Source organism: Cherax quadricarinatus, unplaced genomic scaffold, assembly GCF_038502225.1.
Source record: "Cherax quadricarinatus isolate ZL_2023a unplaced genomic scaffold, ASM3850222v1 Contig43, whole genome shotgun sequence".
In the NCBI taxonomy this organism is placed as follows: Eukaryota; Metazoa; Arthropoda; class Malacostraca; order Decapoda; family Parastacidae; genus Cherax; species Cherax quadricarinatus.
In genome coordinates, this window is record NW_027195069.1 from 9,273 (window position 1) to 153,451 (window position 144,179).

At 44.5% G+C, this 144,179-nt stretch overlaps 2 protein-coding genes across 2 annotated transcripts; both read right to left on the bottom strand.

Annotated features, from left to right (window-relative positions):
* Positions 1-17,250: 17,250 nt before the first annotated feature.
* On the bottom strand, positions 17,251-80,515 carry LOC128705084 (uncharacterized). Its single transcript, XM_070079915.1, has 11 exons — positions 80,310-80,515; positions 79,452-79,624; positions 78,847-79,056; positions 77,982-78,164; positions 77,554-77,636; positions 68,026-68,193; positions 49,669-51,433; positions 29,358-29,506; positions 24,145-24,250; positions 21,339-21,482; positions 17,251-18,677 (listed from the first exon to the last, which is right to left on the bottom strand). The coding sequence occupies exons 1-11, from the start codon at positions 80,513-80,515 to the stop codon at positions 18,520-18,522; spliced, it is 3,345 nt and encodes a 1,114-aa protein (XP_069936016.1). The 3' UTR covers positions 17,251-18,519.
* Positions 80,516-107,211: 26,696 nt separating this feature from the next.
* Positions 107,212-134,830, bottom strand: LOC138851163 (protein eyes shut-like). The gene is made up of 6 exons (XM_070079916.1): positions 134,201-134,830; positions 128,185-128,251; positions 127,622-127,783; positions 112,042-112,193; positions 111,386-111,537; positions 107,212-107,336 (listed from the first exon to the last, which is right to left on the bottom strand). Exons 1-6 carry the CDS (start codon positions 134,317-134,319, stop codon positions 107,212-107,214), a joined length of 777 nt encoding a protein of 258 aa, XP_069936017.1. The 5' UTR covers positions 134,320-134,830.
* Positions 134,831-144,179: the final 9,349 nt, after the last annotated feature.

Genomic DNA, 144,179 nt, shown 5'->3' on the forward strand with positions numbered 1-144,179 from the left:
GGCATATTGCTCATATCAGATCCCCCATTCTGATTCATTATCGTTAACCTAAACTGTCCGTTATCTATCAACCCCTGGTGTTAGTTGCTTGCTGGAACCGTCAACCTCTGGAGTTAGATGCTTGCTGGAACCATCAACCTCTGGTGTCAGACGCTTGCTGGAACCATCAACCTTTGGTGTCAATTGTTTGCTGGAACCATCAACCACTGGTGTCAGACGCTTGATGGAACCATTAACCTCTGCTGTCAGTTGCTTGCTGGAACCATCAACCTCTGGTGTCAGGTGCTTGCTGGAACCATCAACCTCTGGTGTCAGATGCTTGTTGGAACCACCAACCCCTGGTGTTAGTTCCTTGCCGGAACCATCAACCTCTGGTGTCAGTTGCTTGCTGGAACCATCAACCTCTGGTGTCAGACGCTTGCTGGAACCATCAACCTCTGGTGTCAGTTGCTTGCTGGAACCATCAACCTCTGGTGTCAGACGCTTGCTGGAACCATCATCCTCTGGTGTCAGTTGTTTGCTGCAACCATCAACCACTGGTGTCAGACGCTTGCTGGAACTATCAACCTCTGATGTCAGATGCTTGCTGGAACTATCAACCTCTGGTGTCAGACGCTTGCTGGAACCATCAACCTTCGGTGTCAGACGCTTGCTGGAACTATCAACCTCCGGTGTCAGATGCTTGCTGCAACCATCAACCACTGGTGTCAGACGCTTGCTGGAACTATCAACCTCCAGTGTCAGACGCTTGCTGGAACTATCAACCTCCGGTGTCAGATGCTTGCTGGAACCACCAACCTCCGGTGTCAGATACTTGCTGCAACCATCAACCACTGGTGTCAGATGCTTGCTGGAACTATCAACCTCCGGTGTCAGACGCTTGCTGGAACTATCAACCACCGGTGTCAGACGCTTGCTGGAACTGTCAACCTCTGGTGTCAGACGTTTGCTGGAACTATCAACCTCCGGTGTCAGACACTTGCTGGAACTATCAACCTCTGATGTCAGACGCTTGCTGGAACTATCAACCTCCGGTGTCAGACGCTTGCTGGAACTATCAACCTCCGGTGTCAGACGCTTGCTGGAACTATCAATCTCTGATGTCAGACGCTTGCTGGAACTATCAACCTCCGGTGTCAGATGCTTGCTGGAACCATCAACCTCCGGTGTCAGACACTTGCTGGAACTATCAACCTCCAGTGTCAGACGCTTGCTGGAACTATCAACCTCTGATGTCAGACGCTTGCTGGAACTATCAACCTCCGGTGTCAGACGCTTGCTGGAACCATCAACCTCCAGTGTCAGACGCTTGCTGGAACTATCAACCTCCGGTGTCAGACGCTTGCTGGAACTCCTGGGTCCTGCCAACCAGCTGCTGCCGCCGGCCAGGACATCATTACCTACAGGTCAAAAGCTTCTACATGGAGTAAGAGATATAGGGAAGAAGGTATGAGGTATTACCTCAATCATGTCTGCCTTCTCACTGCTGTCTCCTGCACTCTCAATATATTGCGGCGATGTTTTTATTCAGTAAAGAGAAGTGTTTTTGTTTTTGCACGTCTGATTTTGCCAAATCCCTAGACTGCTTCAGAAGGCAGCGGCAAGCATGTTTCACAGTATCATATGAGTGTCTCACAACATTAGTAAGAATGTCTCACATCATAAAAATATTCCGTATTTTCCTTATTTAACTTTGGTCATTTACTAGGTGGTCAATATGTGAATCATTCACACTGCCCATTTTAGGGTAATTTTTATTATTTTCTGGGAGATGCGCTAAACCTTCGCGAGTCATAAATCCTGATCAGAGGAAGGGGAGTGTAGGTTCAGTTTCTTGGATCAAGAACACCTACGCTGCCTTGACAGGATGTCCTTTATAAAAAGGTTAACAAGAATGAAAATACAATACGACTTCTCATTTATTAAAATACAACCGAATATTTTTTGAACAAAACTAAGTCACTTTTTTAAGTTAATAAAATTTGGCACAACTGTATTGCAAACACACACATCAGTGTTTGTTGTAAAACACACACCAGAGGTTATTGTAAAACATAAATACACTCACTTGTGCTTGTAAAAAACACACCAATGTTATTGTAAAACACTCACACACCAGTGTTTACTGTAAACATACACACACATGGGGCCAGGAGCTAAGTCTCGACACCTGTAACCACTATTAGGTGAGTGCGCGCGCACACACACACCAGAGTTTATTGTAAACCACACACCAGTGTTTATTGTAAAATACTCATACTCCAGTTTTTATTGTTAATAACGTCTCTCTGACGTCGACACTATATGACGTGCCTCTGCTACCTGCTTTTGACATCAGGAGGACCATGACACCTCTCTGCAGAGTTGTATGGCCCGTAAACGTCACATAACTCTGCAGGGAGATAGGTATGTGAGAAAGTAGGAGTGTGTGTAGGTTAGGAGTGAGTGAAAGGCATTGTAGGGGTGTGTGAAGGTACTGGCTGGTGGAGGTGACAGTGGAAAAGTAAAATTGAAATCAAAGTTAGAGCAATAGGCTAGTACTAGTTTATGTTAAAAAAGTCAAATGAGAGTCTACGTGGAAGGTGGGACTTTCAGCGAGGAGGTCAGTGAGAGTGATCATGTTGGGGCAGTTTATATGTCAGAAGTGAATCCCGTACGCACTCTGATAGACAGGACAGTCTGTTATGATAATTTGGGATATACAGTGCGACTTGACAGTCCTCACAGGTGCCGGCTGTTTTTCATTGTAGTATCCATGAGTGAGTTGCATGCGTCCAAGTACTAAGTGTGAGAGTGCAGACTCCCAAACCCGACAACGGTGGGAGGAAAATAACAAGAATCCTAAACTCGATTTGATAGACAACAATTTGTTGGGGACCATTGCAAACCAACGGCATTGCCAGGGGTTGCGGAGGTGGTGAGAGAACACTGAAAAATAGTTTGAGTAAGGAATATTACTATCGGGAAGTTTTTAATAACCGACCGAGCGGATGAATCTGCAAATTCATTGCTTTAAATATCGATATGTCCAAGAACCCAACAAAATACGATTTCTTTGCATGTACTGGAAATGCAACATAACCAAAGCGGTATACGAAGAATGATATGACAAGGAACGTCGAATTTCTGGATAGCCTGTAATGCACTCTGGGAGTCCGAAACAGCTACAAATGACGAGGCGAACGTGGTCGAAATGTGATGACAGCAGTGAGAATTATATATAACTGCTGTGAAAATACCTGTGATGTGACGAATCGTTCAGAAAAATCAGTTCCATACCCAACACCATCGGGGCATTTAGGATCATCAGGATCATAAGGGTAGACTGCAATAGCACGAGTGAGACTGGAAGTGATCAAGATTGAACGCAAAGTTGTAGAAGGTGAACTTTTGTACATGAAAGTGATGAGCAAACATGAGTCGTTGGATCCTACCAAGGAAAGAGGGAGAAAAGTAGGATACTGGGTGAATGTAAAGGGGAGTTAACTAAGGGAATACAGAAAGGAAAGGAGCGTAATAAATAAGGGTGTTGATTTAACAAGCTACCGTTCTATGGGAGGAAGGGCCGTGAAGGTCATGAAAGCGGTCACATTGATGAGCATCGAGTTGATCTTATAAAGATGGGACATACGCCTTTGTATAGGGCCGCTCTCAAATGGGGAAGACCGAAAAGCCTCGAAGACATAAATGTAACTCTTGATGAATGGGATCAAGTTTAGACAGAACAACTGGGGAGACTGAGGAATGTACTAGGTCATCATGGTTTTATTTAGATAAAATCACGGATGAATGTGGGCGAAGAAGGATTTGTCTGTCAGCCCCCAAGAAAGATGGGCTATGACGACTAACTTTCAGAGAGGTTGTGCGAGGCTTTCAGGACACAACAGTCAAACAAAAATCCGAGAAATATGACCGTACTTTGTTTAAGGATACGTGAACCATACAAGAAATAAACGGTGTAAAAGACACCAGGATGCCTTACGAAAGAAATTAATGTGTTTCAGCAACAGAAAATTCAAACCCATGAAAAGTGGCCCAGTGGGAAGCACGATCAATAATCTACTGAGAGGCTGCTGCAAGCTGACAGTCGAAGCCTGCATAAGTTACAACAAAACCGTCGATATACATATAAAGATGACCAAACATTTGAAGGGAGATAAGATAAGATAAGATAAGATTTTGTTCGGATTTTTAACCCCGGAGGGTTAGCCACCCAGGATAACCCAAGAAAGTCAGTGCGTCATCGAGGACTGTCTAACTTATTTCCATTGGGGTCCTTAATCTTGTCCCCCAGGATGCGACCCACACCAGTCGACTAACACCCAGGTACCTATTTGCTGCTAGGTGAACAGGACAACAGGTGTAAGGAAACGTGTCAGAATTTCCACCCGCCGGGAATCGAACCCGGGCCCTCCGTGTGTGAAGCGGGAGCTTTAGCCACCAGACCACCGGGCCACCGGGGAGGACAGAGGTAAGGTCATTAATGATCAGTAGGAAGAGTGTGGTGCAAAAAATACAACCTTGAGGCAATCCTTCAACCTGGACAAAGTCTAGGGAAAAGCTATTATTCACTTTTACACGGATGTGTTTCTCAGATAAGAAATCATTAACGAAAAATGGTAAATTGCCTTGAAATCACTTGAATTAGGCTTGGGCTAAGATGTTGTAACGCTGAGTAGTATCATCAACAATAACTGAGTGATTAACAACAAAGACAGAGCAAACGTCCGTATCAAAGCACATTAAGTTCAGTGGCTGAATGACCACTACGACAGCCTAATTAATGACGGGGAAAGAGAAGTTCGGGTTCCAAAGTACAATACTAAAAGTTTCTCAACTCCACCCAGGTTCAGTCCCGGGTGGGGTGAGTCGTAAGGGTAAGTTTTCTCACACCTGCTACTCTGTCTTGATTCCATTTATCCGACTTGTAGATCACATTCTAGTACGTATTGACTTGATAGGCCTGGCGATAGTAAGTCTTTCTTGGGTTATTATCCCTCTGTGGTTAATTGAAAAACAAGGCTAATGTCAGTATATATTGAGCATCATATTTGCTGCAATTAAAGTACGTTACATTCAAAACAAAATCATAGAGGGAATCTTCTTTACAGCCAAGACTTCCGGTGAGGAGGTAAATTAGTGTTAGTACATCAGGGCGATGAAGATGTTGAAAGTTAATTCTGTGTGTTCTATGACAGAAGACAGTCTCACAGAAGACAGTCTCACAGAAGACAGTCTCACAGAAGACAGTCCTCACAGAACAGTTTCCAACACCCGACAGCGATGGAATTCGACCAGAAACACAGACAGTTTGGTTAAAAAAAGAGCTTGTTAGTGACCAACGTAGAGCAACGATGCTGCCAGCGATCATCGATGTACCGAGATAGGCCAGTGGCTAACGCGACGTTAGTTAGTTTAATATGTTTATTATGCACCCCATACCCATCCATCCTGTGGGCGGTAGTCAAAAGATTACAGAGTACATAATTAACGCGACGGTCTGGAGTTTTGAGACTCTGACCGCGGGTTCAAATCCCGCCCGTGGTATGGTTTGTTTGCAGTCGTGTCGTTACGATTTCGTGAGTCATGTTAGGCCGGGAAAATTGTTGGAGAAAAAGGGGCAAAATCCTACAGACCAGGAGATCATGAACCCTGGGAACGAGCTGCGGAATCTTCAAGCTCCTTAACCGGTACACCAACGTGGTCATGAACCCAACACCGTCAGCATAAATCTTCTGCAGTAACAAGACAAAGTTGACACTCTCTGCCACCCTGTTTGACCTGACCTTCACTTCTCAACTGCACACACGCGGATCTTGCTATGTAATACGTTAGTGTTAACGATATTATGGAGTAATATATTGTGCATATTCCATCCACTTCTCATGTCGAGCGTCGAGAACCATCAGTACTTAAAGGTCGTTCTAAGAAATTCAGAAAGTATGGTGTATGGTGTGCTTCAGGTGCATGGTGTGTATGGTGTGTTTCAGGTGTATGGCGTGTTTCAGGTGTATGGTGTGTTTCAGGTGTATGGTGTGTTTCAGGTGTATGGTGTGTTTAAAGTGTATGGCGTGTTTCAGGTGTATGGTGCGTTTCAGGTGTATGGTGTGTTTCAGGTGTATGGTGTGTTTCAGGTGTATGGTGTGTTTCAAGCGTATGGCGTGTTTCAGGTGTATGGTGTGTTTCAGGTGTATGGTGTGTTTGGTGTGTTTCAGGTGTATGGTGTGTTTCAGGTGTATGGTGTGTTTCAGGTGTATGGTGTGTTTCAGGTGTATGGTGTGTTTCAGGTGTATGGTGTGTTTCAGGTGTAAGGTGTGTTTCAGGTGTATGGTGTGTTTCAAGTGTATGGTGTGTTTCAGGTGTATGGTGTGTTTCAGGTGTATGGTGTGTTTGGTGTGTTTCAGGTGTATGGTGTGTATGGTATGCTTCTGAGTTTCACGTGACATCAATTACACACACACTTGCATATATATATACCGAAAAAACAATCTCAGTAATATAAAAATTCGTTGTAAACAACAAACGTAAACAGGTAGTCTGTCTAGGTTAAGATGGCAGTAATAACACATTTGAACCTCGCATACAGAAGTCAGCTGTCTCTAACTTCTGGGACATACATACACTTCCTTAGCTTCAAGGAGACACAGACGAAGCCATCCTACACTATACACCGAAGGAAGCATTGTAACAACACTATATACTCAGATAAACAGTGCAATATTACACACTGGGAGAAACACCGAAATACTGAAGTATTATACACAGGGAGAAATACTGTAACAACACTACAGACTACGAAGAAATATCATAACAACACTGCACAGTGAGGTAAGTTTTACAACACTAGATACTGACTTGTACCAGTAAATATGTACACACAATACACACGCACTTAGAGGCGTCAGTTGTTTCAATAAACACATCCATCACACTGAATTAACTTATACCTACTTTTCTAGAAAATACTACTCTAGAAAACGTTATAATATAATTCTTGGAGAAAAACTACATGTAAAAATATAGAATATTTTTATCAGAGGATTATGTGAAATGTAAAACAGCGCAAGATATGAACAGAATGAACACAGTGGGTGAACACAGGGAGTGGTCCCACAAGTGGTGGGTGAACACAGGGAGTGGGCTCACGAGGCAATGGTCCAACACAGGGAGTGGGCTCACGAGGCAGTGGACCAACACAGGGAGTGGGCTCACGAGGCAGTGGTCCAACAGAGGGAGTGGGCTCACAAGACAGTGGACCAACACAGGGAGTGGGCTCACGAGACAGTGGACCAACACAGGGAGTGGGCTCACGAGGCAGTGGACCAACACAGGGAGTGGGCTCACGAGACAGTGGACCAACACAGGGAGTGGTCCCACAACTGGTCGGTGAACACAGGGAGTGGGCTCACGAGGCACTGGACCAACACAGGGAGTGGGCTCACGAGGCACTGGACCAACACAGGAAGTGGGCTCACGAGACAGTGGACCAACACAGGGAGTGGGCTCACGAGGCAGTGGACCAACACAGGGAGTGGGCTCACGAGGCACTGGACCAACACAGGGAGTGGGCTCACGAGACAGTGGACCAACACAGGGAGTGGTCCCACAAGTGGTGGGTGAACACAGGGAGTGGGCTCACGAGGCACTGGACCAACACAGGGAGTGGGCTCACGAGACAGTGGACCAACACAGGGAGTGGGCTCACAAGACAGTGGACCAACACAGGGAGTGGGCTCACGAGGCAATGGTCCAACAGAGGGAGTGGGCTCACGAGGCAGTGTACCAACACAGGGAGTGGGCTCACAAGACAGTGGACCAACACAGGGAGTGGGCTCACGAGACAGTGGACCAACACAGGGAGTGGGCTCACGAGGCAGTGGTCCAACAGAGGGAGTGGGCACACGAGACAGTGGACCAACACAGGGAGTGGGCTCACGAGGCAGTGTACCAACACAGGGAATGGGCTCACGAGACAGTGGACCAACACAGGGAGTGGGCTCACAAGACAGTGAACCAACACAGGGAGTGGGCTCACGAGACAGTGGACCAACACAGGGAGTGGGCTCACAAGACAGTGAACCAACACAGGGAGTGGGCTCACGAGACAGTGGACCAACACAGGGAGTGGGTTCACAAGACAGTGGACCAACACAGGGAGTGGGCTCACGAGGCAATGGTCCAACAGAGGGAGTGGGCTCACGAGACAGTGGACCAACACAGGGAGTGGGCTCACAAGACAGTGGACCAACACAGGGAGTGGGCTCACGAGACAGTGGACCAATACAGGGAGTGGGCTCACGAGGCAATGGTCCAACAGAGGGAGTGGGCTCACGAGACAGTGGACCAACACAGGGAGTGGGCTCACGAGGCAGTGGTCCAACAGAGGGAGTGGGCTCACGAGACAGTGGACCAACACAGGGAGTGGGCTCACAAGACAGTGGACCAACACAGGGAGTGGGCTCACGAGACAGTGGACCAACACAGGGAGTGGTCTCACGAGGCAGTGGACCGACACAGGGAGTAGGCTCACAAGACAGTGGACCAACACAGAGAGTGGGCTCACGAGACAGTGGACCAACACAGGGAGTGGTCTCACGAGGCAGTGGACCAAGACAGAGAGTGGGCTCACGAGACAGTGGACCAACACAGAGAGTGGGCTCACGAGACAGAGGACCAACACAGGGAGTGGGCTCACGAGGCAGTGGACCAACACAGGGAGTGGGTTCATGAGGAAGTGGTCCAACACAGGGAGTGGGCTCACGAGACAGTGGACCAACACAGGGAGTGGGCTCACGAGGCAGTGGACCAACACAGGGAGTGGGTTCATGAGGAAGTGGTCCAACACAGGAAGTGGGCTCACGAGACAGTGGACCAACACAGGGAGTGGGCTCACAAGACAGTGGACCAACACAGGGAGTGGGCTCACAAGACAGTGGACCAACACAGGGAGTGGTCTCACGAGACAGTGGTCCAACACAGGGAGTGGGCTCACGAGACAGTGGACCAGCACAGGGAGTGGGCTCACGAGGCAGTGGACCAACACAAGGAGTGGGCTCACGAGACAGTGGACCAACACAGGGAGTGGACTCACGAGACAGTGGACCAACACAGGGAGTGGGCTCACAAGACAGTGGACGAACACAGGGAGTGAGCTCACAAGACAGTGGACGAACACAGGGAGTGAGCTCACGAGACAGTGGACCAACACAGGGAGTGGGCTCACGAGACAGTGGACCAGCACAGGGAGTGGGCTCACAAGACAGTGGGCCAACACAGGGAGTGGTCTCACGAGGCAGTGGACCAACACAGGGAGTGGGCTCACGAGACAGTGGACCAACATAAGGAGTGGGTTCACGAGCCAGTGGACGAACACAGGGAGTGGGCTCACGAGACAGTGGAACAACACAGGGTGTGGGCTCACGAGACAGTGAACCAACACAGGGAGTGGGCTCAAGAGGCAGTGGACCAACACAGGGAGTGGGCTCACGAGACAGCGGACCAACACAAGGAGTGGGTTCACGAGCCAGTGTACCAACACAGGGAGTGGGCTCACGAGAGAGTGAACCAACACAGGGAGTGGGCTCAAGAGGCAGTGGACCAGCACAGGGAGTGGTCTCACGAGGCACTGGACCAACACAGGGAGTGGGCTCATGAGACAGTGGAACAACACAGGGAGTGGTTTCACGAGGCAGTGGTTCAACGCAGGGAGTGATCTCACCAGGCAGTGGACCAACACTGGGAGTGGGCTCACGAGGCAGTGGTCCAATGCAGGGAGTGGTCTCACGAGACAGTGGACCAACACAGGGAGTGGTCTCACGAGGCAGTATACCAACACAGGGAGTGGTCTCACGAGGCACTGGATCAACACAGGGAGTGGGCTCACGAGGCAGTGGACCAACACAGAGAGTGGTGTCACGAGGCAGTGGACCAACACAGGGAATGGGCTTACGAGGCACTCGGCCAACACAGGGAGTGGGCTCACGAGGCAGTGGTCCAACACAGGGAGTGGGCTCACGAGGCAGTGGTCCAACACAGGGAGTGGGCTCACGAGGCAGTGGTCCAACACAGGGAGTGGGCTCACGAGGCAGTGGTCCAACACAGGGAGTGGGCTCACGAGGCAGTGGTCCAACACAGGGAGTGGGCTCACGAGGCAGTGGTCCAACACAGTGAGTGGTCTCACGAGGCAGTATACCAACACAGGGAGTGGTCTCACGAGGCAGTATACCAACACAGGGAGTGGTCTCACGAGGCAGTATACCAACACAGGGAGTGGTCTCACGAGGCACTGGATCAACACAGGGAGTGGGCTCACGAGGCAGTGGACCAACACAGGGAGTGGTGTCACGAGGCAGTGGACCAACACAGGGAATGGGCTTACGAGGCACTCGGCCAACACAGGGAGTGGGCTCACGAGGCAGTGGTCCAACACAGGGAGTGGGCTCACGAGGCAGTGGTCCAACACAGGGAGTGGGCTCACGAGGCAGTGGTCCAACACAGGGAGTGGGCTCACGAGGCAGTGGTCCAACACAGGGAGTGGGCTCACGAGGCAGTGGTCCAACACAGGGAGTGGGCTCACGAGGCAGTGGTCCAACACAGGGAGTGGGCTCACGAGGCAGTGGTCCAACACAGGGAGTGGGCTCACGAGGCAGTGGTCCAACACAGGGAGTGGGCTCACGAGGCAGTGGTCCAACACAGGGAGTGGGCTCACGAGGCAGTGGTCCAACACAGGGAGTGGGCTCACGAGGCAGTGGTCCAACACAGGGAGTTGGCTCACGAGGCAGTGGTCCAACACAGGGAGTGGGCTCACGAGGGAGTTTAATGATGGTAATGTGTTTCCCAATTCTTGTTCATTACCACAATTCTTTTAAAAGATATATTCATCATAAACACATTCGTCGTAGATTATAGCCTTTAAAATCCTGCATGTCCCGATAACCATCCTGTGTGATGGAGTGTGTCCCGATAACCATCCTGTGATAGGGTGTGTCCCGATAACCATCCTGTGTGATGGTGGCTGGCAGAAAAAAAAAAAACCCTGTCTAACAGATATGGCAGGAGTAACCAGGTTTATATATGTCAGATAAAGGCAGTTCTTAACTAACAATGTACAATATGTCAGACAGATGAACGTAGCCAGACGATGTGATGTAAACAACTGTGGTAACATTCTGAGATATGATCATTTCTCAACAGTCATTTTATTAACAAGGACAAGTCTGCTCTGCAACTCACTCTCTCTCTCTCTCTCTCTCTCTCTCTCTCTCTCTCTCTCTCTCTATGAAAGAATCTTGAGCTAGAAGAAAATTGCAGCATTATATTAGTGTCAGTTTATAGTGTCCATCTTACCCCTTCTTTCGTGACCCTGGCTGAGGGACTGAACACCGTCCCTCAGCCAGGCTGAGGGACTGAACACCGTCCCTCAGCCAGGCTGAGGGACTGAACACCGTCCCTCAGCCAGGTTGAGGGACTGAACACAGTCCCCCAGCCAGGCTGAGGGACTGAACACCGTCCCTCAGCCTGGCTGAGGGACTGAACACCTCAAATACTATTTCTTCAAGGTTGATAGACTGATCACATCATCTTCATTTCACTACAACACTGCTGCCTCGGTGTTTGACTGAAGAAGTCTACTGAATGTTTCAACAGTACAGACACCCAACTGTTGCACATGTGTCTTAATCATCATGAATAAGACGGACGTAGGAGAACCTTGTGACGACGAGGGTCAGGTGGAAACATCGTCAAGAATTTGGTCTCCTCAGTGCGAGTTACTGTTGGTGAGAAACTCTTACTCTGTTTTATACGTCTGTTCCTCCACTCATCTAGTCTCTCTTGATAACTTTCTTCCACTGTAATATATGTACCCATTATTTAATATATCAAAATGCTTCTTAATTATTTGGTCCCTGACACTAACACTATTGTTGGCAGTCTTAAGCAGAGGTATAATGAAGTTCATAGTGCAGGGAGAGTGACCCAGTAGCGGCCAGTGAAGAGGCGGGGCCAGGAGCTATGACTCGACCTCTGCAATCACAACTAGGTGAGTACACACACACATACACATACACACACACACACACACACACACACACACACAATTACGTGAGTACACACACACACACACACACACGCACACACACACACACACACACACACACACACACACACCCACACACACACATACACACACACACATACACACACACATACACACACACACACACACACACACACACACACGTGCACACACACGTAGACACACACGTACACACACACGTACACATAAACACACACACACACAGATGAGAAGGGTTCTGGTAGGAAGGAGTGGATGGAGGGGCAGTGTAAAAGGATGGAACAAGAGTGGGAGAGAAAATTAGGAGAGCTTTCTGAAAAAATGGAGACAGAGCTTTCTGTGAAATTAGAAAAGAGGTTGGAGAAGGAGAAGAATTGGGAGGCACAAGTTGAAACTGCAGTTGCCAAGATAAGGGTCCTAGAAGATGAGGTAAACAGGCTGAAGCGAGTTACAGGGGCAGTGACCAAAGAAGACAGCATATGAAGCTGAGAGGCCGAACAGAAAGGAGATATGAATTATGCTAAGGTCATATCAGCCTGCCAAGGAGGGCCAAGGAGTGAAAGGGAAGAACAGCTGGGTGTAGATGGAGAGGGTGATAGGTCAAATGCAGAGGCACAACCATGCTACCAAGAGCCACTGGAAAAAACAAGGGAGAAAATGACCACATACAGACAGGAACCAAAGTCACAGAGGAAAAGGCAATGGGAGGACGTAAGGGCAAAATCAGTATTTATCCATGGGCTTCAGGAGAGAGAGAGGAAAGGACACACACTGAAAGACGGCAGGCAGAAAGAAAGGAGATTGAGAACATCACAGAAATAGGTGAAGAAGACATGGACGAGATTGTAAATTTTCAGAGAATAGGGGGGTACTTGAAGGGAAGAAAACGACCGATCAAGCTGATTCTCAGGACAGAACAGGATACTCCAAGAGAAACCACGGTTGAAGTACTCGGAAGGGTACAAGATGGTGTTCCTAGACAGAGACAGAACACAAACAGAACGACAGCAGCTGAGGGAGAGGACAAGAAAGCGAAAGGAGCTAGGAAAGGAAACAAGGATGGAACCAGCAGAGGTCAATCAGAGCAGGAGAGAGCAGCAAGGGCAAGCACACAAAGAACCATCATCAGAACCCCACAACCTATCACACCATCCCAACATTACAATCTACAATCCATACTCACAGCTTCCACCCAACACCCAGCTATAGAATCCCACAGTATGCTACCAGGTCTCCCACCCTCACAAGCCCCCCAAACCACAGTGTTGGAGAGGAAACTGAAGGTATAGTACACAAATGCTGATGGAATAACAAATAAGTGGGAGGAGTGGCATGAAAGAATCAAAGAGGCATCACCAGACATCATAGCTCTCACAGAAACCAAGCTTACAGGTATGATAACAGATGCCATCTTTCCAACGGGATACCAGATCCTGAGGAAAGACAGAGGGAACATGGGTGACTTTAACCACAAGGAGATCGATTGAGAGAACTTGGAGCCACATGGGGGCCAAGATACATGGAGGGCTAAGATGATGGAGGTGGTACTGGAAAACTTCATGTACCAACACGTAAGGGACACTACAAGAGAGAGAGGAGAGGATGAACCAGCAAGACTGGACATAGTATTCACCTTGAGTAATGCAGATATTGAGGACATCACATATGAAAGACCCCTTGGGGCCAGCGATCATGTGGTTTAAGCTTCGAATACACAGTAGAGCTACAAGTGGAGGAGGAAGCAGGAAGGCCAGGGCGAATGAAGCCAAACTACAAGAAAGGGGACTACATGGGAATGAGGAACTTCCTGAACAGGGTTCAGTGGGACAGAGAAATGGCAGGGAAGCCAGTTAATGAGATGATGGAATATGCAACAACCATGTGCAAGGAGGCTGAGGAGAGGTTTGTACCCAAGGGTAACAGGGATAATGAAAAAGCCAGGATGAGCTCATGGTTCACCCAAAGGTGCAGGGAGGCAAAAACCAAGTGTGCTAGGGAATGGAAGAAATATAGAAGGCAAAGGACCCAGGAGAATAAGGAGAGCAGTCGTAGAGCCAGAAATGAATATGCACAGATAAGAAGGGAGGCCCAACGACAATATGAAAACGACATAGCAGTGAAAGCCAAATCTGACCCGAAGCTGTTATACAGCCACATCAGGATGAAAGCAACAGTCAAGGACCAGGTAATCAGGCTAAGGAAGGAAGGAGGAGAGACAACAAGAAATGACCATGAAGTATGTGAGGATTTCAACAAGAGATTCAAAGAAGTGTTCACAGAGGAGACAGAAGGGGCGCCAGAAAGACGGAGAGGTGGGGTACACCACCAAGTGCTGGACACAGCACACACAACCAAGGAAGAAGTGAAGAGGCTTCTGAGTGAGCTAGATACCTCAAAGGCAATGGGGCCGGATAACATCTCTCCATGGGTCCTGAGAGAGGGAGCAGAGGCGCTACGTGTACCCCTAACAACAATATTCAATACATCTATCAAAACAGGGAGATTGCCTGAGGCATGGAAGACAGCAAATGTAGTCCCAATCTTTAAAAAAGAAGACAGACATGAAGCACTAAACTACAGACCAGTGTCACTGGCATGTATAGTATGTAAAGTCATGGAGAAGATTATCAGAAGAAGAGTGGTGGAACACCTAGAAAGGAATGATCTCATCAACATCAGCCAACATGGTTTCAGGGACGGGAAATCCTGTGTCACAAACCTACTGGAGTTCTATGACATGGTGACAGCAGTAAGACAAGAGAGAGAGGGGTGGGTGGATTGCATTTTCTTGGACTGCAAGAAGGCGTTTGACACAGTTCCACACAAGAGATTAGTGCAAAAACTGGAGGACCAAGCAGAGATAACAGGGAAGGCACTACAATGGATCAGAGAATACTTGTCAGGAAGACAGCAGCGAGTCATGGTACGTGGCGAGGTGTCAGAGTGGGCACCTGTGACCAGCGGGGTCCCACAGGGGTCAGTCCTAGGACCAGTGCTGTTTCTGGTATTTGTGAACGACATGACGGAAGGAATAGACTCCGAAGTGTCCCTGTTTGCAGATGACGTGAAGTTGATGAGAAGAATTCATTCGATCGAAGACCAGGCAGAACTACAAAGGGATCTGGACAGGTTGCAGACCTGGTCCAGCAATTGGCTCCTGGAGTTCAACCCCACAAAGTGCAAAGTCATGAAGATTGGGGAAGGGCAAAGAAGACCACAGACGGAATACAGTCTAGGGGGCCAGAGACTACAAACCTCACTCAAGGAAAAAGATCTTGGGGTGAGTATAACACCAGGCACATCTCCTGAAGTGCACATCAACCAAATAACTGCTGCAGCATATGGGCACCTAGCAAACCTCAGAACAGCATTCCGACATCTTAATAAGGAATCGTTCAGGACCCTGTACACCGTGTACGTTAAGCCCATATTGGAGTATGCGGCACCAGTCTGGAACCCACACCTAGCCAAGCACGTAAAGAAACTAGAGAAAGTGCAAAGGTTTGCAACAAGACTAGTCCCAGAGCTAAGAGGTATGTCCTACGAGGAGAGGTTAAGGGAAATCAACCTGACGACACTGGAGGACAGGAGAGATAGGGGGGACATGATAACGACCTACAAAATACTGAGAGGAATTGACAAGGTGGACAAAGACAGGATGTTACAGAGATGGGACACAGTAACAAGGGGACACAGTTGGAAGTTGAAGACACAGATGAACCACAGGGATGTTAGGAAGTATTTCTTCAGCCACAGAGTAGTCAGTAAGTGGAATAGTTTGGGAAGCGATGTAGTGGAGGTAGGATCCATACATAGCTTTAAGCAGAGGTACGATAAAGCTCACGGTTCAGGGAGAGTGACCTAGTAGCGACCAGTGAAGAGGCAGGGCCAGGAGCTTGGACTCGATCCCTGCAACCTTAACTAGGTGAGTACAACTAGGTGAGTACAACTAGGTAAGTACACACACATATACACACACACACACACACATACACACACATACACACACATACACACATACACATACATACACATACACACACACACACACACACACACACACACACACACACACACACACACACACACACACACACACACACACACACACACACACACACATCTTCGTTACATATAGAAAGTAATGTTTATCTAAATATCTCTACATTTGATTATTTATGAATGGGATCAGACGAACAAGTAATAATTAGTGCGTAACGACGATAACAATATAACTAACATGGAACGAAGCAGTTATAACGAGCGAGTGAAGTAGCAACACGTCCGTCGTGAACAAGTATTGATCTCGTGTCGTCAACAAAGTTATGGAAACTACAGCATTATTTCCTGGGTAATGAGTGACAGCTTATGCATTACCGTTGTGGCAGGGGTCAGCCTGCAGTGGTCAGCCTGCAATAGTCAGCCTGCAGGGGTCAGCCTGCAGGGGTCAGCCTGCAATAGTCAGCCTGCAGTGGTCAGCCTGCAATAGTCAGCCTGCAGGGGTCAGCCTGCAATAGTCAGCCTGCAGTGGTCAGCCTGCAATAGTCAGCCTGCAGTGGTCAGCCTGCAGTGGTCAGCCTGCAATAGTCAGCCTGCAGTGGTCAGCCTGCAATAGTCAACTTGCAGTGGTCAGCCTGCAATAGTCAGCCTGCAGTAGTCAGCCTGCAATAGTCAGCCTGCAGTAGTCAGCCTGCAATAGTCAGCCTGCAGTAGTCAGCCTGCAATAGTCAGCCTGCAGTAGTCAGCCTGCAATAGTCAGCCTGCAGTGGTCAGCCTGCAATAGTCAGCCTGCAGTGGTCAACCTGCAATAGTCAACCTGCAGTGGTCAGCCTGCAATAGTCAGCCTGCAGTAGTCAGCCTGCAATAGTCAGCCTGCAGTAGTCAGCCTGCAATAGTCAGCCTGCAGTAGTCAGCCTGCAATAGTCAGCCTGCAGTAGTCAGCCTGCAATAGTCAGCCTGCAGTAGTCAGCCTGCAATAGTCAGCCTGCAGTGGTCAGCCTGCAATAGTCAGCCTGCAGTGGTCAGCTTGTAATAGTCAGCCTGCAGTGGTCAGCCTGCAGTGGTCAACCTGCAGTGGTCAGCCTGCAATAGTCAGCCTGCAGTAGTCAGCTTGTAATAGTCAGCCTGCAGTGGTCAGCCTGCAGTGGTCAACCTGCAGTGGTCAGCCTGCAATAGTCAGCCTGCAGTAGTCAGCCTGCAATAGTCAGCCTGCAGTAGTCAGCCTGCAATAGTCAGCCTGCAGTAGTCAGCCTGCAATAGTCAGCCTGCAGTGGTCAGCCTGCAATAGTCAGCCTGCAGTGGTCAGCTTGTAATAGTCAGCCTGCAGTGGTCAGCCTGCAGTGGTCAACCTGCAGTGGTCAGCCTGCAATAGTCAGCCTGCAGTGGTCAGCCTGCAATAGTCAACCTGCCGTCATTAAGAGTGTTTAATTTTCAAGTTGTTGTTAGTGTATTTATAAAGTTTGTGTTCAGTGTTACCGAGATATAATACACTTCAGACTCTTGTTATATTTACTTGACGTATTTGGTTATCTCGGTTAATTTGACATTAAAGTGTTAATTTAGTTTGCCCTCACCTAGACAGAAGATAATGATTGCTGAGCTCATGCAGAAACGTTCATGTCTTAATGGCTGGGAAAGCAAACGTTTCGATCATGTGGACAAGTTTCAACCACTTAATGATGCCTGGAACAAACACTGTGCAGCTCAGTATTGAAGATGCTGATTTGTTTATATTATTGGAGTGATAGTGTTGATATTGGTGTTTACGTTAACAGATTCGGCGTAAACACCATAAGAAAGACATATATTGAATCATTAGAGCCTGACAGACACGACGTTTCTCTCGAAATCAATCTGTAAATATGTTGTACACAGCCCATGGTAGAAATGTGTTTTCCTGCGCCACACAACACATTGCAACACTTCCTTCTTAACCGTCGTACACTCCAATATAAAATCGTCTAATACAGTTTTGTTTGTATCCTACAAACGTTGTCATTTTTCAGTGTATCACACTTCAAGATTCTTTCATCAAATTTCTAAACAACACTGTACATTATTTGTTGCTTTCGGAATATTATATACATTTGTAGAGTTTCTTCGAAACATTTACTGTCTTCTGCTATGGCAGGTAATTCTGTTGGGATCCACTAACATTCTAAATTACCTTGTCAATGTTTTACACAAAATTATAACTTAGTCGTCTTTAATCTTTATAGAATTTACGTATAAATTATATATGTAGTTTCTACATTATAAAGAATGCTGTCTATTGCTTTTTAAATCACTTCATGAATGTGCATCTCTCTTCTTGTATTACAAAGGATCTTCAGTTTCGTTTTTGAAGAACAGAAATGTTTACTGTCATTTTTTTTCCACTCATGTGGTGTCTTCAGGTCCTGGAAGAAGCTCTGATAAACGATCAAGTCCCTCATACACCCTCCTCACGTACAGGGTTGCAGGTCCTGGCCCTGGGGCAGGGAGGAGAACTTGACGCGTGAGGAGCTTTGGTGGACGATCAGGTCCCTCATGCATCCGATAAAAGATCCCTCGAAGTGACCCTCAGTGCCATATGATACAGGCACATCGCCTGGGAAACCACCTGTAACAGAGATGAGAAATAAGACGGGGTAAACACAGTTTGTTTTCAGAGTTTTCAGTTAGGTGAGTACAATTGGCGAACGAAGATTCGAGTCTAAATGGTGGTAATGATGTGGCGAGTGAGGTGAATGATGGTTATATTGTGGTGATATACTGATGATGATTATGTTGTGGTGATACAGTCGTGATTGTTGTGTTGTGGTGATACAATCATGGTTGTTGTGATCCACTCATTTAGTGTAGTGGGAAAGAGAACTGAAAGAGAAGTCAGTGGATGAGATGATAGAGTACATAGTTGGGAAGAGCCGGGAGCTAGAGGATAACGTCATACCAAGATGAAGAACGGAAAATGGAAAAGACAAAGAGAGCCCTTAGTTCAACCAAATACAGAGAGACAACAAGAGGAGCATTAGAGTATAGAAAACTATAGGGAACAAAAGACAGAAGAGAATAGAGAAGTTAACAGATTATTCAGAAATGAGAGTGTATGTGTGAGGAGAGAAACTGAGCGACAGTTTGAGAAAGACAGCAACCAAAACTAACTCTGACCCAGCACTTCTTTACTCTTCACAGTCACATCAGAAGAGAAAAAACAGTAAAAAAAAAAATAAATAAAAAAAAAAAAAACAGGTAATTCGACTGAAGAAGAAAAGAGAAGAATTCACAGAAAATGACAAGGAAGTATGTGGAGTGCTGAACGAATCATTTTAAAGGTTCGAGTCATTGGAAGCAAAAGTGCAATGCTTTCTATGGGCTTTCCCCATAGAAACGAGTATATCAGAAGGTACTTGACACCATACACACAAGGGAAGAGGTAAAAAAAAATATTTTGATGGAGCTGGATACAGCAAGGTGGTGAGATCTGACAAGGTGTCACCATGGACTCTACAGGAGGGAGCAGAAGCACTCTTTGAACCACTGCTTATGGTCTACAAGTCAGTGAACACGGGACAGTCACTAGAGATCTGGAAGACAGTGTATTCAGTACCTACATTTAAGTCAGGAGGCACTGAACTACAGGCTAGTTTTACTAACATGTACACCGCGCAAGGTAATGGAGAAGATAGTTAGCAAGGAAGTGGCAGACTACATGGAGACCTGGAGAGAGTTCCGGGGGTCAACGTCCCCGCGGCCCGGTCTGTGACCAGGCCTCCTGGTGGATCAGAGCCTGATCAACTTATCTTACCAACCTTTCACAAGTCTATGACAAAGTGACAGAAGTGAGACAGAAGAGAGAGGACTAGGTGGATTGCATTTTCGTAGACTGCAAGAAGGCATTTTATACTGTACTCCACATGAGACTGGAGCAAAACCTTGAGAAGCAGGCAGGAATAACTGGGAACGTCCTCCATCTTAGAAGAAGGAAGTGCATAGGAACTGTCGGGAAAGAAATGTGTGGAGAAGAGTAGCAAGCGAGGTACCACAAGGATCCGTATTTCGACCAGTACTATTTCTGATTTATATGAATAACATACCAGATGGAAACGAGTCAGACGTATGTCTGATGAGGACGGGGAAAGACCGCAAACAGATCTGGACAAACTGTAAGGTTGGTCAGATAAGTGGTTGCTTGAACTCAACCCCAGCCCCTGAGTATAGACTCAGGGAACAGAGGCTGCAGACCTCATTCAGAAATAAGGACCTGGGCGTAAGCATAGTGCCTAGCATATCACCAGAGGCTCATATCAACCGAATAATCTTTTCAGCCAATGCTCGCCTGGCAAACCTGAAAGTGGCCTACAGGAACCTCAACAAAGAGTCATTCCAGGCGCTGTATACAACATGTCAATGCTATCTTGGGGGACGCAGCACCAGTACAGAACCCACACCTGAAGAGGCATGTTAAGAAACTAAAGAAAGTGCAGAAGAATTGAACGAGGCTTAGTTTTAGAGTTGAAAGGCATGAGCTATGAAGAGAGACTAAATGAGATGAATTAAACAACCTTGTAGGAGAGAAGGGCAAATGGAGACATGAAAATAATATATAAAAAACTCAGAGCAATTGACAGTGAAGACAGGGACATAGTGTTTGGGAGGCGGGAAAGAGGTACTCGTAGGCCTAAAACTTAAGGAATGCTGGGATACCTTCTGGGATCATTGAGGTTAAGGAAGCTGAGTTTATTGGATGTGGGGATACATTTCTGAGGTAGCACAGTCAGTGCATCTATCATGATGAACATAGTTTAGAAGTGAGAGAGAGCTGGGAAAGCTCTTGGTCCCGTCTTTGTCCCCCTCGCTTATATACACTCGCTCCCTCACTCTTTTGTGTTACTGAGACTTTATAAATGGTCCAAGTCGGCCAGAAACGTCGTCACAAGCCCCTCCTATGTGCGGGTTATTTGTCTATTGGAACTCAGTTATAACCAATTTTTTTCTTAGTGGTAATAAGATATAAGAACATAAGAACACTACAGAAGGCCTACTGGCCCATGCTGTACTGCCTACAACAACTATATGAAGCAATTTTAAAATATAATATGACTAATATTTCTTCCTAGCGATGTAACAATGTTCAGTGAAGTCCGACAAAGACTCACTGTGGACCTCTGTAATCCCATTGTTTGCGCTGCCGTTCAGAGGATGAGCTGCGGGTGCACAGTAAACAAGTCACCCACCATGATGGATGATAAGTCAGAAAGAGGCTGGGGGGAGAACAGCGTACCCACGAAGATTGCCTGAGCGTCGTTGATCTGCGTATAGGTGCCAGGTGTGCCAGCCTTGCTAGGGCGACCGTCCAGGAAGACGGTGACTACTGTGCCACTCCTCGACACCACCAGGCTGTGCCACGCCCCGTCATTCACCGCCTCTGTTGACATAGAACAGAAGAATCGAGTCTACACACTGGTTTAGCGTTTTAAAGTATAATAATACACGCAGTAAGAAGTAAGAGTCATTAGGAGTATAGTATACACGGAAAGGTGTATATCTCTCAGTGTATATACAACCAGAGGTGATTATATGCACTTCTGAATAGTAGTGACCAGCAGTTTAGGTGACCCTCGTGTATTCAACAGGTTTTGGTGGCCCTTGTGTATTCAACAGGTTTTGGTGGCCCTCGTGTATTCAACAGGTTTTGGTGACCCTTGTGTATTCAACAGGTTTTGGTGACCCTCGTGTATTCAACAGGTTTTGGTGACCCTCGTGTATTCAACAGGTTTTGGTGACCCTCGTGTATTCAACAGGTTTTGGTGACCCTTGTGTATTCAACAGGTTTTGGTGGCCCTCGTGTATTCAACAGGTCTTGGTGACCCTCGTGTATTCAACAGGTTTTGGTGACCCTCGTGTATTCAACAGGTTTTGGTGACCCTTGTGTATTCAACAGGTTTTGATGACCCTTGTGTATTCAACAGGTTTTGGTGACCCTTGTGTATTCAACAGGTTTTGGTGACCCTCGTGTATTCAACAGGTTTTGGTGACCCTCGTGTATTCAACAGGTTTTGGTGACCCTCGTGTATTCAACAGGTTTTGGTGACCCTTGTGTATTCAACAGGTTTTGGTGGCCCTCGTGTATTCAACAGGTCTTGGTGACCCTCGTGTATTCAACAGGTTTTGGTGACCCTCGTGTATTCAACAGGTTTTGGTGACCCTTGTGTATTCAACAGGTTTTGATGACCCTTGTGTATTCAACAGGTTTTGGTGACCCTTGTGTATTCAACAGGTTTTGGTGACCCTCGTGTATTCAACAGGTTTTGGTGACCCTCGTGTATTCAACAGGTTTTGGTGACCCTCGTGTATTCAACAGGTTTTGGTGACCCTCGTGTATTCAACAGGTTTTGGTGACCCTCGTGTATTCAACAGGTTTTGGTGACCCTCGTGTATTCAACAGGTTTTTAAACCATATCAACCAGTTTAATAAATCAATAAATGATCAGTATAATTAATGAAGATAATTTCACTTATTATCCGATTATCTCTTGTTCAAAATATTAAATATAATATTCTCATTACAAAACTACGTGATAATAGAGTATTATCACGTGTAAATATTATCATAATTATTATACCAGGAAGGTTAGTATGATAGTTCGGTATAATAAGTGTAATAGGTATGATAGGTGAGTGTACAGATGAGTATGATAGGTAAGTATGATAGGTAAATATGATAGGTAAGTATGATGGGTAAGTATGATAGGTAAGTATGATAGGTAAATATGATAGGTAAGTATGATAGGTAAGTATGATAGGTAAATATGATAGGTAAGTATGATAGGTAAGTATGATAGGTAAGTATGATAGGTAAGTATGATAGGTAAGTATGATAGGTAAGTATGATAGGTAAGTATGATAGGTAAGTATGATAGGTAAGTATGATGGGTAAGTATGATAGGTAAGTATGATAGGCAAGTATGATAGGTAAGTATGATAGGTAAGTATGATAGGTAAATATGATAGGTAAGTATGATAGGTAAATATGATAGGTAAGTATGATAGGTAAGTATGATAGGTAAATATGATAGGTAAGTATGATAGGTAAATATGATAGGTAAGTATGATAGGTAAGTATGATAGGTAAGTATGATAGGCAAGTATGATAGGTAAGTATGATAGGTAAGTATGATAGGTAAGTATGATAGGTAAATATGATAGGTAAGTATGATAGGTACGATAGGTAAGTATGATAGGTAAATATGATAGGTAAGTATGATAGGTAAGTATGATAGGTAAGTATGATAGGTAAATATGATAGGTAAGTATGATAGGTAAGTATGATAGGTAAGTATGATAGGTAAGTATGATAGGTAAATATGATAGGTAAGTATGATAGGTAAGTATGATAGGTAAGTATGATAGGTAAGTATGATAGGTAAGTATGATAGGTAAGTATGATAGGTAAATATGATAGGTAAGTATGATGGGTAAGTATGATAGGTATGCATGATAGGTAAATATGATAGGTAAGTATGATAGGTAAGTATGATAGGTAAGTATGATAGGTAAATATGATAGGTAAGTATGATAGGTAAGTATGATAGGCAAGTATGATAGGTAAGTATGATAGGTAAGTATGATAGGTAAGTATGATAGGTAAGTATGATAGGCAAGTATGATAGGTAAGTATGATAGGTAAGTATGATAGGTAAGTATGATAGGTATGATAGGTAAGTATGATAGGTAAATATGATAGGTAAGTATGATAGGTAAGTATGATAGGTAAGTATGATAGGTAAATATGATAGGTAAATATGATAGGTAAGTATGATAGGTAAGTATGATAGGTAAATATGATAGGTAAGTATGATAGGTAAGTATGATAGGTAAATATGATAGGTAAATATGATAGGTAAGTATGATAGGTATGATAGGTAAATATGATAGGTAAATATGATAGGTAAGTATGATAGGTAAGTATGATAGGTAAGTATGATAGGTAAGTATGATAGGTAAATATGATAGGTAAGTATGATAGGTAAATACTATAGGTGAGTGTAACAGGTGAGCATGATAGGTGCTCACGTTAGGTGACTCACCTGAGGAAGCGAGGTGACCCAGCACACCTCCACCCAGGTGCCACACCACCTTGGCGCGCCCACCTGACACGCCCACACCTAGAAAGTCAGTTCCCGGGACTTCCACCTGAAGCCCCACCAGTCATCAGTAACACTTATCTTGAAAGACACAACCATGTTACATAAAAAACATTAACGGAACCAACGTTTCGCTCTGTGTAGAGCTTTTTCCACGTTTCACTCTGTGTAGAGTTTTATCGAGTCGTCTTTCACTCTGCGTCAGACTTTATCGAGTCTAGTTTTGCTCTGGGTAGACCTTTATGTTTTACTCTACGTAGAGCCTTATTAAATCACATGTCACTCTGCGTAGAGCTTTACCTAGTCACGTTTCACTCTGCGTAGAGCTTTACCAAGTCATGTTTCACTCTGTGTATGACTTTATCTGGTTATGTTTCATTCTACGTAGAGTTTTATCATGTGTCACTATGTAGAGCTTTAGCAGGTAATGTTTTCTGTGTAGAGCTTTATTAAGTCATGTTCTGTTCAGTGTAGAGCTCTGTCAGATCATGTCACTCTTTGTAGAGTTTTATCATAAACACACGTCACAACCCAGGTAAGACCCAGTAACACACGTCACAACCCAGGTAAGACTCAGTAACACACGTCACAACCCAGGTAAGACTCAGTAACACACGTCACAACCCAGGTAAGACTCAGTAACACACGTCACAACCCAGGTAAGACTCAGTAACACATGTCACAACCCAGGTAAGACTCAGTAACACACGTCACAACCCAGGTAAGACTCAGTAACACACGTCACAACCCAGGTAAGACTCAGTAACACACGTCACAACCCAGGTAAGACTCAGTAACACACGTCACAACCCAGGTAAGACTCAGTAACACACGTCACAACCCAGGTAAGACTCAGTAACACACGTCACAACCCAGGTAAGACTCAGTAACACACGTCACAACCCAGGTAAGACTCAGTAACACACGTCACAACCCAGGTAAGACTCAGTAACACACGTCACAACCCAGGTAAGACTCAGTAACACACGTCACAACCCAGGTAAGACTCAGTAACACACGTCACAAACCAGGTAAGACTCAGTAACACACGTCACAACCCAGGTAAAACTCAGTAACACACGTCACAACCCAGGTAAGACTCAGTAACACACGTCACAACCCAGGTAAGACTCAGTAACACACGTCACAACCAGGTAAGACTCAGTAACACACGTCACAACCCAGGTAAGACCCAGTAACACACGTCACAACCCAGGTAAGACTCAGTAACACACGTCACAACCCAGGTAAGACTCAGTAACACACGTCACAAACCAGGTAAGACTCAGTAACACACGTCACAACCAAGGTAGCACTCAGTAATACACGTCACAACACAGGTAACACTCAGTAACACACGTGACAACCCAGGTAAGACTCAGTAACACACGTCACAACCCAGGTATTGCACTCAGTAACACATGTCACAACACAAATAACACTCAGTAACACACGTGACAACCCAGGTAACACTCAGTAAGACACGTCACAACCCAAGTAACACTCAGTAACACACGTCACAACACAGGTAACACACGTCACAACCCAGGTAACACTCAGTAACACACGTCACAGCCCAGGTAACACTCAGTAACACGTCACAACCAAGGTAACACTCAGTAACACACGTCACAACCCAGGTAACACTCAGTAACACACGTCACAACCAAGGTAACACTCAGTGACACACGTCACAACCCAGGTAGCACTCAGTAACACACGTCACAACCAAGGTAACACTCAGTGACACACGTCACAACCAAGGTAGCACTCAGTAACACACGTCACAACCCAGGTAACACTCAGTAACACACGTCACAACCCAGGTTACAGTAGCACACGTTACAACCCAGGTAGCACTCAGTAACACGTCACAACCCAGGTAACACTCAGTAACACACGTCACAGCCCAGGTAACACTCAGTAACACGTCACAACCAAGGTAACACTCAGTAACACACGTCACAACCCAGGTAACACTCAGTAACACACGTCACAACCAAGGTAACACTCAGTGACACACGTCACAACCCAGGTAGCACTCAGTAACACACGTCACAACCAAGGTAACACTCAGTGACACACGTCACAACCAAGGTAGCACTCAGTAACACACGTCACAACCCAGGTAACACTCAGTAACACACGTCACAACCCAGGTTACAGTAGCACACGTTACAACCCAGGTAGCACTCAGTAACACGTCACAACCCAGGTAGCACTCAGTAACACGCGTCACAACACAGGTAACACAGTAACACACGTCACAGCCCAGGTAACACTCAGTAACAAACGTCACAACCCAGGTAACATTCAGTAACACACGTCACAACACAGGAAACACAGTAACACACGTTACAACCAAGGTAACACTCAGTAACACACGTCACAACCAAGGTAACACTCAGTAACACACGTCACAACCCAGGTAACACTCAGCAACACACGTCACAACACAGGTAACAGTAACACACGTCACAACCCAGGTAACACTCAGTAACACACGTCACAACACAGGCAACACTCAGTAACACACGTCACAACCCAGGTAACACTCAGTAACACACGTCACAACCAAGGTAACACTCAGTAACACACGTCACAACCCAGGTAACACTCAGCAACACACGTCACAACACAGGTAACAGTAACACACGTCACAACCCAGGTAACACTCAGTAACACACGTCACAACACAGGCAACACTCAGTAACACACGTCACAACCCAGGTAACACTCAGTAACACACGTCACAACCAAGGTAACACTCAGTAACACACGTCACAACCCAGGTAAAACTCAGCAACACACGTCACAACACAGGTAACAGTAACACACGTCACAACCCAGGTAACACTCAGTAACACACGTCACAACACAGGTAACACTCAGTAACACACGTCACAACCCAGATGACACTAAGTAACACACGTCACAACCCAGGTAACACTCAGTAACACAAGTCACAACTCAGGTAACACTCAGTAACACACGTCATAACACAGGTAACACTCAGTAACACACGTTACAACCCAGGTAACACTCAGTAACACACGTTACAACCCAGGTAGCACTCAGTAACACACGTCACAACCCAGGTAACACTCAGTAACACACGTCACAGCCAGGTAACACTCAGTAACACACGTCACAACACAGGTAACATTCAGTAACACACGTCACAGCCCAGGTAACACTCATTAACACACGTCACAACCCAGGTAACACTCAGTAACACACGTCACAACACAGGTAATACAGTAACACACGTCACAACACAGGTAACACTCAGTAACACACGTTACAACACAGGTAACACTAAGTACCACACGTCACAACACAGGTAACACTCAGTAACACACGTCACAACACAGGTAACACTCAGTAACACACGTCACAACACAGGTAACACATGTCACAACACAACACAAAGTTGCAGGAAGTTTCACAACGAACGGAATACAACGCTCATAGGATCATTTATTTCCGGTGTGTACATCTTAATGTTCCATACTTACACGTAATGAATGTATGTTATAAGATTTCCCATCCCTCTCATTTCTCTCATCCCTCTCGTCCCTCTCACAAACGCTCGAATATAATAAGTGTTTCAAACATGGCTAAGATATCCAACATCACTTAAAAAGTCTCCGAACTGTAATACACTTCATACGTTGCAATACACTTTATACGCTGCAATACACGTCATACGCTGCAATACACATATGTCCTTGCTATTGTATAGAATCAGCCCAGAGCCACCTGCCTGTTCAGCCCATAGCATAGTATTGCATGTCAAGACGACATATGTAACATGACCGAGGTGTCAGCATAGTTGCTGATCCCCTGTATATGTATATGTTATCTATCACAGTACCATCCATATGTTTTACATAGTTGAGCCCTTGCTAGGCTCAGTGACTAGCTTGTGTGACGTCACGTGATGCCGCATGTGAGTGCTGTGCACTCACTCCGCACTTAGGTCTACGAGCAGGCAACACAGGCAGTCTGAGCCTCTCCCTCTCACACTCAGCTAATATAAGTGTTACCATCCAACAAGTGTGTTTAACTCCAACCATCACATCTCCACGAACCCTCCCAACACATATGCTGCAATACACTTCATACGCTGCAATGCACTTCATACGCTGCAATACACTTCATACGCTGTAAGACACTTCATACGTTGCAATACACTTCATACGCTGCAGTACACTTCATACGCTGTAAGACACTTCATACGTTGCAATACACTTCATACGCTGCAATACACTTCATACGCTGTAAGACACTTCAGACGTTGCAATACACTTCATACGCTGCAATACACTTCATACGCTACAAGACACTTCATACACTGCAAGACACTTCATACGTTGCAATATATATAATACGCTGCTTACCTGTCCCCACCAAAGGAGGAGGCCGTGCGGGGCGCTGGTAGAGCTTACCTGTCCCCACCAGAGCTGGAGACCGTGCGGAGTGCTGGTATAGCTTACCTGTCCCCACCAGAGGAGACCGTGCGGGGCGCTGGTAGAGCTTACCTGTCCCCATCAGAGGAGGAGGAGGCAGTACGGGGCGCTGGTAGAGTTTACCTGTCCCCACCAGAGGAGGAGGAGGCCGTGCAGAGCGCTGGTAGAGCTTACCTGTCCCCACCACAGGAGGCCGTGCGGGGCGCTGGTAGAGCTTACCTGTCCCCACCAGAGGAGGAGGAGGCCATGTGGGGCGTTGATAGAGCTTACCTGTCCCCATCAGAGGAGGAGGAGGCCGTGCGGGGCGCTGGTAGGGCTTACCTGTCCCCACCAGAAAAGGAGGCCGTGCGTGGCGCTGGTAGAGCTTACCTGCCCCCACCAGAGGAGGAGGAGGCCGTGCGGGGCCCTGGTAGAGCTTACCTGTCCCCACCAGAGGAGGAGGCCGTGCGGGGCGCTGGTAGAGCTTATCTGTCCCCACCAGAGGAGGAGGAGGCCGTGCGGGGCGCTGGTAGATCTTACCTGTCCCCACCAGAGGAGGAGGCCGTGCAGGGCGCTTGTAGAGCTTACCTGTCCCCACCAGAGGAGGAGGAGGAGGAGGAGGCCGTGCGGGGCGCTGGTAGAGCTTACCTGTCCCCACCAGAGGAGGAGAAGGAGGAGGCCGTGCGGGGCGCTGGTGGAGCTTACCTGTCCGCGCCAGAGGAGGAGGCCGTGCGGGGCGCTGGTAGAGAAGTTGAGGGCGAGAGAGTCTGTATCAGGCGTAGGAGTACCATAGGGTCCCTCAGGTACCACGGCGAAGCTAAGCCCGGAGAACCTCGCAGAACTAACTTCCCCTCCTGTCGGTAATGTTAGCACCGTATAAATACTGCTGTTCACTTGCTCTCTCTCTTTTTATACAGGGTTTAACAATGTCAGAGTAAGGATTCCTAACTTAATTTACAAGCTAGTAGATGTTACCTACATTTCTTTCTCTCTCTCTCTCTCTCTCTCTCTCTCTCTCTCTCTCTCTCTCTCTCTCTCTCTCTCTCTCTCTCTCTCTCTCTCTCTCTCTCTCTCTCTCTTTCTCTCTCTCCATTCATTCTAGTGGGGCAGTTAAGGAAGGATTTTGAAAGAATTATGTTCTTTGGGTTGACAAAGTGAAACTTAACACATACATGAAATGGATACTACGAATCAAGTATTGTTCTGTACTTCCTTCAGTAATATAATTTTTTCCAATATAAATAATGTTTCTGGAAATAAATGGTATAAAATACCGACACAATGGAAATATAAACACATATGCAGTATAATGTGATCCTGTTGTTAGGTAAGACACATATGCAACAGTTAGACAACTTTATTCCGAAACGTTTCGCCTACACAGTAGGCTTCTTCAGTCGAATACAGAAAATAGGCAGGAACAGTAGAGATGTGAAGACGATGTAATCAGTCCATCACCCTTGTAGTCGTAGAATTTGAGGTTGTCAGTCCCTCGGCCTGGAGAAGTTCAGTTCCATAGTCAGGAACTATCTGAAGATCAAGCGACAGTGCGGAGACTTAAATACTGTCGGAAGGAGAGGTGCAGAGTAGTAGTAGTAGTAGTAGTAGTAGTAGTAGTAGTAGTAGTAGTAGTAGTAGTAGTAGTAGTAGTAGTAGTAGTAGTGAGAATGTAACCACTGAAAGGTCATGTCCCTCTCAGATCCAACACTTTTCACTTGAAAAGCTTGTCCAAGGTGTTTTCTGTACCAAAATGCCATGTGTTGCAGTGTCTGACAAGATGAACATCAAAATGGTATACAATACCGACAGGTTGTTAGGTATGACACATATGCAACAGTTAGACAACTTTATTCCGAAACGTTTCGCCTACACAGTAGGCTTCTTCAGTCGAATACAGAAAATAGGCAGGAACAGTAGAGATGTGAAGACGATGTAATCAGTCCATCACCGACAGTATTTAAGTCTCCGCACTGTCGCTTGATCTTCAGATAGTTCCTGACTATGGAACTGAACTTCTCCAGGCCGAGGGACTGACAACCTCAAATTCTACGACTACAAGGGTGATGGACTGATTACATCGTCTTCACATCTCTACTGTTCCTGCCTATTTTCTGTATTCGACTGAAGAAGCCTACTGTGTAGGCGAAACGTTTCGGAATAAAGTTGTATAACTGTTGCATATGTGTCTTACCTAACAACCTGTCGGTATTGTATACCATTTTGATGTTCATAATGTGATCCTTTATTGACAACGTTTCGACAACACAGTGGGCTTTTACAAGTCACAAACAGATCTACCTGGGGTGGAAGGTACGCGAGTATGTATAGTCAGGTTCAGAATGCTGAGGTCAGGTGGAGAATGCTGCATCTGATGATGTACCGAGTGGGGTTATAGAGTCTAAAATCTTGGGTAGCTTGGAAGGGAGATTGGATAAGTTTGTGAGCAGACCTTCTGCAGTGTTCTTCCATTCCTATGCTCTTATGTGGGATAGCGATGAAGAAGTTTCTTGGCAAGTGGTTCAGCTATGTTATAGAAGCCATTATTCTGCTTGAAGTTATCGGATATAGTGATAAGCGATGATTCCAGGATTCTTCGGTATTGAGTGCTGTCTTCTGTGGCGATAAGTCTTGAGTTTCTGTAGTTTATTAAGTGGTTGTGTGAATTACGGTGTTGTACACAGGCACTCCTTGTATCGTCAGACCTGCTTGCGTATTGGTGTTCTGAAATACATGTTTGGAGGTCCCTTGATGTTTCGCCCACGTATAATTTGCTGCAGTCATTACAAGGGATTATGTATACCCCTGCAGAGGATGGAAGCTTGTCCTGTCTGTCACTGGTAATGTCCTTGATGGTCGTGGTTGTGGAGGTAGATACTTGGAATGAGGTATTGGAAAAGATGTTGGAAACGTGTATGGCAATGGAGTTGGTGGGGAGGACTATGTATCTCTTCTCGGCAGTGTCTTCTCTGGGTGTATTGAAGATGTTTAATGCCCGTCGTCTGCAGTCTCTGATGAAGTGACGAGGATAGTGGAGTTTAGAAAATACTTGTTCAATTATAGTGCATTCTTCCTCAAGGAACTCATTGCTGCAGATTCTGAGTGCGCGCAGGAAGAAGTCTATAATTACACCACGTTTAGTTTTGGTGTCGTGGTGAGAGTAGAAGTGGAGAAGATCGTTTTGGCTGGTGGGTTTTCGATAGACTTTAAAACGAAGTTCATGGTCAGCTTTGCAGAGGAGAACATCAAGGAAAGGAAGAGTGTTGTCGACTTCTTCTTCAAGTGTGAACTGGATTGAAGGCTCGACCTGGTTGAGCTTGTCTTGGAGAGCTTGAACGGTGAAGCGTCTAGGAGTTATGAGGAGAATGTCGTCAACATAATGGAGCCAGGTGACAGACGAAGGAATAATGGAGGAGAAACGCTCGGCTTCAAGATGTTCCATGTATAGGTTCGCCAGGACCGCACTGAGTGGCGAACCCATGGGTAGTCCAAAGGTCTGCTGAAAGAGGTGATTTTCTAAAGAGAAACACGTAAAGCCAACACATAGCTCCTTCGTTTAGGTAAGACACATATGCAACAGTTAGGTATCTTTATTTCGAAACGTTTCGCCTACACAGTAGGCTTCTTCAGTCGAGTACAGCAAAGTTGATAGAAGCAGAAGAGACTTGAAGACGATGTAATCAGTCCATCACCCTTAAAGTTTTGAGGTGGTCAGTCCCTCAGTCTGGAGAAGAGTATTGTTCCATTGTCTGGACTGATTACATCGTCTTCAAGTCTCTTCTGCTTCTATCAACTTTGCTGTACTCGACTGAAGAAGCCTACTGTGTAGGCGAAACGTTTCGAAATAAAGATACCTAACTGTTGCATATGTGTCTTACCTAAACAACCTGTCGGTATTTTATAATATTTTATTGTTCACATAGTTCCTTCGTCTGTCACCTGGCTCCGTTATGTTGACGACATTCTCCTTATAACTCTTAGACGCTTCACCGTTCAAGCTCTCCAAGACAAGCTCAACCAGGTCGAGCCTTCAATCCAGTCCACACTTGAAGAAGAAGTCGACAACACTCTTCCTTTTCTTGATGTTCTCCTCTGCAAAGCTGACCATGAACTTCGTTTTAAAGTCTATCGAAAACCCACCAACCAAAACGATCTTCTCCACTTCTACTCTCACCACGACACCAAAACTAAACGTGGTGTAATTATAGGCTTCTTCCTGCGCGCACTCAGAATCTGCAGCAGTGAGTTTCTCGAGGAAGAATGCACTATAATTGAACAAGTATTTTCTAAACTCCACTATCCTCGTCACTTCATCAGAGACTGATGTGTTTATATTTCCAAATATGTTTCTCGATCCATGAGTGCCCATACCTGTTACCGGTGGTGTCCAGTGACTCTGTTGACTGAAAAAATTATATATATATATTTGAACACAAAGATCATGGCTCTGGATTGTATACTTCTGAAGATATATGTATCTGAAGAAAGTGCGGCCAGGGGGCGCTGCTGGCATGGATTCGCGTCATAAAATAATCTGTAGAGTTCATTCCACACACACACACACACACACACACACACACACACACACACACACACACACACACACACACACACACACACACACACACACACACACACGCTTATTATTACTATTATTCAGTTAAGAGCGACTAGTTCTTGTCATTGTTGTATTGAAGTTCACTGTGGTAGACACACACCTGTCACCATCACAGTGTTGTCCTCACCATGGTAGACACACACCTGTCACCATCACAGTGTTGTCCTCACCATGGTAGACACACACCTGTCACAATCACAGTGTTGTCCTCAGCATGGTAGACACACACCTGTTACCATCACAGTGTTGTCCTCACCATGGTAGACACACACCTGTCACCATCACAGTGTTGTCCTCACCATGGTAGACACACACCTGTCACCATCACAGTGTTGTCCTCACCATGGTAGACACACACCTGTCACCATCACAGTGTTGTCCTCACCATGGTAGACACACACCTGTCACCATCACAGTGTTGTCCTCACCATGGTAGACACACACCTGTCACCATCACAGTGTTGTCCTCACCATGGTAGAAAAACACCTGTCACCATCACAGTGTTGTCCTCACCATGGTAGAAAAACACCTGTCACCATCACAGTGTTGTCCTCACCATGGTAGAAAAACACCTGTCACCATCACAGTGTTGTCCTCACCATGGTAGACACACACCTGTCACAATCACAGTGTTGTCCTCAGCATGGTAGACACACACCTGTTACCATCACAGTGTTGTCCTCACCATGGTAGACACACACCTGTCACCATCACAGTGTTGTCCTCACCATGGTAGACACACACCTGTTACCATCACAGTGTTGTCCTCACCATGGTAGACACACACCTGTCACCATCACAGTGTTGTCCTCACCATGGTAGACACACACCTGTCACCATCACAGTGTTGTCACCATGGCAGACACTTATCACCATCACAGTGTTGTCACCATCACAGTGTTGTCACCATGGTAGACACTTGTCACCATCACAGTGTTGTCACCATGGTACACACTTGTCACCATCACAGTGTTGTCACCATGGTAGACACTTGTCACCATCACAGTGTTGTCACCATCACAGTGTTGTCACCATGGTAGACACTTGTCACCATCACAGTATTGTCACCATGGTAGACACTTGTCACCATCACAGTGTTGTCACCATGGTAGACACTTGTCACCATCACAGTGTTGCCACCATGGTAGACACTTGTCACCATCACAGTGTTGTCACCATGGTAGACGCTTGTCACCATCACATTGTCACCATGGTAGACACTTGTCACCATCACAGTGTTGTTGTCACCATGGTAGACGCTTGTCACCATCACATTGTCACCATGGTAGACACTTGTCACCATCACAGTGTTGTCATCATGGTAGACACTTGTCACCATCACAGTGTTGTCACCATGGTAGACACTTGTCACCATCACAGTGTTGTCACCATGGTAGACACTTGTCACCATCACAGTGTTGTCATCATGGTAGACACTTGTCACCATCACAGTGTTGTCATCATGGTAGACACTTGTCACCATCACAGTGTTGTCATCATGGTAGACACTTGTCACCATCACAGTGTTGTCACCATGGTAGACACTTGTCACCATCACAGTGTTGTCACCATGGTAGACACTTGTCACCATCACAGTGTTGTCACCTTGGTAGACACTTGTCACCATCACAGTGTGCTTTAACAAGGTTAAGTTCATATTTCCTGGAGTTGTAAGAGAACATTACTTGTCACCTTCATATTCATCACTTTCATACTACTGATGAGAACATGTCACCTTCATATTCATCACTTTCATACTACTGATGAGAACATGTCATCTTCATATTCATCACTTTCATACTACTGATGAGAACATGTCACCTTCATATTCATCACTTTCATACTACTGATGAGAACATGTCATCTTCATATTCATCACTTTCATACTACTGATGAGAACATGTCATCTTCATATTCATCACTTTCATACCACTGATGAGAACATGTCACCTTCATACTCACCACTTTCAAACCACTGATGAGAACATGTCATCTTCATATTCATCACATTCATACCACTGATGAGAACATGTCACCTTCATATTAATCACTTTCATACTACTGATGAGAACATGTCATCCTCATATTCATTACTTTCATACTACTGATGAGAACATGTCATCTTCATATTCATCACTTTCATACTACTGATGAGAACATGTCATCCTCATATTCATCACTTTCATACTACTGATGAGAACATGTCATCTTCATATTCATCACTTTCATACTACTGATGAGAACATGTCATCCTCATATTCATCACTTTCATACTGCTGAGGAGAACATGTCACCTTCATATTCATCACTTTCAAACTACTGATGAGAACATGTCATCTTCATATTCATCACTTTCATACTACTGATGAGAACATGTCATCTTCATATTCATCACTTTCATACTACTGATTAGAACATGTTACCTTCATATTCATCACTTTCATACTACTGATGAGAACGTGTCATCTTCATATTCATCACTTTCATACTACTGATGAGAACATGTCACCTTCATATTCATCACTTTCATAATACTGATGAGAACATGTCATCCTCACATTCATCACTTTCATACTACTGATGAGAACATGTCATCTTCATATTCATCACTTTCATACTACTGATGAGAACTCGTCACCTTCATATTCATCACTTTCATACTACTGATGAGAACACGTCACCTTCATATTCATCACTTTCATTCTACTGATGAGAACATGTCATCTTCATATTCATCACTTTCATACTACTGATGAGAACATGTCATCTTCATATTCACCACTTTCATACTACTGATGAGAACATGTCATCCTCATATTCATCACTTTCAAACTAATGATGAGAACATGTCATCCTCATATTAATCACTTTCATACTACTGATGAGAACATGTCACCTTCATATTCATCACTTTCATACTATTGATGAGAACATGTCACCTTCATATTCATCACTTTCATACTACTGATGAGAACATGTCATCCTCATATTCATCACTTTCATACTACTGATGAGAACATGTAATCTTCATATTCATCACTTTCATGCTACTGATGAGAACATGTCATCTACATATTCATCACTTTCATACTACTGATGAGAACATGTCATCCTCATATTCATCACTTTCATACTACTGATGAGAACATGTCATCCTCATATTCATCACTTTCATACTACTGATGAGAACATGTCACCTTCATATTCATCACTTTCATACTACTGAAGAGAACATGTCATCCTCACATTCATCACTTTCATACTACTGACGAGAACATGTCACCTTCATATTCATCACTTTCATACTACTGATGAGAACATGTCACCTTCATATTCATCACTTTCATACTACTGATGAGAACATGTCACCTTCATATTCATCACTTTCATACTACTGATGAGAACATGTCAAGTTCATATTCATCACTTTCATACTACTGATGAGAACATGTCATCCTCATATTCATCACTTTCATACTACTGATGAGAACATGCCACCTTCATATTCATCATTTTCATACTACTGATGAGAACATGTCACCTTCATATTCATCACTTTTATACCACTGAGGAGAACATGTCACCTTCATATTCATCACTTTCATACTACTGATGAGAACATGTCACCTTCATATTCATCACTTTCATACCACTGATGAGAACATGTCACCTTCATATTCATCACTTTCATACTACTGATGTGAACATGTCATCCTCATATTCATCACTTTCATACTACTGATGAGAACATGTCACCTTCATATTCATCACTTTCATACTACTGATGAGAACATGTCATCCTCATATTCATCACTTTCATACTACTGATGAGAACATGTCACCTTCATATTCATCACTTTCATACTACTGATGAGAACATGTCACCTTCATATTCATCACTTTCATACTACTGATGAGAACATGTCATCTTCATATTCATCACTTTCATACTACTGATGAGAACATGTCATCCTCATATTCATCACTTTCATACTACTGATGAGAACATGTCATCTTCATATTCATCACTTTCATACTACTGATGAGAACATGTCATCCTCATATTCATCACTTTCATACTACTGATGAGAACATGTCATCTTCATATTCATCACTTTCATACTACTGATGAGAACATGTCATCCTCATATTCATCACTTTCATACTACTGATGAGAACATGTCATCTTCAAATTCATCACTTTCATACTACTGATGAGAACATATCACCTTCATATTCATCACTTTCATACTACTGATGAGAACATGTCACCTTCATATTCATCACTTTCATACTACTGATGAGAACAATGTCACCTTCATATTCATCACTTTCATACTACTGATGAGAACATGTCATCCTCATATTCATCACTTTCATACTACTGATGAGAACATATCATCTTCATATTCATCACTTTCATACTACTGATGAGAACATGTCACCTTCATATTCATCACTTTCATACTACTGATGAGAACATGTCATCTTCATATTCATCACTTTCATACTACTGATGAGAACATGTCATCCTCATATTCATCACTTTCATACTACTGATGAGAACATGTCACCTTCATATTCATCACTTTCATACTACTGATGAGAACATGTCACCTTCATATTCATCACTTTCACACTACTGATGAGAACATGTCACCTTCATATTCACCACTTTCATACTACTGATGAGAACATGTCACCTTCATATTCATCACTTTCACACTACTGATGAGAACATGTCACCTTCATATTCATCACTTTCACACTACTGATGAGAACATGTCACCTTCATATTCATCACTTTCACACTACTGATGAGAACATGTCACCTTCATATTCATCACTTTCATACTACTGATGAACATGTCACCTTCATATTCATCACTTTCACACTACTGATGAGAACATGCCACCTTCATATTCATCACTTTCACACTACTGATGAGAACATGTCACCTTCATATTCATCACTTTCACACTACTGATGAGAACATGTCACCTTCATATTCATCACTTTCACACTACTGATGAGAACATGTCACCTTCATATTCATCACTTTCACACTACTGATGAGAACATGTCACCTTCATATTCATCAATTTCACACTACTGATGAGAACATGTCACCTTCATATTCATCACTTTCACACTACTGATGAGAACATGTCACCTTCATATTCATCACTTTCATACTACTGATGAGAACATGTCACCTTCATATTCATCACTTTCATACTACTGATGAACATGTCACCTTCATATTCATCACTTTCACACTACTGATGAGAACATGCCACCTTCATATTCATCACTTTCACACTACTGATGAGAACATGTCACCTTCATATTCATCACTTTCACACTACTGATGAGAACATGTCACCTTCATATTCATCACTTTCACACTACTGATGAGAACATGTCACCTTCATATTCATCACTTTCACACTACTGATGAGAACATGTCACCTTCATATTCATCACTTTCACACTACTGATGAGAACATGTCACCTTCATATTCATCACTTTCACACTACTGATGAGAACATGTCACCTTCATATTCATCACTTTCATACTACTGATGAGAACATGTCACCTTCATATTCATCACTTTCACACTACTGATGAGAACATGTCACCTTCATATTCATAACTTTCACACTACTGATGAGAACATGTCACCTTCATATTCATCACTTTCATACTACTCATGAGAACATGTCACCTTCATATTCATCACTTTCACACTACTGATGAGAACATGTCATCCTCATATTCATCACTTTCATACTACTGATGAGAACATGTCACCTTCATATTCATCACTTTCACACTACTGATGAGAACATGTCACCTTCATATTCATCACTTTCACACTTCTGATGAGAACATGTCACCTTCATATTCATCACTTTCACACTACTGATGAGAACATGTCACCTTCATATTCATCACTTTCACACTACTGATGAGAACATGTCATCCTCATATTCATCACTTTCATACTACTGATGAGAACATGTCACCTTCATATTCATCACTTTCACACTACTGATGAGAATATGTCACCTTCATATTCATCACTTTCACACTACTGATGAGAACATGTCACCTTCATATTCATCACTTTCACACTACTGATGAGAACATGTCACCTTCATATTCATCACTTTCACACTACTGATGAGAACATGTCATCTTCATATTCATCACTTTCATACTACTGATGAGAACATGTCACCTTCATATTGATCACTTTCACACTACTGATGAGAACATGTCATCCTCATATTCATCACATTCACACTACTGATGAGAACATGCCACTTTCATATTCATCACTTTCACACTACTGATGAGAACATGTCACCTTCATATTCATCACTTTCATACTAGTGATGAGAACACGTCACCTTCATATTCATCACTTTCACACTACTGATGAGAACATGTCACCTTCATATTCATCACTTTCATACTACTGATGAGAACATGTGACCTTCATATTCATCACTTTCACACTACTGATGAGAACATGTCACCTTCATATTCATCACTTTCACACTACTGATGAGAACATGTCACCTTCATATTCATCACTTTCATACTACTGATGAGAACATGTCACCTTCATATTCATCACTTTCACTCTACTGAAGAGAACATGTCACCTTCATATTCATCACTTTCATACTACTGATGAGAACATGTCACCTTCATATTCATCACTTTCACACTACTGGTGAGAACATGTCACCTTCATATTCATCACTTTCATACTACTGATGAGAACATGTCACCTTCATATTCATCACTTTCACACTACTGATGAGAACATGTCACCTTCATATTCATCACTTTCATACTACTGATGAGAACATGCCACCTTCATATTCATCACTTTCACACTACTGATGAGAACATGTCACCTTCATATTCATCACTTTCACACTACTGATGAGAACATGTCACCTTCATATTCATCACTTTCACACTACTGATGAGAACATGTCACCTTCATATTCATCACTTTCATACTACTGATGAGAACATGTCACCTTCATATTCATCACTTTCACACTACTGATGAGAACATGTCACCTTCATATTCATCACTTTCACACTACTGATGAGAACATGTCACCTTCATATTCATCACTTTCATACTACTGATGAGAACATGTCACCTTCATATTCATCACTTTCACACTACTGATGAGAACATGTCACCTTCATATTCATCACTTTCATACTACTGATGAGAACATGTCACCTTCATATTCATCACTTTCACACTACTGGTGAGAACATGTCACCTTCATATTCATCACTTTCATACTACTGATGAGAACATGTCACCTTCATATTCATCACTTTCACACTACTGATGAGAACATGTCACCTTCATATTCATCACTTTCACACTACTGATGAGAACATGTCACCTTCATATTCATCACTTTCATACTACTGATGAGAACATGTCACCTTCATATTCATCACTTTCACACTACTGATGAGAACATGTCATCCTCATATTCATCACTTTCATACTACTGATGAGAACATGTCACCTTCATATTCATCACTTTCACACTACTGATGAGAACATGTCACCTTCATATTCATCACTTTCACACTACTGATGAGAACATGTCACCTTCATATTCATCACTTTCACACTACTGATGAGAACATGTCACCTTCATATTCATCACTTTCACACTACTGATGAGAACATGCCATCCTCATATTCATCACTTTCACACTACTGATGAGAACATGTCACCTTCATATTCATCACTTTCACACTAATGATGAGAACATGCCATCCTCATATTCATCACTTTCACACTACTGATGAGAACATGTCACCTTCATATTCATCACTTTCATACTACTGATGAGAACATGTCACCTTCATATTCATCACTTTCACACTACTGATGAGAACATGTCACCTTCATATTCATCACTTTCACACTACTGATGAGAACATGTCACCTTCATATTCATCACTTTCACACTACTGATGAGAACATGTCACCTTCATATTCATCACTTTCACACTACTGATGAGAACATGTCACCTTCATATTCATCACTTTCACACTGCTGATGAGAACATATCACCTTCATATTCATCACTTTCACACTAGTGATGAGAACATGTCACCTTCATATTCATCACTTTCACACTACTGATGAGAAAATGTCACCTTCATATTCATCACTTTCACACTACTGATGAGAACATGTCACCTTCATATTCATGACTTTCACACTACTGATGAGAACATGTCACCTTCATATTCATCACTTTCACACTACTGATGAGAACATGTCACCTTCATATTCATCACTTTCACACTACTGATGAGAACATGTCACCTTCATATTCATCACTTTCACACTACTGATGAGAACATGTCACCTTCATATTCATCACTTTCACACTACTGATATAAAACTTTGGCTTCAGGTGCATAAAATTTTATCAAAATTTAAATTTCATATAAAATGTTCCTGTAATGAAAAGTTTATTAAATGTGAACAAAGATAATTGTTGTCAGCAAGACTGGTGAGCGCCACTGATCAACCCGTATGGAAACAAGACAGCAAATTAATGTTAGCACACTGCTGAAGAGGACCTCATTGTGAGGCCGAGACATGTGGATATTATTTGCTATTTTGTGTCCATATAGGCGAAGTTTATGTTAGAGTGCATGATGGCTAGAGTGCATGATGGTGAAGTTTATGTTAGAGTGTATGATGGTGAAGTTTATGTTAGAGTGCATGATGGCTAGAGTGCATGATGGTGAAGTTTATGTTAGAGTGCATGATGGCTAGAGTGCATGATGGTGAAGTTTATGTTAGAGTGCATGATAGTGAAGTTTATGTTAGAGTGTATGATGGTGAAGTTTATGTTAGAGTGTATGATGGTGAAGTTTATGTTAGAGTGTATGATGGTGAAGTTTATGTTAGAGTGCATGATGGTGAAGTTTATGTTAGAGTGTATGATAGTGAAGTTTATGTTAGAGTGTATGATGGTGAAGTTTATGTTAGAGTGTATGATGGTGAAGTTTATGTTAGAGTGCATGATGGCTAGAGTGCATGATGGTAAAGTTTATGTTAGAGTGCATGATGGTGAAGTTTATGTTAGAGTGTATGATGGTGAAGTTTATGTTAGAGTGTATGATGGTGAAGTTTATGTTAGAGTGTATGATGGTGAAGTTTATGTTAGAGTGTATGATGGTGAAGTTTATGTTAGAGTATATGATGGTGAAGTTTATGTTAGAGTGTATGATGGTGAAGTTTATGTTAGAGTGTATGATGGTGAAGTTTATGTTAGAGTGTATGATGGTGAAGTTTATGTTAGAGTGTATGATGGTAAAGTTTATGTTAGAGTGCATGATGGTAAAGTTTATGTTAGAGTGTATGATGGTGAAGTTTATGTTAGAGTGTATGATGGTGAAGTTTATGTTAGAGTGTATGATGGTAAAGTTTATGTTAGAGTGGATGATGGTGAAGTTTATGTTAGAGTGTATGATGGTAAAGTTTATGTTAGAGTGCATGATGGTGAAGTTTATGTTAGAGAGTATGATGGTGAAGTTTATGTTAGAGTGTATGATGGTGAAGTTTATGTTAGAGTGTATGATGGTGAAGTTTATGTTAGAGTGTATGATGGTAAAGTTTATGTTAGAGTGTATGATGGTGAAGTTTATGTTAGAGTGTATGATGGTAAAGTTTATGTTAGAGTGCATGATGGTGAAGTTTATGTTAGAGAGTATGATGGTGAAGTTTATGTTAGAGTGTATGATTGTGAAGTTTATGTTAGAGTGTATGATGGTAAAGTTTATGTTAGAGTGTATGATGGTGAAGTTTATGTTAGAGTGTATGATGGTGAAGTTTATGTTAGAGTGTATGATGGTGAAGTTTATGTTAGAGTGTATGATGGTAAAGTTTATGTTAGAGTGTATGATGGTGAAGTTTATGTTAGAGTGTATGATGGTAAAGTTTATGTTAGAGTGCATGATGGTGAAGTTTATGTTAGAGAGTATGATGGTGAAGTTTATGTTAGAGTGTATGATGGTGAAGTTTATGTTAGAGTGTATGATGGTGAAGTTTATGTTAGAGTGTATGATGGTGAAGTTTATGTTAGAGTGTATGATGGTGAAGTTTATGTTAGAGTGTATGATGGTAAAGTTTATGTTAGAGTGTATGATGGTAAAGTTTATGTTAGAGTGTATGATGGTGAAGTTTATGTTAGAGTGTATGATGGTGAAGTTTATGTTAGAGTGTATGATGGTAAAGTTTATGTTAGAGTGTATGATGGTAAAGTTTATGTTAGAGTGTATGATGGTGAAGTTTATGTTAGAGTGTATGATGGTGAAGTTTATGTTAGAGTGTATGATGGTGAAGTTTATGTTAGAGTGTATGATGGTGAAGTTTATGTTAGAGTGTATGATGGTGAAGTTTATGTTAGAGTGTATGATGGCTAGAGTGCATGATGGTAAAGTTTATGTTAGAGTGCATGATGGTGAAGTTTATGTTAGAGTGTATGATGGTGAAGTTTATGTTAGAGTGCATGATGGTGAAGTTTATGTTAGAGTGTATGATGGCTAGAGTGCATGATGGTAAAGTTTATGTTAGAGTGCATGATGGTGAAGTTTATGTTAGAGTGTATGATGGTGAAGTTTATGTTAGAGTGTATGATGGTGAAGTTTATGTTAGAGTGTATGATGGCTAGAGTGCATGATGGTAAAGTTTATGTTAGAGAGTATGATGGTGAAGTTTATGTTAGAGTGTATGATGGTGAAGTTTATGTTAGAGTGCATGATGGCTAGAGTGCATGATGGTAAAGTTTATGTTAGAGTGCATGATGGTGAAGTTTATGTTAGAGTGTATGATGGTGAAGTTTATGTTAGAGTGTATGATGGCTAGAGTGCATGATGGTGAAGTTTATGTTAGAGAGTATGATGGTGAAGTTTATGTTAGAGTGTATGATGGTGAAGTTTATGTTAGAGTGTATGATGGTGAAGTTTATGTTAGAGAGTATGATGGTGAAGTTTATGTTAGAGTGTATGATGGTAAAGTTTATGTTAGAGTGCATGATGGTGAAGTTTATGTTAGAGTGTATGATGGTGAAGTTTATGTTAGAGAGTATGATGGTGAAGTTTATGTTAGAGTGCATGATGGTGAAGTTTATGTTAGAGAGTATGATGGTAAAGTTTATGTTAGAGTGCATGATGGTGAAGTTTATGTTAGAGTGCATGATGGTGAAGTTTATGTTAGAGAGTATGATGGCTAGAGTGCATGATGGTAAAGTTTATGTTAGAGTGCATGATGGTGAAGTTTATGTTAGAGTATATGATGGTGAAGTTTATGTTAGAGTGCATGATGGTAAAGTTTATGTTAGAGTGCATGATGGTGTAGTTTATGTTAGAGAGTATGATGGCTAGAGTGCATGATGGTAAAGTTTATGTTAGAGTGCATGATGGTGAAGTTTATGTTAGTGTATAATGGTAAAGTTTATGTTAGAGTGCATGATGGTAAAGTTTATGTTAGAGTGCATGATGGTAAAGTTTATGTTAGAGTGCATGATGGTGAAGTTTATGTTAGAGTGTATGATGGTGAAGTTTATGTTAGAGTGTATGATGGTAAAGTTTATGTTAGAGTGCATGATGGCTAGAGTGCATGATGGTGAAGTTTATGTTAGAGTGTATGATGGCTAGAGTGCATGATGGTAAAGTTTATGTTAGAGTGTATGATGGTGAAGTTTATGTTAGAGTGTATGATGGCTAGAGTGCATGATGGTAAAGTTTATGTTAGAGTGTATGATGGCTAGAGTGCATGATGGTAAAGTTTATGTTAGAGTGTATGATGGTGAAGTTTATGTTAGAGTGCATGATGGTGAAGTTTATGTTAGAGTGTATGATGGTGAAGTTTATGTTAGAGTGTATGATGGCTAGAGTGCATGATGGTGAAGTTTATGTTAGAGTGTATGATGGCTAGAGTGCATGATGGTGAAGTTTATGTTAGAGTGTATGATGGCTAGAGTGCATGATGGTGAAGTTTATGTTAGAGTGTATGATGGTGAAGTTTATGTTAGAGTGTATGATGGCTAGAGTGCATGATGGTAAAGTTTATGTTAGAGCTAAAAGAATCCTTTAGGAGTCAGGAATCGCGGGAAGAACTAAAAGCCATAAATGAAATCGAAAGAAACCCAAAGTATTTCTTCTCCTATGCCAAATCAAAATCGAGAACAACGTCCAGTATTGGGCCCCTACTTAAACAAGATGGGTCCTACACAGATGACAGCAAGGAAATGAGTGAGCTACTCAAGTCCCAATATGACTCAGTTTTTAGCAAGCCGCTAACCAGACTGAGAGTCGAAGATCAAAATGAATTTTTTATGAGAGAGCCACAAAATTTGATTAACACAAGCCTATCCGATGTTATCCTGACGCCAAATGACTTCGAACAGGCGATAAATGACATGCCCATGCACTCTGCCCCAGGGCCAGACTCATGGAACTCTGTGTTCATCAAGAACTGCAAGAAGCCCCTATCACGAGCCTTTTCCATCCTATGGAGAGGGAGCATGGACACGGGGGTCGTCCCTCAGTTACTAAAAACAACAGACATAGCCCCACTCCACAAAGGGGGCAGTAAAGCAACAGCAAAGAACTACAGACCAATAGCACTAACATCCCATATCATAAAAATCTTTGAAAGGGTCCTAAGAAGCAAGATCACCACCCATCTAGAAACCCATCAGTTACACAACCCAGGGCAACATGGGTTTAGAACAGGTCGCTCCTGTCTGTCTCAACTATTGGATCACTACGACAAGGTCCTAAATGCACTAGAAGACAAAAAGAATGCAGATGTAATATATACAGACTTTGCAAAAGCCTTCGACAAGCGTGACCATGGCGTAATAGCGCACAAAATGCGCGCTAAAGGAATAACAGGAAAAGTCGGTCGATGGATCTATAATTTCCTCACTAACAGAACACAGAGAGTAGTCGTCAACAGAGTAAAGTCCGAGGCAGCTACGGTGAAAAGCTCTGTTCCACAAGGCACAGTACTAGCTCCCATCCTGTTCCTCATCCTCATATCCGACATAGACAAGGATGTCAGCCACAGCACCGTGTCTTCCTTTGCAGATGACACCCGAATCTGCATGACAGTGTCTTCCATTGCAGACACTGCAAGGCTCCAGGCGGACATCAACCAAATCTTTCAGTGGGCTGCAGAAAACAATATGAAGTTCAACGATGAGAAATTTCAATTACTCAGATATGGTAAACATGAGGAAATTAAATCTTCATCAGAGTACAAAACAAATTCTGGCCACAAAATAGAGCGAAACACCAACGTCAAAGATCTGGGAGTGATTATGTCGGAGGATCTCACCTTCAAGGACCATAACATTGTATCAATCGCATCTGCTAGAAAAATGACAGGATGGATAATGAGAACCTTCAAAACTAGGGAGGCCAAGCCCATGATGACACTCTTCAGGTCACTTGTTCTATCTAGGTTGGAATATTGCTGCACTCTAACAGCACCTTTCAAGGCAGGTGAAATTGCCGACCTAGAAAATGTACAGAGAACTTTCACGGCGCGCATAACGGAGATAAAACACCTCAATTACTGGGAGCGCTTGAGGTTTCTAAACCTGTATTCCCTGGAACGCAGGAGGGAGAGATACATGATTATATACACCTGGAAAATCCTAGAGGGACTAGTACCGAACTTGCACACGAAAATCACTCACTACGAAAGCAAAAGACTTGGCAGACGATGCACCATCCCCCCAATGAAAAGCAGGGGTGTCACTAGCACGTTAAGAGACCATACAATAAGTGTCAGGGGCCCGAGACTGTTCAACTGCCTCCCAGCACACATAAGGGGGATTACCAACAGACCCCTGGCAGTCTTCAAGCTGGCACTGGACAAGCACCTAAAGTCAGTTCCTGATCAGCCGGGCTGTGGCTCGTACGTTGGTTTGCGTGCAGCCAGCAGCAACAGCCTGGTTGATCAGGCGCTGATCCACCAGGAGGCCTGGTCACAGACCGGGCCGCGGGGGCGTTGACCCCCGAAACTCTCTCCAGGTAAACTCCAGGTGAAGTTTATGTTAGAGTGCATGATGGTGAAGTTTATGTTAGAGTGCATGATGGTAAAGTTTATGTTAGAGTGCATGATGGTAAAGTTTATGTTAGAGTGTATGATGGCTAGAGTGCATGATGGTAAAGTTTATGTTAGAGTGTATGATGGTAAAGTTTATGTTAGAGTGTATGATGGCTAGAGTGCATGATGGTAAAGTTTATGTTAGAGTGTATGATGGTAAAGTTTATGTTAGAGTGTATGATGGTGAAGTTTATGTTAGAGTGTATGATGGTAAAGTTTATGTTAGAGTGCATGATGGTAAAGTTTATGTTAGAGTGTATGATGGCTAGAGTGCATGATGGTAAAGTTTATGTTAGAGTGTATGATGGTAAAGTTTATGTTAGAGTGTATGATGGTGAAGTTTATGTTAGAGTGTATGATGGCTAGAGTGCATGATGGTAAAGTTTATGTTAGAGTGTATGATGGTGAAGTTTATGTTAGAGTGTATGATGGCTAGAGTGCATGATGGTAAAGTTTATGTTAGAGTGTATGATGGTAAAGTTTATGTTAGAGTGCATGATGGTAAAGTTTATGTTAGAGTGTATGATGGCTAGAGTGCATGATGGTAAAGTTTATGTTAGAGTGTATGATGGTAAAGTTTATGTTAGAGTGTATGATGGTAAAGTTTATGTTAGAGTGCATGATGGTAAAGTTTATGTTAGAGTGTATGATGGCTAGAGTGCATGATGGTAAAGTTTATGTTAGAGTGTATGATGGTAAAGTTTATGTTAGAGTGTATGATGGTGAAGTTCATGTTAGAGTGTATGATGGTGAAGTTTATGTTAGAGTGTATGATGGTGAAGTTTATGTTAGAGTGTATGATGGTGAAGTTTATGTTCGAGTGCATGATGGTAAAGTTTATGTTAGAGTGCATGATGGTAAAGTTTATGTTAGAGTGCATGATGGTAAAGTTTATGTTAGAGTGTATGATGGCTAGAGTGCATGATCGTAAAGTTTATGTTAGAGTGTATGATGGTAAAGTTTATGTTAGAGTGTATGATGGTAAAGTTTATGTTAGAGTGCATGATGGTAAAGTTTATGTTAGAGTGTATGATGGCTAGAGTGCATGATGGTAAAGTTTATGTTAGAGTGTATGATGGTAAAGTTTATGTTAGAGTGTATGATGGTGAAGTTTATGTTAGAGTGTATGATGGTGAAGTTTATGTTAGAGTGTATGATGGTGAAGTTTATGTTAGAGTGCATGATGGTAAAGTTTATGTTAGAGTGCATGATGGTGAAGTTTATGTTAGAGTGCATGATGGTAAAGTTTATGTTAGAGTGCATGATGGTAAAGTTTATGTTAGAGTGCATGATGGTGAAGTTTATGTTAGAGTGTATGATGGTAAAGTTTATGTTAGAGTGCATGATGGTGAAGTTTATGTTAGAGTGCATGATGGTAAAGTTTATGTTAGAGTGCATGATGGTAAAGTTTATGTTAGAGTGCATGATGGTAAAGTTTATGTTAGAGTGCATGATGGTAAAGTTTATGTTAGAGTGCATGATGGTAAAGTTTATGTTAGAGTGCATGATGGTGAAGTTTATGTTAGAGTGTATGATGGTAAAGTTTATGTTAGAGTGCATGATGGTAAAGTTTATGTTAGAGTGCATGATGGTAAAGTTTATGTTAGAGTGCATGATGGTAAAGTTTATGTTAGAGTGCATGATGGTAAAGTTTATGTTAGAGTGCATGATGGTGAAGTTTATGTTAGAGTGTATGATGGTAAAGTTTATGTTAGAGTGCATGATGGTAAAGTTTATGTTAGAGTGCATGATGGTAAAGTTTATGTTAGAGTGCATGATGGTAAAGTTTATGTTAGAGTGCATGATGGTGAAGTTTATGTTAGAGTGTATGATGGTGAAGTTTATGTTAGAGTGCATGATGGTGAAGTTTATGTTAGAGTGCATGATGGTGAAGTTTATGTTAGAGTGCATGATGGTGAAGTTTATGTTAGAGTGTATGATGGTGAAGTTTATGTTAGAGTGCATGATGGTGAAGTTTATGTTAGAGTGCATGATGGTGAAGTTTATGTTAGAGTGCATGATGGTGAAGTTTATGTTAGAGTGCATGATGGTGAAGTTTATGTTAGAGTGTATGATGGTGAAGTTTATGTTAGAGTGCATGATGGTGAAGTTTATGTTAGAGTGCATGATGGTGAAGTTTATGTTAGAGTGCATGATGGTGAAGTTTATGTTAGAGTGCATGATGGGAGGCTCACCTGTCTGACAGCGAACACCGTAGTATCCAGGTGGACACAGACAGTAGTAGTCTGCCACACCTGTGTCACCTGCGCCTCTCTTCCTCACACCTTCACTATCACTCTCCTTCCTATCTATATCCTTCTCCTTCGCGAGGATCCTCGAGACATTTCTCTTCATTCTTAGGTTCATGACGTTGCTATTCGTCTTGCTGGTGGCCAGGTGTGCATCTTGCACGGTGGGTCTTCTCTGTTTCAGTGGAGGTTGCTTGCCCTGGGCACCCTCCACCTTGGGCAACACCCTCCCATCTTCTCTTATGAGATTTTGTTGTCTTCTGGCAGCATTCTCCCTTCTTCTACCTTCTACTTTACTCACGATAGAGCTTCCATACCCAGGTGATGTGAGGGGTTGGTTGTCTGCTGGTGGTGCTGCTGACGTGGTAGTGTCTGTTGGCGGTGCTGACGTAGTAGTATCTGCTAGTGGTGCTGGCGTGGTAGTGCCTGCTAGTGGTGCCTCTGGCGTGGCAGTGTCTGCTGGTGGTGCTGGCGTGGTAGTGTCTGTTGGCGGTGCTGACGTAGTAGTATCTGCTAGTGGTGCTGCTGGCGTGGCAGTGTCTGCTAGTGATGCTGCTGGCGTGGCAGTGTCTGCTAGTGTTGCTGCTGGCGTGGCAGTGTCTACTAGTGGTACTGCTGGCGTGGCAGTGTCTGCTAGTGGTGCTGATGGCGTGGCAGTGTCTGCTAGTGTTGCTGCTGGCGTGGCAGTGTCTACTAGTGGTACTGCTGGCGTGGCAGTGTCTGCTAGTGGTGCTGATGGCGTGGCAGTGTCTGCTAGTGGTGCTGCTGGCGTGGTAGTGTCTGCTAGTGGTGCTGCTGGCGTGGCAGTGTCTGCTAGTGATGCTGTTGGCGTGGCAGTCTCTGCTAGTGTTGCTGCTGGCGTGGCAGTGTCTACTAGTGGTACTGCTGGCGTGGCAGTGTCTGCTATTGGTGCTGATGGCGTGGCAGTGTCTGATAGTGGTGCTGCTGGCGTGGTAGTGTCTGCTAGTGGTGCTGCTGGCGTGGCAGTGTCTGCTAGTGTTGCTGCTGGCGTGGCAGTGTCTGCTAATGTTGCTGCTGGCGTGGCAGTGTCTACTAGTGGTACTGCTGGCGTGGCAGTGTCTGCTAGTGGTGCTAATGGCGTGGGAGTGTCTGCTAGAGGTGCTGCTAGCGTGGCAGTGTCTGCTGGTGGTGCTGCTGGCGTGGCAATGTCTGTTACTTGTGCTGCTGGCGTGGTAGTGTCTGCTGGTGGTACTGCTGTTGTGGCAGTGTCTGCTGGTAGTACTGCTGGCGTGGCAGTGTCTGCTAGTGGTGCTGCTGGCGTGGCAGTGTCTGCTGGTGGTGGTGCTGCTGGCGTGGCAGTGTCTGCTGGTGGTGCTGCTGGCGTGGCAGTGCCTGCTGGTGGTGCTGCTGGCGTGGCAGTGTCTGCTGGTGGTGCTGTTGGCATGGCAGTGTCTGCTTGTGGTGCTGCTGGCGTGGCAGTGCCTGCTGGTGGTGCTGCCGGCGTGGCAGTGCCTGCTGGTGGTGCTGTTGGCGTGGCAGTGTCTCCTGGTGGTGCTGCTGGCGTGGCAGTGTATGCTGGTGGTGCTGCTGGCGTGGCAGTGTCTGCTGGTGGTGCTGCTGGCGTGGCAGTAGCAGTGTGGCGACGTTTCTTCTCACCAGCTGAGGAATGCCGGGGCCAGCAGGTGGCACCGTTCAGACACAGGTGGTCGAGGCAGGCCCTAGCCAGCTGGCACCTGGCTCCAGTGTACTCCTGCACCAGGTGACACCTTTATTATATACCGTATCATACTTACACTGTGTCATGTATCGTTACACTGTCATGTATCGTTACTGTGTCATGTATCGTTAAACTGTGTCATGGATCGTTACAGTGTGTCATGTATCTTTAAACTGTCATGTATCGTTACAGTGTGTCATGTATCTTCAACTATGTCATGTATCGTTAAACTGTGTCATGCATCGTTAAACTGTGTCATGTATCTTTAAACTGTGTCATGTATCTTTAAACTGTGTCATGTATCTTTAAACTGTGTCATGTATCTTTAAACTGTGTCATGTATCTTTAAACTGTGTCATGTATCTTTAAACTGTGTCATGTATCTTTAAACTGTGTCATGTATCTTTAAACTGTGTCATGCATCGTTAAACTGTGTCATGTATCTTTAAACTGTGTCATGTATCTTTAAACTGTGTCATGTATCTTTAAACTGTGTCATGTATCTTTAAACTGTGTCATGTATCTTTAAACTGTGTCATGTATCTTTAAACTGTGTCATGTATCTTTAAACTGTGTCATGTATCTTTAAACTGTGTCATGCATCGTTAAACTGTGTCATGTATCTTTAAACTGTGTCATGTATCTTTAAACTGTGTCATGCATCGTTAAATCATGTTAAACTGTGTCATGTATCTTTAAACTGTGTCATGTATCTTTAAACTGTGTCATGTATCTTTAAACTGTGTCATGTATCTTTAAACTGTGTCATGTATCTTTAAACTGTGTCATGTATCTTTAAACTGTGTCATGTATCTTTAAACTGTGTCATGTATCTTTAAACTGTGTCATGCATCGTTAAACTGTGTCATGTATCTTTAAACTGTGTCATGTATCTTTAAACTGTGTCATGTATCTTTAAACTGTGTCATGCATCGTTAAACTGTGTCATGTATCTTTAAACTGTGTCATGTATCTTTAAACTGTGTCATGTATCTTTAAACTGTGTCATGTATCTTTAAACTGTGTCATGTATCTTTAAACTGTGTCATGTATCTTTAAACTGTGTCATGTATCAAAAGCCTGGAGGCAGCGATCCACTGTCTACAGCGTCTACGTACAATTAATGTAGATAAAGAAAAGTTGGATATCACATTGGAGGGAAGGAGTGTGGAAGAATGTTGTCAGATATTTGGGAGTTGACTTGTCAACGGATGGACTTATGTAGGATGAGGTTAATCACAGAACTGATGAGGGAAAAAAGGTGAGTGGTGCATTGAGGTATATGTGGAGGCAAAAAATGTTATCTATGGAGGCAAAGAAGGGAATGTATGAAAGTATAGTAGTACCAACACTCTTATATGGGTGTGAAGCTTGGGTGGTAAATGCAGCAGCGAGGAGACGGTTGGAGGCAGTGGAGATGTCCTGTCTAAGGGCAATGTGTGGTGTAAATATTATGCAGAAAATTCGGAGTGTGGAAATTAGGAGAAGGTGTGGAGTTAATAAAAGTATTAGTCAGAGGGCAGAAGAGGGGTTGTTGAGGTGGTTTGGTCATTTAGAGAGAATGGATCAAAGTAGAATGACATGGAGAGCGTATAAATCTGTAGGGGAAGGAAGGCGGGGTAGAGGTCGTCCTCGAAAAGGTTGGAGAGAGGGGGTAAAGGAGGTTTTGTGGGCGAGGGGCTTGGACTTCCAGCAAGCGTGCATGAGCGTGTTAGATAGGAGTGAATGGAGACGAATGTTATTTGGGACCTGACGATCTGTAGATGAATGGTTCAAAGAACCGACATGTTGTTAAATTAGACACATGTGCAACTCTTGGGTATCTATTGAGGAAACGTTTCGCCACACAGTGGCTTCATCAGTCCATACATAGGAGAAACTTGACGATCTGTTGGAGTGTGAGCAGGGTAATATTTAGTGAAGGGATTCAGGGAAACCGGTTATTTTATATAACCGGACTTGAGTCCTGGAAATGGGAAGTACAATGACTGCACTCTAAAGGACAGGTTTGGGATATTGGCAGTTTGGAGGGATGTGTTGTGTATCTTTATTCAAATTCAAATTCAAATTCAAAGTTTATTCTCTATAAGGATTACAATGCTGAGTTTACAGAAATTTGGTTATTGTGTGGTTTACATGTAGTAAAATTGTGATTACAGAGTGTACCACTAGAACGCTTAGCATGGCAAGGCATTTCGGGCAGACTTAATTTTATTCTTAATTGTAAAATATTACAAATTATGAGGTAAGTTGGTATTATGGCTAAGTGACTAAATACTAGTTTGTGAGTTTAGCAATGTGAATGCTTTTGTTTTGGCACAGTACATAGTATCAGTATTGGAGTATCATAGGATTCATTATTTTAGGATTGAGATTAATATTTCTGTTTATGGTCAAATGGGTGAGTGAGTGTAAGTGTGAACCACCAGGTGGTATTCGTGTAGTTAGTTGACGGGGTGTATCAGGGAGATAAGATGTTTTCTAATGGTAGTTTTGAAGGTGATGAATGTGTCTGCAGTTCTAGAGTTCTCAGGTAGGGTATTCCAGATTTTAGGGCCTTTGACATACATTGAATTTTTGTAAAGGTTTAGTCGGACACGGGGAATGTCGTAGAGATGTTTGTGTCTGGTGTTTTGCCTGTGGGTTCAGTCACAACTATCAAGAAAGCGTTTTAGGTCAAGGTTGATATTAGAGTTTAAGGCCCTGTAGATGTAGACTGCACAGTAGTAAGTGTGGATGTACTGAACTGGGAGTAAGTTTAGGTCTATGAAGAGTGGGGGGGTGTGTTGCCAGGGATGGGATTTAGTGATTATTCTTACTGCAGCTTTTTGTTGGGTTATTATTGGCTTTAGGTGTGTTGCTGCAGTTGATCCCCAAGCACAAATAGCATAGGTGAGGTATGGATAAATAAGTGAGTGGTATAGTGTGAGAAGGGCATTTTGCGGCACGTAGTATCGTATCTTGGAGAGGATCCCAATCGTTTTGGATACTTTTTTGGTTATATGCTGGATATGGGTGCTGAAATTCAGGTTGTTGTCAAGGTATAAGCCTAGGAATTTGCCCCCATTATTTCTGGTAATTAGAGTGTTGTCAATCTTAATGTTAATTTGTGCATCTACTGCTCTGCTACCAAACATAATATAGTAGGTTTTGTCAGTGTTAAGCGTAAGTTTATTGGCTGTCATCCAAGTCGATATTTTAATCAGCTCCTCGTTAACAATGGTGTTGAGGGTGGCAAGATTAGGGTGAGAGATGACATAAGTCGTATTGTCAGCAAAGAGAATGGGTTTCAGGTGTTGGGATACGTTTGGAAGGTCATTGATGTATATGAGGAAGAGCAGGGGACCAAGGACACTTCCCTGCGGAACTCCAGTATCAAGTGGCCGTGTTGCTGATGCTGTGTCTTTAATGGTGACGTACTGATACCTATTAGTAATGTAAGATTTGAAATAAGCAAGCGCATGGTCTCTTATACCGTAATGATCAAGTTTGTGGAGTAGGATGTCGTGGTCTACTGTGTCAAAAGCTTTTCTTAGGTCAATAAAAATTCCTAGTGGATATTCCTTATTTTCCAATGCTGTGTAAAGCAGATCTAGCATTTCTATGATTGCATCATTAGTGCTTTTATTTTTCCTGAATCCAAATTGGCAGGGGTTGAGTATGTTTTGAGCCGTTATAAATGAATACAGTCTCCTGTGCACGAGTTTCTCAAAGATTTTGGATAGCAATGGTAAGTTAGATATTGGCCTATAGTTGTTTAAGTCTGTAGGGTCACCACCTTTATGTAATGGTGTAACCCTTGCCATCTTGAGTAGTTTTGGTAAGGTGCTAGTTTCTAGTGACTTGTTAAAAAGTAATGAAATAGTATGTGAAAGGACATGGGCCGCTCGCTTGTACAGTAATGGTGGGACATGAGACAGATTCCCCGAGTTATTTTTAAGTGACTTTATAATCTCGGTGACTTCCGTGGGCTCAGTTGGTGCAAGATAGAAGGAATTAGGGAAATTCCCATCTAGGTAGTCCCCGGCATGGGCATTGGTATGTGGGATTTTACTGGCGAGATTAGATCCTATGGTTGAGAAGAAGTCGTTTATCTTGTTAGCTGTGTCAGGGGGATGTAGTGGTGTTTCATTAGGTTTAGTTAGGACAATATTCTTGGTTTTTCTCAGTTTGTGGGTCCCTAGAATCTGAGAGAGTGTTTTCCAGGTCTTTTTTATATCTCCTCTAGTGTCTGTGAATCTACTGGAGTAGTATAGTTGTTTGGCTTTCTTTATTACTTTGGTGAGAGCTGATGAATAGTGTTTAAGAACATCTTTGTGTATTAAGCCCTGTCTACATTGCTTTTCATATTGGTGTTTCTTGTCAATGGATTTCAGAATGGTGCTGGTTAGCCATGGGCAACCAAGCCGTTTGTTTGTGATCTGTTTTGTTTTTATAGGACAATGTTTGTTGTATAGTCTAAGTAATTTGTTAAGAAAAATGTCTGTCCAGTCATCAATACCATTGGCCTTGGAGAATTCTGTAGGCCAGTCAACAGTCTCTAGGTCAGCTGTGAACTTCCTTACTGAGGCCTCGTCATGGAGTCTAAATGAGACTTTGTTGTATTCAAGTGGTGGTTTACTAATGTTTGTCAGGAGGAAGGTAGGGTAGTGGTCTGTAGTGCTATCTGTGATTATCCCTGATTTAAGGGGGGCTAGTATATTGGTCCATATGTGGTCTATTATGGTTGCACTTGTCTCAGTGAGCCTGGTTGGTTTAGTTATTGTTGGTATGAGAAGTGTGTTGTTCATATTGTTGATGAAATCAGTTACAGGCTGATCATCTAGTAAGCCAAGATTGATGTTGAAGTCTCCAGCTAAGAGAAGGCGGTGCTTATTCATTTGTCTGTTTGTTATTAGTGACTTTAATTTCTCACTGAAATTTAGGATGTTTGTGTGAGGTATCCGGTAAATGGCACCGATTGTTATAGGCGTCTTAAGGTTTTTACAGTAAAATTAGCAAAAATGTATTCCCCATATTCATCACTAAAGCAAGTGGTGCTAAGACAAGATAATTGGTTAGAGTAATAGATTGCAATACCACCCCAACTTGGTTTGGTCTGCAGTTGTGAATTGCTGTGTATCCTGGTAGAGGGTAGATATCTATTGTGTCCTGCTTAAGCCAGGTCTCAGTAAGAATAATGCAGGAGAAGGGTGTCTTTAGTGATTCAAGGAGTGCTAGGAGGTCATCATAGTGTTTGCTTAAGGACCTGATGTTGTAGTTAAGTACTGATAGACTTTTAGCATTGTTTAGGATAGTGGTGGCTTGTGATGCTGTGTAATAAAGGCAGTTACGTTCCAATAGGTTTTGATTGGGTGTCAGATTATGGAGGTTTAGATCAGGGTCAACGTGATCAATCATCTTCTAGGTTTAAATTATGGTTATTTATATCCTGAGTTATGTGTTGAGTTCTAGTACTGATATCTGTAGTGGTAGGAAGTTTGGACAAGTATATAGCTAGAGTATTTTGGTCATATAGAGTATAGTCACTACTACACATAATGATGTTGATGTTGTCTATGTGTTGTGCTGGAATGAACTAAAGTACAACTAGGTATAAACTAGTAATATAAAAATACAAATTAAAAATAGAACAAGACTCTCACTTGTAATTGCACTAAGGTCTAATAATGACTTTTGTGGAGTCTATGTTTTGAGCTAGAATGAGCTAAAGTACAATAGGTTTAATCTAATAATATAAAAGTACAAATTAAAAATAGCACCAGTCCCTCACTAGTAATTGCACTATGGTCTAGTATAGTGAATTTGGTATTGACTATGTATTGAGCTAGAATGAGCTAGAGTAAAACTGTGATTAATCTAATAATATAATAAAGGAACAAGACTCTCAATTGTAATTGCACTAAGGTCTTATATAAGTTGTTTACAAGAATTAGAGTATAATTAGATTTAACTTGACAGGATAAAATATACAAATTAAGGTAGCAAAATAATAATAAAAAAATTATAAAAATAAAAATGGCAATGACTTGGTTATAATATGCTAGTAAGATGGTAGACAGGATAATATAAAAGTTGTAGTTGAAAATACTAGTTTAAAAAAGTATGGAATAAAATGGTCAATAAAAGAAGTTTACAATAAGTTTGATCAATATAGTTTAAAGTAAAATTGGGCAATAATAGGGATTTAGAATAAAATTGGGCAATTGAGTATTTCTTAAAGTGAGGTAGAATTATTGAGGACAAGTTATGGTTAGTTTATAAAAAAATAAGATGGAACAGTGATGTGGTAAGTTGTAAAAAAGGAGATAGATTCTGTAGATATTAAACAAATTAAGACTATGAGGTAGAATGGTCGTTGAATACAACAATGACAATCAAAAGTAGTTGGGATATTAGAATTTTAGGGGGGCACAAATTTATGACAATATAACACTAACGGTGGACTATGGGTATTATCTGCACTTTACTCTGATTCTGTTAGTCCAGCCTCACTTAGGAATGTTTTAAGGTCATGTTCTGTAGAGATGAAGTATCTCTTTCCAGTGGGCTGTTTCCTAACTGCTATTTTTCCATCCCTCACAAAGCACTGGTGGATTTTTTGGGCATAGCGCAATTTTCTTAGCCGATAAAGGATGAGGGACTGATTACCTCATTCTCCTCCTGTTTTTCAAGTTTCTCCTATATATGGACTGATGAAGCCACCCAAGAGTTGCTCTTGTGTCTAATTTATTAACGTGTCGGTTCTCTGAACCATTCATCTACAATCCTGTCAGACACTGCAACTTCTTGGGATCTTAATACTTGGGAATTCTTCGCTTGCCTAACCCTTGGGCACGACCTACTTCCACACTGAACAAATGTGACACCACCTACGACTGCTGCACCTCCCCTGCCATACGGTTTATAAGCTACTTCTCCGCTCATATGCCGTATTCTATTCAAGATTGATGGACTGACCACATCGACTCAAGGTTGAGGGACTGGTTACCTCATTCTCCTCCTGTTTTTCAAGTTTCTCGTATGTATGGACTGATGAATCCACTGTGTGGCGAAACGTTTCCTTAATAAAGATACCCAAGAGTTGCACATGTGTCTAATTTATTAATGGTGAAAGTGTTGAATGAGGATGAAGGTTATTTCTTTCTTTTTGGGTCACCTTGCCTCGGTGGGAGACGGCAGTCGTGTTGAACACACATACACTTTATATATATTATATATATATATATATATATATATATATATATATATATATATATATATATATATATATATATATATATATATATATATATATATATGGCCTCAGAGAATTTCCCCTGCTATTTGTTGCTGTCTTGCAACATTACATAGCTCCTGACGACGCACAAGAGTGCGAAAGATCTTGAGCTAAGGATATCCATCTTGTTGTGTACTCTTAAGATCGCTTATTTGCGATTTTATTTAAATGTGTCTCCAGGTTGAATACTTAAAACTTTTAATGTTTTAATTTACATTTTGTTTGTTGAAGATGGAGTGTTCCATGAAGCGCTAAACCTGTGTGGATCACAAAGCTTTAAGGGTTTAATGAACTTGTGAAATATCTAGTTACACGACACTTAGTGGTGTGGCAGCAGGGAAGGTGGTGTGGCAGCAGGGAAGGTGGTGTGGCAGCAGGGAAGGTGGTGTGGCAGCAGGGAAGGGGGTGAAGCAGCAGGGAAGGTGGTGTGGCAGCAGGGAAGGTGGTGTGGCAGCAGGGAAGGTGGTGTGGCAGCAGGGAAGGTGGTGTGGCAGCAGGGAAGGTGGTGTGGCAGCAGGGAAGGTGGTGTGGCAGCAGGGAAGGTGGTGTGGTAGCAGGGAAGGTGGTGTGGTAGCAGGGAAGGTGGTGTGGCAGCAGAGAAGGTGGTGTGGCAGCAGGGAAGGTGGCGTGGCAGCAGGGAAGGTGGTGTGGTAGCAGGGAAGGTGGTGTGGTAGCAGGGAAGGTGGTGTGGCAGCAGGGAAGGTGGTGTGGCAGCAGGGAAGGTGGTGTGGCAGCAGGGAAGGTGGTGTGGCAGCAGGGAAGGTGGTGTGGTAGCAGGGAAGGTGGTGTGGCAGCAGGGAAGGTGGTGTGGTAGCAGGGAAGGTGGTGTGGCAGCAGGGAAGGTGGTGTGGCAGCAGGGAAGGTGGTGTGGCAGCAGGGAAGGTGGTGTGGCAGCAGGGAAGGTGGTGTGGCAGCAGGGAAGGTGGTGTGGCAGCAGGGAAGGTGGTGTGGCAGCAGGGAAGGTGGTGTGGCAGCAGGGAAGGTGGTGTGGCAGCAGGGAAGGTGGCGTGGCAGCAGGGAAGGTGGTGTGGCAGCAGGGAAGGTGGTGTGGCAGCAGGGAAGGTGGTGTGGCAGCAGGGAAGGTGGTGTGGCAGCAGGGAAGGTGGTGTGGCAGCAGGGAAGGTGGCGTGGCAGCAGGGAAGGTGGTGTGGCAGCAGGGAAGGTGGTGTGGCAGCAGGGAAGGTGGTGTGGCAGCAGGGAAGGTGGTGTGGCAGCAGGGAAGGTGGTGTGGCAGCAGGGAAGGTGGTGTGGCAGCAGGGAAGGTGGTGTGGCAGCAGGGAAGGTGGTGTGGCAGCAGGGAAGGTGGTGTGGCAGCAGGGAAGGTGGTGTGGCAGCAGGGAAGGTGGTGTGGCAGCAGGGAAGGTGGTGTGGCAGCAGGGAAGGTGGTGTGGCAGCAGGGAAGGTGGTGTGGCAGCAGGGAAGGTGGTGTGGCAGCAGGGAAGGTGGTGTGGCAGCAGGGAAGGTGGCGTGGCAGAAGGGAAGGTAGTGTGGTAGCAGGGAAGGTGGCGTGGCAGCATGCCAGGTAGTGTGGCAGCAGGGAAGGTGGTGTGGCAGCAGGGAAGGTGGTGTGGCAGCAGGGAAGGGGGTGTGGCAGCAGGGAAGGTGGTGTGGCAGCAGGGAAGGTGGTGTGGCAGCAGGGAAGGTGGTGTGGCAGCAGGGAAGGTGGCGTGGCAGCATGCCAGGTAGTGTGGCAGCAGGGAAGGTGGTGTGGCAGCAGGGAAGGTGGTGTGGCAGCAGGGAAGGTGGTGTGGCAGCAGGGAAGGTGGCGTGGCAGCATGACAGGTAGTGTGGCAGCAGAGAAGGTGGTGTGGCAGCAGGGAAGGTGGTGTGGCAGCAGGGAAGGTGGCGTGGCAGCATGACAGGTAGTGTGGCAGCAGAGAAGGTGGTGTGGCAGCAGGGAAGGTGGTGTGGCAGCAGGGAAGGTGGCGTGGCAGCATGACAGGTAGCGTGGCAGCAGGAAAGGTGGCGTGGCAGCATGACAGGTAGTGTGGCAGCATGGCAGGTAGTGTGGCGGCAGGGAATGTGGTGTGGCAGCAGGGAAGGTGGTGTGGCAGCAGGGAAGGTGGTGTGGCAGCAGGGAAGGTGGTGTAGGAGCAGGGAAGGTGGTGTGGCAGCAGGGAAGGTGGTGTGGCAGCAGGGAAGGTGGTGTGGCAGCAGGGAAGATGGTGTGGCAGCAGGGAAGGTGGCGTGGTAGCAGGGAAGGTGGTGTGGCAGCAGGGAAGGTGGCGTGGTAGCAGGGAAGATGGTGTGGCAGCAGGGAAGGTAGTGTGGCAGCAGGGAAGGTGGTGTGGCAGTAGGGAAGGTGGTGTGGCAGCAGGGAAAGTGGTGTGGCAGCAGGGAAGGTGGTGTGGCAGCAGGGAAGGTGGTGTAGGAGCAGGGAAGGTGGCGTGGTAGCAGGGAAGGTGGCGTGGTAGCAGGGAAGGTGGCGTGGTAGCAGGGAAGGTGGTGTGGCAGCAGGGAAGGTGGCGTGGTAGCAGGGAAGGTGGTGTGGCAGCAGGGAAGGTGGCGTGGTAGCAGGGAAGGTGGTGTGGCAGCAGGGAAGGTAGTGTGGCAGCAGGGAAGGTGGTGTGGCAGTAGGGAAGGTGGTGTGGCAGCAGGGAAGGTGGTGTGGTAGCAGGGAAGGTGGTGTGGCAGTAGGGAAGGTGGTGTGGTAGCAGGGAAGGTGGTGTGGCAGCAGGGAAGGTGGTGTGGCAGCAGGGAAGGTGGTGTGGCAGCAGGGAAGGTGGTGTGGTAGCAGGGAAGGTGGTGTGGTAGCAGGGAAGGTGGTGTGGCAGCAGGGAAGGTGGTGTGGTAGCAGGGAAGGTGGTGTGGCAGTAGGGAAGGTGGTGTGGCAGCAGGGAAGGTGGTGTGGCAGTAGGGAAGGTGGTGTGGTAGCAGGGAAGGTGGTGTGGCAGCAGGGAAGGTGGTGTGGTAGCAGGGAAGGTGGTGTGGCAGTAGGGAAGGTGGTGTGGCAGTAGGGAAGGTGGTGTGGTAGCAGGGAAGGTGGTGTGGTAGCAGGGAAGGTGGTGTGGTAGCAGGGAAGGTGGTGTGGCAGCAGGGAAGGTGGTGTGGTAGCAGGGAAGGTGGTGTGGCAGCAGGGAAGGTGGTGTGGTAGCAGGGAAGGTGGTGTGGCAGCAGGGAAGGTGGTGTGGTAGCAGGGAAGGTGGTGTGGCAGTAGGGAAGGTGGTGTGGCAGTAGGGAAGGTGGTGTGGCAGCAGGGAAGGTGGTGTGGCAGCAGGGAAGGTGGTGTGGTAGCAGGGAAGGTGGTGTGGCAGCAGGGAAGGTGGTGTGGCAGCAGGGAAGGTGGTGTGGCAGTTGGGAAGGTGGTGTGGCAGCAGGGAAGGTGGTGTGGTAGCAGGGAAGGTGGTGTGGCAGTAGGGAAGGTGGTGTGGCAGCAGGGAAGGTGGTGTGGTAGCAGGAAAGGTGGTGTGGTAGCAGGGAAGGTGGTGTGGCAGCAGGGAAGGTGGTGTGGTAGCAGGGAAGGTGGTGTGGTAGCAGGGAAGGTGGTGTGGTAGCAGGGAAGGTGGTGTGGCAGCAGGGAAGGTGGTGTGGCAGCAGGGAAGGTGGTGTGGCAGCAGGGAAGGTGGTGTGGCAGCAGGGAAGGTGGTGTGGCAGCAGGGAAGGTGGTGTGGTAGCAGGGAAGGTGGTGTGGTAGCAGGGAAGGTGGTGTGGTAGCAGGGAAGGTGGTGTGGCAGCAGGGAAGGTGGTGTGGCAGCAGGGAAGGTGGTGTGGTAGCAGGGAAGGTGGTGTGGTAGCAGGGAAGGTGGTGTGGCAGCAGGGAAGGTGGTGTGGCAGCAGGGAAGGTGGTGTGGTAGCAGGGAAGGTGGTGTGGTAGCAGGGAAGGTGGTGTGGTAGCAGGGAAGGTGGTGTGGTAGCAGGGAAGGTGGTGTGGTAGCAGGGAAGGTGGTGTGGCAGCAGGGAAGGTGGTGTGGCAGCAGGGAAGGTGGTGTGGTAGCAGGGAAGGTGGTGTGGTAGCAGGGAAGGTGGTGTGGCAGCAGGGAAGGTGGTGTGGCAGCAGGGAAGGTGGTGTGGCAGCAGGGAAGGTGGTGTGGCAGCAGGGAAGGTGGTGTGGCAGTAGGGAAGGTGGTGTGGCAGCAGGGAAAGTGGTGTAGAAGCAGGGAAGGTGGTGTGGCAGCAGGGAAGGTGGTGTGGCAGCAGGGAAGGTGGTGTGGCAGCAGGGAAGGTGGTGTGGCAGCAGGGAAGGTGGTGTGGCAGCAGGGAAAGTGGTGTAGAAGCAGGGAAGGTGGTGTGGCAGCAGGGAAGGTGGTGTAGAAGCAGGGAAGGTGGTGTGGTAGCAGGGAAGGTGGTGTGGCAGCAGGGAAGGTGGTGTGGCAGCAGGGAAGGTGGTGTGGCAGTAGGGAAGGTGGTGTGGCAGCAGGGAAGGTGGTGTGGCAGCAGGGAAGGTGGTGTGGCAGCAGGGAAGGTGGTGTGGCAGCAGGGAAGGTGGTGTGGCAGCAGGGAAGGTGGTGTGGCAGTAGGGAAGGTGGTGTGGTAGCAGGGAAGGTGGTGTGGCAGCAGGGAAGGTGGTGTGGCAGCAGGGAAGGTGGTGTGGCAGCAGGGAAGGTGGTGTGGCAGCAGGGAAGGTGGTGTGGCAGCAGGGAAGGTGGTGTGGTAGCAGGGAAGGTGGTGTGGCAGCAGGGAAGGTGGTGTGGCAGCAGGGAAGGTGGTGTGGTAGCAGGGAAGGTGGTGTGGCAGCAGGGAAGGTGGTGTGGTAGCAGGGAAGGTGGTGTGGCAGCAGGGAAGGTGGTGTGGCAGCAGGGAAGGTGGTGTGGTAGCAGGGAAGGTGGTGTGGTAGCAGGGAAGGTGGTGTGGCAGCAGGGAAGGTGGTGTGGCAGCAGGGAAGGTGGTGTGGTAGCAGGGAAGGTGGTGTGGCAGCAGGGAAGGTGGTGTGGCAGCAGGGAAGGTGGTGTGGTAGCATGGAAGCTGGTGTGGTAGCAGGGAAGGTGGTGTGGTAGCAGGGAAGGTGGTGTGGTAGCAGGGAAGGTGGTGTGGCAGCAGGGAAGGTGGTGTGGTAGCAGGGAAGGTGGTGTGGCAGCAGGGAAGGTGGTGTGGCAGCAGGGAAGGTGGTGTGGCAGCAGGGAAGGTGGTGTGGCAGCAGGGAAGGTGGTGTGGTAGCATGGAAGCTGGTGTGGTAGCAGGGAAGGTGGTGTGGTAGCAGGGAAGGTGGTGTGGTAGCAGGGAAGGTGGTGTGGCAGCAGGGAAGGTGGTGTGGTAGCAGGGAAGGTGGTGTGGCAGCATGGAAGGTGGTGTGGCAGCAGGGAAGGTGGTGTGGCAGCATGGAAGCTGGTGTGGTAGCAGGGAAGGTGGTGTGGCAGCAGGGAAGGTGGTGTGGTAGCAGGGAAGGTGGTGTGGTAGCAGGGAAGGTGGTGTGGTAGCAGGGAAGGTGGTGTGGTAGCAGGGAAGGTGGTGTGGCAGCATGGAAGCTGGTGTGGTAGCAGGGAAGGTGGTGTGGCAGCAGGGAAGGTGGTGTGGTAGCAGGGAAGGTGGTGTGGTAGCAGGGAAGGTGGTGTGGCAGCATGGAAGCTGGTGTGGTAGCAGGGAAGGTGGTGTGGCAGCAGGGAAGGTGGTGTGGTAGCAGGGAAGGTGGTGTGGCAGCAGGGAAGGTGGTGTGGCAGCAGGGAAGGTGGTGTGGTAGCAGGGAAGGTGGTGTGGCAGCAGGGAAGGTGGTGTGGTAGCAGGGAAGGTGGTGTGGCAGCAGGGAAGGTGGTGTGGCAGCAGGGAAGGTGGTGTGGCAGCAGGGAAGGTGGTGTGGTAGCATGGAAGCTGGTGTGGCAGTAGGGAAGGTGGTGTGGCAGCAGGGAAGGTGGTGTGGCAGCAGGGAAGGTGGTGTGGTAGCAGGGAAGGTGGTGTGGCAGCAGGGAAGGTGGTGTGGTAGCAGGGAAGGTGGTGTGGTAGCAGGGAAGGTGGTGTGGCAGCAGGGAAGGTGGTGTGGTAGCAGGGAAGGTGGTGTGGCAGCATGGAAGGTGGTGTGGCAGCAGGGAAGGTGGTGTGGCAGCAGGGAAGGTGGTGTGGTAGCAGGGAAGGTGGTGTGGCAGCAGGGAAGGTGGTGTGGTAGCAGGGAAGGTGGTGTGGCAGCATGGAAGGTGGTGTGGCAGCAGGGAAGGTGGTGTGGCAGCAGGGAAGGTGGTGTGGTAGCAGGGAAGGTGGTGTGGCAGCAGGGAAGGTGGTGTGGTAGCAGGGAAGGTGGTGTGGCAGCAGGGAAGGTGGTGTGGTAGCAGGGAAGGTGGTGTGGTAGCAGGGAAGGTGGTGTGGTAGCAGGGAAGGTGGTGTGGTAGCAGGGAAGGTGGTGTGGCAGCAGGGAAGGTGGTGTGGTAGCAGGGAAGGTGGTGTGGCAGCATGGAAGCTGGTGTGGTAGCAGGGAAGGTGGTGTGGTAGCAGGGAAGGTGGTGTGGTAGCAGGGAAGGTGGTGTGGTAGCAGGGAAGGTGGTGTGGCAGCAGGGAAGGTGGTGTGGTAGCAGGGAAGGTGGTGTGGCAGCAGGGAAGGTGGTGTGGCAGCAGGGAAGGTGGTGTGGTAGCAGGGAAGCTGGTGTGGTAGCAGGGAAGGTGGTGTGGCAGCAGGGAAGGTGGTGTGGCAGCATGGAAGCTGGTGTGGTAGCAGGGAAGGTGGTGTGGTAGCAGGGAAGGTGGTGTGGCAGCAGGGAAGGTGGTGTGGCAGCATGGAAGCTGGTGTGGTAGCAGGGAAGGTGGTGTGGTAGCAGGGAAGGTGGTGTGGCAGCATGGAAGCTGGTGTGGTAGCAGGGAAGGTGGTGTGGCAGCAGGGAAGGTGGTGTGATAGCAGGGAAGGTGGTGTGGCAGCAGGGAAGGTTGTGTGATAGCAGGGAAGGTGGTGTGGTAGCAGGGAAGGTTGTGTGATAGCAGGGAAGGTGGTGTGGTAGCAGGGAAGGTTGTGTGATAGCAGGGAAGGTTGTGTGATAGCAGGGAAGGTGGTGTGGTAGCAGGGAAGGTTGTGTGATAGCAGGGAAGGTGGTGTGGTAGCAGGGAAGGTGGTGTGGTAGCAGGGAAGGTGGTGTGGCAGCAGGGAAGGTGGTGTGGTAGCAGGGAAGGTGGTGTGATAGCAGGGAAGGTGGTGTGATAGCAGGGAAGGTGGTGTGGCAGCAGGGAAGGTGGTGTGGCAGCAGGGAAGGTGGTGTGGTAGCAGGGAAGGTGGTGTGGCAGCAGGGAAGGTGGTGTGGTAGCAGGGAAGGTGGTGTGGCAGCAGGGAAGGTGGTGTGGTAGCAGGGAAGGTGGTGTGGCAGCAGGGAAGGTGGTGTGGCAGCAGGGAAGGTGGTGTGGTAGCAGGGAAGGTGGTGTGGCAGCATGGAAGCTGGTGTGGTAGCAGGGAAGGTGGTGTGGCAGCAGGGAAGGTGGTGTGGTAGCAGGGAAGGTGGTGTGGTAGCAGGGAAGGTGGTGTGGCAGCAGGGAAGGTGGTGTGGCAGCAGGGAAGGTGGTGTGGTAGCAGGGAAGGTGGTGTGGCAGCAGGGAAGGTGGTGTGGTAGCATGGAAGGTGGTGTGGTAGCAGGGAAGGTGGTGTGGTAGCAGGGAAGGTGGTGTGGCAGCAGGGAAGGTGGTGTGGTAGCAGGGAAGGTGGTGTGGGAGTAGGGAAGGTGGTGTGGCAGGGAAGCAGGGAAGGTGGTGTGGCAGCAGGGAAGGTGGTGTGGTAGCAGGGAAGGTGGTGTGGTAGCAGGGAAGGTGGTGTGGCAGCAGGGAAGGTGGTGTGGTAGCAGGGAAGGTGGTGTGGTAGCAGGGAAGGTGGTGTGGTAGCAGGGAAGGTGGTGTGGTAGCAGGGAAGGTGGTGTGGTAGCAGGGAAGGTGGTGTGGCAGCAGGGAAGGTGGTGTGGTAGCAGGGAAGGTGGTGTGGTAGCAGGGAAGGTGGTGTGGCAGCAGGGAAGGTGGTGGTAGCAGGGAAGGTGTGGTAGCAGGGAAGGTGGTGTGGTAGCAGGGAAGGTGTGTGGCAGCAGGGAAGGTGGTGTGGTAGCATGGAAGGTGGTGTGGTAGCAGGGAAGGTGGTGTGGTAGCAGGGAAGGTGGTGTGGTAGCATGGAAGGTGGTGTGGCAGCAGGGAAGGTGGTGTGGTAGCAGGGAAGGTGGTGTGGGAGTAGGGAAGGTGGTGTGGTAGCAGGGAAGGTGGTGTGGTAGCAGGGAAGGTGGTGTGGTAGCATGGAAGGTGGTGTGGTAGCAGGGAAGGTGGTGTGGCAGCAGGGAAGGTGGTGTGGCAGCATGGAAGCTGGTGTGGTAGCATGGAAGGTGGTGTGGCAGCATGGAAGCTGGTGTGGCAGCAGGGAAGGTGGTGTGGTAGCAGGGAAGGTGGTGTGGTAGCAGGGAAGGTGGTGTGGCAGCAGGGAAGGTGGTGTGGCAGCAGGGAAGGTGGTGTGGTAGCAGGGAAGGTGGTGTGGCAGCAGGGAAGGTGGTGTGGTAGCAGGGAAGGTGGTGTGGTAGCAGGGAAGGTGGTGTGGTAGCAGGGAAGGTGGTGTGGCAGCAGGGAAGGTGGAGTGGTAGCAGGGAAGGTGGTGTGGCAGCATGTGGTGTGGTAGCAGGGAAGGTGGTGTGGTAGCAGGGAAGGTGGTGTGGTAGCAGGGAAGGTGGTGTGGCAGCATGGAAGCTGGTGTGGCAGCAGGGAAGGTGGTGTGGTAGCAGGGAAGGTGGTGTGGCAGCATGGAAGGTGGTGTGGTAGCATGGAAGCTGGTGTGGTAGCATGGAAGGTGGTGTGGTAGCATGGAAGCTGGTGTGGTAGCAGGGAAGGTGGTGTGGTAGCAGGGAAGGTGGTGTGGCAGCAGGGAAGGTGGTGTGGTAGCAGGGAAGGTGGTGTGGTAGCAGGGAAGGTGGTGTGGGAGTAGGGAAGGTGGTGTGGTAGCAGGGAAGGTGGTGTGGTAGCAGGGAAGGTGGTGTGGCAGCAGGGAAGGTGGTGTGGTAGCAGGGAAGGTGGTGTGGCAGCAGGGAAGGTGGTGTGGTAGCAGGGAAGGTGGTGTGGTAGCAGGGAAGGTGGTGTGGTAGCAGGGAAGGTGGTGTGGTAGCAGGGAAGGTGGTGTGGTAGCAGGGAAGGTGGTGTGGTAGCAGGGAAGGTGGTGTGGTAGCAGGGAAGGTGGTGTGGTAGCAGGGAAGGTGGTGTGGTAGCAGGGAAGGTGGTGTGGCAGCAGGGAAGGTGGTGTGGTAGCAGGGAAGGTGGTGTGGTAGCAGGGAAGGTGGTGTGGTAGCAGGGAAGGTGGTGTGGTAGCAGGGAAGGTGGTGTGGTAGCAGGGAAGGTGGTGTGGTAGCAGGGAAGGTGGTGTGATAGCAGGGAAGGTGGTGTGGTAGCAGGGAAGGTGGTGTGGTAGCATGGAAGGTGGTGTGGCAGCAGGGAAGGTGGTGTGGCAGCAGGGAAGGTGGTGTGGTAGCATGGAAGGTTGACTCACCTGTGTACAAGTACAGACGAAGGTGGCGCCGACTGGTGTACAGGTGCCACCGTGAAGACAAACCTGGGTGCCACAAGCAGTGCCGTCACAGTCGCTGACTCCAGCACCTCGCAACACAGCATCTCCTCCAGGCACCCGCAGGTCCTGCTCCACACCGTTGATCCTCACCTGTGGAACACTACAACGGTACTCAACACTCCACACCGTTGATCCTCACCTGTGGAACACTACAACGGTACTCAACACTCCACACCGTTGATCCTCACCTGTGGAACACTACAACGGTACTCAACACTCCACACCGTTGATCCTCACCTGTGGAACACTACAACGGTACTCAACACTCCACACCGTTGATCCTCACCTGTGGAACACTACAACGGTACTCAACACTCCACACCGTTGATCCTCACCTGTGGAACACTACAACGGTACTCAACACTCCACACCGTTGATCCTCACCTGTGGAACACTACAACGGTACTCAACACTCCACACCGTTGATCCTCACCTGTGGAACACTACAACGGTACTCAACACTCCACACCGTTGATCCTCACCTGTGGAACACTACAACGGTACTCAACACTCCACATAGTGTTGATGAAGCTCTTGGTGAGTGAAACATCGTGTTGATGAACCTCCTAGTGAGTGAAACATCGTGTTGATGAAGCTCCTGGTGAGTGAAACATCGTGTTTATGAAGCTCCTGGTGAGTGAAACATCGTGTTGATGAAGCTCCTGGTTAGTGAAACATCGTGTTTATGAAGCTCCTGGTGAGTGAAACATCGTATTGATGAAGCTCCTGGTGAGTGAAACATCGTATTGATGAAGCTCCTGGTGAGTGAAACATCGTGTTGATGAACCTCCTGGTGAGTGAAACATCGTGTTGATGAACCTCCTGGTGAGTGAAACATCGTGTTGATGAACCTCCTGGTGAGTGAAACATCGTGTTGATGAAGCTCCTGGTGAGTGAAACATCGTGTTGATGAACCTCCTGGTGAGTGAAACATCGTGTTGATGAAGCTCCTGGTGAGTGAAACATCGTGTTGATGAAGCTCCTGGTGAGTGAAACATCGTGTTGATGAACCTCCTGGTGAGTGAAACATCGTGTTGATGAAGCTCCTGGTGAGTGAAACATCGTGTTGATGAACCTCCTGGTGAGTGAAACATCGTGTTGATGAAGCTCCTGGTGAGTGAAACATCGTGTTGATGAACCTCCTGGTGAGTGAAACATCGTGTTGATGAAGCTCCTGGTGAGTGAAACATCGTGTTGATGAACCTCCTGGTGAGTGAAACATCGTGTTGATGAAGCTCCTGGTGAGTGAAACATCGTGTTGATGAAGCTCCTGGTGAGTGAAACATCGTGTTGATGAACCTCCTGGTGAGTGAAACATCGTGCTGATGAAGCTCCTGGTGAGTGAAACATCGTGTTGATGAACCTCCTGGTGAGTGAAACATCGTATTTATGAAGCTCCTGGTGAGTGAAACATCGTGTTGATGAAGCTCCTGGTGAGTGAAACATCGTATTTATGAAGCTCCTGGTGAGTGAAACATCGTGTTGATGAAGCTCCTGGTGAGTGAAACATCGTATTTATGAAGCTCCTGGTGAGTGAAACATCGTGTTGATGAAGCTCCTGGTGAGTGAAACATCGTATTTATGAAGCTCCTGGTGAGTGAAACATCGTGTTGATGAAGCTCCTGGTGAGTGAAACATCGTATTTATGAAGCTCCTGGTGAGTGAAACATCGTGTTGATGAAGCTCCTGGTGAGTGAAACATCGTGCTGATGAAGCTCCTGGTGAGTGAAACATCGTGTTGATGAACCTCCTGGTGAGTGAAACATCGTGTTGATGAAGCTCCTGGTGAGTGAAACATCGTGTTGATGAACCTCCTGGTGAGTGAAACATCGTGTTGATGAAGCTCCTGGTGAGTGAAACATCGTATTGATGAAGCTCCTGGTGAGTGAAACATCGTGTTGATGAAGCTCCTGGTGAGTGAAACATCGTGTTGATGAACCTCCTGGTGAGTGAAACATCGTATTTATGAAGCTCCTGGTGAGTGAAACATCGTGTTGATGAAGCTCCAGGTGAGTGAAACATCGTGTTTATGAAGCTCCTGCTGAGTGAAACATCGTATTGATGAAGCTCCTGGTGAGTGAAACATCGTGATGATGAACCTCCTGGTGAGTGAAACATCGTGTTGATGAAGCTCCTGGTGAGTGAAACATCGTATTGATGAAGCTCCTGGTGAGTGAAACATCGTGTTGATGAACCTCCTGGTGAGTGAAACATCGTGTTGATGAAGCTCCTGGTGAGTGAAACATCGTATTGATGAAGCTCCTGGTGAGTGAAACATCGTGTTGATGAACCTCCTGGGGAGTGAAACATCGTGTTGATGAAGCTCCTGGTGAGTGAAACATCGTATTGATGAAGCTCCTGGTGAGTGAAACATCGTGTTGATGAAGCTCCTGGTGAGTGAAACATCGTATTGATGAAGCTCCTGGTGAGTGAAACATCGTGTTGATGAACCTCCTGGTGAGTGAAACATCGTGTTGATGAAGCTCCTGGTGAGTGAAACATCGTGTTGATGAACCTTCTGGTGAGTGAAACATCGTGTTGATGAAGCTCCTGGTGAGTGAAACATCGTGTTGATGAAGCTCCTGGTGAGTGAAACATCGTGTTGATGAAGCTCCTGGTGAGTGAAACATCGTGTTGATGAAGCTCCTGGTGAGTGAAACATCGTGTTGATGAAGCTCCTGGTGAGTGAAACATCGTGTTGATGAAGCTCTTCGTGAGTGAAACATTGTGTTGATGAAGCTACCGGTGAGTGAAACATCGTGTTGATGAAGCTCCTGGTGAGTGAAACATTGTGTTGATGAAGCTCCTGGTGAGTGAAACATCGTGTTGATGAAGTTCATCGTGAGTGAAACATTGTGTTGATGAAGCTTCTGGTGAGTGAAACATCGTGTTGATGAACCTCCTGGTGAGTGAAACATCGTGTTGATGAACCTCCTGGTGAGTGAAACATCATGTTGATGAACCTCCTGGTGAGTGAAACATCGTGTTGATGAACCTCCTGGTGAGTGAAACATCGTGTTGATGAAGCTCCTGGTGAGTGAAACATCGTGTTGATGAAGCTCCTGGTGAGTGAAACATCGTGTTGATGAAGCTCCTGGTGAGTGAAACATCGTGTTGATGAAGCTCCTGGTGAGTGAAACATGATGTTGATGAACCTCCTGGTGAGTGAAACATCGTGTTGATGAACCTCCTGTTGAGTGAAACCTCGTGTTGATGAAGCCTCCTGGTGAGTGAAACATCGTGTTGATGAAGCTCCTGGTGAGTGAAACATCGTGTTGATGAAGCTCCTGGTGAGTGAAACATCGTGTTGATGAAGCTCCTGGTGAGTGAAACATCGTGTTGATGAAGCTCTTCGTGAGTGAAACATTGTGTTGATGAAGCTTCTGGTGAGTGAAACATCGTGTTGACGAAGTTCCTGGTGAGTGAAACATCGTGTTGATGAAGCTCTTGGTGAGTGAAACATCGTGTTGATGAAGCTCCTGGTGAGTGAAACATTGTGTTGGTGAAGCTCTTGGTGAGTGAAACATCGTGTTGATGAAGCTCCTGGTGAGTGAAACATCGTGTTGATGAAGCTCCTGGTGAGTGAAACATCGTGCTGATGAAGCTCTTGGTGAGTGAAACGTGTTGATGAAGCTCCTGGTGAGTGAAACGTGCTGATGATGCTCCTTGTGAGTGAAACACTGTGTTGATGAAGTTCCTGTTGAGTGAAACATCGTGTTGATGAAGCTTCTGGTGAGTGAAACATCGTGTTGATGAAGCTCCTGGTGAGTGAAACATCGTGCTGATGAAGCTCTTGTTGAGTGAAACATCGTGTTGATGAAGCTTCTGGTGAGTGAAACATCGTGTTGATGAAGCTTCTGGTGAGTGAAACGTCGTGTTGATGAAGTCTTGGTGAGTGAAACATCGTGCTGATAAAGCTCTTGGTGAGTGAAACGTGTTGATGAAGCTCCTGGTGAGTGAAACGTGCTGATGATGCTCCTTGTAAGTGAAACACTGTGCTGATGAAGTTCCTGTTGAGTGAAACATCGTGTTGATGAAGCTCCTGGTGAGTGAAACATCGTGTTCATGAAGCTTTTGGTGAGTGAAACATCGTGCTGATGAAGCTCTTGTTGAGTGAAACATCGTGTTGATGAAGCTTCTGGTGAGTGAAACATCGTGTTGATGAAGCTTCTGGTGAGTGAAACATCGTGTTGATGAAGCTCCTGTTGAGTGAAACATCGTGTTGATGAAGCTCCTGTTGAGTGAAACATCGTGTTGATGAAGCTTCTGGTGAGTGAAACATCGTGTTGATGAAGCTTCTGGTGAGTGAAACATTGTGATGATGAAGTTCCTGTTGAGTGAAACATCGTGTTGATGAAGCTCCTGGTGAGTGAAACATCGTGTTGATGAAGCTCCTGGTGAGTGAAACATCGTGTTCATGAAGCTCCTGGTGAGTGAAATATCGTGTTGATGAAGTTCCTGTTGAGTGAAACATCGTGTTGATGAAGCTCCTGGTGAGTGAAACATTGTGCTGATGATGCTCCTGGTGAGTGAAACATCGTTCTGATGAAGCTCCTGTTGAGTGAAACATCGTGTTGATGAAGTTCCTGTTGAGTGAAACATCGTGTTGATTAAGCTTCTGGTGAAACATCGTGCTGATGAAGCTCCTGGTGAGTGAAACATCGTGTTGATGAAGCTCCTGGTGAGTGAAACATCGTGATGATGAAGCTCCTGGTGAGTGAAACATCGTGTTGATGAAGCTCCTGGTGAGTGAAACATCGTGTTGATGAAGCTTTTGGTGAGTGAAACATCGTGCTGATGAAGCTCTTGTTGAGTGAAACATCGTGTTGATGAAGTTTCTGGTGAGCGAAACATCGTGTTGATGAAGCTTCTGGTGAGTGAAACATTGTGTTGATGAAGTTCCTGTTGAGTGAAACATCGTGTTGATGAAGCTTCTGGTGAGTGAAACATCGTGTTGATGAAGTTCATGTTGAGTGAAACATCGTGTTGATGAAGTTCCTGTTGAGTGAAACATCGTGTTGATGAAGCTCCTGGTGAGTGAAACATCGTGTTGATGAAGCTCCTGGTGAGTGAAACATCGTGATGATGAAGCTCCTGGTGAGTGAAACATCGTGATGATGAAGCTCCTGGTGAGTGAAACATCGTGCTGATGAAGCTCCTGGTGAGTGAAACATCGTGCTGATGAAGCTCCTGGTGAGTGAAACATCGTGCTGATGAAGCTCCTAGTGAGTGAAACATCGTGCTGATGAAGCTCCTGATGAGTGAAACATCGTGCTGATGAAACTCCTGGTGAGTGAAACATCGTGCTGATGAAGCTCCTGATGAGTGAAACATCGTGCTGATGAAGCTCCTGGTGAGTGAAACATCGTGCTGATGAAGCTCCTAGTGAGTGAAACATCGTGCTGATGAAGCTCCTGGTGAGTGAAACATCGTGCTGATGAAGCTCCTGGTGAGTGAAACATCGTGCTGATGAAGCTCCTGGTGAGTGAAACATCGTGCTGATGAAGCTCCTGGTGAGTGAAACATCGTGATGATGAAGCTCCTGGTGAGTGAAACATCGTGTTGATGAAGCTCCTGGTGAGTGAAACATCGTGCTGATGAAGCTCCTGGTGAGTGAAACATCGTGTTGATGAAGCTCCTGGTGAGTGAAACATAGACTAATCACAGCATTGCTAACCACTTGTATCTATTAGACAACTGAGGTGAGGTATAGAACTGCAGAAGGCTCTCTCACTCCTGTCACCACTACTGTGACTACTGTCACCACTACTGTGACTACTGTCACCACTACTGTGACTACTGTCACCACTACTGTGACTACTGTCACCACTACTGTGACTACTGTCACCACTACTGTGACTACTGTCACCACTACTGTGACTACTGTCACCACTACTGTGACTACTGTCACCACTACTGTGACTACTGTCACCACTACTGTGACTACTGTCACCACTACTGTGATTAGTGTCAGTACTACTGTGACTACTGTCACCACTACTGTGATTACTGTCAGTACTACTGTGACTACTGTCACCACTACTGTGACTACTGTCACCACTACTGTGATTACTGTCAGTACTACTGTGACTACTGTCAGTACTACTGTGACTACTGTCACCACTACTGTGACTACTGTCACCACTACTGTGACTACTGTCACCACTACTGTGACTACTGTCACCACTACTGTGATTACTGTCAGTACTACTGTGACTACTGTCACCAATACTGTGACTACTGTCACCACTACTGTGACTACTGTCACCACTACTGTGATTACTGTCAATACTACTGTGACTACTGTCACCACTACTGTGACTACTGTCACCACTACTGTGATTACTGTCAGTACTATTGTGACTACTGTCACCACTACTGTGATTACTGTCAGTACTACTGTGACTACTGTCACCACTACTGTGATTACTGTCAGTACTACTGTGACTACTGTCACCATTACTGTGATTACTGTCAGTACTACTGTGACTACTGTCACCACTACTGTGATTACTGTCAATACTACTGTGACTACTGTCACCACTACTGTGATTACTGTCAGTACTACTGTGACTACTGTCACCACTACTGTGATTACTGTCAATACTACTGTGACTACTGTCACCACTACTGTGACTACTGTCACCACTACTGTGACTACTGTCACCACTACTGTGATTACTGTCAGTACTACTGTGACTACTGTCACCACTACTGTGGCTACTGTCACCACTACTGTGACTACTGTCACCACTACTGTGACTACTGTCACCACTACTGTGACTACTGTCACCACTACTATGACTACTGTCACCACTACTGTGACTACTGTCACCACTCTGTGACTACTGTCACCACTCTGTGACTACTGTCACCACTACTGTGACTACTGTCACCACTCTGTGACTACTGTCACCACTCTGTGACTACTGTCACCACTACTGTGACTACTGTCACCACTACTGTGACTACTGTCACCACTCTGTGACTACTGTCACCACTACTGTGACTACTGTCACCACTACTGTGACTACTGTCACCACTCTGTGACTACTGTCACCACTACTGTGACTACTGTCACCACTACTGTGACTACTGTCACCACTACTGTGACTACTGTCACCACTCTGTGACTACTGTCACCACTACTGTGACTACTGTCACCACTACTGTGACTACTGTCACCACTCTGTGACTACTGTCACCACTACTGTGACTACTGTCACCACTCTGTGACTACTGTCACCACTACTGTGACTACTGTCACCACTCTGTGACTACTGTCACCACTCTGTGACTACTGTCACCACTACTGTGACTACTGTCACCACTACTGTGACTACTGTCACCACTCTGTGACTACTGTCACCACTACTGTGACTACTGTCACCACTACTGTGACTACTGTCACCACTCTGTGACTACTGTCACCACTCTGTGACTACTGTCACCACTACTGTGACTACTGTCACCACTCTGTGACTACTGTCACCACTACTGTGACTACTGTCACCACTACTGTGACTACTGTCACCACTCTGTGACTACTGTCACCACTACTGTGACTACTGTCACCACTACTGTGACTACTGTCACCACTACTGTGACTACTGTCACCACTCTGTGACTACTGTCACCACTACTGTGACTACTGTCACCACTACTGTGACTACTGTCACCACTACTGTGACTACTGTCACCACTCTGTGACTACTGTCACCACTACTGTGACTACTGTCACCACTCTGTGACTACTGTCACCACTACTGTGACTACTGTCACCACTACTGTGACTACTGTCACCACTCTGTGACTACTGTCACCACTACTGTGACTACTGTCACCACTACTGTGACTACTGTCATCACTCTGTGACTACTGTCACCACTACTGTGACTACTGTCACCACTACTGTGACTACTGTCACCACTCTGTGACTACTGTCACCACTACTGTGACTACTGTCACCACTCTGTGACTACTGTCACCACTCTGTGACTACTGTCACCACTCTGTGACTACTGTCACCACTACTGTGACTACTGTCACCACTCTGTGACTACTGTCACCACTCTGTGACTACTGTCACCACTACTGTGACTACTGTCACCACTCTGTGACTACTGTCACCACTACTGTGACTACTGTCACCACTACTGTGACTACTGTCACCACTACTGTGACTACTGTCACCACTCTGTGACTACTGTCACCACTACTGTGACTACTGTCACCACTACTGTGACTACTGTCACCACTCTGTGACTACTGTCACCACTACTGTGACTACTGTCACCACTCTGTGACTACTGTCACCACTACTGTGACTACTGTCACCACTCTGTGACTACTGTCACCACTCTGTGACTACTGTCACCACTACTGTGACTACTGTCACCACTACTGTGACTACTGTCACCACTCTGTGACTACTGTCACCACTACTGTGACTACTGTCACCACTACTGTGACTACTGTCACCACTCTGTGACTACTGTCACCACTCTGTGACTACTGTCACCACTACTGTGACTACTGTCACCACTCTGTGACTACTGTCACCACTACTGTGACTACTGTCACCACTACTGTGACTACTGTCACCACTCTGTGACTACTGTCACCACTACTGTGACTACTGTCACCACTACTGTGACTACTGTCACCACTACTGTGACTACTGTCACCACTCTGTGACTACTGTCACCACTACTGTGACTACTGTCACCACTACTGTGACTACTGTCACCACTACTGTGACTACTGTCACCACTCTGTGACTACTGTCACCACTACTGTGACTACTGTCACCACTCTGTGACTACTGTCACCACTACTGTGACTACTGTCACCACTACTGTGACTACTGTCACCACTCTGTGACTACTGTCACCACTACTGTGACTACTGTCACCACTACTGTGACTACTGTCACCACTCTGTGACTACTGTCACCACTACTGTGACTACTGTCACCACTACTGTGACTACTGTCACCACTCTGTGACTACTGTCACCACTACTGTGACTACTGTCACCACTCTGTGACTACTGTCACCACTCTGTGACTACTGTCACCACTCTGTGACTACTGTCACCACTACTGTGACTACTGTCACCACTCTGTGACTACTGTCACCACTCTGTGACTACTGTCACCACTACTGTGACTACTGTCACCACTCTGTGACTACTGTCACCACTCTGTGACTACTGTCACCACTCTGTGACTGTGGATGGGATGGAAAGGAGAGATTATTGAGAAAGTTTAGAGGGGAAGTGTGAGAGTGAGGGGAAGTGTGAGAGTGAGGGGAAGTGTGAGAGTGAGGGGAAGTGTGAGAGTGAGGGGAAGTGTGAGAGTGAGGGGAAGAGGTAAGAATAAGTAAAGGGGTGAGACTGAGAGAGTGACAGTGGTGAGGAAAGAGTGAGGAGTGAGAGGTGAGGACTGACCTGTCTAAGACAGCCACGGTAGGGAACACGGCTGTCTGGTGGTGCCACTGCTGGTGGCACTACCTGCGAGTCTGGCACTCCTCCTGCAACACAACATAAACACAGTCATAACTATGATCATATACAACATAAGTGACTCATTGCTGACAAACACGAAGACAAAGCTACGGGGAACAAAACTTAAGAATATAGGAAAGAAGGAACACTGCAGCAGGCCTACTGGCCCATACTAGGCAAGTCTTTCTCAAACCCGAAACCACTAACAAAAATATATATGCCAGGCCCATTTTCAAAGCTGCAACATGCGTCAACGGAGACCAAGTTTCACTCAGTGTAAAGCTTTATCTAAGCATCACCTTGATAAAGCTTGACACTGAAGGACACTGTCGTGCAGACAGGTGAGTACGAGTGAGCAAAGAGCAACATACCCAGGAAGAGCTCGGTGTGGACGTCAAGGAGTGTGGTGGGTGCCAGGGAAGTGGCCCTGCTAGTGGCTCCCTTGAAGGTGAGTGCCCCGTCTCCGCCTCTCCTCCACACCTGCACCGTCTGCCACTCCTCCAGCCTGGCCACGCCCTCAGAGCGCACCACCACCAGCCCTGGTGCACGCCACCCTGTGTACACCAGCACGCTCACACACACTATGTCTCTCTCTCTTACTCAAGTGTATTATTATTAAGGGAATTTGATGTCATGTTAAGCATACAACTGAATTTTTGCCACATTACGTTGAGATTAATAATGTTTAATGGATATAAAACTGTATATACTCTTCCTTACCGTTACAAAATCAAGTTACTACTACACCACTACAAGTCACTGCTACTTTAATACAACAGACTCCTACCCCACTACAACAGACTCCTACCCCACTACAACAGACTCCTACCCCACTACAACAGACTCCTAACCCACTACAACAGACTCCTACCCCACTACAACACAGTAAGGTTTATATTAGTATTGATTGTCCTGAGTATACTGTATGCAGAGTAGTATACTGTATGCAGAGTAGTATACTGTATGCAGAGTAGTATACTGTATGCAGAGTAGTATACTGTATGCAGAGTAGTATACTGTATGCAGAGTAGTATACTGTATGCAGAGTAGTATGATTGAATGTTTTGTATGTGTAAATTTTTTAAGTGATGGAGTGTGTTGTATAGTTGTTACTTGAGTGATCATTCTTACAGCAACTTGTTGTTGGCTTGTTAGTGGCTGTAGGTGACTTGTAGGTCATAACTATGATCAAAGTAATGATTTTTGAGGCGCCTAGTAACAATAGCCAGGGCTGACCTAGATGGTAGGTAAACTGCAGGGTGCCATTGATGAGTGCCAGGGCCATGAAGTCTCCAGGGGGCCGCCTGGGAAGTGCCACCAGCAACACACCATCAAGACGTGAAGGCTTGAAAGACATGACCAACTCCGACTCTCGCCTCAGGTTGTTCACCCTGACACTCAGGTAGGAACCGTGACCCGAGAACCACGGGTCTGTGATGTTAATGGCTGTCACACAGGGAGAGGATCGTGGTTATTATAATTAAGGTGGTGGGGGAAGCAGTATAAGCGGAGAGTCATACAGCAGGCGGGGAATGGAAGTTTATATGGTTTGATCTCTGAGAAGGGAGGAGAGTTCCAGGTTTCTGGAGTAAGACCACTTAATGGCATTTCTTCAGCTTTGAAGAAATAAGTTGGGAAAAAGAGTGAAGCTGTAGTGTTCATACATTATTATTATTATTATTATTATTATTATTATTATTATTATTATTATTATTATTATTACTGAAAAAAACATCAATAACATAATAACTCTTTCTCTCTACTATTTATAATGTACTGATCAATTTCTGTGCAGTGTTCTTTATAATTCTCAGTAGTGGTTATAAAACACGAGTCACCACCTTCCTCGCAGCGGGATCCCGTCCTTCCCAGCTGGCACAGACAGATGGGTCGAGGTGTGGGCGGCTCCCCACCCACACATAGCGCCCCTGGGGCACACCATCCACTGCCCCCTGGACACAGGTGACTCGCCTCCTCACACCTGGGACCCTTCCACCCAACAGGACACTCACACCTGCATGAATAATCACATAACACTGAGGAAAAGGATAATATGGTGTGCTTGTGTTTGCGTGGGGTTGGGCTGCTGCTCCTGGGCCAGTTTCTCCATCACTAATCGTTCTCTGAGACTGGGTATGTGAGAGAGAGAGAGAGAGAGAGAGAGAGAGAGAAAGCTCTATTAACCAAGACAAACAGTATTGTAGTTGTTGGTGTAAATCATTTAAGAAAATCAGAAAGTAGAAGAATGAGACACCTCAGCAATATTTGCTGATGTTTACTGAGGAAACGTGTCGCCAGCCAGCGGTTTCTTCACTCCAGGTGTTCATCTATTGGCCGGTTTCCTAAAACATTTATAATTAAAAAAAAAGTGCTGAAAATATCAAACGAAAAGAGAGAACTCGTAACAGAGGCCACAATGTGGAGTTCAGCATCAGAACAATAACAAAGGTCACACTGGACCGTCAACAAACGAGTTGGTTTGGTAATGTTTGTCAGGAAACAGGACAAGTGTCTCCTGACGCGAGTCTTAGTCACATGATGAGTCGCAGCTGGTGCTTTTGGTCAGCTGACCGAGGCCTTCCGCTGGTTTACAGGTCTACCTCTTTAAAAATTATGGTCATTGCTATAATCATTTATAACAAACGAGTGGTTAAGAAGAGCTGCTATCTTCTGGTTACTTGTGTGAGAGGAGAGCTTACCTGATGGTGGCACCCAGGGCCACGCAGGTGCCACCGTTGTCGCAGGAGTCACGGTGGCATTCGTCCTGGCCGCACTCCTTGACATTGGCCGCAGCGGCGATCCTGAGGGCCGTCCAGGGCCCCTCTGAGGTGCTGGCAACCCTGAGGTCGAACACACAACCCTGGAAGCCCTGGTGACGCCACATGTCTGCTGGCAGGTGACTCATATTCCACGACGGGTGACCTCCTGTAGGACACACTACCCTGAGTCACACTACTGCAAGAGTCAGTCACACTACTGCAAGAGTCAGTCACACTACTGCAAGAGTCAGTCACACTACTGCAAGAGTCAGTCACACTACTGCAAGAGTCAGTAACACTACTGCAAGAGTCAGTAACACTACTGCAAGAGTCAGTCACACTACTGCAAGAGTCAGTAACACTACTGCAAGAGTCAGTAACACTACTGCAAGAGTCAGTAACACTACTGCAAGAGTCAGTCACACTACTGCAAGAGTCAGTCACACTACTGCAAGAGCCAGTCACACTACTGCAAGAGTCAGTCACACTACTGCAAGAGCCAGTCACATTACTGCAAGAGTCAGTCACACTACTGCAAGAGTCAGTAACACTACTGCAAGAGTCAGTCACACTACTGCAAGAGCCAGTCACACTACTGCAAGAGCCAGTCACACTACTGCAAGAGTCAGTCACACTACTGCAAGAGTCAGTAACACTACTGCAAGAGTCAGTCACACTACTGCAAGAGCCAGTCACACTACTGCAAGAACCAGTCACACTACTGCAAGAGTCAGTCACACTATTGCAAGAGTCAGTAACACTACTGCAAGAGTCAGCCACACTACTGCAAGAGTCAGTAACACTACTGCAAGAGTCAGTCACACTACTGCAAGAGTCAGTCACACTACTGCAAGAGTCAGTCACACTACTGCAAGAGTCAGTCACACTACTGCAAGAGTCAGTAACACTACTGCAAGAGTCAGTCACACTACTGCAAGAGTCAGTAACACTACTGCAAGAGTCAGTCACACTACTGCAAGAGTCAGTAACACTACTGCAAGAGTCAGTAACACTACTGCAAGAGTCAGCAACACTACTGCAAGAGTCAGTCACACTACTGCAAGAGTCAGTCACACTACTGCAAGAGCCAGTCACACTACTGCAAGAGTCAGTCACACTACTGCAAGAGCCAGTCACATTACTGCAAGAGTCAGTCACACTACTGCAAGAGTCAGTAACACTACTGCAAGAGTCAGTCACACTACTGCAAGAGCCAGTCACACTACTGCAAGAGCCAGTCACACTACTGCAAGAGTCAGTCACACTACTGCAAGAGTCAGTAACACTACTGCAAGAGTCAGTCACACTACTGCAAGAGCCAGTCACACTACTGCAAGAACCAGTCACACTACTGCAAGAGTCAGTCACACTACTGCAAGAGTCAGTAACACTACTGCAAGAGTCAGTCACACTACTGCAAGAGTCAGTAACACTACTGCAAGAGTCAGTCACACTACTGCAAGAGTCAGTAACACTACTGCAAGAGTCAGTCACACTACTGCAAGAGCCAGTCACACTACTGCAAGAACCAGTCACACTACTGCAAGAGCCAGTCACACTACTGCAAGAGTCAGTCACACTACTGCAAGAGTCCGTCACACTACTGCAAGAGTCAGTCACACTACTGCAAGAGTCAGTAACACTACTGCAAGAGTCAGTCACACTACTGCAAGAGTCAGTCACACTACTGCAAGAATCAGTCACACTACTGCAAGAGTCAGTAACACTACTGCAAGAGTCAGTCACACTACTGCAAGAGTCAGTCACACTACTGCAAGAGTCAGTCACACTACTGCAAGAGTCAGTCACACTACTGCAAGAGTCAGTCACACTACTGCAAGAGTCAGTCACACTACTGCAAGAGTCAGTCACACTACTGCAAGAGTCAGTAACACTACTGCAAGAGTCAGTCACACTACTGCAAGAGTCAGTAACACTACTGCAAGAGTCAGTAACACTACTGCAAGAGTCAGTAACACTACTGCAAGAGTCAGTCACACTACTGCAAGAGCCAGTCACACTACTGCAAGAGCCAGTCACACTACTGCAAGAGTCAGTCACACTACTGCAAGAGCCAGTCACATTACTGCAAGAGTCAGTCACACTACTGCAAGAGTCAGTAACACTACTGCAAGAGTCAGTCACACTACTGCAAGAGCCAGTCACACTACTGCAAGAGCCAGTCACACTACTGCAAGAGTCAGTCACACTACTGCAAGAGTCAGTAACACTACTGCAAGAGTCAGTCACACTACTGCAAGAGCCAGTCACACTACTGCAAGAACCAGTCACACTACTGCAAGAGTCAGTCACACTACTGCAAGAGTCAGTAACACTACTGCAAGAGTCAGTCACACTACTGCAAGAGTCAGTAACACTACTGCAAGAGTCAGTCACACTACTGCAAGAGTCAGTAACACTACTGCAAGAGTCAGTCACATTACTGCAAGAGCCAGTCACACTACTGCAAGAACCAGTCACACTACTGCAAGAGCCAGTAACACTACTGCAAGAGTCAGTCACACTACTGCAAGAGTCAGTCACACTACTGCAAGAGTCAGTCACACTACTGCAAGAGTCAGTAACACTACTGCAAGAGTCAGTCACACTACTGCAAGAGTCAGTCACACTACTGCAAGAATCAGTCACACTACTGCAAGAGTCAGTCACACTACTGCAAGAGTCAATCACACTACTGCAAGAGTCAGTAACACTACTGCAAGAGTCAGTCACACTACTGCAAGAGTCAGTCACACTACTGCAAGAATCAGTCACACTACTGCAAGAGTCAGTCACACTACTGCAAGAGTCAGTCACACTACTGCAAGAGTCAGTCACACTACTGCAAGAATCAGTCACACTACTGCAAGAGTCAGTCACACTACTGCAAGAGTCAGTAACACTACTGCAAGAGTCAGTCACACTATTGCAAGAGTCAGTAACACTACTGCAAGAGTCAGTAACACTACTGCAAGAGTCAGTAACACTACTGCAAGAGTCAGTCACACTACTGCAAGAGTCAGTCACACTACTGCAAGAGTCAGTAACACTACTGCAAGAGTCAGTAACACTACTGCAAGAGTCAGTAACACTACTGCAAGAGTCAGTAACACTACTTCAAGAGTCAGTCACACTACTGCAAGAGTCAGTAACACTACTGCAAGAGTCAGTAACACTACTGCAAGAGTCAGTCACACTACTGCAAGAGTCAGTAACACTACTGCAAGAGTCAGTAACACTACTGCAAGAGTCAGTCACACTACTGCAAGAGTCAGTCACACTACTGCAAGAGTCAGTCACACTACTGCAAGAGTCAGTCACACTACTGCAAGAGCCAGTCACACTACTGCAAGAGCCAGTCACACTACTGCAAGAGTCAGTCACACTACTGCAAGAGTCAGTAACACTACTGCAAGAGCCAGTCACACTACTGCAAGAGCCAGTCACACTACTGCAAGAACCAGTCACACTACTGCAAGAGTCAGTCACACTACTGCAAGAGTCAGTCACACTACTGCAAGAGTCAGTCACACTACTGCAAGAGTCAGTCACACTACTGCAAGAGTCAGTCACACTACTGCAAGAGTCAGTAACACTACTGCAAGAGTCAGTCACATTACTGCAAGAGCCAGTCACACTACTGCAAGAACCAGTCACACTACTGCAAGAGCCAGTCACACTACTGCAAGAGTCAGTCACACTACTGCAAGAGTCAGTCACACTACTGCAAGAGTCAGTCACACTACTGCAAGAGTCAGTAACACTACTGCAAGAGTCAGTCACACTACTGCAAGAGTCAGTCACACTACTGCAAGAATCAGTCACACTACTGCAAGAGTCAGTCACACTACTGCAAGAGTCAGTCACACTACTGCAAGAGTCAGTAACACTACTGCAAGAGTCAGTCACACTACTGCAAGAGTCAGTCACACTACTGCAAGAATCAGTCACACTACTGCAAGAGTCAGTCACACTACTGCAAGAGTCAGTCACACTACTGCAAGAGTCAGTCACACTACTGCAAGAATCAGTCACACTACTGCAAGAGTCAGTCACACTACTGCAAGAGTCAGTAACACTACTGCAAGAGTCAGTCACACTATTGCAAGAGTCAGTAACACTACTGCAAGAGTCAGTAACACTACTGCAAGAGTCAGTAACACTACTGCAAGAGTCAGTAACACTACTGCAAGAGTCAGTCACACTACTGCAAGAGTCAGTCACACTACTGCAAGAGTCAGTAACACTACTGCAAGAGTCAGTAACACTACTGCAAGAGTCAGTAACACTACTGCAAGAGTCAGTAACACTACTTCAAGAGTCAGTCACACTACTGCAAGAGTCAGTAACACTACTGCAAGAGTCAGTAACACTACTGAAAGAGTCAGTCACACTACTGCAAGAGTCAGTAACACTACTGCAAGAGTCAGTAACACTACTGCAAGAGTTAATCACACTACTGCAAGAGTCAGTCACACTACTGCAAGAGTCAGTCACACTACTGCAAGAGTCAGTCACACTACTGCAAGAGTCAGTCACACTACTGCAAGAGTCAGTCACACTACTGCAAGAGTCAGTAACACTACTGCAAGTCAGTAACACTACTGCAAGAGTCAGTAACACTACTGCAAGAGTCAGTCACACTACTGCAAGAGTCAGTCACACTACTGCAAGAGTCAGTAACACTACTGCAAGAGTCAGTAACACTACTGCAAGAGTCAGTAACACTATTGCAAGAGTCAGTCACACTACTGCAAGAGTCAGTAACACTACTGCAAGAGTCAGTAACACTACTGCAAGAGTCAGTAACACTACTGCAAGAGTCAGTAACACTACTGCAAGAGTCAGTCACACTACTGCAAGAGTCAGTCACACTACTGCAAGAGTGAGTCACACTACTGCAAGAGTGAGTCACACTACTGCAAGAGTCAGTCACACTACTGCAAGAGTCAGTCACACTACTGCAAGAGTCAGTCACACTACTGCAAGAGTCAGTAACACTACTGCAAGAGTCAGTAACACTACTGCAAGAGTCAGTCACACTACTGCAAGAGTCAGTCACACTACTGCAAGAGTCAGTCACACTACTGCAAGAGTCAGTCACACTACTGCAAGAGTCAGTCACACTACTGCAAGAGTCAGTAACACTACTGCAAGTCAGTAACACTACTGCAAGAGTCAGTAACACTACTGCAAGAGTCAGTCATACTACTGCAAGAGTCAGTCACACTACTGCAAGAGTCAGTAACACTACTGCAAGAGTCAGTCACACTACTGCAAGAGTCAGTCACACTACTGCAAGAGTCAGTAACACTACTGCAAGTCAGTAACACTACTGCAAGAGTCAGTAACACTACTGCAAGAGTCAGTCACACTACTGCAAGAGTCAGTCACACTACTGCAAGAGTCAGTAACACTACTGCAAGAGTCAGAGTCAGTAACACTATTGCAAGAGTCAGTCACACTACTGCAAGAGTCAGTAACACTACTGCAAGAGTCAGTAACAGTACTGCAAGAGTCAGTAACACTACTGCAAGAGTCAGTAACACTACTGCAAGAGTCAGTCACACTACTGCAAGAGTCAGTCACACTACTGCAAGAGTCAGTCACACTACTGCAAGAGTCAGTCACACTACTGCAAGAGTCAGTCACACTACTGCAAGAGTCAGTCACACTACTGCAAGAGTCAGTCACACTACTGCAAGAGTCAGTCACACTACTGCAAGAGTCAGTCACACTACTGCAAGAGTCAGTCACACTACTGCAAGAGTCAGTCACACTACTGCAAGAGCCAGTCACACTACTGCAAGAGTCAGTCACACTACTGCAAGAGTCAGTCACACTACTGCAAGAGTCAGTCACACTACTGCAAGAGTCAGTCACACTACTGCAAGAGTCAGTCACACTACTGCAAGAGTCAGTAACACTACTGCAAGAGTCAGTCACACTACTGCAAGAGTCAGTCACACTACTGCAAGAGTCAGTCACACTACTGCAAGAGTCAGTAACACTACTGCAAGAGTCAGTCACATTACTGCAAGAGTCAGTCACACTACTGCAAGAGTCAGTCACACTACTGCAAGAGCCAGTCACACTACTGCAAGAGTCAGTCACACTACTGCAAGAGTCAGTCACACTACTGCAAGAGTCAGTAACACTACTGCAAGAGTCAGTAACACTACTGCAAGAGTCAGTCACACTACTGCAAGAGTCAGTCACACTACTGCAAGAACCAGTCACACTACTGCAAGAGTCAGTAACACTACTGCAAGAGTCAGTCACACTACTGCAAGTTGAAGATTAAGATACGTGCAACAACTGGGTATCATTATTGATGGAACGTTTAGTCTACACAATAGGCTTCTTCAGTTAAATACATAGGCAGCAGTAGTAATGAAATAGAGATGATGTAATCAGTCCATCAGCCTTAGAAAAACAATATTTGAGGTGGTCAGTCCCTCAGCCTGGAGAAGTGTTCAGCTCCATGGAGCTGAGGGACTGACCGCCTCAAATCCTTTTTCTCTAAGGTTGATGGACTGATTATATCATCTTTATTCCATTACTACTGCTGCCTTTGTGTTTTGCCCTCAGTGTAGGCGAAACATTTCATCAATAAAGATACCCAAGGGTCGCAGATGTGTCTTAATCTTCAACTTGTCAGTATTATATACCACTTTCAACACCACTGCAAGTGTTACATAACCACAAGTGTCACATAACCACAAGTGTTACATAACCACAAGTGTTACATAACCACAAATGTCACATAACCACAAGTGTTACATAACCACAAGTGTTACATAACCACAAGTGTTACATAACCACAAGTGTCACATAACCACAAGTGTCACATAACCACAAGTGTTACATAACCACAAGTGTTACATAACCACAAGTGTTACATAACCACAAGTGTCACATAACCACAAGTGTTACATAACCACAAGTGTTACATAACCACAAGTGTTACATAACCACAAGTGTTACATAACCACAAGTGTTACATAACCACAAGTGTTACATAACCACAAGTGTTACATAACCACAAGTGTTACATAACCACAAGTGTTACATAACCACAAGTGTTACATAACCACAAGTGTTACATAACCACAAGTGTCACATAACCACAAGTGTTACATAACCACAAGTGTCACATAACCACAAGTGTCACATAACCACAAGTGTCACATAACCACAAGTGTTACATAACCACAAGTGTCACATAACATGACATTTTTCATGGGTAGCGTGACAGTGTCAGCGTGCCTCGTTGTGCTCCGGGCTTTCTGGTGTTTTCACGGTCGCTCTTACGTGCTAGAACTTTAATTTGTGTCATCAATCCTATACGATACATCCCTCTAGCGCCTGGAACCAATCTTGGGCGGAAAACATTATATACTGAGTCAAAAAAGGAGAATTAGTGTGCACTACCTAGCAGAGTTTACTGCCAGAGGGGAATCATAGGCCTGTGTCCCGTGTGAAAAAAATAATAATAATTGAACTTTGTGTCAGAAGAAAGAAAGTCTCCCTGATAACATTGAGAATACATAGTGTATAGTGTATACTACAGTGGCTCCCTAGTATATTGATGATAAAGGCTAAAGTGTCATTTGAAAACAGGTGAATTTGTAAATGAAGTGATAAGCCTATAGAGGCAGGTGCCAGAAGTCGCCAGAAACTTACCACAGGTCAGCTGTTTTTAATAATCTTCCTGGCCTGCTAGTGTACTCGCATAAAATCTAGTGATACCAGTGAATAGCAGAATACAGTGTTGTAGTAGCAACTAACCAGTATTATAATGGTACTTAGTGGAGTGGAGTGACTTTCATTAGTTTCTTTTTCTTGAAATACCAGACGTATACTGTGAATTTCATATAACCTGTAGTTACCAGCGGTCGCAATATACACAATGAGAAGCAATTAGTACTACAGAAAAAGCGTCCTTCCTCCAAAATTTCCACCAGTCAACTATAGTGATAATATAGCATTTATTGTGGTGGAGACGGAAAAAAAGAAAATAGAGAAGCTAGATACAGCGATTGATAAACAAAGGTGGAGGCTCGACCGTTCGTCATTGTAGGAGTGCCAGCAGTCACCGGCTCTTCAACACGCAAGTTATACTTTTGTATCAATCAAATCACATATTACTCGGGTAGATAATTTCCAGTAGATCCTTCATGTGTTAGCTCAAATCACCGACCAGTATGGTTTAAATAAGTGACCCACTGATCAGATCAGATAGACTGGTCCGAACCCTTGACTGGTCCGAACCCTTGACTGGTCCGAACCCTGGACTGGTTTCAAACGGTTTCGTTGTGCACTACCAAGCAGGTTATTAATAGAATATTCAAAAGGTTGCTAGTAGAATTGCAGTAAATCAACCATTCAAATCATTATGAAGCTGTGTGTAGTCTGTGGTCAGTCAAACAAACGGGCCTCCACATGCATAAATTGTCATTTTTGTGGAAATTGGTGTCACGCCCCTTGTGCAGATATCCAAGAACTAGCTACAAGCAGTATTAAAACAGGGAAGTGTTTTTGGGTATGCCCAAATGAGATAAATCTGTGGACTAAAATCACAAGGGTATTAAAAGAGGTCAACATCAAAGCTGCTTTCATAGAAAACCTGGAAGCTTTCTACAACAGATGGGAACATAAAAAGTCTGGGCTGAATGGTACTGCCCTTGATACTGGCCATGTAGTCAGAAACTGTAAGGCTGGAGATGATGTCCTGGTAGTCAGTAAATGGGGGGCTGATAGTGCTGTCCTGGGAGACAGTAATGGTGAAGCTGGAGGTGCTGTCCTGGGAGACAGTAATGGTGAAGCTGGAGGTGCTGTCCTGGGAGACAGTAATGGTGAAGCTGGAGATGCTGTCCTGGGAGACAGTAATGGGGAAGCTGGAGATGCTGTCCTGGGAGACAGTAATGGTGAAGCTGGAGATTTTGTCCAGGTAGTCGGGAATTATACGCAGGAAGGAATACATATAAATGACCTCATAGGGGACAGGAGCCATAGTAGAGAAACAAGTGTAGTCAAAGATAAGATAAAACCAATATTGCAAACTAGAAATACCGCAGGAAATAGCAAACAAGAGGACTCCACTAGCAATAGTGAGGATATATTACCAAAAACAACTGGTGGGAGCTCCATTGTTGGTGCTAGGGAGGATAGAAGTAAGACAGGGAAACATGCACGAACAGGGAATACAGTCACAGAAACCCAAGGCAAACGGAAACCAAGCCTGTGCACATACTATGCACTCGGTATCTGCTGGCATGGGAAATCTGGAAAAACAGATGGGGCGTGCAACTATGACCACCCTAGAAAATGCCATGCCCATATGACAACAGGAAAATGCAAACTCCCTTCCTGTAAGCTTTTTCACCCTGAACTGTGTACCTCTTCAGTACAGGAAAGACTGTGCTATAACTTAAATTGCCAGGCATACCATCTAAAGGGGACAAAAAGATACAAAACATCCAGGCCATGGGAAAACCTGGGTAGCCACAGCCACTCAAGAGGGAGAGGTTTTTTAGTGCCAGGAAGGAAAAAAAACTGGCAGGAAATGGCAGAAATCGTACACCAAATCCAGTCATTCCTGGAGTGGAACCACAGTCGATGGCCTCCACTCCAAACCAACAGATACAGATACTAATCCCGGAAAAAAAATCCCCCCCAGTACCAACAATAGCACCAGTCCGATAACATTCTTCTTTGCAAATATACAGGGTCTAAAGCCAGCAACAAACAACAAAATACCTTTCATCCGTGGACTGCTTGCAGAGGCAAAGGCAATGTTCGCGGCTTTCACTGAGACCCACATAAAGGATCACTTGGACAACGAAATATGGATCCCAGGTTACAACCTATACAGATGTGACAGAGTGAACAGGCAAAAGGGGGGGGGGGTTGGCCTGTACATTGCAGAGTCACTTGTTTGCACAGAACTGCTAAATGCCTCAAATGATGTAGTGGAAGTTTTAGCAGTAAAGGTCGAGAACCAAAACCTAGTCATTGTGGTAGTCTACAAGCCTCCGGATGCAACATCCCAGCAATTCCAGGAACAGCTGTTAAAGATTGACGACTGTCTGGAAAACCTTCCAGCTCCTGCACCCAACATCTTGCTCCTGGGGGATTTCAACTTAAGGCACCTAAAATGGAGGAATATAGCAAATAATATTGTTGCAGTAATAACACCAGGAGGCAGCTCTGATGAAAACTCACACTCACGCGAGCTTTTAAATCTCTGCACAAAATTCAATTTAAACCAGCAAATAATAGAGCCTACTAGACTGGAGAATACACTAGACCTCATCTTCACTAACAATGATGATCTGATAAGAAATGTCACCATATCAAAAACAATATACTCAGATCACAACATAATTGAGGTTCAGTCATGTATGCGCGGAGCCCCAGACCGACATAATGAGATTAGTCACGAGGGAGCATTCACCAAATTCAACTTCAATAACAAAAACATAAAGTGGGACCAAGTAAACCAAGTCCTAACCGATATAAGCTGGGAAGATATACTAAGCAACACAGACCCCAACTTATGCCTAGAACTCGGTGGCACTCGATGTATGCACAAGGCTTATTCCTCTAAGAAAAAGGAGGAGTAGATGTAAAACAGAAAGAGACAGGCGCTCCCTTTTCAGGCGACGGAAAAGAATAACAGAGCGGCTAAAAGAGGTCAATATATCTGAAATGCGTAGGGAGACACTGGTCAGAGAAATAGCAAGCATCGAACTTAAGCTAAAAGAATCCTTTAGGAGCCAGGAATCGCGGGAAGAACTAAAAGCCATAAATGAAATCGAAAGAAACCCAAAGTATTTCTTCTCCTATGCCAAATCAAAATCGAGAACAACGTCCAGTATTGGGCCCCTACTTAAACAAGATGGGTCCTACACAGATGACAGCAAGGAAATGAGTGAGCTACTCAAGTCCCAATATGACTCAGTTTTTAGCAAGCCGCTAACCAGACTGAGAGTCGAAGATCAAAATGAATTTTTTATGAGAGAGCCACAAAATTTGATTAACACAAGCCTATCCGATGTTATCCTGACGCCAAATGACTTCGAACAGGCGATAAATGACATGTCCATGCACTCTGCCCCAGGGCCAGACTCATGGAACTCTGTGTTCATCAAGAACTGCAAGAAGCCCCTATCACGAGCCTTTTCCATCCTATGGAGAGGGAGCATGGACACGGGGGTCGTCCCACAGTTACTAAAAACAACAGACATAGCCCCACTCCACAAAGGGGGCAGTAAAGCAACAGCAAAGAACTACAGACCAATAGCACTAACATCCCATATCATAAAAATCTTTGAAAGGGTCCTAAGAAGCAAGATCACCACCCATCTAGAAACCCATCAGTTACACAACCCAGGGCAACATGGGTTTAGAACAGGTCGCTCCTGTCTGTCTCAACTATTGGATCAATACGACAAGGTCCTAAATGCACTAGAAGACAAAAAGAATGCAGATGTAATATATACAGACTTTGCAAAAGCCTTCGACAAGTGTGACCATGCCGTAATAGCGCACAAAATGCGTGATAAAAGAATAACAGGAAAAGTCGGTCGATGGATCTATAATTTCCTCACTAACAGAACACAGAGAGTAGTCGTCAACAGAGTAAAGTCCGAGGCAGCTACGGTGAAAAGCTCTGTTCCACAAGGCACAGTACTCGCTCCCATCTTGTTCCTCATCCTCATATCCGACATAGACAAGGATGTCAGCCACAGCACCGTGTCTTCCTTTGCAGATGACACCCGAATCTGCATGACAGTGTCTTCCATTGCAGACACTGCAAAGCTCCAGGCGGACATCAACCAAATCTTTCAGTGGGCTGCAGAAAACAATATGAAGTTCAACGATGAGAAATTTCAATTACTCAGATATGGTAAACATGAGGAAATTAAATCTTCATCAGAGTACAAAACAAATTCTGGCCACAAAATAGAGCGAAACACCAACGTCAAAGACCTGGGAGTGATCATGTCGGAGGATCTCACCTTCAAGGACCATAACATTGTATCAATCGCATCTGCTAGAAAAATGACAGGATGGATAATGAGAACCTTCAAAACTAGGGAGGCCAAGCCCATGATGACACTCTTCAGGTCACTTGTTCTATCTAGGCTGGAATATTGCTGCACACTAACAGCACCTTTCAAGGCAGGTGAAATTGCCGACCTAGATGTGCCTCGTTGTGCTCCGGGGTTTTCTGGTGTTTTCACGGTGGCTCTTACGTGCTAGAACTTTAATTTGTGTCATCAATCCTATACGATACATCCCTCTAGCGCCTGGAACCAATCTTGGGCGGAAAACATTATATACTGAGTCAAAAAAGGAGAATTAGTGTGCACTACCTAGCAGAGTTTACTGCCAGAGGGGAATCATAGGCCTGTGTCCCGTGTGAAAAAAATAATAATAATTGAACTTTGTGTCAGAGGAAAGAAAGTCTCCCTGAAAACATTGAGTATACATAGTGTATAGTGTATACTACAGTGGCTCCCTAGTATATTGATGATAAAGGCTAAAGTGTCATTTGAAAACAGGTGAATTTGTAAATGAAGTGATAAGCCTATAGAGGCAGGTGCCAGAAGTCGCCAGAAACTTACCACAGGTCAGCTGTTTTTAATAATCTTCCTGGCCTGCTAGTGTACTCGCATATAATCTAGTGATACCAGTGAATAGCAGAATACAGTGTTGTAGTAGCAACTAACCAGTATTATAATGGTACTTAGTGGAGTGGAGTGACTTTCATTAGTTTCTTTTTTCTTGAAATACCAGACGTTACTGTGAATTTCATATAACTTGTAGTTACCAGTGGTCGCAATATACACAACGAGAAGCAATTATTACTACAGAAAAAGCGTCCTCCTCCAAAATTTGCACCAGTCAACTATAGTGATAATATAGCATTTATTGTGGTGGAGACGGAAAAAAAAAAAATAGAAAAGCTAGATACAGCGATTGATAAACAAGGGTGGAGGTGACCGTTCGTCATTGTAGGAGTGCCAGCAGTCACCGGCTCTTCAACACGCAAGTTATACTTTTGTATCAATCAAATCACATATTACTCGGGTAGATAATTTCCAGTAGATCCTTCATGTGTTAGCTCAAATCACCGACCAGTATGGTTTAAATAAGTGACCCACTGATCAGATCAGATAGACTGGTCCGAACCCTTGACTGGTCCGAACCCTTGACTGGTCCGAACCCTTGACTGGTCCGAACCCTTGACTGGTCCGAACCCTGGACTGGTTTCAAACGGTTTCGTTGTGCACTACCTAGCAGGTTATTAATAGAATATTCAAGAGGTTGCTAGTAGAATTGCAGTAAATCATCCATTCAAATCATTATGAAGCTGTGTGTAGTCTGTGGTCAGTCAAACAAACGGGCTTCCACATGCATAAATTGTCATTTTTGTGGAAATTGGTGTCACGCCCCTTGTGCAGATATCCAAGAACTAGCTACAAGCAGTATTAAAACAGGGAAGTGTTTTTGGGTATGCCCAAATGAGATAAATCTGTGGACTAAAATCACAAGGGTATTAAAAGAGGTCAACATCAAAGCTGCTTTCATAGAAAACCTGGAAGCTTTCTACAACAGATGGGAACATAAAAAGTCTGGGCTGAATGGTACTGCCCTTGATACTGGCCATGTAGTCAGAAACTGTAAGGCTGGAGATGACGTCCTGGTAGTCAGTAAATGGGGGGCTGATAGTGCTGTCCTGGGAGACAGTAATGGTGAAGCTGGAGATGCTGTCCTGGGAGACAGTAATGGTGAAGCTGGAGGTTCTGTCCTGGGAGACAGTAATGGTGAAGCTGGAGGTGCTGTCCTGGGAGACAGTAATGGTGAAGCTGGAGATGCTGTCCTGGGAGACAGTAATGGGGAAGCTGGAGATGCTGTCCTGGGAGACAGTAATGGTGAAGCTGGAGATTTTGTCCAGGTAGTCGGGAATTATACGCAGGAAGGAATACATATAATTGACCTCATAGGGGACAGGAGCCATAGTAGGGAAACAAGTGTAGTCAAAGATAAGATAAAACCAATATTGCAAACTAGAAATACCGCAGGAAATAGCAAACAAGAGGACTCCACTAGCAATAGGGAGGATATATTACCAAAAACAACTGGTGGGAGCTCCATTGTTGGTGCTAGGGAGGATAGAAGTAAGACAGGGAAACATGCACCAACAGGGAATACAGTCACAGAAACCCAAGGCAAACGGAAACCAAGCCTGTGCACATACTATGCACTCGGTATCTGCTGGCATGGGAAATCTGGAAAAACAGATGGGACGTGCAACTATGACCACCCTAGAAAATGCCATGCCCATATGACAACAGGAAAATGCAAACTCCCTTCCTGTAAGCTTTTTCACCCTGAACTGTGTACCTCTTCAGTACAGGAAAGACTGTGCTATAACTTAAATTGCCAGGCATACCATCTAAAGGGGACAAAAAGATACAAAACATCCAGGCCATGGGATAACCTGGGTAGCCACAGCCACTCAAGAGGGAGAGGTTTTTTAGTGCCAGGAAGGAAAAAAAACTGGCAGGAAATGGCAGAAATCGTACACCAAATCCAGTCATTCCTGGAGTGGAACCACAGTCGATGGCCTCCACTCCAAACCAACAGATACAGATACTAATGCCGGAAAAAAAATCCCCCCCCCAGTACCAACAATACCACCAGTCCGATAACATTCTTCTTTGCAAATATACAGGGTCTAAAGCCAGCAACAAACAACAAAATACCTTTCATCCGTGGACTGCTTGCAGAGGCAAAGGCAATGTTCGCGGCTTTCACTGAGACCCACATAAAGGATCACTTGGACAACGAAGTATGGATCCCAGGTTACAACCTATACAGATGTGACAGAGTGAACAGGCAAAAGGGGGGGGGGTTGGCCTGTACATTGCAGAGTCACTTGTTTGCACAGAACTGCTAAATGCCTCAAATGATGTAGTGGAAGTTTTAGCAGTAAAGGTCGAGAACCAAAACCTAGTCATTGTGGTAGTCTACAAGCCTCCGGATGCAACATCCCAGCAATTCCAGGAACAGCTGTTAAAAATTGACCACTGTCTGGAAAACCTTCCAGCTCCTGCACCCAACATCTTGCTCCTGGGGGATTTCAACTTAAGGCACCTAAAATGGAGGAATATAGCAAATAATATTGTTGCAGTAATGACACCAGGAGGCAGCTCTGATGAAAACTCACACTCACGCGAGCTTTTAAATCTCTGCACAAAATTCAATTTAAACCAGCAAATAATAGAGCCTACTAGACTGGAGAATACACTAGACCTCATCTTCACTAACAATGATGATCTGATAAGAAATGTCACCATATCAAAAACAATATACTCAGATCACAACATAATTGAGGTTCAGTCATGTATGCGCGGAGCCCCAGACCGACATAATGAGATTAGTCACGAGGGAGCATTCACCAAATTCAACTTCAATAACAAAAACATAAAGTGGGACCAAGTAAACCAAGTCCTAACCGATATAAGCTGGGAAGATATACTAAGCAACACAGACCCCAACTTATGCCTAGAACAGATTAACTCGGTGGCACTCGATGTATGCACAAGGCTTATTCCTCTAAGAAAAAGGAGGAGTAGATGTAAAACAGAAAGAGACAGGCGCTCCCTTTACAGGCGACGGAAAAGAATAACAGAGCGGCTAAAAGAGGTCAATATATCTGAAATGCGTAGGGAGACACTGGTCAGAGAAATAGCAAGCATCGAACTTAAGCTAAAAGAATCCTTTAGGAGTCAGGAATCGCGGGAAGAACTAAAAGCCATAAATGAAATCGAAAGAAACCCAAAGTATTTCTTCTCCTATGCCAAATCAAAATCGAGAACAACGTCCAGTATTGGGCCCCTACTTAAACAAGATGGGTCCTACACAGATGACAGCAAGGAAATGAGTGAGCTACTCAAGTCCCAATATGACTCAGTTTTTAGCAAGCCGCTAACCAGACTGAGAGTCGAAGATCAAAATGAATTTTTTATGAGAGAGCCACAAAATTTGATTAACACAAGCCTATCCGATGTTATCCTGACGCCAAATGACTTCGAACAGGCGATAAATGACATGCCCATGCACTCTGCCCCAGGGCCAGACTCATGGAACTCTGTGTTCATCAAGAACTGCAAGAAGCCCCTATCACGAGCCTTTTCCATCCTATGGAGAGGGAGCATGGACACGGGGGTCGTCCCACAGTTACTAAAAACAACAGACATAGCCCCACTCCACAAAGGGGGCAGTAAAGCAACAGCAAAGAACTACAGACCAATAGCACTAACATCCCATATCATAAAAATCTTTGAAAGGGTCCTAAGAAGCAAGATCACCACCCATCTAGAAACCCATCAGTTACACAACCCAGGGCAACATGGGTTTAGAACAGGTCGCTCCTGTCTGTCTCAACTATTGGATCACTACGACAAGGTCCTAAATGCACTAGAAGACAAAAAGAATGCAGATGTAATATATACAGACTTTGCAAAAGCCTTCGACAAGTGTGACCATGGCGTAATAGCGCACAAAATGCGTGCTAAAGGAATAACAGGAAAAGTCGGTCGATGGATCTATAATTTCCTCACTAACAGAACACAGAGAGTAGTCGTCAACAGAATAAAGTCCGAGGCAGCTACGGTGAAAAGCTCTGTTCCACAAGGCACAGTACTCGCTCCCATCTTGTTCCTCATCCTCATATCCGACATAGACAAGGATGTCAGCCACAGCACCGTGTCTTCCTTTGCAGATGACACCCGAATCTGCATGACAGTGTCTTCCATTGCAGACACTGCAAAGCTCCAGGCGGACATCAACCAAATCTTTCAGTGGGCTGCAGAAAACAATATGAAGTTCAACGATGAGAAATTTCAATTACTCAGATATGGTAAACATGAGGAAATTAAATCTTCATCAGAGTACAAAACAAATTCTGGCCACAAAATAGAGCGAAACACCAACGTCAAAGACCTGGGAGTGATCATGTCGGAGGATCTCACCTTCAAGGACCATAACATTGTATCAATCGCATCTGCTAGAAAAATGACAGGATGGATAATGAGAACCTTCAAAACTAGGGAGGCCAAGCCCATGATGACACTCTTCAGGTCACTTGTTCTATCTAGGCTGGAATATTGCTGCACACTAACAGCACCTTTCAAGGCAGGTGAAATTGCCGACCTAGAAAATGTACAGAGAACTTTCACGGCGCGCATAACGGAGATAAAACACCTCAATTATTGGGAGCGCTTGAGGTTCCTAAACCTGTATTCCCTGGAACGCAGGAGGGAGAGATACATGATTATATACACCTGGAAAATCCTAGAGGGACTAGTACCGAACTTGCACACGAAAATCACTCACTACGAAAGCAAAAGACTTGGCAGACGATGCACCATCCCCCCAATGAAAAGCAGGGGTGTCACTAGCACGTTAAGAGACCATACAATAAGTGTCAGGGGCCCGAGACTGTTCAACTGCCTCCCAGCACACATAAGGGGGATTACCAACAGACCCCTGGCAGTCTTCAAGCTGGCACTGGACAAGCACCTAAAGTCAGTTCCGGATCAGCCGGGCTGTGGCTCGTACGTTGGTTTGCGTGCAGCCAGCAGCAACAGCCTGGTTGATCAGGCTCTGATCCACCAGGAGGCCTGGTCACAGACCGGGCCGCTGGGGCGTTGACCCCCGGAACTCTCTCCAGGTAAACTCCAGGTAACCACAAGTGTTACATACCCACAAGTGTCACATAACCACAAGTGTCACATAACCACAAGTGTTACATAACCACAAGTGTTACATAACCACAAGTGTTACATAACTACAAGTGTTACATAACCACAAGTGTCACATAACCACAAGTGTTACATAACCACAAGTGTTACATAACCACAAGTGTCACATAACCACAAGTGTCACATAACCACAAGTGTTACATAACCACAAGTGTTACATAACCACAAGTGTCACATAACCACAAGTGTTACATAACCACAAGTGTTACATAACCACAAGTGTCACATAACCACAAGTGTTACATAACCACAAGTGTTACATAACCACAAGTGTCACATAACCACAAGTGTCACATAACCACAAGTGTTACATAACCACAAGTGTTACATAACCACAAGTGTTACATAACCACAAGTGTCACATAACCACAAGTGTCACATAACCACAAGTGTTACATAACCACAAGTGTTACATAACCACAAGTGTTACATAACCACAAGTGTCACATAACCACAAGTGTTACATAACCACAAGTGTTACATAACCAAAAGTGTCACATAACCACAAGTGTCACATAACCACAAGTGTCACATAACCACAAGTGTCACATAACCACAAGTGTCACATAACCACAAGTGTTACATAACCACAAGTGTCACATAACCACAAGTGTCACATAACCACAAGTGTCACATAACCACAAGTGTTACATAACCACAAGTGTCACATAACCACAAGTGTCACATAACCACAAGTGTCACATAACCACAAGTGTCACATAACCACAAGTGTCACATACCCACAAGTGTTACATAACCACAAGTGTCACATAACCACAAGTGTCACATAACCACAAGTGTCACATAACCACAAGTGTCACATAACCACAAGTGTCACATAACCACAAGTGTCACATAACCACAAGTGTCACATACCCACAAGTGTTACATAACCACAAGTGTTACATAACCACAAGTGTCACATAACCACAAGTGACACATAACCACAAGTGTCACATAACCACAAGTGTCACATACCCACAAGTGTCACATAACCACAAGTGTTACATAACCACAAGTGTTACATAATCACAAGTGTCACATAACCACAAGTGTTACATAACCACAAGTGTTACATAACATAACACAAGTGTTACATAACCACAAGTGTTACATAACCACAAGTGTCACATAACCACAAGTGTCACATAACCACAAGTGTTACATAACCACAAGTGTTACATAACCACAAGTGTTACATAACCACAAGTGTTACATAACCACAAGTGTCACATAACCACAAGTGTCACATAACCACAAGTGTTACATAACCACAAGTGTTACATAACCACAAGTGTTACATAACCACAAGTGTCACATAACCACAAGTGTTACATAACCACAAGTGTTACATAACCACAAGTGTCACATAACCACAAGTGTCACATAACCACAAGTGTTACATAACCACAAGTGTCACATAACCACAAGTGTTACATAACCACAAGTGTTACATAACCACAAGTGTCACATAACCACAAGTGTCACATAACCACAAGTGTCACATAACCACAAGTGTTACATAACCACAAGTGTTACATAACCACAAGTGTCACATACCCACAAGTGTTACATAACCACAAGTGTTACATAACCACAAGTGTCACATAACCACAAGTGTTACATAACCACAAGTGTTACATAACCACAAGTGTTACATAACCACAAGTGTTACATAACCACAAGTGTTACATAACCACAAGTGTCACATAACCACAAGTGTTACATAACCACAAGTGTCACATAACCACAAGTGTTACATAACCACAAGTGTTACATAACCACAAGTGTTACATAACCACAAGTGTTACATAACCACAAGTGTTACATAACCACAAGTGTTACATAACCACAAGTGTCACATAACCACAAGTGTTACATAACCACAAGTGTTACATAACCACAAGTGTTACATAACCACAAGTGTTACATAACCACAAGTGTCACATAACCACAAGTGTCACATAACCACAAGTGTTACATAACCACAAGTGTTACATAACCACAAGTGTCACATAACCACAAGTGTTACATAACCACAAGTGTCACATAACCACAAGTGTTACATAACCACAAGTGTTACATAACCACAAGTGTTACATAACCACAAGTGTTACATAACCACAAGTGTTACATAACCACAAGTGTTACATAACCACAAGTGTTACATAACCACAAGTGTTACATAACCACAAGTGTTACATAACCACAAGTGTTACATAACCACAAGTGTTACATAACCACAAGTGTTACATAACCACAAGTGTTACATAACCACAAGTGTTACATAACCACAAGTGTTACATAACCACAAGTGTTACATAACCACAAGTGTCACATAACCACAAGTGTCACATAACCACAAGTGTTACATAACCACAAGTGTTACATAACCACAAGTGTTACATAACCACAAGTGTTACATAACCACAAGTGTTACAATTACCACAAGTGTTACATAACCACAAGTGTCACATAACCACAAGTGTCACATAACCACAAGTGTTACATAACCACAAGTGTCACATAACCACAAGTGTTACATAACCACAAGTGTTACATGACCACAAGTGTTACATAACCACAAGTGTTACATAACCACAAGTGTTACATAACCACAAGTGTTACATAACCACAAGTGTCACATAACCACAAGTGTTACATAACCACAAGTGTTACATAACCACAAGTGTTACATAACCACAAGTGTTACATAACCACAAGTGTCACATAACCACAAGTGTCACATAACCACAAGTGTTACATAACCACAAGTGTTACATAACCACAAGTGTCACATAACCACAAGTGTTACATAACCACAAGTGTCACATAACCAAAAGTGTTACATAACCACAAGTGTTACATAACCACAAGTGTTACATAACCACAAGTGTTACATAACCACAAGTGTTACATAACCACAAGTGTTACATAACCACAAGTGTTACATAACCACAAGTGTCACATAACCACAAGTGTTACATAACCACAAGTGTTACATAACCACAAGTGTCACATACCCACAAGTGTCACATAACCACAAGTGTCACATAACCACAAGTGTTACATAACCACAAGTGTTACATAACCACAAGTGTTACATAACCACAAGTGTCACATAACCACAAGTGTTACATAACCACAAGTGTTACATAACCACAAGTGTTACATAACCACAAGTGTCACATAACCACAAGTGTCACAAAACCACAAGTGTCACATAACCACAAGTGTTACATAACCACAAGTGTCACATAACCACAAGTGTCACATAACCACAAGTGTTACATAACCACAAGTGTTACATAACCACAAGTGTTACATAACCACAAGTGTTACATAACCACAAGTGTTACATAACCACAAGTGTTACATAACCACAAGTGTCACATAACCACAAGTGTTACATAACCACAAGTGTTACATAACCACAGTGTCACATAACCACAAGTGTCACATAACCACAAGTGTCACATAACCACAAGTGTTACATAACCACAAGTGTCACATAACCACAAGTGTCACATAACCACAAGTGTTACATAACCACAAGTGTTACATAACCACAAGTGTCACATAACCACAAGTGTCACATAACCACAAGTGTCACATAACCACAAGTGTCACATAACCACAAGTGTTACATAACCACAAGTGTCACATAACCACAAGTGTCACATAACCACAAGTGTTACATAACCACAAGTGTCACATAACCACAAGTGTCACATAACCACAAGTGTTACATAACCACAAGTGTTACATAACCACAAGTGTTACATAACCACAAGTCATCTAACACAAATCTAAATCACTCAACAATGACACACAGTAATTAATAAACCACAGAGGAGTGACTGGTAAGATCACAGAGGAGTGACTGGTAAGATCACAGAGGAGTGACTGGTAAGACCACAGAGGAGTGACTGGTAAGATCACAGAGGAGTGACTGGTAAGATCACAGAGGAGTGACTGGTAAGACCACAGAGGAGTGACTGGTAAGATCACAGAGGAGTGACTGGTAAGACCACAGAGGAGTGACTGGTAAGATCACAGAGGAGTGACTGGTAAGATCACAGAGAAGTGACTGGTAAGATCACAGAGGAGTGACTGGTAAGATCACAGAGGAGTGACTGGTAAGATCACAGAGGAGTGACTGGTAAGATCACAGAGGAGTGACTGGTAAGATCACAGAGGAGTGACTGGTAAGATCACAGAGGAGTGACTGGTAAGATCACAGAGGAGTGACTGGTAAGATCACAGAGGAGTGACTGGTAAGACCACAGAGGAGTGACTGGTAAGATCACAGAGAAGTGACTGGTAAGATCACAGAGGAGTGACTGGTAAGATCACAGAGAAGTGACTGGTAAGATCACAGAGGAGTGACTGGTAAGACAACAGAGAAGTGACTGGTAAGATCACAGAGAAGTGACTGGTAAGATCACAGAGAAGTGACTGGTAAGATCACAGAGGAGTGACTGGTAAGATCACAGAGAAGTGACTGGTAAGATCACAGAGGAGTGACTGGTAAGATCACAGAGGAGTGACTGGTAAGACCACAGAGAAGTGACTGGTAAGATCACAGAGAAGTGACTGGTAAGACCACAGAGAAGTGACTGGTAAGATCACAGAGGAGTGACTGGTAAGATCACAGAGAAGTGACTGGTAAGATCACAGAGGAGTGACTGGTAAGATCACAGAGGAGTGACTGGTAAGACCACAGAGAAGTGACTGGTAAGACCACAGAGGAGTGACTGGTAAGACCACAGAGAAGTGACTGGTAAGATCACAGAGGAGTGACTGGTAAGATCACAGAGGAGTGACTGGTAAGATCACAGAGGAGTGACTGGTAAGATCACAGAGGAGTGACTGGTAAGATCACAGAGGAGTGACTGGTAAGATCACAGAGGAGTGACTGGTAAGATCACAGAGGAGTGACTGGTAAGACCACAGAGGAGTGACTGGTAAGATCACAGAGGAGTGACTGGTAAGATCACAGAGGAGTGACTGGTAAGACCACAGAGGAGTGACTGGTAAGACCACAGAGGAGTGACTGGTAAGATCACAGAGGAGTGACTGGTAAGATCACAGAGGAGTGACTGGTAAGATCACAGAGAAGTGACTGGTAAGATCACAGAGAAGTGACTGGTAAGATCACAGAGGAGTGACTGGTAAGACCACAGAGAAGTGACTGGTAAGATCACAGAGGAGTGACTGGTCACAGAGGAGTGACTGGTAAGAACACAGAGGAGTGACTGGTAAGATCACAGAGGAGTGACTGGTAAGAGAAGTGACTGGTAAGATCACAGAGGAGTGACTGGTAAGACCACAGAGAAGTGACTGGTAAGATCACAGAGGAGTGACTGGTAAGATCACAGAGGAGTGACTGGTAAGATCACAGAGGAGTGACTGGTAAGATCACAGAGAAGTGACTGGTAAGATCACAGAGGAGTGACTGGTAAGATCACAGAGGAGTGACTGGTAAGATCACAGAGAAGTGACTGGTAAGACCACAGAGGAGTGACTGGTAAGACCACAGAGGAGTGACTGGTAAGACCACAGAGGAGTGACTGGTAAGACCACAGAGGAGTGACTGGTAAGATCACAGAGGAGTGACTGGTAAGACCACAGAGGAGTGACTGGTAAGATCACAGAGGAGTGACTGGTAAGATCACAGAGGAGTGACTGGTAAGATCACAGAGGAGTGACTGGTAAGATCACAGAGGAGTGACTGGTAAGATCACAGAGGAGTGACTGGTAAGATCACAGAGGAGTGACTGGTAAGATCACAGAGGAGTGACTGGTAAGATCACAGAGGAGTGACTGGTAAGATCACAGAGGAGTGACTGGTAAGATCACAGAGGAGTGACTGGTAAGATCACAGAGGAGTGACTGGTAAGATCACAGAGGAGTGACTGGTAAGATCACAGAGGAGTGACTGGTAAGATCACAGAGGAGTGACTGGTAAGATCACAGAGGAGTGACTGGTAAGATCACAGAGGAGTGACTGGTAAGATCACAGAGGAGTGACTGGTAAGATCACAGAGGAGTGACTGGTAAGATCACAGAGGAGTGACTGGTAAGATCACAGAGGAGTGACTGGTAAGATCACAGAGGAGTGACTGGTAAGATCACAGAGGAGTGACTGGTAAGATCACAGAGGAGTGACTGGTAAGATCACAGAGGAGTGACTGGTAAGATCACAGAGGAGTGACTGGTAAGATCACAGAGGAGTGACTGTAAGTAAGACTGGTCACAGAGGAGTGACTGGTAAGATCACAGAGGAGTGACTGGTAAGACTGGTAAGATCACAGAGAAGTGACTGGTAAGATCACAGAGGAGTGACTGGTAAGAGGAGTGACTGGTAAGATCACAGAGAAGTGACTGGTAAGATCACAGAGAAGTGACTGGTAAGATCACAGAGGAGTGACTGGTAAGATCACAGAGAGTGACTGGTAAGATCACAGAGGAGTGACTGGTAAGATCACAGAGGAGTGACTGGTAAGACCACAGGAGTGACTGGTAAGATCACAGAGAGTGACTGGTAAGACCACAGAGAAGTGGTAAGATCACACAGAGAGAAGTGACTGGTAAGATCACAGAGGAGTGACTGGTAAGATCACAGAGGAGTGACTGGTAAGATCACAGAGAAGTGACTGGTAAGATCACAGAGGAGTGACTGGTAAGACCACAGAGGAGTGACTGGTAAGACCACAGAGAAGTGACTGGTAAGATCACAGAGGAGTGACTGGTAAGACCACAGAGGAGTGACTGGTAAGACCACAGATGAGTGACTGGTAAGATCACAGAGGAGTGACTGGTAAGATCACAGAGAAGTGACTGGTAAGACCACAGAGGAGTGACTGGTAAGACCACAGAGAAGTGACTGGTAAGATCACAGAGGAGTGACTGGTAAGATCACAGAGGAGTGACTGGTAAGATCACAGAGGAGTGACTGGTAAGATCACAGAGGAGTGACTGGTAAGATCACAGAGGAGTGACTGGTAAGATCACAGAGGAGTGACTGGTAAGATCACAGAGGAGTGACTGGTAAGACCACAGAGGAGTGACTGGTAAGATCACAGAGGAGTGACTGGTAAGATCACAGAGGAGTGACTGGTAAGACCACAGAGGAGTGACTGGTAAGATCACAGAGGAGTGACTGGTAAGATCACAGAGGAGTGACTGGTAAGATCACAGAGGAGTGACTGGTAAGATCACAGAGGAGTGACTGGTAAGATCACAGAGAAGTGACTGGTAAGATCACAGAGGAGTGACTGGTAAGATCACAGAGGAGTGACTGGTAAGATCACAGAGAAGTGACTGGTAAGATCACAGAGGAGTGACTGGTAAGACCACAGAGAAGTGACTGGTAAGATCACAGAGGAGTGACTGGTAAGATCACAGAGGAGTGACTGGTAAGATCACAGAGGAGTGACTGGTAAGATCACAGAGGAGTGACTGGTAAGATCACAGAGAAGTGACTGGTAAGATCACAGAGGAGTGACTGGTAAGATCACAGAGAAGTGACTGGTAAGACCACAGAGGAGTGACTGGTAAGACCACAGAGAAGTGACTGGTAAGATCACAGAGGAGTGACTGGTAAGACCACAGAGGAGTGACTGGTAAGACCACAGAAATAACTCGACGACGGAGTGACTGGTAAGATCACCACAGAGGAGTGACTGGTAAGACACAGAGAGAAAGTGACTGGTAAGATCACAGAGGAGTGACTGGTAAGAGTCACAGAGAAGTGACTGGTAGTAAAAGTAGTAGTAGAAGTAGTAGTAGCAGTGTAAAGTAGAGAGGAGTGACTGGTAAGATCACAGAGGCTCCGTGGACCTGCGGTGTGAGAAAGCCTGGGTGTGAGAACAACTGTGTCCCGTAGCTGGGTTGGTAGCGCACTCGGCTCACACACACTGAAAGTCCGTGGTTCGGTTCCCGGTACGGGCGTGTTTCCTCCTGACACCTGCTGTCCATGTTCACCTAGCAGTAAAATAGGTACCTGGGTGTTAGTCGACTGGTGTGGGTCGCATCCTGGGGACAAGATTAACCTAAGTTACCTAAAATGCTCTGCATAACAAAGGGCTTTCTATATAGTAGTATGTCATTGATGTCAGCTATGGTCTGTATAAGTTGAATCATGTACTTCTGGAAATAAAGATTATTATTATTATTATTATTATTATTATTATTATTATTATTATTATTATTATTATTATTATGTGAATAAATGGTTTAGAAAACCGGCAAGTTAAAAAGACACTTGTATAACATTTGAGTGTCTTTATTCTGGAAACGTTTCGCCCACCAGTGACTTCTTCAGTACAATGTAGAGACAAGAGGAGGATAATGTGTAAGTATTGGAATGTTTATCAGTTACATTTTCTGAACAGTATGTTGTATTAAGATAGTTACTGGAGAGAGAGAGAGAGAGAGAGAGAGAGAGAGAGAGAGAGAGAGAGAGAGAGAGAGAGAGGCAGTGTTACCAGCACCGAGGTCCCAGGTAAGCATGAGGTGTCCTCTGACGAGACTGAGAGCCAGGAAGTCTTGTCTGGCACTCCTGACAGCGTTGCCCAGGTACGCCAGGAGTCCCACCTGCTGCAGTGCCTTGGTGGTGAAGTGCAGTCTGTAGGAACACACACACACGGGGGTCAACACTGTGCCCACACACGGGGGTCAACACTGTGCCTAGTCTGTCTCTAGCACACACAAACACACACACACACACACACACACACACACACACACACACACACACACACACACACACACACACACACACAGTTGGTGTTTACTGTTGTTTCTGCTGTGAGTTCTGGTGCTGTGAGCTGGAGTGTTGTGAGTTGTAATGTTATGAGCTGTATTGTTGTGAGTTTAGGTTCAGACACTCAGACAAAGGGTGAATATCCCTGCTCGATATATTTAAGAGGACCGGAATGTTTTGTTTAAATTAGATGTAAGTCTAGACAATGATTCTAGAAAGGAAAAGCAACTCAGTAAGAATGTTGCACAGACCTGAGAGCCACAGTGTGAGCCACATCGAAGTAAAGACGGTAAGCAGAGTAGGAGCTGTAGCCTTCCACTGTACCGAAGTATGAGGGCCTCTCTACCACACGTTCTGCAACAACACTAGCAATGTTGGTTACGTTCTGCAACAACACTGGTTACTTTCTGCAACAACACTAGCAGTATTGGTTACGTTCTGCAACAACACTGGTTACTTTCTGCAACAACATTAGCAATGTTGGTTACGTTCTGCAACAACACTGGTTACTTTCTGCAACAACACTAGCAATGTTGGTTACGTTGTTGGGAGGGTTCGTGGAGATGTGATGGTTGGAGTTAAACACACTTGTTGGATGGTAACACTTATATTAGCGGAGTGTGAGAGGGAGAGGCTCAGACTGCCTGTGTTGCCTGCTCGTAGACCTAAGTGCGGAGTGAGGACGAGGCCAGGAGCACAGCACTCACATGCGGCATCACGTGACGTCACACAAGCTAGTCACTGAGCCTATCAAGGGCTCAACTATGTAAAACATATGGATGGTACTGTGATAGATAACATATACATATACAGGGGATCAGCAACTATGCTGACACCTCGGTCATGTTATGTATGTCATCTTGACATGCAATACTATGCTATGGGCTGAACAGGCAGGTGGCTCTGGGCTGATTCTATACAATAGCAAAGACATATGTAACTTAGAACTAATGGGTAGTATTGTAACGGGTGGTATAATAATACATTACGAATTATAAGAACAAATCATAGTATAAAAAGAATGGAACTGATCGATCGATCTGTATTCATGCACTCTACGGATTCTGAGGAAGAATATATATGTATTTACAAAGGTGAAAGTAATTAACAGCAAAGACAGATCTGGCGCGCAGTAAGTATCGTAACAGTAGCTATCGTAGCAGCAACTATCGTAGCAGTAACTATCGAAGCGGTAACTATCGTAGCAGTAACTATCGTAGCAGTAACTATCGTAGCAGTAACTATCCCTGCAGTAACTATCGTAACAATAACTATCGTAGCGATAACTATCCCTGCAGTAACTATCGTAACAGTAACTATCGTAGCGGTAACTATCGTAGCAGTAACTATCCTACCAGTAACTATCGTAGCAGTAACTGTCGTAGCAGTAACTGTCATAGTAGTAACTGTCGTAGCAGTAACTATCGTAGCGGTAACTATCGTAGCAGTAACTATCGTAGCAGTAACTATCGTAGCAGTAACTATCCCTGCAGTAACTATCGTAACAGTAACTATCGTAGCGGTAACTATCCCTGCAGTAACTATCGCAACAGTAACTATCGTAGCGGTAACTATCGTAGCAGTAACTATCCTACCAGTAACTATCGTAGCAGTAACTGTCGTAGCAGTAACTGTCATAGTAGTAACTGTCGTAGCAGTAACTATCGTAGCGGTAACTATCGTAGCAGTAACTATCCTAGAAGTAACTATCGTACCGGTAACTATCGTAGCAGTAACTATCGTAGCAGTAACTATCGTAGCGGTAACTATCGCAGCGGTAACTATCGTAGCGGTAACTATCGTAGCGGTAACTATCGTAGCAGTAACTATCGCAGCAGTAACTATCGTAGCAGTAACTATCGTAGCAGTAACTATCGTAGCAGTAAGTATCGTAGCAGCAACTATCGTAGCAGTAACTATCGTAGCAGTAACTATCGTAGCAGTAACTATCGTAGCAGCCACTATCGTAGCAGTAACTATCGTAGCAGTAACTATCGTAGCAGTAACTATCGTAGCGGTAACGTAGCAGTAACTATCGTAGCGGTAACTATCGTAGCAGTAACTATCCTAGCAGTAACTATCGTAGCAGCAACTATCGTAGCAGTAACTATCGTAGCAGCAACTATCGTAGCAGTAACTATCGTAGCAGTAACTATCGTAGCGGTAACTATCGTAGCAGTAACTATCGTAGCAGTAACTATCGTAGCAGCAACTATCGTAGCAGTAACTATCGTAGCAGCAACTATCGTAGCGGTAACTATCGTAGCAGTAACTATCGTAGCAGTAACTATCGTAGCAGTAACTATCCCTGCAGTAACTATCGTAACAATAACTATCGTAGCGATAACTATCCCTGCAGTAACTATCGTAACAGTAACTATCGTAGCGGTAACTATCGTAGCAGTAACTATCCTAGCAGTAACTATCGTAGCAGTAACTGTCGTAGCAGTAACTGTCATAGTAGTAACTGTCGTAGCAGTAACTATCGTAGCGGTAACTATCGTAGCAGTAACTATCCTAGAAGTAACTATCGTACCGGTAACTATCGTAGCAGTAACTATCGTAGCAGTAACTATCGTAGCGGTAACTATCGTAGCGGTAACTATCGTAGCAGTAACTATCGCAGCAGTAACTATCGTAGCAGTAAGTATCGTAGCAGCAACTATCGTAGCAGTAACTATCGTAGCAGTAACTATCGTAGCAGCAGCTATCGTAGCAGTAACTATCGTAGCAGTAACTATCGTAGCAGCAACTATCGTAGCAACAACTATCGTAGCAGCAACTATCGTAGCAGTAAGTATCGTAGCAGTAACTATCGTAGCAGTAACTATCGTAGCAGTAACTCTCGTAGCAGTAACTATCGTAGCGGTAACGTAGCAGTAACTATCGTAGCAGTAACTATCGTAGCGGTAACTATCGTAGCAGTAACTATCCTAGCAGTAACTATCGTAGCAGTAACTATCGTAGCAGTAACTATCGTAGCAGTAACTATTGTAGCAGTAACTATCGTAGCAGTAACTATCGTAGCAGTAACTATCGTAGCAGCAACTATAGTAGCAGCAACTATCGTAGCAGTAACTATCGTAGCAGCAACTATAGTAGCAGTAACTATCGTAGCAGTAACTATCGTAGCAGTAACTATCGTAGCAGTAACTATCGTAGCAGCAACTATCGTAGCAGTAACTATCGTAGCAGCAACTATCGTAGCAGTAACTATCGTAGCAGTAACTATCGTAGCAACAACTATCGTAGCAGTAACTATCGTAGCAGTAACTATCGTAGCAGTAACTATCGTAGCAGTAACTATCGTAGCGGTAACTATCGTAGCAGTAACTATCGTAGCAGTAACTATCGTAGCGGTAACTATCGTAGCAGTAACTATCCTAGCAGTAACTATCGTAGCAGCAACTATCGTAGCAGTAACTATCGTAGCAGCAACTATCGTAGCAGTAACTATCCCTGCAGTAACTATCGTAGCAGTAACTATTGTAGCAGCAACTATCGTAGCAGTAACTATCGTAGCAATAACTATCGTAGCAGCAACTATCGTAGCAGTAACTATCACTGCAGTAACTATCGTAGCAGTAACTATCGTAGCAGTAACTATCGTAGCGGTAACTATCGTAGCAGTAACTATCCCTGCAGTAACTATCGTAGCAGTAGCTATCGTAGCAGTAACTATCGTAGCAGTAACTATCCCTGCAGTACCTATCCCTGCAGTAACTATCGTAGCAGTAACTATCGTAGCAGTAACTATAGTAGCAGCAACTATCGTAGCAGTAACTATCGTAGCAGTAACTATTGTAGCAGGAACTATCGTAGCAGTAACTATCGTAGCAATAACTATCGTAGCAGTAACTATCGTAGCAGTAACTATCGTACCAGTAACTATTGTAGTAGTAACTATCGTAGCAGCAACTATCGTAGCAGCAACTATCGTAGCAGTAAGTATCGTAGCAGTAACTATCGTAGCAGTAACTATCGTAGCAGCAACTATCGTAGCAGGAACTATCGTAGCAGTAACTATCGTAGCAGGAACTATCGTAGCAGTAACTATCGTAGCAGTAACTATCGTAGCAGGAACTATCGTAGCAGTAACTATCGTAGCAGTAACTATCGTAGCAGTAACTATCGTAGCAGTAACTATTGTAGCAGGAACTATCGTAGCAGTAACTATCGTAGCAGTAACTATCGTAGCAGTAACTATCGTAGCAGTAACTATCGTAGCAGTAACTATTGTAGCAGTAACTATCGTAGCAGTAACTATCGTAGCAGTAACTATTGTAGCAGGAACTATCGTAGCAGTAACTATCGTAGCAGTAACTATCGTAGCAGTAACTATCGTAGCAGTAACTATCGTAGCAGTAACTATCGCAGCAGTAACTATCGTAGCAGTAACTCACCCAGTTCGCAGTAGAGTCCGTGACGGTGGGTGGGACAGAGACAGAGTGGGTGTGAGTGGTGGGTAGGAATACATAGGCCACTCTGGCATGGACCGCCCACGCCCCCACGCCCACCAGTACACTGGTGTTGCTCACATAACTCACCCTGGTACCTGCAACACCACTCTGCAATATTTTCAAGTTGCAAATGGTATAAAATATCATTGGGTATATTTACTGATGAAACATTTCGCCCACACACTAGCCTTCTTCTGTCAAATAGTAATTGAGCAGTAAAAATGAAATAGAGATGATGTAATCAGTCCCTCAACCTTGAAGACTTTTTCTCTAAAGTTGATGGATTAATTACATTATCTTCATTTCACTGCTACAGCTGCTGCCTCTGTATTTGACTGAAGAAGCCTGCTGTGTAGGCGAAAAGTTTCAACATTTAAGGTCCTTTTTCTATCTTTACTTTTTTTATATATATTTTGATTAATTTTTTCTGTTGTGTATTTTTAATAGTTTGTGTCTTCAGGAAACATTTATTACCTTAAGGGAAGTAAAACGTAAGAAATTCTGACGTCTTTTGAGATTAATTTGGTGGGTAATTTACATATATGTTGCTGTGTATGTTAATATATGTAACTGTATTTATGTGTACCTGGTAAACTTACCCTGGTGGACAGCGGCAGGACCAGAGGGCAGGACCAGGCACACAGGAACCACCGTTGTAGCAGGAACCAGCAGGACACAGCGACGAACCACACTCCTCCACACGTTCTCCTGATACACTGGACACCCAGGCGTCCACCTCACGACCATTCACCTACAATGAATATACTAAATGGTTATAAGCATGACCATAATTTTTAAAGGGGTGGATCGGGAAGCCAGAGGAAGATGACCGAAGGCTCCAACGACGGGTCGTGATATTACTAAGACCCGCGTCAGGACACACTTGTCCTGTGTCCTAACCTACCATGAGGGAACACTGTACACTACCTGCTGGCAACGTCCCTGAAGACATAGCTAGAATCTGTCTTAGGATAATTAGTTCTTACTAAGAAATGGCTACTTGATAGGAAAATGGCTAGAAAACTAGAACAAGGATTATTTGATATTCCAAGTGATGATAGAAACTGTTATGATTTTTTAACCAGATGGGAAATTCACCTAATAGGGATTGATCTATCTGACAGCCATTAATTTTCTTTCATGTGTACATTCAAACCATAAAATGTCAAGTGTTTGTGTACAACAAATGTCTTCTTCAGAAGTGGACGGGACTGAAGCACAGACTGACCTTGATGGCTTAAAGACAGCAAGACACTTCAGTACTGGGTGTTAGTGGACCCCTGCTTTATTGTACCTCACAACTACAAACACCTCTCACTCAGTATAAAGACCTCACACTCAGTATAAAGACCTCTCACTCAGTATAAAGACCTCTCACTCAGTACAAAGACCTCTCACTCAGTATAAAGACCTCTCACTCAGTATAAAGACCTCTCACTCAGTACAAAGACCTCTCACTCAGTATAAAGACCTCTCACTCAGTATAAAGACCTCTCACTCAGTATAAAGACCTCTCACTCAGTATAAAGACCTCTCACTCAGTATAAAGACCTCTCACTCAGTATAAAGACCTCTCACTCAGTATAAAGACCTATCACTCAGTATAAAGACCTCTCACTCAGTACAAAGACCTCTCACTCAGTATAAAGACCTCTCACTCAGTATAAAGACCTCTCACTCAGTATAAAGACCTCTCACTCGGTACAAAGACCTCTCACTCAGTATAAAGACCTCTCACTCAGTACAAAGACCTCTCACTCAGTATAAAGACCTCTCACTCAGTACAAAGACCTCTCACTCGGTACAAAGACCTCTCACTCAGTATAAAGACCTCTCACTCAGTACAAAGACCTCTCACTCGGTACAAAGACCTCTCACTCAGTATAAAGACCTCTCACTCAATATAAAGACCTCTCAGTATAAAGACCTCTCACTCAGTATAAAGACCTCTCACTCAGTATAAAGACCTCTCACTCAGTACAAACACCTCTCACTCAGTATAAAGACCTCTCACTCAGTATAAAGACCTCTCACTCAGTATAAAGACCTCTCACTCAGTATAAAGACCTCTCACTCAGTACAAAGACCTCTCAGTACAAAGACCTCTCACTCAGTACAAAGACCTCTCACTCAGTACAAAGACCTCTCAGTACAAAGACCTCTCACTCAGTACAAAGACCTCTCAGTACAAAGACCTCTCACTCAGTATAAAGACCTCTCACTCAGTATAAAGACCTCTCACTCAGTACAAAGACCTCTCAGTACAAAGACCTCTCACTCAGTATAAAGACCTCTCACTCAGTATAAAGACCTCTCACTCAGTACAAAGACCTCTCAGTACAAAGACCTCTCACTCAGTATAAAGATCTCTCACTCAGTATAAAGACCTCTCACTCAGTATAAAGACCTCTCACTCAGTACAAAGACCTCTCACTCAGTACAAAGACCTCTCACTCAGTATAAAGACCTCTCACTCAGTACAAAGACCTCTCACTCAGTATAAAGACCTCTCACTCAGTATAAAGACCTATCACTCAGTACAAACACCTCTCACTCAGTATAAAGACCTCTCACTCAGTATAAAGACCTCTCACTCAGTATAAAGACCTCTCACTCAGTATAAAGACCTATCACTCAGTACAAACACCTCTCACTCAGTATAAAGACCTCTCACTCAGTATAAAGACCTCTCACTCAGTACAAACACCTCTCACTCAGTATAAAGACCTCTCACTCAGTACAAAGACCTCTCAGTACAAAGACCTCTCACTCAGTATAAAGACCTCTCACTCAGTATAAAGACCTCTCACTCAGTATAAAGACCTATCACTCAGTACAAACACCTCTCACTCAGTATAAAGACCTCTCACTCAGTATAAAGACCTATCACTCAGTACAAACACCTCTCACTCAGTATAAAGACCTCTCACTCAGTACAAAGACCTCTCACTCAGTATAAAGACCTCTCACTCAGTATAAAGACCTCTCACTCAGTATAAAGAACTCTCAGTACAAAGACCTCTCACTCAGTACAAAGACCTCTCACTCAGTATAAAGACCTCTCACTCAGTATAAAGACCTCCCAGTACAAAGACCTCTCACTCAGTACAAAGACCTCTCACTCAGTATAAAGACCTCTCACTCAGTATAAAGACCTCTCACTCAGTATAAAGACCTCTCACTCAGTATAAAGACCTCCCACTCAGTATAAAGACCTCTCGCTCAGTACAAAGACCTCTCACTCAGTATAAAGACATCTCACTCAGTATAAAGACCTCTCACTCAGTATAAAGACCTCTCACTCAGTATAAAGACCTCTCACTCAGTATAAAGACCTCTCACTCAGTATAAAGACCTCTCACTCAGTACAAAAGACCTCCCAGTACAAAGACCTCTCACTCAGTACAAAGACCTCTCACTCAGTATAAAGACCTCTCACTCAGTATAAAGACCTCTCACTCAGTATAAAGACCTCTCACTCAGTACAAAGACCTCTCACTCAGTATAAAGACCTCTCACTCAGTATAAAGACCTCTCACTCAGTATAAAGACCTCTCACTCAGTACAAAGACCTCTCACTCAGTATAAAGACCTCTCACTCAGTACAAAAACCTCTCACTCAGTATAAAGACTTCTCACTAAGTACAAAGACCTCTCACTCAGTATAAAGACCTCTCACTCAGTACAAAGACCTCTCACTCAGAATAAAGACCTCTCACTCAGTATAAAGACCTCTCACTCAGAATAAAGACCTCTCACTCAGTACAAAGACCTCTCACTCAATATAAAGACCTCTCACTCAGTATAAAGACCTCTCACTCAGTATAAAGACCTCTCACTCAGTATAAAGACCTCTCACTCAGTATAAAGACCTCTCACTCAGTACAAAGACCTCTCACTCAGTATAAAGACCTCTCACTCAATATAAAGACCTCTCACTCAGTATAAAGACCTCTCACTCAGTATAAAGACCTCTCACTCAGTACAAAGACCTCTCACTCGGTACAAAGACCTCTCACTCAGTATAAAGACCTCTCACTCAGTATAAAGACCTCTCACTCAGTATAAAGACCTCTCACTCAGTATAAAGACCTCTCACTCAGTATAAAGACCTCTCACTCAGTATAAAGACCTCTCACTCAGTACAAAGACCTCTCACTCAGTATAAAGACCTCACACTCAGTACAAAGACCTCTCACTCAGTACAAAGACCTCTCACTCGGTACAAAGACCTCTCACTCAGTATAAAAACCTCTCACTCAGTATAAAGACCTCTCACTCAGTATAAAGACCTCTCACTCAGTATAAAGACCTCTCACTCAGTACAAAGACCTCTCACTCAGTACAAAGACCTCTCACTCAGTACAAAGACCTCTCACTCAGTACAAAGACCTCTCACTCAGTACAAAGACCTCTCACTCAGTATAAAGACCTCCCAGTACAAAGGCCTCTCACTCAGTACATAGACCTCTCACTCGGTACAAAGACCTCTCACTCAGAATAAAGACCTCTCACTCAGTATAAAGACCTCCCAGTACAAAGACCTCTCACTCATTACAAAGACCTCTCACTCGGTACAAAGACCTCTCACTCAGTATAAAGACCTCTCACTCAGTATAAAGACCTCTCAGTACAAAGACTTCTCACTCGGTACAAAGACCTCTCACTCAGTATAAAGACCTCTCACTCAGTATAAAGACCTCTCAGTACAAAGACCTCTCACTCAGTACAAAGACCTCTCACTCAGTATAAAGACCTCTCACTCAGTATAAAGACCTCTCACTCAGTATAAAGACCTCTCACTCAGTATAAAGACCTCTCACTCAGTATAAAGACCTCTCACTCAGTATAAAGACCTCTCACTCAGAATAAAGACGTCTCACCCAGTATAAAGACCTGTAACTCAGTATAAAGACCTCTCACTCAGAATAAAGACCTCTCACTCAGTATAAAGACCTCTCACTCAGTATAAAGACCTCTCACTCAGTATAAAGACCTCTCACTCAGAATAAAGACCTCTCACTCAGTATAAAGACCTGTCACTCAGTATAAAGACATCTCACTCAGAATAAAGACCTCTCACTCAGTATAAAGACCTCTCACTCAGTATAAAGACCTCTCACTCAGTATAAAGACCTCTCACTCAGTATAAAGACCTCTCACTCAGAATAAAGACCTCTCACTCAGTATAAAGACCTCTCACTCAGTATAAAGACCTCTCTCTCAGTATAAAGACCTCTCACTCAGTATAAAGACCTCTCACTCAGAATAAAGACCTCTCACTCAGTATAAAGACCTCTCACTCAGTATAAAGACCTCTCACTCAGTATAAAGACCTCTCACTCAGAATAAAGACCTCTCACTCAGAATAAAGACCACTCACTCAGTATAAAGACCTCTCACTCAGTATAAAGACCTCTCACCCAGTATAAAGACCTCTCACTCAGTATAAAGACCTCTCACTCAGTATAAAGACATCTCACTCAGTACAAAGACCTCTCACTCAGAATAAAGACCTCTCACTCAGTATAAAGACCTCTCACTCAGTATAAAGACCTCTTACTCAGTATAAAGACCTCTCACTCAGTATAAAGACCTCTCAGAATAAAGACCTCTCACCCAGAATAAAGACCTCTCACTCAGTATAAAGACCTCTTACTCAGAATAAAGACCTCTCACTCAGTATAAAGACCTCTCACTCAGTACAAAGACCTCTCACTCAGTATAAAGACCTCTCACTCAGTATAAAGACCTCTCACTCAGAATAAAGACCTCTCACTCAGTATAAAGACCTCTCACTCAGTACAAAGACCTCTCACTCAGTATAAAGACCTCTCACTCAGTATAAAGACCTCTCACTCAGAATAAAGACCTCTCACTCAGTATAAAGACCTCTCACTCAGTATAAAGACCTCTCTCTCAGTATAAAGACCTCTCACTCAGTATAAAGACCTCTCACTCAGTATAAAGACCTCTCACTCAGTATAAAGACCTCTCACTCAGTACAAAGACCTCTCACTCAGTATAAAGACCTCTCACTCAGTATAAAGACCTCTCCCTCATGACAAAGACCTCTCACTGTATAAAGACCTCTCACTCAGTATAAAGACCTCTCTCTCAGTATAAAGACCTCTCACTCAGTATAAAGACCTCTCACTCAGTATAAAGACCTCTCACTCAGTATAAAGACCTCTCACTCAGTATAAAGACCTCTCACTCAGTATAAAGACCTCTCACTCAGTATAAAGACCTCTCACTCAGTATAAAGACCTCTCACTCAGTATAAAGACCTCTCACTCAGTATAAAGACCTCTCACTCAGTACAAAGACCTCTCACTCAGTATAAAGACCTCTCACTCAGTATAAAGACCTCTCACTCAGTATAAAGACCTCTCACTCAGTATAAAGACCTCTCACTCAGTATAAAGACCTCTCACTCAGTATAAAGACCTCTCACTCAGTATAAAGACCTCTCACTCAGAATAAAGACCTCTCACTCAGTATAAAGACCTCTCACTCAGTATAAAGACCTCTCTCTCAGTATAAAGACCTCTCACTCAGTATAAAGACCTCTCACTCAGTACAAAGACCTCTCACTCAGAATAAAGACCTCTCACTCAGTATAAAGACCTCTCACTCAGTATAAAGACCTCTTACTCAGTATAAAGACCTCTCACTCAGTATAAAGACCTCTCACTCAGTATAAAGACCTCTTACTCAGTATAAAGACCTCTCACTCAGTATAAAGACCTCTCACTCAGAATAAAGACCTCTCACTCAGTATAAAGACCTCTCACTCAGTACAAAGACCTCTCACTCAGTATAAAGACCTCTCACTCAGTATAAAGACCTCTCTCTCAGTATAAAGACCTCTCACTCAGTATAAAGACCTCTCACTCAGAATAAAGACCTCTTACTCAGAATAAAGACCTCTCACTCAATATAAAGACCTCTCACTCAGAATAAAGACCTCTCACTCAGTATAAAGACCTCTCACTCAGAATAAAGACCTCTCACTCAGTATAAAGACCTCTCACTCAGTATAAAGACCTCTCACTCAGTATAAAGACCTCTCACTCAGTACAAACACCTCTCACTCAGTACAAACACCTCTCACTCAGTACAAAGACCTCTCACTCAGTATAAAGACCTCTCACTCAGAATAAAGACCTCTCATTCAGTATAAAGACCTCTCATTCAGTATAAAGACCTCTCATTCAGTATAAAGACCTCTCACTCAGTATAAAGACCTCTCACTCAGTACAAAGACCTCTCACTCAGTATAAAGACCTCTCACTCAGAATAAAGACCTCTCATTCAGTATAAAGACCTCTCATTCAGTATAAAGACCTCTCACTCAGTATAAAGACCTCTCACTCAGAATAAAGACCTCTCATTCAGTATAAAGACCTCTCATTCAGTATAAAGACCTCTCACTCAGTATAAAGACCTCTCACTCAGTATAAAGACCTCTCAAACCATTAAGTCAGACTACAAGACGCTGGCACTGCTGGACTATGAACTGTCACTGCTGGACTTAGAACTGTCACTGCTGGACTATGAACTGTCACTGCTGGACTAAGAACTGCCACTGCTGGACTGAGAACTGTCACTGCTGGACTAAAAACTGTCACTGCTGGACTATGAACTGTCACTACTGGACTAAGAACTGTCACTGCTGGACTAAGAACTGTCACTGCTGGACTAAGGACTGTCACTGCTGGACTAAGGACTGTCACTGCTGGAGGAAGAACTGTCACTGCTGGACTAAGAACTGTCACTGCTGGACTAAGGACTGTCACTGCTGGAGGAAGAACTGTCACTGCTGGATTAAGAACTGTCACTGTTGGATTAAGGACTGTCACTGCTGGACTAAGAACTGTCACTGCTGGACTAAGAACTGTCACTGCTGGACTAAGGACTGTCACTGCTGGACTAAGAACTGTCACTGCTGGACTAAGAACTGTCACTGCTGGACTAAGAACTGTCACTGCTGGACTAAGAACTGTCACTGCTGGACTAAGAACTGTCACTGCTGGACTAAGAACTGTCACTGCTGGACTAAGAACTGTCACTGCTGGACTAAGGACTGTCACTGCTGGACTAAGAAGTGTCACTGCTGGACTAAGAACTGTCACTGCTGGACTAAGGACTGTCACTGCTGGACTAAGAACTGTCACTGCTAGACTAAGAACTTTCACTGCTGAACTAAGAACTGTCACTGCTGGACTAAGAACTGTCACTGCTGGACTAAGAACTGTCACTGCTGGACTAAGGACTGTCACTGCTGGACTAAGAACTTTCACTGCTGGACTAAGAACTGTCACTGCTGGGCTAAGAACTGTCACTGCTGGACTAAGAACTTTCACTGCTGGGCTAAGAACTGTCACTGCTGGGCTAAGAACTGTCACTGCTGGACTAAGAACTGTCACTGCTGGACTAAGAACTGCCACTGCTGGACTAAGAATTGTCACTGCTGGACTAAGGACTGTCACTGCTAGACTAAGGACTGTCACTGCTGGACTAAGAACTGTCACTGCTGGACTAAGAACTGTCACTGCTGGACTAAGAACTGTCACTGCTGGACTAAGAACTGTCACTGCTGGACTAAGGACTGTCACTGCTGGACTAAGAACTGCCACTGCTGGACTAAGAACTGTCACTGCTGGACTAAGAACTGTCACTGTTGGACTAAGAACTGTCACTGCTGGACTAACTGCTGGACTGTCACTGCTGGACTAAGAACTGTCACTGCTGGACTAAGAACTGTCACTGCTGGACTAAGAACTGTCACTGCTGGACTAAGAACTGTCACTGCTGGACTAAGAACTGTCACTGCTGGACTAAGAACTGTCACTGCTGGACTATGAACTGTCACTGCTGGACTAAGAACTGTCACTGCTGGACTAAGAACTGTCACTGCTGGACTAAGAACTGTCACTGCTGGACTAAGGACTGTCACTGCTGGACTAAGAACTGCCACTGCTGGACTAAGAACTGTCACTGCTGGACTAAGAACTGTCACTGCTGGACTAAGAACTGCCACTGCTGGACTAAGAACTGTCACTGCTGGACTAAGAACTGCCACTGCTGGACTAAGAACTGTCACTGCTGGACTAAGAACTGTCACTGCTGGACTAAGAACTGTCACTGCTGGGCTAAGAACTGTCACTGCTGGACTAAGAACTGTCACTGCTGGACTAAGAACTGCCACTGCTGGACTAAGAATTGTCACTGCTGGACTAAGGACTGTCACTGCTAGACTAAGGACTGTCACTGCTGGACTAAGAACTGTCACTGCTGGACTAAGAACTGTCACTGCTGGACAAAGAACTGTCACTGCTGGACTAAGAACTGTCACTGATGGACTAAGAACTGTCCCTGCTGGACTATGAACTGTCACTACTGGACTAAGAACTGTCACTGCTGGACTAGGAACTGTCACTGCTGGACTAAGAACTGTCACTGCTGGACTAAGAACTGTCACTGCTGGACTAAGAACTGTCACTGCTGGACTAAGGACTGTCACTGCTGGAGGAAGAACTGTCACTGCTGGACTAAGTACTGTCACTGCTGGACTAAGAACTGTCACTGCTGGACGAAGGACTGTCACTGCTGGAGGAAGAACTGTCACTGCTGGATTAAGAACTGTCACTGTTGGACTAAGGACTGTCACTGATGGACTAAGAACTGTCACTGCTGGACTAAGAACTGTCACTGCTGGACTAAGGACTGTCACTGCTTGACTAAGAACTGTCACTGCTGGACTAAGAACTGTCACTGCTGGACTAAGAACTGTCACTGCTGGACTAAGGACTGTCACTGCTGGACTAAGAACTGTCACTGCTGGACTAAGAACTGTCACTGCTGGACTAAGGACTGTCACTGCTGGACTAAGAACTGTCACTGCTGGACTAAGAACTGTCACTGCTGGACTAAGAACTGTCACTGCTGGACTAAGAACTGTCACTGCTGGACTATGAACTGTCACTGCTGGACTATGAACTGTCACTGCTGGACTAAGAACTGTCACTGCTGGACTAAGAACTGTCACTGCTGGACTAAGAACTGTCACTGCTGGATTATGAACTGTCACTGCTGGACTATGAACTGTCACTGCTAGACTAAGAACTGTCACTGCTGGACTAAGAACTGTCACTGCTGGATTATGAACTGTCACTGCTGGACTATGAACTGTCACTGCTGGACTAAGAACTGTCACTGCTGGACTAAGAACTGTCACTGCTGGATTATGAACTGTCACTGCTGGACTATGAACTGTCACTGCTGGACTAAGAACTGTCACTGCTGGACTAAGCTTTTGCAGTTTAGTTTGTGTGGGGTTGTCAGACACATGAAATAGAAGCGTAGATCAATTAGACACTTGTGCACCACTTGAGTGACGTCACTCTCGAAACGTTTCGCCAACCAGTAGCTTCATCAGTCCTATGCAGAGATGAATAGTGAAGGTCAGGCTGAGTAGTAGTAGTGGTAGCTGCAGTAGTAGTAATATTAGTGGTAGCAGCAGTAGTAATAATAGTGGTAGTATTAGTAGTAGCGGTAGTAGCAATAGTGAAATTAGTAGTAGTAGTAATAATAATACTTGTAGTAGTAACAGTGGTAGCACTGGCAGTATTAATAGTGGAAGCGCTAGTAGTAGTAATAGTGGTAGCACTAGTAGTAGTAATAGTGGTAGCACTAGTAGTAGTAATAGTGGTAGCACTAGTAGTAGTAATAGTGGTAGCACTAGTAATAGTAATAGTGGTAGCACTAGTAGTAGTAATAGTGGTAGCACTAGTAGTAGTAATAGTGGTAGCACTAGTAATAGTAATAGTGGTAGCACTAGTAGTAGTAATAGTGGTAGCACTAGTAGTAGTAATAGTGGTAGCACTAGTAGTAGTAATAGTGGTAGCACTAGTAGTAGTAATAGTGGTAGCACTAGTAGTAGTAATAGTGGTAGCACTAGTAGTAGTAATAGTGGTAGCACTAGTAGTAGTAATAGTGGTAGCACTAGTAATAGTAATAGTGGTAGCACTAGTAGTAGTAATAGTGGTAGCACTAGTAATAGTAATAGTGGTAGCACTAGTAGTAGTAATAGTGGTAGCACTAGTAGTAGTAATAGTGGTAGCACTAGTAGTAATAGTAATAGTGGTAGCACTAGTAATAGTAATAGTGGTAGCACTAGTAGTAGTAATAGTGGTAGCACTAGTAGTAGTAATAATGGTAGCACTAGTAGTAGTAATAGTGGTAGCACTAGTAATAGTAGTAGTGGTAGCACTAGTAGTAATAGTGGTAGCACTAGTAGTAGTAATAGTGGTAGCACTAGTAATAATAGAGGTAGCACTAGTAGTAGTAATAGTGGTAGCACTAGTAGCACTAGTAGTAGTAATAGTAGCACTAGTAATAGGTAGCACTAGTAGTAGTAATAGTAGCACTAGTAATAGTAGTGGTAGCACTAGTAGTAGTAATAGTGGTAGCACTAGTAGTAGTAATAGTGGTAGCACTAGTAGTAGTAATAGTGGTAGCACTAGTAGTAGTAATAGTGGTAGCACTAGTAGTAGTAATAGTGGTAGCACTAGTAGTAGTAATAGTGGTAGCACTAGTAGTAGTAATAGTGGTAGCACTAGTAATAGTAATAGTGGTAGCACTAGTAGTAGTAATAGTGGTAGCACTAGTAGTAGTAATAGTGGTAGCACTAGTAGTAGTAATAGTGGTAGCACTAGTAGTAGTAATAGTGGTAGCACTAGTAGTAGTAATAGTGGTAGCACTAGTAGTAGTAATAGTGGTAGCATAGTGGTAGCACTAGTAAGTAATAGTACTAGTAGTAGTAGTAGTAGTAATAGTGGTAGGACTAGTAGTAGTAATAGTGGTAGCACTAGTAGTAGTAATAGTGGTAGCACTAGTAGTAGTAATAGTGGTAGCACTAGTAGTAGTAATAGTGGTAGCACTAGTAGTAGTAATAGTGGTAGCACTAGTAGTAGTAATAGTGGTAGCACTAGTAGTAGTAATAGTGGTAGCACTAGTAGTAGTAATAGTGGTAGCACTAGTAGTAGTAATAGTGGTAGCACTAGTAGTAGTAATAGTGGTAGCACTAGTAGTAGTAATAGTGGTAGCACTAGTAGTAGTAATAGTGGTAGCACTAGTAGTAGTAATAGTGGTAGCACTAGTAGTAGTAATAGTGGTAGCACTAGTAGTAGTAATAGTGGTAGCACTAGTAGTAGTAATAGTGGTAGCACTAGTAGTAGTAATAGTGGTAGCACTAGTAGTAGTAAGAGTGGTAGCACTCGGAGTAGTAATAGTGGTAGCACTAGTAGTAGTAATATAGTAATAGTAGCTAGTAGTAGTAATAGTGGTAGCACTAGTAGTAGTAATAGTGGTAGTAGTAGTAGTAGTAATAGTGGTAGTAGTAGTAGTAGTAATAGTGGTAGCACTAGTAGTAGTAATAGTGGTAGCACTAGTAGTAGTAATAGTGGTAGCACTAGTAGTAGTAATAGTGGTAGCACTAGTAGTAGTAATAGTGGTAGCACTAGTAGTAGTAATAGTGGTAGCACTAGTAGTAGTAATAGTGGTAGCACTAGTAGTAGTAATAGTGGTAGCACTAGTAGTAGTAATAGTGGTAGTAGTAGTAGTAGTAGTAATAGTGGTAGCACTAGTAGTAGTAATAGTGGTAGCACTAGTAATAGTAATAGTGGTAGCACTAGTAGTAGTAATAGTGGTAGCACTAGTAGTAGTAATAGTGGTAGCACTAATAGCACTAGTAGTAGTAATAGTGGTAGCACTAGTAGTAGTAATAGTGGTAGCACTAGTAGTAGTAATAGTGGTAGCACTAGTAGTAGTAATAGTGGTAGCACTAGTAGTAGTAATAGTGGTAGCACTAGTAGTAGTAATAGTGGTAGCACTAGTAGTAATAGTGGTAGCACTAGTAATAGTAATAGTGGTAGCACTAGTAGTAGTAATAGTGGTAGCACTAGTAGTAGTAATAGTGGTAGCACTAGTAGTAGTAATAGTGGTAGCACTAGTAGTAGTAATAGTGGTAGCACTAGTAGTAGTAATAGTGGTAGCACTAGTAGTAGTAATAGTGGTAGCACTAGTAGTAGTAATAGTGGTAGCACTAGTAGTAGTAATAGTGGTAGCACTAGTAGTAGTAATAGTGGTAGCACTAGTAGTAGTAATAGTGGTAGCACTAGTAGTAGTAATAGTGGTAGTAGTAGTAGTAGTAGTAATAGTGGTAGTAGTAGTAGTAGTAATAGTGGTAGCACTAGTAGTAGTAATAGTGGTAGCACTAGTAGTAGTAATAGTGGTAGCACTAGTAATAGTAATAGTGGTAGCACTAGTAGTAGTAATAGTGGTAGCACTAGTAGTAGTAATAGTGGTAGCACTAGTAGTAGTAATAGTGGTAGCACTAGTAGTAGTAGTAATAGTGGTAGCACTAGTAGTAGTAATAGTGGTAGCACTAGTAGTAGTAATAGTGGTAGCACTAGTAGTAGTAATAGTGGTAGCACTAGTAATAGTAATAGTGGTAGCACTAGTAGTAGTAATAGTGGTAGCACTAGTAGTAGTAATAGTAGCACTAGTAGTAATAGTGGTAGCACTAGTAGTAGTGATAGTGGTAGCACTAGTAGTAGTAATAGTGGTAGCACTAGTAGTAGTAATAGTGGTAGCACTAGTAATAGTGGTAGCACTAGTAGTAGTAATAGTGGTAGCACTAGTAGTAGTAATAGTGGTAGCACTAGTAGTAATAGAGGTAGCACTAGTAGTAGTAATAGTGGTAGCACTAGTAGTAGAAATAGTGGTAGCACTAGTAATAGTAGTAGCACTAGTAGTAGTAATAGTGGTAGCACTAGTAATAGTAATAGTGGGAGCACTAGTAGTAATAGTGGTAGCACTAGTAGTAGTAATAGTGGTAGCACTAGTAGTAGTAATAGTGGTAGCACTAGTAGTAGTAGTAATAGTGGTAGCACTAGTAGTAGTAATAGTGGTAGCACTAGTAGTAGTAATAGTGGTAGCACTAGTAGTAGTAATAGTGGTAGCACTAGTAGTAGTAATAGTGGTAGCACTAGTAGTAGTAATAGTGGTAGCACTAGTAGTAGTAATAGTGGTAGCACTAGTAGTAGTAATAGTGGTAGCACTAGTAGTAGTAATAGTGGTAGCACTAGTAGTAGTAATAGTGGTAGCACTAGTAGTAATAGTGGTAGCACTAGTAGTAGTAATAGTGGTAGCACTAGTAGTAGTAATAGTGGTAGCACTAGTAGTAGTAATAGTGGTAGCACTAGTAGTAGTAATAGTGGTAGCACTAGTAGTAGTAATAGTGGTAGCACTAGTAGTAGTAATAGTGGTAGCACTAGTAGTAGTAATAGTGGTAGCACTAGTAGTAGTAATAGTGGTAGCACTAGTAGTAGTAATAGTGGTAGCACTAGTAGTAGTAATAGTGGTAGCACTAGTAGTAGTAATAGTGGTAGCACTAGTAGTAGTAATAGTGGTAGCACTAGTAGTAGTAATAGTGGTAGCACTAGTAGTAGTAATAGTGTTAGCACTAGTAGTAGTAATAGTGGTAGCACTAGTAGTAGTAATAGTGGTAGCACTAGTAGTAGTAATAGTGGTAGCACTAGTAGTAGTAATAGTGGTAGCACTAGTAGTAGTAATAGTGGTAGCACTAGTAGTAGTAATAGTGGTAGCACTAGTAGTAGTAATAGTGGTAGCACTAGTAGTAGTAATAGTGGTAGCACTAGTAGTAGTAATAGTGGTAGCACTAGTAGTAGTAATAGTGGTAGCACTAGTAGTAGTAATAGTGGTAGCACTAGTAGTAGTAATAGTGGTAGGACTAGTAGTAGTAATAGTGGTAGCACTAGTAGTAGTAATAGTGGTAGCACTAGTAGTAGTAATAGTGGTAGCACTAGTAGTAGTAATAGTGGTAGCACTAGTAGTAGTAATAGTGGTAGCACTAGTAGTAGTAATAGTGGTAGCACTAGTAATAGTAATAGTGGTAGCACTAGTAGTAGTAATAGTGGTAGCACTAGTAGTAGTAATAGTGGTAGCACTAGTAGTAGTAATAGTGGTAGCACTAGTAGTAGTAATAGTGGTAGCACTAGTAATAGTGGTAGTAATAGTAATAGTGGTAGCACTAGTAGTAGTAATAGTGGTAGCACTAGTAGTAGTAATAGTGGTAGCACTAGTAGTAGTAATAGTGGTAGCACTAGTAGTAGTAATAGTGGTAGTAGTAGTAGTAATAGTGGTAGCACTAGTAGTAGTAATAGTGGTAGCACTAGTAGTAGTAATAGTGGTAGTAGTAGTAGTAGTAATAGTGGTAGCACTAGTAGTAGTAATAGTGGTAGCACTAGTAGTAGTAATAGTGGTAGTAGTAGTAGTAGTAATAGTGGTAGTAGTAGTAGTAGTAATAGTGGTAGCACTAGTAGTAGTAATAGTGGTAGTAGTAGTAGTAGTAGTAATAGTGGTAGCACTAGTAGTAGTAATAGTGGTAGCACTAGTAGTAGTAATAGTGGTAGCACTAGTAGTAGTAATAGTGGTAGCACTAGTAGTAGTAATAGTGGTAGCACTAGTAGTAGTAATAGTGGTAGTAGTAGTAATAGTGGTAGCACTAGTAGTAGTAATAGTGGTAGCACTAGTAATAGTAATAGTGGTAGCACTAGTAGTAGCAATAGTGGTAGCACTAGTAGTAGTAATAGTGGTAGCACTAGTAGTAGTAATAGTGGTAGCACTAGTAGTAATAATAGTGTTAGCACTAGTAGTAGTAATAGTGGTAGCACTAGTAGTAGTAATAGTGGTAGCAATAGTAGTAGTAATAGTGGTAGCACTAGTAATAGTAATAGTGGTAGCACTAGTAGTAGTAATAGTGGTAGCACTAGTAGTAGTAATAGTGGTAGCACTAGTAGTAGTAATAGTGGTAGCACTAGTAGTAGTAATAGTGGTAGCACTAGTAGTAGTAATAGTGGTAGCACTAGTAGTAGTAATAGTGGTAGTAGTAGTAGTAGTAATAGTGGTAGCACTAGTAGTAGTAATAGTGGTAGTAGTAGTAGTAGTAGTAATAGTGGTAGTAGTAGTAGCAGATTAAAATAAATAAAACACTCTCCTAAAAACCCTAATGAACTTATATTTCCAAAATAATGGTGAGTGCGTCTCTGTAGTAAATATAAGTGAGGAAGGTTGCAAGGCGAGACTGACCTCGAGCAAGGAGACACAGCCCTTGAGCCTGGGCAGGAAGCCAGCCTTGACCACCATCGGGGAGGAGTAAGAAGAGGGCAAACCCCCGAGGTAGAGGAGTCCCAATATCACCCGTGGACTGGAAGATCGCTGCTCGCTGTAGATAGGTGCTGTTCCGTTCACCTGATGGTGCAACTGCTTGATAATATACTGAGGTGTGTAATATATATGTGTACAAACATCGCGAACTAGCGATACAAGATGCGTTGCCATCAACGCATCATCAGGAGCTTGCAGTGTTGTAGAAAAGAGGAGGAGGTCCAAGAAGATACAATCACAAGGAGTGCCTTTGTAAAGGCACTCCTTGTGATTAGTTGATTAATTGAAAATCTTAGGTTTGAGTGTGATTAATGACGATAAAATGGATGCATTGTTGGTAACTACTGTCAATACTGGTCTCTGAGAGCCACTATCTCTAACACGAGAACTGTGAGCACTCATCTGAAGGAAGCAGAAAGAGAGAGAGAGAGAGAGACAGAGAGAGATAGAGAGAGAGAGAGAGAGAGAGAGAGAGCCTGACTCACCTGCATGGAGGCGCTACACATGCCGGGGCCCCAGGGAGCGTCCAGTCTGTATGGTGTCCACCACATTCTGGAGGAACACAGTGTTATAAGTTGCGAGGAAAGTAACACAGGGTGGAGGGATGGCAGAGACAGAGGGAAGGAAAGAAGGAGGGAGGAAGGGAAGGAGATGAGACAGAAATTGAGGAAAACGTACCTGGAGTATACCTGGAGAGAGTTCCGGGGGTCAACGCCCCCGCTGCCCGGTCTGTGACCAGGCCGCATTGTGGATCAGGGCCTGATCAACCAGGCTGTTACTGCTGGCTGCACGCAATCCAACGTACGAGCCACAGCCCGGCTGGTCAGGTACCGACTTTAGGTGCTTGTCCAGTGCCAGCTTGAAAACAGCCAGGGGTCTATTGGTAATCCCCCTTATGTATGCTGGGAGGCAGTTGAACAGTCTTGGGCCCCTGACACTTATTGTGTTGTCTCTTAACGTGCTAGTGACGCCCCTGCTTTTCACTAGGGGAATGTTGCATCGTCTGCCGAGTCTTTTGCTTTCATAGGGAGTGATTTTCGTGTGCAAGTTTGGTACTAATGCCTCTAGGGTTTTCCAAGTGTATGTAAACATGTATCTCTCCCGCCTGCGTTCTAGGGAGTACAGGTTTAGGAACTTCAACCGTTCCCAGTAATTGAGTAATTTTCTGTCACTAATTTCACCTGCCTTGAAAGGTGCTGTTAGAGTGCAGCAATATTCCAGCCTAGATAGAACAAGTGACCTGAAGAGTGTCATCATGGGCTTGGCATCCCTGGTTTTGAAGGTTCTCATTATCCATCCTGTCATTTTTCTAGCAGATGCGATTGATACAATGTTATGGTCCTTGAAGGTGAGATCCTCCGACATGATCACTCCCAGGTCTTTGACATTAGTTTTTCGCTCTATTGTGTGGTTGGAATTTGTTTTATACTCTGATGAAGTTTTAATTTCCTCACGTTTACCATATCGGAGTAATTGAAATTTCTCATTATTGAACTTCATAATGTTTTCTGCAGCCCAATTAAAGATTTGGTTGATGTCCGCCTGAAGTCTTGCAGTGTCTTCAATGGAGGACACTGTCATGCAGATTCGGGTGTCATCTGCAAAGGAAGACACTGTGGCTTATATCCCTGTCTATGTCCAATATGAGGATGAGGAACAAGATGGGAGCGAGTACTGTGCCTCTGTCTTTTTACCGTAGCTGCCTCGGACTTTACTTTGTTGACTACTACTCTTTGTGTTCTATTTGTTAGGAAATTATAGATCCATCTACGAAATTTTCCTGTTATTTCTTTATCACGCATTTTGTGCGCTATTACGCCATGGTCACACTTGTCAAAGGCTTTTTGCAAAGTCTGTGTATATTACATACGCATTCTGTTTGTCTTTTAGAGCATTCAGGACCTTGTCGTAGTGATCCAGTAGTTGGAACAGACAGGAGTGACCTGCTCTAAACCCATGTTGCCCTGGGTTGTGTAACTGATGGGTATCTAGATGGGTGGCGATCTTGCTTCTTAGAACCCTTTCAAAGATTTTTATATGGGACGTTAGCGCTATCGGTCTGTAGTTCTTTGCTATTGCTTTACTGCCACCTTTGTGGAGTGGGACTATGTCTGTTGTTTATAGTGTGTGTGTGGGATGACCCCTGTGTACATGCTCCCTCTCCATAAAATGATAAAGGCACATGACAGGGACTTTTTGCAATTCTTGATGAACACGGAGTTCCACGAGTCTGGACCTGGGGCAGAGTGCATGGGCATGTCACTTATCGCCTTTTCAAAGTCATTTGGCGTCAGGATAATATCAGATAGGTGTGTGTCTACCAAATTCTGAGTCTCGCTCATAAAAAACTCATTTAGGTCTTCGACTCTCAGTCAGGTTAACGGCTCGCTAAAAACTGAGTCATACTGGGACTTGAGTAGCTCACTTATATCCTTGCTGTCATCTGTGTAGGACCCATCCCGTTTAAGTAGGGGCTCAATACTGGATGTTGTTCTCGACTTTGATTTGGCTTAAGAAAAAAATTACTTTGGGTTTCTTTCAATTTTATGGCTTTTAGTTCTTCCTGTGTTTCTTGACTCCTGTAAGATTCCTTTAGCTTTAGTTCGATGTTTACTATATCTCTGACCAGTGTCTCCCTACGTATTGCTGATATATTGGCCTCTTGTAGCCGCTCTGTTATTCTTTGCCTTCGCCTGCATAGGGAGCACCTTTCTCTTTCTAATTTACATCTTCTCCTTTTTCTTAAAGGAATATGCCTTGAGCATACCACAAGTGCCACAGAGTTAATTTATTCTAGACATAGGTTAGGATCCGTGTTGCTTAATCTATCTTCCCAGTTTATATCATTTACGACCTGGTTTACATGGTCCCACCTTATGTTTTTGTTATTGAAGTTGAATTTGGTGAAGGCTCCTTCCTGAGTGATCATATTTGGGGCTCCCCGCATACATGTCTGGACCTCTATTATGTTGTGATCTGAGTTTTAGATGTGATGACATTTAGTATCAGATCATCATTGTTAGTGAAGATGAGGTCCAGCGTATTCTCCAATCTTGTTGGCTCTTATTATTTGGTGGTTTAAGGTGAATTTGGTGCAGAGATTTAAAAGCCTGTGTGTGTGCGAGTTCTCATCTGAACTACCTGCTGGTGTTATCGCTGCTACAACATTATTTGCTATATTCCTCCATTTTAGGTTTAAATCCCCCAGGAGCAAGATGCTGGGGGCAGGAGCTGGAAGATTTTCCAGACAGTGGTCAGTTTTGACAAAGAGAAGACAAGGATTCTGCTCTTGACTCTCGCCCAGGCAGGTCATAGCAGCTCTCCTTACTCTGTCTTCCTACGATCCCCGTTGGGGAGGGGAACCTTTACCAGCGTCGTCTTCGCCTTGACTTACACGATGAGCTACGCAAATCGTGTAAAGATCAAACCAACAAACGGTACCGTTGATGATTCAACGAAGATTGCTCTTGCAACTATTGTTCAAGGAGCACTGCAAGTAAAATTCAACACCATATTGTCACTGAAAGAAGCATTCATTGTTGTGTGTCACGATGATGCTGAAGCAGAGAAGTTACTCACTACAGAAGCCACCACAACTCTTACTGCTCAAGGGTTTACTGTTACATCATCTCCTGCCCTCAGGGCAAGGAAATCAGTATTCCTTAAAAAACTTGACAAGATTCTGACTTCTCAATCAACTGCTGAACTGAAGTCATCCATCGAGACGCAAAATACTTGGGCTACTGTTGACAGCATTACAAAAATCCCAAATGCAACGTCCATGATCAAGGTCACCTTCACCGACGTGAACATGGCTGTCACTGCTCTGAACGAAGGTCTTGCTGTCTACTACTACTATATCAGTCCTACCTACATTGAAGCAGAGAGATACCACTACATTCAACATTGCTGGAACTGTTATTCATACCATCACACCACCAAAGCATGTCCAGCAAAAGACAAGAAGTTCTGCACTACATGTGGTAGTGAGGGACACACCTTCAGTTCCTGCACCGCTGCTGCTCCAACACAACCAGCGTGCTTAAACTGCAAGAGTAATGATCACCATACACTGGCAGCAAAATGTCCTACAAGAAAGGATATTATGAAGAAAACACAAGATGCAGCAAAGAAAAAACCTACAAGCAACACTCCAACGTATGCAGCAATTGCAAAGATACAAGCAAACACTACAAAATTACTTCAAGCATCTACTCAGCCCGCCTCCACCATCATCACTCCTCCAACATGTGACGTAACCAAGATCCACTACTGCTTACTATACGCTCACATGCAGAACATGGCTGTACCTGGATCATTTAACTCTACCATCAACGAGTTATCTGCATTAAATAACATGCCTTCATTTACATTTCCAGCATCTCCACCTTCTGAAGAAATTCTCAAATTCACCAAAAACTTAATCGCCAACTCTTCTGCAGAAGTTCCATCAACACCACCAACTAGTGACGTCAGTCCAACAACGACCAATGAGAAGCCTCCACCGTCACCACCTCTCACTGAATCCAACCAATCAGAAGCCTTACCACCAGAAACATCTTCTAATTCGTCTACTGAAGTTGAAAACGAAGCAACACCACCTTCCTCTACTCCACCACCGCCTTCTCTACTTAGCTCACGTCGATTACCTGGAACACCATGCTTTAAACACAAAGGGCTCGTATTCTACACCACGAGGCTGTACCCTGCAAGCATGACTCGCCTAGAACTCATCCAACATCTCCAAGACAACACTGTATCGTACCAAAGCGAAGAAAGACCATTCCCTACCTACAACCAGATACTCCACCAACTCCAAACCAACGAATACTACTACAGCTCTCCCATAAGTGTGATACAACTCTCTCGAAAACAATATACCGCACTGATAAACGGTATAAGACCATAACCAACTCATCCTGCTTGCTGCCTTCTGACACTCCCAGCTCCTGCCGCTGCCTTCGCCATCCTCTCCTAGTGAGCCAAGCAATGACATCAGTCAAGCCTCTCTATCTACGTCTCCAGTACTTTTGTACCACATGTCCCAAAGTGGTTGGGCCATTTGCCTTGATTCCTCCTCTTCCCCTCCTCCCCATCCTTTTCCAGTTATTTCCATCCTTCCTTATCCTTCTTCCTTCCCATCTTACGACAGCTCTCGTCGTCCTCGAAGAAGAAGAAGAAGAAGAAGAAGAAGGAGGTCAGTTTTCAAAAGCTGTTCCTGGAAGTGTTGGGACGTTGTATCCTGAGGCTTGTAAACTACTACAATGACCAGGTTTTGGTTCTCTATCTTTACTGGTGAAACTTCAACTATATCATTTAAGGCATTTAGCAGTTCTGAGCAAATAAATGACTCTGTGACGTACAGACCAAACCCTTCCCCTCCATTTTGCCTGTTCACTCTGTCACATCTGTATATTTTGTAACCCAGGATCCATATTTCGTTGTCCAAGTGATCCTTTATGTGGGTCTCTGTGAAAGCCGCGAACATTGCATTTGCCTCTGCAAGCAGTCCACGGATGAAAGGTATTTTGTTGTTCGTTGCTGGCTTTAGATCCTGTATATTTGCAAAGATGAATGTCGTCTGATTGGTGGTATTGGTGGTATGGGGGAGGGGGGTCTTTTTTTCCTGGCACTAATATCTTTTTTTTTTTAGTGGAGGCCATCGACTGTGATTCCACTTCAGAAATGATTGGTGTTGGTGTACGATTTCTCTCATTTCCTGCCAGCTTTTTTTCCTTCCTGGCGCTAAAAAGCCCTCTCTCTCTGGAGTGGCTGTGGCTACCCAGGTTGTCCCATGATATGGATGTTCTGTGTCTTCTTGTACCCGTTAGGTGGTGTACCTGACAGCATGAGTTATAGCATTGTCTTTCCTGAACTGAAGAGTGACACATCTGAGGGTGGAAAAGCTGACAGGAAGGAAGGTTGCCTTCTGCTGTTGTCGTACGGGCACGACATTTCAGACTGTCGGACTACAGTTGAATATTATAAATACTTTAGAATTTAATTTTAACTTCCATATTTGTTTGGAAACTATACACATAAGACAAATTTTACGCGTATGATAAAGCTGAAACTAAACACATATGACAAACTAAACACACATGACGAAGGATAACTAAAGTGCAATGAACACTTGTCAGTGTTCAGTAATAACTGATTCATATGGAGACAGAAACCCAGAAGATTAATTGATCTTTATATTTCAAGTCCCTTCTGGGAACCTTTTCAGCAGATCTGCTGAAGAGGATCCCAGAAGGGGATCGAAATATACAGATCACGCACTCTCCCGAGTTTGTGTCTTCATGTGGGTTATTATTGAGCACATATGACAAACTTTACACATATGACACTGAACGCTGGAGAGACGTGACACTCCTGTTAGATAAGGACGAGGAGTTGCCTTATTGTCTTAGATAACACAAACGGAGATTACGCTTATATTTGACACACGTATACAAACACTTCTTCCGTCTCATACCCTGCGACCTAGCCAAGACCTACCTGACGGAGACGTCAGTCTGGTAGTTCCTGGAGAGCTTGTCGTTGCCCTGAAGGAAAGAAACAGTCTGCAGTCCGCAGGAGAAGACGAACTGCAGTAGAGAGTTCCTGAGGAGCAGCATGAAGAAGGCATCGTTGGGGCCCTCGCTGTACGCCACCAGACCGTTGGGATCCTGAGAGGTGAACTGCACGTACACCTGAGGACAAGACGCGGCCACCTCTGTTATCACCTCACCTGTACTTCACAACATTGACTGGTGGTAGAATGATGGGATTACAAAGTAGAGCTTAGAGGGACTGATGGTAGAATGATGAGATCACAACCTTGGGCTTAGACTCTACAGGGTAACGGAGCTCAGTACGTACCACCTGAACACATGATGTAGTCTCTCCTCTGCCCCCCTCAACCCTTTTGGATGCTGGACTATGCATATTCCCATCCCCTCCCTCACTTCTTCTCACCTGGACGCCCCGACGGAGCGACATGTTGCCGACATCGACGCCCAGATAGGAGGCCCCGATGAAGTAAGGTTTGTTGATGTAAAAGTAGACTTGGCAGGAGGCGCCACGGTAGTTGAAGAGACACACACACTGTGGGTGAGAAAGTTGCTTCCTAACTGCCACATCATAGCGCATTCCGCACTCTGGTCAACATATTTTTTTTATACAAGCATACACACACACACATACGCCCATACAGCCATGCACATGACCGTAAATGCATACACACATCCACTCAGACCTCAAGCTCACAAGGCAAAAGCCTGCAAAATAAGCACTAATCTCGGTGCCATTAGCAGGATAGTACAACAAATGCTTTTATACAAAATACAGTATCCTGCCTCTGTTAAAATCTCATCTTGAGAACCCAGATAAAAATATGTCAAACTGAATTTGCAAGAATTGTAGATCATGAAAAAAAATAACAAGTGAAAATAGGAAATAAAACCTGGGCGATTTCATGTGCTTACACACATCTTCAAAGGAACAGATATGTGTGTAAGCACACGAAAGGGCTCAGGTTCTATTATTTTCACTTAGGTATCTTTTTCATAATTGTAATCACTCCTTTTATTGTGATTTCTTCCGTTGTAGATCACATTACACGAGGCGCTAGACCTGTGTGGTTCATTCATAGCAAGGAGTGGTGGAGTGTTGTCCCCCAGAGATGGCAAGGTAAAGTACGGTGGGCAGTACTTACTGTAAAGTTACCATCACGACTGACGCAGCTTCCACCGTTGAGACAGTAACTGGTGCCGCAAGCTACCACTGGCGGCTGATCACTCTGGGTCACAGGGGGTGTGATGGTAGTCCCGGGTGTCACACTGGGCTCCGTCACAGACCACATTTCACTGGAAGTGGTCGGAGCCACACTGGTGACGGGGAGGGTCTCTGCAGGCTCCTCGGGTCTCTGTGACGTGATCTCGAACACTGGTTCCTGGACGCTTGAGCTGGCTGTCTGGTCGTCCTCTCCACGTTCCGTCGTGATGTCGTAGCCAGGGCCGAGGGTGGCTGGTGGCAGCGTCGTCGGGACCTGGAATGTAATGTTGGGTGCCGCAGTGGTGAAGGTGGCAGGTGTAGGTGTGGTAAGAGGGAAGGTAGGGGGAGAACTAGCAGATGGCGCAGTGGTATTCACTTCAGTCTGGCTAAGTGGTACCTCTGTGGCAGATACAGTCGTTGTGGGAAGCAAAGGCACTTCAGGTGGTGGGAAGACTGAGATGTCAGTTGACGAGGGACTGGGGGATGTTGTGGTTATATTTATTCCGGTAGTCGAGATATTATAGAAGAATTCGTAGTCGGGTGCTGTTACATTTTCCAGATCTTTGGTAGGTTCGGTGACTACGGTGAATGTAACGTCTAAGCTTGCGGTCACCGTCGTGGATGGGACGCTGGTTGCTGTGGAAGGCTTGCTAACTTCACCGTCAGTAGTTGCTTCTGGTGACACAGTCTGCACCCTCGTCACCACTGTTTCTGGTGTCTTTTCAGTTACAGGCCAGGCACTGCCTGTTGGCGGCTCCTCAGTAAAGAGAGCCACACCAACTGTCTCTCTCTCGTGGTCAGTGGTTGTCATTTGTGTCGTGTAAGTGTCGTTTATGGTGGTGTAATAATCGTCTGGAGTCGTATGTTCCACTGTGAAAGAGTCATTGACTGTTGTCCTCTCTGTAACATAACTGAATATCGTCATCAAGTGCGGGATATCTACTGGTGTCTTCACTGTGCTGAAGGTTTCGTTCGGATACAAAAAGTCACTAGTAGCAGAGGTGTCGTAGATCGCGAGCTCAGTTGTAAAAGAATCTGTTGTGATGTTGTCATACAGAGTCACGGGTGTCGAAGGTGTAGTAGTGGTGAAGAGCGAAACAGAGGCGGGAGAAGTTACCACAGGAACACCTGTGTCAGCCTCTGTCACCACCAATGTGACGTTTTCCGTCATGTTAACTGCGTCTACAAGTACTGGTACCTTTAGTGTTGCTTGCAGGTCTGGTGGCACTGTGACAGTTTCGTTAAACTCATCAAGAGGTGCAGGAGAGGTGACATTGTATTCATCATATTCATCCACACTCACGGTAGACATGTTCAAATAAACTTCTGTTGTCGCAGTAAACGTTGTCGAGGAAGGTTGTCTGTCACTGTCTGGCGGAGTGAATGAAGTGACCGATAAGTCTGTAACGATTGAGGTACCTCCTGTGTCTTCATACTCTGGTGGTGGAGTGAGCAAGGATATGTCTGTGGTTGACGTGTAACCTCTAGTATCCTCGTAATCGGGTGACGCTGTGGTCGTCTCGTGTGTGGCAGTGTCGTAGGCAGTGGCAGTGGGTTTATCGGTGGCGTTAATCCCCAGCGTAGTAACCTCAGTTGGCCGCCTTAAATCAGTATCAGTCGGGAAAGACGTTGTGGTGAGCGAGGGTTGGACAGGACCGAGGATGCTATCCTCGGTGGTATTGAAAGGTTCTGTAACTTTATCTTGCTCACTGGGGTAACTAGTGTAATTTTCAGGGGGTTCTGTGGTTGGGGGTACAAAAGTAATAAAGTCTTCAGTAGCACTGGTAATTTCAGTGGATTCGTCAACCCCTGGTAGAAGAGAGGGAGGCGTGCTAGCTAAGTCAGCCTCTGGTGTAAAGGTCTGGTTCCCAAACCCGTCATCATCTGGCAGGAACGTCGTGGTGGCTATGCCGTAAGTATAGGTTGGCGAGGAAGCTGTAGCATCTACGAGGACAGAGGTCGCGGGCTCTATGAGAAGAGAGGTCGCAGGCTCTATGGGGACAGAAGTCGCGAGTTCTACGAAGATAGAAGTCGATGGCTCTACGACCACAGAGGTCGCAGTGTCTAGAAAGCTAGTGGCGATAGAGAGCACAGGAGTGGGCTCAAGGGCGGGTAATGAGTCGAAAACAGGCGTGGTACTTACGTCGAACTCAGAAACAAGGAATAAAGAAACAAGCTCCACTGAGGGCGTGGGGAAGGAGCCCTCGAGAACATGGGTGGTGGGGAGGATGTGTGGCACAGGCGTCGAAGTCACCAACTCCGAAGACAACAACACCGTGGAGTCTTCAAGAGCAGGTGAGGAAGGCGCGATTGGAAGCACTGGTGATGGTTGCATAGTCCAAAATTCGCTCCATTCCATAGTGGAAGGGAAGAGACTCTCGGATGGGAAGATGGAATCGAACAGCGCGCTAGGAAAGTAAGGCACACTGGAGGACTCTAACTCACTATACACTGGCGAGTGTTTGGCACTTATCACAGAAGACGGAGTAACGTAGTCTGGGGACTCCCGCGGCAGCGTCGGAGAAACGGTTGATAACAAATCGACACTGGGACGAGCTGTCTCGGTGGGAGAAACATCGTAAGAAGAGACATGGACAAAACTCGTGGGATAAACATAAATATCTTCCGTTGAGGTCGGAGAGGGAGAATAATATATCAATGAATCATTCACCACCTGACTAACGTTAAACCATCGATGAAACACATCCTTGACAGTGGTACTGATGGGTTGGAAGGGTTTGTCTTGGAACCAGTGAGGCAGCTGCTGGCATGTGTGGCCATGAGGGGTGGCCAGACACTCACACAGCGTCCCCGTGGCCGTGACAGGGCAGCTGCACAGGAAACTGTCTACTCCATCGATACATTCTCCACCATTCATACACCTGAGGAAAAACTACAGCTTAGAAAGAAAGTAGCACTCTGCAAAGATAATAAATGGTGAGTTAGATCAAACGAATTCTTTTATTTTGAAGATGGTATTTTGTTTTACGAAAACCACAGAGAAAAATGTCAGAGACTTGTAATCAAAGAAGTTCGAGTGTGTGTACTCACCCACATGTACTCGCCTGTATGTAGTTGTAGAATGTGTGTGTGTGAGAGAGAGAGAGAGGGTATATATATATATATATATATATATATATATATATATATATATATATATATATATATATATATATATCTCTATATATATGTGTGTGTGTGTGTGTGTGTGTGTGTGTGTGTGTGTGTGTGTGTGTGTGTGTGTGTGTGTGTGTGTGTGTGTGTGTGTGTGTGTGTGTGGTGCCGAATAGGCAGAACTTGCGATCTTGGCTTAAATAGCAACGCTCATCTTGCCATATAGGACAAGCGAAAATTTGTGTATGCAATAATTTCGCCAAAATCATTCTGAACCTAACGAAAAAAATATATTTCACTGTGTTTGTTTACTATTAAATTACTGTAAACAAATCTAAAATATATTTAGTTGGGTTAGGCTAAAATAAATTGTTCTTGTTATATTAAGGTTAGGTAAGTTTTCTAAAATTCTTCTGGTGCAAAATTAAAAAAATATATCTTTAAACGTATAAGAGAAAATTTAAAAAATTACTTAATTTTAAATGAGTTCTTGCTAATTGACCAGTTTTACATATTCGGCACGACATATATATATATATATATATATATATATATATATATATATATATATATATATATATATATATATATATATATATATATATATATATATATATATATATATATATATATATATATATATATATATATATATATATATATATATATATATATATATCCACGGAACAAGTAGTATTGTTAAGGATTTTGTGGTCTAGTGGTCTAAAGCGTCATGCTTTTTCTCTCACCATGAGGCGGGCCAAAACAGCATGGGTTCGACTCCTTCGACAAGTGTGACCATGGCGTAATAGCGCACAAAATGCGTGCTAAAGGAATAACAGGAAAAGTCGGTCGATGGATCTACAATTTCCTCACTAAGAGAACACAGAGAGTAGTAGTCAACAGAGTAAAGTCCGAGGCAGCTACGGTGAAAAGCTCTGTTCCACAAGGCACAGTACTAGCTCCCATCTTGTTCCTCATCCTCATATCTGACATAGACAAGGATGTCAGCCACAGCACCGTGTCTTCCTTTGCAGATGACACCCGAATCTGCATGACAGTGTCTTTCATTGCAGACACTGCAAGGCTCCAGGCGGACATCAACCAAATCTTTCAGTGGGCTGCAGAAAACAATATGAAGTTCAACGATGAGAAATTTCAATTACTCAGATATGGTAAACACGAGGAAATTAAATCTTCATCAGAGTACAAAACAAATTCTGGCCACAAAATAGAGCGAAAAACCAACGTCAAAGACCTGGGAGTGATCATGTCGGAGGATCTCACCTTCAAGGACCATAACATTGTATCAATCGCATCTGCAAGAAAAATGGCAGGATGGATAATGAGAACCTTCAAAACTAGGGAGGTCAAGCCCATGATGACACTCTTCAGGTCACTTGTTCTATCTAGGCTGGAATATTGCTGCACACTAACAGCACCTTTCAAGGCAGGTGAAATTGCTGACCTAGAAAATGTACAGAGAACCTTCACGGCGCGCATAACGGAGATAAAACACCTCAATTACTGGGAGCGCTTGAAGCTCCTGAACCTGTATTCCCTGGAACGCAGGCGGGAGAGATACATGATTATATACACCTGAAAAATCCTAGAGGGACTAGTACCAAACTTGCACACGAAAATCACTCACAACGAAAGCAAAAGACTTGGCAGACGATGCACCATCCCCCCAATGAAAAGCAGGGGTGTCACTAGCACGTTAAGAGACCATACAATAAGTGTCAGGGGCCCGAGACTGTTCAACTGCCTCCCAGCATACATTAGGGGGATTACCAACAGACCCCTGGCAGTCTTTAAGCTGGCACTGGACAAGCACCTAAAGTTGGTACCTGACCAGCCGGGCTGTGGCTCGTACGTTGGATTGCGTGCAGCCAGCAGTAACAGCCTGGTTGATCAGGCTCTGATCCATCAGGAAGCCTGGTCATAGACCGGGCCGCGGGGGCGCTGACCCCCGGAACTCTCTCCAGGTAAACTCCCGTGCAGTGTTGATATATATATATATATATATATATATATATATATATATATATATATATATATATATATATATATATATATATATATATAGTGTGACGTAAGTGTAAATAGAGGTAGGAAGATTTTCCTGTTTTCCTGCATGTTTATGAGACAAAAAGAAAAGACATCAGAGAGAGAGAGAGAGAGAGAGAGAGAGAGAGAGAGAGAGAGAGAGAGAGAGAGAGAGATGCAGGTGTGGTAAACTCAGACGTGTTGACAGGTAAGACACGTGCAACAGTTAGGAATCTTTATTCAGAAACGTTTCGCCTTCACATTAGGCTTCTTCAGTCGAATACAGAAGAGTGAGCAGATGCATTAGATATGTAAAGACGATGTCATCAGTCCAACACCCTTGAAGACGTAGTATGGAGGTGGTCAGTCCCTCAGCGTGGAGAAGAGTTTAGCTCCATAGTCTGGAACAATGAAGCGAACGTCTTCTCCAAGCTGAGGGACTGACCACCTCAAAACTACGTCTTCAAGGGTGTTGGACTGAAGACATCCTCTTTACATCTCTACTGCTTCTGCTAACTCTTCTGTATTCGACTGAAGACGCCTACTGTGTAGGTGAAACGTTTCGGAATAAAGATACCTAACTATTACACATGTGTCATATCAACCTGTCAGTATTGCATACAAATTTAGTATACTTCACTCCATTATATACAAAAATAAAAGGCCTGGTTAAAATAAGTTCTGTAATAATATATCGCGAACCACTTTATTACTAGCTAGATAAAGCAGGTTCGACTATATATTATTATCGGGTACAGTATGAATCATCAAAAGTACTCTCATTGTATTATATTGTATAATATTATATTATTATTAGGTTAGGTATTACGAATGTGTAACCACTACTGTAGTGACCAATTGGTGGTTCTAGAATTGACACCACGCGTCGCCTTCTGGCCGAGCTAAAGTAGTTGAGTGAGTCAGTCAGCTCCTAGCTCTGACTCAGTACGGGTCTTCTGGCAGAGCTGAAGTCATACTATGTAGTAGTTGAGTGAGTCAGTCAGCTCCTAGCTCTGACTCAGTACGGGTCTTCTGGCAGAGCTGAAGTCATACTATGAAGTAGTTGAGTGAGTCAGTCAGCTCCTAGCTCTGACTCAGTACGGGTCTTCTGGCAGAGCTGAAGTCATACTATGGAGTAGTTGAGTGAGTCAGTCAGCTCCTAGCTCTGACTCAGTACGGGTCTTCAACACAAAGCTCCTAGCTTAAACTAAAACTTTATACCAAGTCTATTGTCTTGCCTTTGCCATTAGTTTCCTGAAGTCTGGTAATTCATGTCACTTATGAAAGATAACTATTTCGTTACCCTAGACCTTTCTAAAAGAGTTAAATGGTGAGATTAGTAGATTATTAATTGAAATTATTGTATCATACTCCGTTAATGAGAATTTGAACGTAAGATTGGGTTCCTTGCTGTATAGTATTTCATTTATAATTGCTTGTGGTTATTTTAATTCACTAACCAAATACCAATGAAACTAAATGATTGGTAATAAAATAAAACTAACAAAAAAAAAAATGGAGTTATTTGTGCCCCTTTTGTTACGGTGAAGATTAAGTCGTAACAAATGGGTTGTCTGTCCGGGAGCTACTTACCCTGAAGTATATATTGGTTTTGCATTAAAATTAAGCTCCCTTGCGAGAATTAAGAAAATGGATCCAGAAATTAAGTCATTATTAGATGAATTAACAGAGGCTGCTCTTGACACTTTAAAATTACAGACGTGTTGGCAAATAGCTAGACAGTTAGATATACCTTATAATAGATACCATAGCGCAGAGACTCTTAGGTCCCTAATTAAGGATAGATTATTTCCGAAATCCCAAGCAATGCCAGAATTAGATTTGGAAGATAGTTTTATTTCTCAGTTCGAGGAAGTAGAAATCCCACGGACAGGAACTGCCTTAAATAATAAAGTTGAGCCAGGGTTTACAAGGCCTTACTACTCAGTCCAGTCTCAAAGCTCTCCCCCGTTCATTTCCCCGGAGTATGTATCGGTGGTTGGAACGAACCCTCAGTCAAATGACGGGGATAATTTTAGGACTGGTGCTCGTCCCAAAATACTTCCGGAGAAGACGCCCGAATTCCCCTCGGTGTCATTACCTCTTGGGAATTTCACGTCCGAACAACTAGAGAGAATAGAACGCATATTACTATTACAAAACTCTCAAATCGAAGCTAGAAGACGTCTAAACGAGGAAGAATTTAGGCGTGAAAGGTTTCTTTTTGAAACAAAGCAGAAGGGAGTTCCGGAAGAAAGAGACGTGGAGAGCACTGTAACCGGGTTTGACTTGCATAAAGCAGCTCTGATGGTACCTAAGTTTAACGAAACAGACTTAGATGAATTCTTTGAAATTTTTGAGAATCAGGCACGTTCAATGGGCTGGCCCAAAGACAAATGGGCCACATTACTGCACACGTCTCTATATGGAAAGGCGCAGTTGTGTCGCCTCCTTACCATATGAGTTTTATGTCCAGTACGACGTAGTAAAGAGAACTATTTTAGAAGCATATGACATGCTCCCTATTAGTTACCAAATAGCTTTTCGTTCCATGAAACGGCAAACAGGACAAACTTATTTAGATTTTGCCCGAGGGAAAGCAGTGGCGTTTGAACGTTGGTGTCGAGCTTCTCGGGTCACGACTTTAAAAGATCTATCACAATTAATGTTACTAGAAGATTTGTATGCAAATTTTCCAGAGGGAGTTCGCCAGTATCTTGTTGGCCATCCGCAAACGACGTTGTTAGAGACTGCCGTGCTGGCAGACAACTTTGAGATTTCCCAGAGGTTGGTACAATCTGAAAGCAGCCAGGTTATCAAACCAGCAACGAGACCCGAACCTGCGAAGTCTTTCGGTAAGCGACCTACCCAACCCGTTCACTCCCGTGTAACAAGTAAACCCGAAGTAAAACACCAAATTCAATCGAGCCCATCCTATAGACCAGATAGGTCATGGGAAAAAATTAAATGTTCGTACTGTTCGAAGCTGGGACATTTCAAATCACAATGCTTTAAGCGTGATAGGGACCAGGGAAGGAGTCCATCATATAGATTGCCCACACAAATAATATCCTCTACGACTCATCCAAGGAAGTCCGAGCCAAGAGTAGACGCTCTGTCCCAAGGAAAAGGAACAGATCCTCCTAGTTGACTAAGCAGAATATGGGTATCATCGTCAAACTTGTCAAGAGCTATGAGTCCTTACTTTTCCAAAAGCAAAGTAGGAATTACCGATAGCCAGTTGTTGCAAGTAAATTCCTTTAGGGATACGGGGTCCTACTTAACATTATTAAGAGAAGGACTGTTATCATTCCCCGCCGGATCATATACGGGTTTCGACGCTCTGTTGGAATCTTATGGTGGCTCCACTACGCGAGTACCCCTGTACAAGTTATATGTTGAAACTCCTATTTTTACAGGCTGGACGTCAATCGGAGTGTCTCCAACTAACTTCCTCATAAAAGACGTAGACCTATTGATTGGGAACGACTTAGCGGAAGAAGGAATATGGAAAGACCCCATAGTTATGGAAAATCCAACCGAGGAAAATTACGTCATC

Bases quoted from the DNA above. Each gene is read 5' to 3' on its own strand.
- LOC128705084 (XM_070079915.1), bottom strand. From the start codon at position 80,515: ATGAGTCACCTGCCAGCAGACATGTGGCGTCACCAGGGCTTCCAGGGT. The intron at 78,165-78,846 runs GTCAGCCCTGGC...TGGTGTACACAG, and splicing joins GCAGTTTACCTACCATCTAG to GGTGGCGTGCACCAGGGCTG. The intron at 51,434-68,025 runs GTGAGTCAACCT...CACCTGGTGCAG, and splicing joins TCGTCTGTACTTGTACACAG to GAGTACACTGGAGCCAGGTG.
- LOC138851163 (XM_070079916.1), bottom strand. From the start codon at position 134,319: ATGCTGCTCCTCAGGAACTCTCTACTGCAGTTCGTCTTCTCCTGCGGA. The intron at 128,252-134,200 runs GTAGGTCTTGGC...GTGTTCCTCCAG, and splicing joins CAGACTGACGTCTCCGTCAG to AATGTGGTGGACACCATACA. The intron at 127,784-128,184 runs GTGAGTCAGGCT...TTGCACCATCAG, and splicing joins TGTGTAGCGCCTCCATGCAG to GTGAACGGAACAGCACCTAT.